At 41.3% G+C, this 144,179-nt stretch overlaps 3 protein-coding genes across 12 annotated transcripts; 1 reads left to right on the top strand and 2 right to left on the bottom strand.

Annotated features, from left to right (window-relative positions):
- Positions 1-921: 921 nt before the first annotated feature.
- Positions 922-8,210, bottom strand: LOC120361819 (thymosin beta-15A-like). Of its 2 annotated transcripts, none has more exons than XM_039463957.2 (3): positions 8,186-8,210; positions 2,310-2,426; positions 922-1,371 (listed from the first exon to the last, which is right to left on the bottom strand). In XM_039463957.2, the coding sequence occupies exons 2-3, from the start codon at positions 2,407-2,409 to the stop codon at positions 1,334-1,336; spliced, it is 138 nt and encodes a 45-aa protein (XP_039319891.1). In that variant the 5' UTR covers positions 2,410-2,426; positions 8,186-8,210; the 3' UTR covers positions 922-1,333. The 2 variants fall into 2 exon arrangements, with proteins under 2 accessions (XP_039319891.1, XP_039319890.1); XM_039463956.2 differs by lacking the exon at positions 8,186-8,210 and adding an exon at positions 4,153-4,362.
- On the top strand, positions 8,119-68,657 carry RAB9B (RAB9B, member RAS oncogene family). Of its 8 annotated transcripts, XM_074392084.1 has the most exons (8): positions 8,119-8,671; positions 33,182-33,321; positions 33,882-33,973; positions 43,818-43,886; positions 58,773-58,837; positions 59,918-60,055; positions 66,099-66,175; positions 67,354-68,657. In XM_074392084.1, exon 8 carries the CDS (start codon positions 67,396-67,398, stop codon positions 67,999-68,001), a length of 606 nt encoding a protein of 201 aa, XP_074248185.1. In that variant the 5' UTR covers positions 8,119-8,671; positions 33,182-33,321; positions 33,882-33,973; positions 43,818-43,886; positions 58,773-58,837; positions 59,918-60,055; positions 66,099-66,175; positions 67,354-67,395; the 3' UTR covers positions 68,002-68,657. The 8 variants fall into 8 exon arrangements, with proteins under 8 accessions (XP_074248185.1, XP_074248184.1, XP_074248189.1 ...); XM_074392083.1 differs by lacking the exon at positions 33,882-33,973; XM_074392085.1 differs by lacking the exons at positions 8,119-8,671; positions 33,882-33,973 and adding an exon at positions 9,859-11,538.
- Positions 68,658-98,186: 29,529 nt separating this feature from the next.
- Positions 98,187-114,043, bottom strand: PLP1 (proteolipid protein 1). 2 transcript variants are annotated; one of them, XM_003944265.2, is made up of 7 exons: positions 113,875-114,043; positions 105,059-105,245; positions 104,195-104,351; positions 102,848-103,016; positions 102,299-102,372; positions 101,424-101,489; positions 98,187-100,281 (listed from the first exon to the last, which is right to left on the bottom strand). In XM_003944265.2, exons 1-7 carry the CDS (start codon positions 113,876-113,878, stop codon positions 100,210-100,212), a joined length of 729 nt encoding a protein of 242 aa, XP_003944314.1. In that variant the 5' UTR covers positions 113,879-114,043; the 3' UTR covers positions 98,187-100,209. The 2 variants fall into 2 exon arrangements, with proteins under 2 accessions (XP_003944314.1, XP_003944312.1); XM_003944263.4 differs by having other exon boundaries at positions 104,090-104,351.
- Positions 114,044-144,179: the final 30,136 nt, after the last annotated feature.

Genomic DNA, 144,179 nt, shown 5'->3' on the forward strand with positions numbered 1-144,179 from the left:
AAGGCAGGAATTGAAATGCATGCATTTATACGTATTCCTTATCGTATTAGCATAGACTAAGTGTCTTAACAGAAATGTACTTGCTCACAATTCTAGATTCTAGAAATCTCAAGTTGACGTCCAGCAGCAAGGTCAGATTCTGGCGAGGGCTCCCTTCTTGGCACATAGACAGCCACCTTTCTGTGTCCTCACATGTTGGAGACTGGTCTGTCTCTCCTCATATAAAGCCACAGTCCTATTGGACTAAGCCCTAACTGTTATCACTTTATCACCTAAATGACTTCTGAAACAACCTATCTCCAGATACAATCGCACTAGGGATTAGGGCTTCAAAATATGAATCCGGTGGTCACAGGTGACAAAAGTCAGTTCACAGCATTTACGCTCACCATGAATAGCAGAAATGCTTACTTCATAAAACGGCAAATTCTGTTCAGTAGAAAAACTGTATCAGAAGTTCAGTGTTACGGGTCATTAGAAAATGTGATGTGCTTAATATGGCGTTTGTTAGCAAGTGCCTCCTGTCCCTTTCTCCATCCAACTTCAGTGCTGGATATTAACGCCCATTAAGCTGAAAAAGTTTCCAGAAGGCAAGAGAGCCCAGCTTGAACTCCAGCCCTTATTCAGCTTGAACAGATCACATGAGACCCTGTGTTTTCATTTCTTCACTCTGAGATATGGAGGTTAGTCCACATGACCTTCTCTCCCAAGGTTCGGGAACTCTGTGGTTCCAACTCGAAAGAAAGAGCACCTAGCATCCCCAAGTCAGGACTCACTGGACCTGGACAGAATTGATTATTTCCCCCCACGAATAATCTGCTAACAGTTTTCCTTCAACCATGTTGTTTGGCTGACAAGGTAGCCTTATGTACTTTTCATGCCTTAGAATACTACCAGAATGAACTACAAGAGTCACATGAGAATGATTATATTTCTTATTTTATTGCTACATTGGAGGTGAAAATAAACTGTAAGATGTTGCCAAAGGATGCAACTTCATGAAGATTATGAAACAATTGAGGCACCCATTGTAGAAGGTTAAAATTGGCTTATCCTGTATGAGGTGGAAGGACTACACATACAACTGTCATCAATGGCAAGATTATTGACGGCATCTGCCATGTGGAGTTTACATACCAATGGGAAGTTTAGAAAGGAACTTACGGAAACATTCACTACCCCAGACCTCTTAGCCAGGAAATATAGGTGAGAAGAAATCAGAAGATGCCTGAGATCTCTGCAAACACATAGGTTTATCAAAAAAAAAAAAACAAGCCTAAAACCAAGACCGCCAGGAAATGTTGAAATCTGCTCTTGAGAGGAGATCCCCATTTTAGGATGTTCGGACACAGTCTTTCTCCTGCTGGATAGCTAGTGGGGAAAAGAAACAAGAAATTACAAAAGTATTTTCCTAAGTTCAGCTTCTTCCAGAATAACTCTTTGTAAGTCATTGAAGGCTGCCATACATGCTTTAAATTTGGAATGCCAAGGCATTAACCACGAAACTCACAGTGTGGTGGGTGCATGCATGTGTGTGCACGTGAACCACCTGAACTACCAATTAGAAACTACATCAACTGTAGGGTTTGTTTTTCCAAATGCTGTTGCCATTTTTTTTCCAGATTACTCAAGACTGAGGAGTAATCGGAGAACTTTCTTCAGATCTATTTATCGCTATATACTTAGGAAAGTATACACTTTCAGATAACTTTAACTAATGTTGCAACTTTCAAATAAAACTGACCTAACAAAAGGGGCCTCTCACTCAGGTGTTGTGAATAGGCTTAGAGTTTCTCCATCAGGTTGTAACTCCAAAGGGCAGAATCGATCCCTTGAATCTGAGAGATTTGAGTATACCCAGAAGTAAATTTGTTATCTCACCTTATCTTGTCATCATATATAGAAGGCCAAAACTGCAGATTCTACAGGGTTCTTTAAGGATAACATTATGGACGAAAATTTCTAAATGTAGAAAAATACCAAATACCCAAAAGTAGACAAAATGTAAGTGTCTTTTAGTGCTACATCCAATAGTCCAAGATTGGTTTTAATGTGGTTTTTAATCATTTTCAAACAAGAAACTAGTTTTTTATTGCCCCATCACTACTAGGCCCATCATGGGAGAACCAGAAGAAAACTATTTGATAGTTTTACCCATTGCATTAAATACCATGGTGCTCTAATTATTGCTTACTTTGTGGCAAAAATTTACTAGAAGATTTACCAAACCTATTAACTTTCTCTAATGAATGTTTATTTCCACTAGAACCCCCGCCCCCCCCACCCCCCCCGGCCCCACCATGACTTACTTTCCTTTGAGGGAAGAGTATTTTTTTCTTCAGTATTAGTTTTCTTCAGTTTTGACCTGTCAAACTTCTCCACTTCTGACAAGTCTGGTTTATCACTCATCTTGACTAGAAGATAGACTGAAAAGAAAAAAATGTGTTATCTTTATTTTTTTGAGACAGGGTCTCACTCTCTCGCCCAGGCTGGCGTGTGGTGGCACAATACCAGCTCACTACAACCTCTGCCTCCTGGGTTCAAGCAATTCCTCTGCCTCAGCGTCCCAAGTAGCTGTGATTACAAACAAGCATGCACCACCATGCCCAGCTAATTTTTGTATTTTTAGTAGAGACAGGGGGTCTCACCATGTTGGCCAGGCTAGTCTCAAACTCCTGGCCTGAAGTGATCAGCCCGCCTCGGCCTCCCAAAGTGCTGGGATTACAGGAGTGAGCCACTGCGCCCCACCAGAAAAAAATATTTTTTAAGAAAACTTACCTGGCAGAACTATCTTCGGACTAAGGGGTCACAAGCAAAAGTTTTCACATTTCATATCAATGTATATTCTACCCACTGATTTTCAACAGAAAAACAGCAACAGATCTTGGAAAAGTTATATTTTTGTTAGAATAATCTTCCATTCCACATCAGTAGCCCATTTTTGGTAGGCAGTAAATGCCATTGGATCAGAATGCACCAGAAACCAAGATGTTCTAGAAACCCAGAGCCAATATGTCTGACTCTTAAATCACAGCAACGGTAAAATGGAGGTGAGAGAAGCACAAGATCAGACAGAGATAGAAGCAAAAATAAAGACCGGCTTTAACCAGTTAACGATTTTATAGCAGCAGATAGCACTATTCGAGCATCTTCACATTCTATTACATTACTTTGGATCTTTGGTATTTTTCCTAGGAGACGGGGAGCAGCACAGACGAACATTAAGACACTACAATAGACGTCTCATCATAGCTCCTCGTGGCATTGGTTTGCACACGTTGTAAGAAGGAACAGCTAACTAGGATGAGACGACCCAGGACTCGAGCAAAATGGAATAAACCAAACCTAAGTGTGTCTTCCTTCACCATCGTTTCTCTGCAGAGAGAGACGCAAAGAGAGGAGGCTCAGGGGTGCATGGCTGTGGACCTGACGGAATGCCTGGCGCCCTGTGAGCGTCCCGAGTTTGTCCAGAAGAGACCAGAGGATATCCCAGAAATCGCAAGGCAGAGCCCTGGTGGGCGAGCCCGGCCCCACCGTGGGGGAGTACGACACTTGGCCTGGTGCCTCGGGTAGAATGGAGAGGCCCCCAAGCAGCCAGAAGTGCCGAACGTGCCTCCATTCCGTCGAGGTGACCCAGGCGAGCGACCAGACTCCAAGCTGGGCGCTGGGAAGTGGAACTAGCCCATAAATAACAGCAGGGCCGGGCGCAGAGGCCAGGCTGCCAGGAGCAGCCGGCACACTTTTCCAGGGAACGATGAGCGTTGCCGGGCGCCCAGCCCGACGGCCGTGGGAGGAGAGGGAACGAGGGCCCAGCCCCAGAGGGCCCGTTCCCGGCGGCCCCCGAACTCCTCATCCCCTAAGCCTCAGACCCGCAGCCACCGCGCACGGGCCGCTTTACGGCTTCGCCCCCGCTCCCCACCGCGGGGCCTTGTTTCACACCCCCGGGAGGGCTCGGCATCCCGCGCAGAGGGCGGCGCCCGCCCGGGGGAGGACAAAGGCGCGGACTCGCCGGGCCGGGCGGCGGTGCAGACGCGAAGCGCCAGCCCCAACCCCGGCCGCTCTGGCTCCCGCGGGCGCGGCTTCCCCAGCTCGCGACCCCCACGCCTTCCCGTCCCCGTGGTCCTCGGGCTCCGCGAGGCCGCACGTCCTCACCTGAAGGGTTGAAGACTCGGGAAAGGCCGCCCGCGGGGCTGAGACCGAGGCCGGCTCCGGACCAGGTTCGCGTTCCCGCGCAGAGCCCCGCCGTGCTAAGCCCCGTGGCGGCCCCGCCTCAGGCCTCTCCCATTGGCCGAGGGCTCCCGGGCTCGCCTCCTTCCCCTCTTCCGCTTGGGCCTCCAGAGCCTGCGCCCACCGTCCGTCTCCTCTGCCGTCAGGGGCTTCGTGACGTCAGAGCAGACCCCGCCCACCCAGACCCCGCCTCCCGGGCCTCTCCCACCGCTGTCAGTCCTGAGGGGCCGCATTCCCTTCACCCCAACAGAGGCCTCTGCAGTAAGCAGATGCATCTTGCCCAGTGAGATTAGAACATCTAGAACACGGAGGTCCAAGCTGAATGACCAGCATTTAGGCTCTCTTGGCTTTTTATAGCCATTGGAGCCTAAGGACACTATGACAACCTAACAGTAGGTTGAGAGTGGGGCTCGATGTTTTCTGCCCTAATCTTTGGCCAGGTCGTCGAGTAAGGGTTCTCATGGTGAGGATAGGTGGTTCAGGGCCATTCAACTGGTCATTTCTGTGACATAGTACTCTCCTATGAAATGTAAAAGTCACATTTGCAACTTTCTCGGCCACTGAACACGGTAACAGTCAGTTCATAATCACAGAACAACTGACGCTATTCATTCACCTTTTTATCCCCAATCCCTAGCACTTTGGCCCACATGACAAATGGGTTGTGGAGCTGTCTATATATTAATGTAATAAATCTGTGACAAAGGAATTTTTGGACAATAGCACGACCCACTGTCTGTTGGAAGAGAAAATTGAGGATCTGGTATTTACTTGAAAGGACTAAGTGTTCAACATCATCTTCTGGATACTCACCCAGAAACGTACACTGTTAATGTAAGATGGAAGTAGAACTGTGTTTTTAGCTTGCATCCCATGTACAGTGACATAGATCTACATAAATCAGAAATGATTCCACAAGGATTTCTCAAGCCTTCCCCACTTCATTACCTTTTCTTTGCTCTTGTAGCACTTTTTATTAATTTGAGAATTGTATATGTTTGTTGGAGAAACTTTTAAAACACGAAGACATACTCATTCAACAAACAATATTCATTGACTATCTACAATGTCCCTGGCATTAAATATAATAAACAGCAGTGTTTCAACTACTCAAATTTCAATGTTGTTAACATTTAGGTATATTTACTTTGTCTTTCTTTTTAAGGAATGAAAACTTTACAGAAAAAAAAAATTGAGGTTTCCCTGACTTTTACTCCATTTCCATTTCCCCTCCCACTTCCCCAGGGGTAGTCCTACCTTGAATGTGACATGTAGCTTCCAGTATATTTTTAAAATTTTTAAGTTCAGGGGTACATGTGCAGGTTTGTTACATAGGTAAACAGTGTTATGGGCGTTTGTTGTACAGATTATTTCATCACCCATATATTCAGCCTAGTACCCATTAGATATTTTTACTGATCCTCTCCATCTTCCCACCATCCACTCTCTGACAGATCCCACTGTTTGTTGTTTCCCTCTGTATCTATGTGTTCTCATAATTTAGTCCCCACTTACAAGTAAGAACATACGGTATTTAGTTTTCTGTTCCTGCATTAGTTTGCTAAGGATAATGGCTTCTGCCTCTATCCATGTCCCTGCAAAGGACATGATCTCTTTTTTTATGGCTGCATAGTATTCCATACTGTATATATACCACATTTTCATTTATCCAGTCTATCATTGATGGGCATTTAGATTGATTCCATATCTTTACTATTGTGAATAGTGTTCCAATGAACATACCTGTGCATGTATCTTTATAACAGAACAATCTCTATTCTATCTGGTATATACCTAGTAATGGGATTGCTGGGTCAAATGGTATTTCCACCTTTTGGTCTTTGAGGAATTGTCACACTGTCTTTCGCAATGGCTGAACCAATTTATACTTCCAGCAACAGTGTACAAGCATACCTTTTTCTCCACAACCTTGACAGCATCTGCTATTTTTTGACTTTTTAACAATAGCCATTCTGACTGGTGTGAGATGGTATCTCCTTGTGCTTTTGATTTGCATTTCTCTAATGATCAGTGATGCTGAGTTTTTTTTTATATGATTGTTGGCCACATGTATGTCTTCTATTGAAAAGTGTTGTTTACTCCAAGAAACTCTCGATCTTGGTGATGCAAATAAGAGGGCGGAAAAGAGAAAGTGAAGTACCTTGGCAGGCTGAAGAAGAAGCTAACAGCAGCCAAAGGGTGTCAGACTGTTTACTTGTTTCTAAGCATCAGAAGTCAAGAACAAGCCCCACAAGAGCCTCCTAGACACGCTGTACATAAAGCAAGTAATACCTGCTCTCTAAGCCAGAGAAAAATGGAGCAGTTTTCCAGCCACTGCCTTCACGGTCATTCACTTTGGACAGCCCTGCATGCCGTTTCCATGGAGTTGCTCCTTCTCTGGGGCCAGTGATGCCAAATCCAGCAAAGGAGAAGTCCCCTGAAGAGCTCACAGAAGGGCAACCTAGCAACCTGTCCTTGAGCCAGGAAATGAAAGAGCTATATCAGTGACAGACAGCTGCGGTTTGGGGGTTAGGTTAAATGGGGTTTTATTTCTCATGCGTCTTCTTCAAGCATGACTTGAAGAAGGAAGACCTTATGATAAACTCATTTGAAAATCTACAGAACTGTGGACTCAGAAAAATGTCCGGAGGCCAGATTCTTTGCATACAATTCTAGGAAGGACCTCGGGTCGGAACCTGTGCTCTGGAGTTACATGTCATGACAGACATGCCATGGACAAATATACCAACAGCAGGCCCATTTACTTGTAACCTTCAACGACACAGGTGGTGTTTAGAACAGTGGTTCACGAATCTCCCTACACCTCAGAATCAACTACAGAACTAGTTAAAACTACAAATCACACTCTTCACCCCTAGTCCTAGTATATTAAAATCCCCCAGGGGGAAGGCCCAGGAATCTGCATTTATTACAAGCTCTCCAAAATGACTCTGAGGCAGCCCACCTTGTCCTCATACTTTGATTGATTAATAGCATGAGTTCTGGATTCAGAGACTAGGTCCAAATTTTGGCTTCACCTTGTAACTTCAGACCAATCATTTTACCTCTCTGAGCCTTGCCTCCTTTGGGTTTGCAAAGGGCTGTAGAAGTCATGTTGCTTTTATAAAACAGGCAGCTTGTCGTGTTTAAAACAAACCAAAAAAAAAAGTATTAACAAAAAACGAAAGAAAGAAAAGTGCCAAGAAGAGTTTCCACTTCTGTGCAATGGGCACCATAAAGGCTGCCTCCATTTGCCCTCAGCCCTCTCCCCACTACCTCCTCACCTTCTCCCTCACCACTATCATCACATTGAGACTGCTATTGAGATGGTTTGAGAGTACCCGTGCAAAAATGCTCTCCAGGCAGCACTGCAGGGCAAAGAATTAGCATCTGGAGAGCAACAGAGGGGTGCTAAGTTGGATGCTTCACTCAGGGTGAGATACAGGGCAAGACTCGTAACCTCTCTCTCTTTGGCTCAGTTTCTTCATCTGTGAAATGGAAACAACAGTCCTTGCTCACTAATTCTGTGCAATCCCAAGTTGGTCCTCCCATCCTGGCTTTGGTTTTCCCCCACTAACCCTTAATCTGACAGAATAGAGGAGTGTTGGCGAGGGGCAGTCTTTGAAGTCAGACATGTTGTCTTGGTTGTGAGCTCTCAGCTCTGCACTTCCTAACTGTGCTGTCTGGGTGCTTCAGTCCTTTCCTGTTAAATGGGCACGTTGCTACCTCCTTCACACGGCTGCCGAGAAGAAGATGTCCTTGCAGGCGCATCTGCACACAGAAAGCACACAGGAAACGCTCTTTCCCCACTTCCCTCTATGCAAAGGTGAGGAACTCTCATTGTTCACTTGGTTTCTGTCCCACCTCGTGTTTAAGGCATCCGGTCTCAAAGGCCGGATGACCGCCAAGGTGGAAGGGGATGGGGAGAAGGGAGGCCACGGGGTAGCAGCAAACTCACGGGTGAAAGGGAAATGGGCCCGGTCCGCGCGTCCGACCTGCACTTGACGCCGCGCCGGCTCCCGCGCCTGTCTGCAGCAGCCCCCGCCCGCCGGCTCCCAGCTCGCTACTCTAGCCAGCAGCAGCTCCCGGCCGGAGGCTGCGCGAGGAGGCCTTCCCTTCGCCCCACTGATTGGCCGCGCTGCCCGGCTCGTCACGCTCTCACGCCCTTTTGTTTCGGTGGGCAGAGACTGAAAGCCACCGCGGCTGCCCGGAGGGCCGAACTGGAGGGTGGGCGCAGCCGTGGCTGCCTTGGGAACCGCGCTGCCCCGACTCGGCTACCCCTCGCTGGGCGGTCCTGCGAAGCACTCGCTGGGTCGGGCGCCCGGGGTCGTTTAGCGGCCGCGGAGGCGCCAGCGATCCTGTTCCCCTGCAGAGCTACGGGGACCGGAAGGCGTGGAAACGGCTGTGGACGCGGGAGCACAGGCTGCCCACCAGTGAAGCGCAGGTAAAGAAAGAGCGCGCGATTGCCCTGCGCGGAGAGGGGTCGGGGAAGCGCCGCCCCTGTTTGGAGGATCGGTAACTGCGAGGCAGGGCATGGAGCACTCCCGTGGCCTGGTTGAGCTGAGGAAGGAGTTGTGGTTCACCTGGGTAGGCTTCAGGATTTGCCTGGATTGAGGTGGGCGGCGCTGTTGTTGGGGGTCGGGGGGCGGGTGGTGTTTGGAGAGGTGGCAGGGGGCGGGAGGGGATGATCGGAAGCTGTCTTGAACCCCTGCTGCATCTCCTCATCTCTTCCTGGGAAGGACTATGGGGGGTGGGAGATGGTCCAATTTCTAGTCTCTCTCCCTGTCACATCATCAAAGCCGAGTCCGAACTTGAATTCTGTGCGGCCGATTGCACAGAGCTGGTAGGCGGACGGTTTTTCCGAGGAAACGTAAGGGGGTCGGGGGGAGGGGGCGGTGCGGGAGGCACTTTGCCTTCTGTTTAGAAGATGGGAGAGGGAGTGTTCCACCTGGTGACAGTGGAGGCGGTGGAGGGGAAGTATCAGGTTTTCGGATGAGGCTGCTTCCACTCCTTCGCTTTCTTCCTTTGTGGCCCAGTCTTGAGTCCCTGAGGACTGGGATCTGCGACCCCCAGCGAACAAAAGTCGGCCGTACCCCAGAGGCTAATTTTCTCGTGGCAGGCACCTGTTGAGAGGCTGCAAGTAAAAGAAAGGCGAACGCTAGTTTCCGAGCTCACCTAAGAATCTGAGAAATAACAGGGGAAACGTTGACAAGGGGGTGTGATTGAGATCTGAGGCCATGAGGTTAATGGGTTATTATTACCTCCTTGGCAGAGGTAATAAAAGGGAGGGGCAGGTGGTCTTTGGCGTCTTGACAACTTTTCATGCATTATTTCACTGAGAACTAAACATTGTCAACTCTAATATATCTATAGCGCAAGTTGCATCAAGGACAGTCATTATTTTCATTTAATAATTTTCTATTTAATACCTTTAGTATACGGTCATTTCTGTCTCTTATATTCCTAGGTTTTCCTTTATAAGGATTAGTCAGATCAACATTGTATCTCTAACAATGTCTATTAGCTTTTTCAGTTTCCTTATACCTGGAGAACTTCATGGAATAAACCAGATTTGTGTGTGTGTGGGGGGGGGGGGGTGTAAAATTACTCAACATTCAAGTCGTCTTGAAAAAAAGATGGGTAGGAGTCACCTTGTATCTCTTCGTCAGTCACCACTGTTCTCTTAAACTAATGGAAGAAGCAAGAGATATTCCCAACTACAACTCAGAATTCCTGTGTCCTATGGGTTCAAATGTGTCCCTCCCCTCCAACACCACCAAATACATCTAATGAACTCCTGACTTCTTGCCCCTCTTCTACATGAAGATAGGTTCTTTACTGGGGTACTTAAGTGAAATTACATTCATTAGGGTGGGCTCTAACCCAAAATGGCTAGCGTGCATTGTGCCTATCAAAAGGGGAAATTCAAACACAGAGGTATGCGGACAGGGAAAAAAATGTGAAGTGGCATATGGAGAAGTGGGCCATCTACAAGCCAAGGAAAGATCCCTGGAAGAGATCCTTCCCTCTTACTGCTCAGAAGGAACCAAGCCAGCTGACAGTTTGATTTGGACTTCCAGCCTCCAGAACTGTGAACAATTAATTTCTGCTGTTTAAGCCACCTGGTCTGTGGTATATTGTCAGGTTAACAGAGCAAACCAATAGGGATTCTGTTGCTAAGCAGTGGAGTGATCTGATAGCCAACACCTGAAAGAGTGGGAGCAGCTTTGGAACTCGGTTATGGATAGAGGCTGGAAGCATTTTGACGTGCATGACACAAGAAGCATAGAGTGCCTTTAGGAGACAGCTGGGAGAAATATGGATGCCAAATGCAATTCAAGTGAGGGTTAAGAAAATAATTATTTGATGTAAAGAAAGGATCTCTGACTTAGAGAATACACATATCATGGTCATCAGTATGTTGCTAGAACTGTGACTGTTAATGGTGCTTGTCATGAGTTTTCAGATGGAGACTGGGAAGATTTTATTGGAAGATTAAGGAAAGGTGATCCTAGTCTTACCGTGGCCAAAAATTGGGCTGTATTGTGTTCTTGGGCTTTATTGTGTTTCTTGAGGAAAGTAGAAATTGTAAGTGTTGAACTTGCACATGCAGTTGACTTCTAGTGTTTGGGCACAGAGCACAGCGCCCCAAAATGAAGGCCCAGTAGTAGTGTCAGATGTAAAGGGCTTTCTCTGATGTTCTGGGTCCTCCTGTCTCTCAGTCCCATTCTGCCCTAGGAGCTAACTGCACAGAGCAGAATCCCTCTTCCCCCAAGGAGGGTCCTAGAAACCAGAAGCCCTTTTTTCTAAAGATAGTTACAAAACCTAAAAATAATTTTCTGATTTTTCCTCCACCTTTTTTGTATAAAAGTAGCCATAAAGAAATGACCTACCCTACCTTGTTTGACTGCAAGTTACAAGACCCCCATTACAGAGAGGGTCCTGCCTTATACCCAGGAGGGAGAAATGTGTGTTCAGAGAGACCAAGCACAGTCTAGACAGGCCCTGCCAGATTGGCATTAGATCATAGCCTTTTTGTCCCATCATATTTCTACAGAGCTACCCACACTTTGTTGAACCTAAGCATACAAACAATTTCCCCTGTATATTTCTGCTTTTGTTCTGAAGGCTGCCATGTATATACGCTAAATAAATTTGTATGCCTTTTCTCCTGCTAATCTACCTTTCGTGAGTTGATTTCTCAGCAAACCTTCACACAGTTTGGTATAGCAAGCAGGGTCACCAAAGCCACTCCACTCTTCTGGAACCTCCAGTTAAGGGAATGCAGGAACCTGACAAGCTGGCAAAAGGGTAAGAATTTCTTACCAATTAGACTCTCAGTTTCTCTCTCTGTACAACCCAGTCAGGCGAATGGTACAAAACAAATCTCTCTGTTTGTCTCCTCTATGAGGTATTATGCCTGGCAGAAAAAAGACTTTTGTATGATGAATCTGGTTGTAGCAACTCTGTTATACCTTACACTACTTTGTGATGTGAATATTCTTATTTTCAGATCCCTTTCCTGCCAGAAGCAGTGTATTCCTTCGTCTTTGTATTTCTGTGTTGTTCATAGAGGGTTATAGGATAAAGTTCCCTCTCATCTTGATCTGTGTCCTTGAGAGCTTTATTTGTGAGCAAGAGGAAGCACTCCCTCTTGCTCTCCACCATCCAGGACAAGTGATTTTTGGGTCACGGTGGCAGGCGTCTGGTCTAACGAATCTCTTCGCTGGGAAAAGAAGAGATCTTATTTTGTTTAGAATGTGCCAAGCTCTCGGCAGAGTTTGTCATTAGATGTCCCATTCTTAAGGGGCTTTTGTCATCTCAAACTTTATTGGCTAGGGCTAGGATCACCAACCCATAATCCAGGGACCGGCACAGGTCCGTGGCCTGTTAGGAATTGGGCCGTACAGCAGGAGGTGTGCATCAGTGAGCAACAGAAGCTTCGTCTATATTTACAGCCACTCCCCGTTACTGGCATTACCGCCTGAGCTCTGCCTCCTGTTAGGTCAGCAGCATTAGAGTGTCATAGGAGAGAGAAGTCTATGGTGAACTGCACATGCAAAGGATCTTCAGTTGCACACTCATGGAAATCTAATTCCTGATGATATGTCACCCTCTCCCATTACTCTCAGATGAGATCGTCTAGTTGCAAGAAAACAAGTTCAGGGCTTCCACTGATTCTACATTATGGTTAGTTGTATAATTATTTCAATATATATTACAATGTGATAATAATAGAAATAAAGTACACAATTAAGGTAATATGCTCGAATCATCCCAATACCATCTCCATAATGCCAGTCCATGGAAAAATTGTCTTCCAAGAAACTGCCAGAAAGGTTGGGGACCACTGGTCTAGCTAGTGAGTGCTGGCAAACCGCAATCCTGTGAGTCATTTGTTATCTTAACCTATGTAGGAGAACGGGAGTCTTTGGGATTACTTCTTCTTTGAGAAGGCTATTGCATCCAGTTGCTATTGAAATTTAGTACACTATCGAGAATTCTAATTGTCAATGGCCAAAAGATCGATCCTTTAAATTAGCCTCCTAAATTTTGTTAAAAGAATTTTAGAGATTTCTTATTCTAACTAATTGATATAAAGGTTAAATATGTAAAAAGACACATAATAGTGTGACAGCTAGCCTTAAAACTCTTCTTGGCAAAAGAACCAAAAATCTGACCTGAACAAAGTTAAACTCCTATATCTGCTCAAACTGCCCCTGTGGGAATAACAACAAAGGCCACTCCACCTTTTGGCCTTTGAGTTCAAATTCTGTGCTTTCACCCTGATGCCATGGGTTACATTCCTTGTCAGGAAACCATCCCCTCTCGGTTTAATGTTTGTGTAACTTTTGGGGAGTACTGATTTCTCATGGGCACTTTTCCCTTCTTTGAATAAGTTTTGATTTCCTGTCTTCTTCCATTTGTGGTGGGAGCTCATGAGGCCCTTTGGCCATTGTGTGTAGATAGCTGAGAATCTGAGACCCTAGAAAATTTGATGGTACAAATATGTGGTTTTATCTTCAAGGGGTAGAAGAATGCCTGGAATGCATAGCTTGCCATAGTTGGGGGTAGGCAGGGTTAACCACAGCCTGCTCTCTCAGCACAACTGTGCCTGAAATATGAGCAGTGTGGAGAGTTGGAGACTCAGACAAAAACAGGTGTAGGAAAGACTCTTCAAGGGGTCAAATGCACTTCCCTAGTCCCTGTTTTGTCCCACATCACAGTCCAGGTTCTTTCTGCAGAGGGAGCCCAGCTGAGCCTGGAGTCCAGGCTGCTTCTGGGAACCTGAAGACCCCAGGACACAACAGTGCCTTGGGGACTTTTGAAGGAAGCAAGTGGCCAAGGGTATGGAAGTCATGTGAAACCCTCGAGCTTAATCACTTGATGACTGTGGACAGTCAAGAATGTCACCATGAGGAGGCATACAAAAGGGCCTAATTAGTGTCCAGAGAAGCCACCCCACAGGAAGGATTTTTTTTCCAGAAGGCTAGTATGATTTAATATTAGAAAATCTGTAAACATGATTTATATTTATAAACCAATAAACTTTTGAAAAAATGTAAATCTCAAAGATTGCTAAAATGGCATGTGTGAATATTTGGTATCAGTTACGTTACCTAAAATGCCTAGAAAAGAAAAGATGCTACTGACCCCAAACAAAAGCCCAACACCAAGTTTGAAGATGAAATGCTACTGTCATTCCTATAAGGGTCAGGAAGGTGACAAAAAAGCTTTTCTATCAGTGGTATGATTTCAAAGTCTTTATGAATATTGGGCATTGGACTTTTAAAAAGGCTTAATCACTGAAAAGGGGACTAAGTGTTTTCAACTGATCTGATTGTCTTGCAAATGATTACATATCTAGAACAGTTTTTCTCAGGACAACTTTACACTTCTAAAAACTAGGAGGAACCCCAAAATCTTTTCTGTAATTTACATATGCCAATACTTACTTCAAAATTATTAGAACAGAAATTTTGATGAATATATTTTAAAATCCACTTTAAAGTAATACTTAAAAATCCATCACGTAATGTTAACATAAATTACAAATGCATATGAAAAATACTTTTTCTAAAGCAATAGAGTGATGATCGACTTTGTTTTAGATAACTGAAAATCCCCTAAACCTCTTACCTAGGAAAAGTCAGCTGGATTTGCTTCTGGATGTGATCTGTTGATCTGTTGGCACATCACGCACAATGAAAGTTGGGGAAATCCCACTATACACTGCAGAGAGCATGAAAGTGAAAAAGGAAAAAATGAGTAACATTAAAAAATGCCCATAAATGAGAACCTAGAAAAATAACTAATAAAAATGACTATTTAGGAAACTGAATATATGCTCCACAACTGTGGAAAATCCACCACATTCTCTTGGAGCAAACTGTGCTCGCTATATATGAGAGCTGACAATGTTTGGTTCACAAAAAGGAATGCATGAAAGGACTGCTGGGAAGACGGCCGACTAGGAACAGCTCAGGATTTCAGCTCCCAGTGAAAGTGCAGAGGGTGAGTGGATGCCGCATTTCCAGACGGATTTTTATTGCCCACAGACCAGGAGATTCCCAAATGGAGGGGTCACCAGTGGCTGTTTCTGCCCGCGCGGCTGTTTTGGCCCACGTGGCTGTTTCGGCTGGCATGGCTGTTTTGCCCCCATGGCTGCTTTCATCGAGCCCTGGTGCTACGGTTCTCCATACAAAAGACACTGGTCTGGGAGCCCTCTTAGCTGGTGATTGGAGCCCTGAGAGGGCAGAGTTGCCCATTCATCTGAAATAGCGAGCCAGGCCAGGAGATTCCTAGGCAAAAAAACCTCCAGGAATCTCAGCGCAGCTAGCCGGCTCAGTGAGTCGCGGCACAGGAGATCCCGACGCCTTTTCAACAGGCGACTGGAGTGCTGGGTCATTCAACTTAAAAAAAAAAAAGACTCTGAATCAGGGAGCCAGGTGATCAGGCTCAGTTCGTCCCACCCCCCCTCCAACAACAACAACAACAACAACAACAACAACAACAACAACAACAAAAACAGTAATTGAAAATGCTCTGGGTTGAGCGTTTCACAGCAAGCACAGCTGAAGCTGGGATGGTCTGGCTCTGTGGGGGAGGGGCGTCCGCCATTACTGAGACTCTCCACCACTACAGAGGCAGCCTGCCATCGCTGAGGCAGCCCACTGTTGCTGAGGCAACCCGCTGTTGCTGAGGTAACCTGCCACTACAGAGAGAGGCCACCATAACAGAGGCGGGCCACCATTGCCAAGTCAGTTCTAACTACACTCACATAAACAGTACTGCAGGGGCAATCACAGGGCAGCTGAGTGGAGCCCACAGCAGCTCAGCAAAGCCTCTGCAGGCAGACAGGGACTAGACTGCCTCCTAGCTGGGCAGGGCAGCCCTGAAAGAAAAGAAAAAAAAAAGAAAAAAGACAGCAGCACAATGGTAACTCATAAGTAAAGCCCTAACTCCCTGGGACAGAGCACTGGGAAAAAAAAAAAAAAGAGTTTATGAGTTCTGCTGCAGCAGACCTAAACATACCTGCCCAGCAACTCTGAATGAACAATGGGGCTCACAGCTCAGGACTTGAGCCTCAATAAAAGATGGACTGTCTCCTCAAGCAGCTCCCTGACCCCCATAGATCCAAAGAGTCACCTCATAAAGGAGAGAACAGACTGACATTTGGCGGGCATCCTTCTGGGACAAAGATAGCAGAAGAGGAAACTGGTAGCAACCCTTACTGTTCTGCAGCTGCTGCAGGTGATCCCCAGGCAAGCAGGGCCTGGAGTGGACCTCAGCAGTCCTACAGCAGAGGGGCCAGACTGTTAGAAGGAAAGCCAAGAAAAAGAAGTAACTTCAGCATCCACATACTGGAAGCTCACTCAGAGACCCAATCTGAAAGACAGTAACTGCAAAGACACAAACCACAAAGATGGGAAGAAACCAGCACAAAAAGGATGAAAACTCCCAAAACCAGAACACCGCTCCTCCTAAAAGGGATCACAACTCCTCACCAGCAAAGGAACAAGACCGATGGAGAAGGAGGGTGATGAAATGACAGAATCAGACTTCAGAAGGTGGGTAATAAGAAACTACGGTGAGCTAAAAGAACATGTTCTAACCCAATGCAAAAAAACTGAGAACCTTGAAAAAAGATTTGATGAAATGCTAACGAGAGTGGACAACATAGAGAGGAATATAAGTGAATTGATGGAGCTGAAAAACACAACATGAGAACTTCATGAAGCATGCACAAGTTTTAACAGCCGAATTGACCAAGCAGAAGAAAGGATATCAGAGGTCGAAGATCAACTCAATGAAATAAAACGAGAAGGCAAGAACAGAGAAAAAAGGGCAAAAAGGAATGAACAAAATCTTCAAGAAATGTGGGACTATGTGAAAAGACCTAATCTACATTTGATAGGTGTACCTGAATGTGAAAAAGAGAATGAATCCAAGCTGGAAAATACTCTTCAGGATATTATCCAGGAAAACTTCCCCAACCTAGCAAGGCAGGCCAATATTCAAGTCCAGGAAATACAGAGAACACCACAAAGATATTCCTCAAGAAGAGCAACCCCAAGGCACATAATTGTCAGATTCACTAGGGTTGAAATGAAAGAGAAAATGCTAAGGGCAGCCAGAGAGAAAGGTCAGGTTACCCACAAAGGGAAGCCCATTAGACTCACAGCAGATCTCTCAGCAGAAACCCTACAAGCCAGAAGAGAGTGGGGGCCAATATTCAACATCCTTAAAGAAAAGAACTTTCAACCCAGAATCTCCTATCCAGCCAAACTAAGCTTCATAAGTGAAGGAAAAATAAAATCCTTTGCGAACAAGCAAGTACTCAGAGATTTCATCACCACCAGACCTGCTCTACAAGAGATCCTGAAAGAGGCTCTACACATATAAAGGAACAACCAGTACCAGCCACTCCAAAAACATACCAAATGGTAAAGAGCATCAACACAATCAAGAATCTGCATCAACTAACAAACAAAACAGCTAGCTAGCATCAAAATGGCAGTATCAAGTTCACACATAACAATACTATCCCTAAATGTAAATGGACTAAATGCCCCAATCAAAAGACACAGACTGGCAAATTGGATAAAAAGCCAAAACCCATCAGTGTGCTGTATCCAGGAAACTCATCTTACATGCAAGGATACACAAATGTTCAAAATAAAGGGATGGAGGAAGATTTACCAAGCAAATGGAGAGCAAAAAAAAGCAGGAGTTGCAATTCTCATCTCTGATAAAATAGACTTTAAAGCAACAAAGATTAAAAGAGACAAAGAAGAACATTACATAATGGTAAAAGGATCACTGCAACAAGAAGAGCTAACGATCCTAAATATATACGCACCCAATACAGGAGCACCCAGATACATAAGGCAAGTTCTTAATGACTTACAAAGAGACTTAGACTCCCACACAATAATAGTGGGAGACTTTAACACCCCATTGTCAATATTAGACAGATCATCCAGACAGAAAATCAACAAGGATATCCAGGACCTGAACTCAGACCTGGAACAAGCAAACCTAATAGACATTTACAGGACTCTCCACCCCAAATCCACAGAATATACATTCTTCTCAGCACCACATCACACCTACTCTAAAATTGACCACACAATTGGCAATAAATCACTCCTCATAAAATGCAAAAGAACGGAAATCATAACAGTCTCTCAGGCCACAGTGCAATCGAGTTAGAACTCAGAATGCAGAAACTAACTCAGAACCGCAGAGCTTCATGGAAACTGAACAACTTGCTCTTGAATGTTGACTGCATAAACAATGAGATGAAGGAAGAAATAAAGATGTTCTTTGAAACCAACGAGAATGAAGACAACATACAAGAATCTCTGGGACACATTTAAAGCAGTCTCTAAAGGAAAATATATAGCAATAAGTGTCCACATGAGAAGCAAGGAGAGATCTAAAATTGAAACCCTAGCATCAAAATTGAAAGAGCTAAAGGAGCAAGATCAAAAAAACTCAAAGCCTAGCAGAAGACAAGAAATAACTAAGATCAGAGCAGAACTGAAGGAAATAGAGACACAAAAAACCCTTCAAAAAAATCAATAAATCCAGGAGCTGGTTTTTCGAAAAGATCAACAAAATAGACAGACCACTAGCCAGATTAATAAAAAAGAAAAGAGAGAATAACCAAATTAATGCAATAAAAAACGATAAAGGGGATATCACCACAGATTCCACAGAAATTCAAACCATCATCAGAGATTATTACAAGCAACTCTATGCACGTAAACTAGTAAACCTGGAAGAAATGGATACATTCCTGAACACTTACATCCTCCCAAGCCTAAACCAGGAAGAAGTTGAAACCCTGCATAGATCAATAACAAGGTCTGAAGTTGAGGCAGCAATTAAGAGCCTACTACCCAAAAAAAGCCCAGGTCCAGTTGGGTTCACAGCCAAATTCTACCAGACATACAAAGAGGAGCTGATACCATTCCTTCTGAAACTATTCCAAATAATCCAAAAAGAGGGAACCCTTCCCAAATCATTTTATGAGACAAACATCATCCTGATACCAAAACCTGGCAGAGACTCAACAAGAAAAGAAAACTTCAGGCCAATATCCATGATGAACATAGATGCAAAAATCTTCAATAAAATACTGGCAAGATGATTGCAACAGCACATCAAAAAGCTTATCCACCATGATCAAGTAGGATTCATCCCAGGGATGCAAGACTGGTTCAACATATGCAAGTCCATAAATGGAATTCACCACATAAACAGAACCAAAGACAAAAACCACATGATTGTCTCAATTGATGCAGAGAAGGCCTTTGACAAAATTCAACAGTGCTTTATGCTAAAAACTCTCAATAAACTAGGTATTGACGGAACGTATCTCAAAATAATAAAAGCTATTTACGACAAACCAACAGCTAATATCATACAGAATGGGCAAAAACTGGAAGCATTCCCTTTGAAATCTGGCACTAGACAAGCATGCCCTCTCTCACCACTACTATGCAATATAGTACTGGAAGTTCTAGCCAGAGCAATCAGGCAAGAAAAAGAAATAAAGGGTATTCAAATAGGAAAGGAAGGAATCAAATTGTCTCTATTTGCAAACGACATGATTGTATATCTGGAAGACCCCATCGTCTCAGCCCAAAATCTCCTGAAACTGATAAGCAACTTCAGCAAGGTCTCAGGATACAAAATCAATATGCAAAAATCACAAGCATTCCTATACACCAATAACAGACTTAAAGAGAGCCAAATCAAGAACCAACTGCCATTCACAATTGCTACTAAGAGAATAAAATACCTAGGAATACAGCTAACAAGGAACATAAAAGACCTCTTCAAGGAGAACTACAAGCCACTGCTCAACGAAATAAGAGAGGACACAAACAGATGGAGAGACATTCCATGTTCATGGCTGGGAAGAATCAATATCATGAAAATGGCCATACTGCCCAAAGTAATTTACAGATTCAACGCTATTCCCATCAAGCTACTAATGACCTTCTTCACAGAACTGGAAAAAAACACCTTAAAGTTCATATGGAACCAAAAGAGAGCCCACATAGCCAAGTCAATTCTAAGCAAAAAGAACAAAGCAGGAGGCATCACACTACCAGACTTCAAACTATACTACAAGGCTACAGTAATCAAAACAGCATGGTACTGGTACCAAAACAGAGATATAGACCAATAGAAAAGAACAGATGCCTCAGAGGAAACACAACATATCTACAACCATCCGATCTTTGACAAATCTGACAAAAACAAGCAATGGGGAAATGATTCCCTATTTAATAAACAGTGTTGGGAAAACTGGCTAGCCATGTGCAGAAAGCAGAAACTGAACCCCTTCCTGACACCTTACACTAACTCCAGATGGATTAAAGACTTAAACATAAGACCTAACACCATAAAAACCCTAGAAGAAAATCTAGGCAAAACCATTCAGGACATAGGCAAGGACTTCATGACCAAAACACCAAAAGCATTGGCAACAAAAGCCAAAATAGACAAATGGGACCTAATCAAACTCCACAGCTTCTGCACGGCAAAAGAAACAGTCATTAGAGTGAATCGACAACCAACAGAATGGGAAAAAATTTTTGCAGTCTACCCATCTGACAAGGGGCTGATATCCAGAATTTACAAAGAACTAAAACAGATCTACAAGAAAAAAAAACAAACAAGCCCATTCAAAAGTGGGCAAAGGATATGAACAGACACTTTACAAAAGAAGACATACAGGAGGCCAACAAACATATGAAAAAATGCTCATCATCACTGGTCATTAGAGAAATGCAAATCACAACTACATTGAGATACCATCCCACACCAGTTAGAATGGCGATCATTAAAAAATCTGGAGACAACAGATGCTGGAGAGGATGTGGAGAAATAGGAACACTTTTACACTGTTGGTGGGAGTGTAAATTAGTTCAGCCATTGTGGAAGACAGTGTGGCAATTCCTTAAGGACCTAGAATTAGAAATTCCATTTGACCCAGCAATCCCATTACTGGGTATATATCCAAAGGATTATAAATCGTTCTACTATAAGGACACATGCACATGAATGTTCATTGCAGCACTGTTTACAATAGCAAAGACCTGGAACCAACCCAAATGCCCATCGATGATAGACTGGACAAGGAAAATGTGGTACATATACACCATGGAATACTATGCAGCCATCAAAAACAAGTTCGTGTCCTTTGTAGGGACATGGATGAACCTGGAAACCATCATTCTCAGCAAACTGACACAAGAGCAGAAAATCAAACACCACGTGTTCTCACTCATAGGCAGGTGTTTAACAATGAGAACACATGGACACAGGGAGGGGAGCACGACACACTGGGGCCTGTTGAGGGGAAATGGGGGAGGGACAGGGGTGGGGAGGTGGGGAGAGATAGCATGGGGAGAAATGCCAGATATAGGTGAAGGGGAGGAAGGCAGCAAATCACACTTCCATGTGTGTACTTATACAACAATCTTGCATGTTCTTCACATGTACCCCAAAACATTAAATGCAATAAAAAAAAAGATAAAAAAGAATATAAATAAAAAATAAATGTCTATACAATTTCCAAAATTTAGTAAGTTCTCATGAAATGTAACCCATTGGTGTTGCTTTGTATTTCCAACACTGGAAAGAAATAAGTATACAATCCGCATTTGATTAAGAGGCAGCATTTAATTGCTCAGCATACACAGAGAGCTGGCAAATGCCAGCACCTCTCTGCAGTAAGAATTAAAAACAGGCCTAATGGAAGCTGGGTCTCCTTGAAGGACTGTTGGAGTGGGGTTAGAGAGAATCCTCAAGTTATTTTTCCATTTCCTGCTAAGGTAAGTGTGGGCCATTTCAATTTACAGATGAGGAAACTAGGTCTCAGAGAAATTAAACAAGCTGCCAAGGGACATGTCCTTTGTAGGGACATGGATGAATCTGGAAACCATCATTCTCAGCAAACTGACACAAGAACAGAAAATCAAACATTGCATGTTCTCACTCATAAGTGGGTGTTGAACAATGAGAACACATGGACACAGGGAGGGGAGCCTCACACACTGAGGTCTGTTGGGGGAGGCTAGAGGAGGGACAGTGGTGAGTGGTAAGGTTGGGGAGGTGGTTGTGCCTAAAGACATGCCCATAGCTACACAGATAGCAGAACTTTCAGCCCATTCACATAAAAACTTACACAAACTTCCAACCCACTCAGATAAAGAAATAGGGCCTGATATAGAAATGCCTTTGTCCTTTATATAATCAACAGGCTCCCAGGAAAATATTTCTTCTTTTTTTGTGGGCATGAACAAGGTGAGTTCCAGTAAACACTTTCCTTTTCTTTTTGAACTGTGAACCTGGCCTCTACGAATCATCACTTCAATTGCTGATAGGTCCTGGGCCAAACTGAGTAGCTCCTGTGAATCATTACTTGAATTCCTGATTGGTCCGAGGCCAAGATTCCAGACCAAACTGAATCATACTTTCTCCAAGACAGCACACAGACTAAACACATTCCTTCCCCTGCCCAATCCATAAAAACCCCAGACCCCAGTCTCATAGTGAACAACCCATATGCTCCCCCTCTCCACTATGGAGAACTTATTTCTTTCACCTACTAAACTTTCACTCCAACCTGACTCTTGGTCCGCACTCCTTAATTTTCTCAGTTGTGAGATACAAAACTTCAGAAACTATTTCAAACAACAAAAGACTACTACATATTTTAATATAAATGACAAGACTACAACATATTTTGATGCATTTGCTGGGAACGAAAGGGATTCATCTAAAGGGTAAATAAGAGTGGACATTTAACTCTTTACTTTCATTTTGGAGGCTTGTCCTCAGTTTTTTTCTCTCAAGAAAAGTCAGCCAGTGCCTCTTCTCAAAAAACAAAACAAAACAAAACAAAACAAAACAAAACAAAACAAAACAAAACAAAACAAAACAAAACAAAACGAAAAAACTGTGTCCCTGTCAGCCAGTTAAAAAACTGATTGGGTGGCTTCCAGCCTTAAGACTCAGGGGACAGACTTGTTGGAGAGAAGTTTGTCAATCCCCATTGCTCTCAGGTGTTGGAAATGTTGGCTCTGTTCCAATCCAGTTTCCTTTCACACAGGGCCTAGCTGTCACATGGGGCTGGAAGGAGGTCCTGCAGCAACTGAAGGTTTCTAGCCAAGGCTACAGCTTGGTGTTACCTGAAGGCCTCTGGGCTAACTCCAGTCCTTGATACCCCATCAGGTGTTAGTAGTCTTTTCCAGACTTTTCTATTGCATTTTCTTCCTTTCTTTTCTCAACTATCATGTCTCCTATCCCTTCTTTGTATACAATGAGTGGGTGTTTTCACAACCTGGGGATATAGTCCTGTTGGGTAAAGTCAGCCAGTGCCTTAGTAATCAGAAATGCAATTCAATGAATTATTGTCCCTGTGGTTTCCTTGAAATGAGGAAATTCCAAGACCTGAATCTGGAGACCTATTCATCTCCCAATGATAATATTTAATGGGGTTAGACGAGGAGTTATTTCTCCCAGGACAATTATCCCCCCTTCATTTAAACTTTTTCTTTTCCCATGTGAATAGCTAATATTGATCAACAGAACTAGACAAACTTTCTATGAAACAAGTTAATTTTCTTCTACTGAGAGACATACTGTGGAGACAGCCTATCAAGCCCCAGACATCTCTTTTTAACTTTTCCCTGAAAAGAATTTAGTTGGAATTTTTACCTAACATTTCAGACCTTACAGCTCCACCCAGAGGGATGGGATTTTTCTCCATGGGTAGCCTTGTCAACCCTTCGCCCCAAACCTCAAGCTCCCCAATTCTTTTCTCTCTTACGTCCTTCTGTCAGTGATCATGCCCCATGCCCTATTTGTAGTTAACAAAATTTCACTTTCAATAGCCAGGAGGAAGCCATCCTGGCAACACAGATTTTAGCCTTTATACTGTCCCTGTCAAAGAAATGCCAGCTATTCAATCCTTGTGTTCTCTTGAGGCACCTATTCTACATCCAACTGCATTGTAATTTAAACAACAACAACAACAACAACAAACACGATTTTACATTTAGAAGTCAATTGGTTCCATTCTCTGGAACTTCAGTGTTCCACTGGGACCATAACAGGGGAAGCCAGAGATATTATTAAGATACTCTCTCCATTAAAGACTCTTGCCCAAATCCAACTACAACATAATCTCTCCCAGGCCCCTGGGGTACCCTGGAAGGCTTTTGGGCTGAGTGGGTCTAGAAAACCAGCAGGGCAGAAAACTAGGTCCTTACACAGGTGAATATGACTAGTGCTGCCAGTTAGGTCCTCCAGATACATGGGTGAAGATCACACTTGCATCCATGGGTGGAACTTATGTTGGTTATTGAGACCCAGAGGACAAGGGAGGGAAGAGGAGAAGGAAGATGCCCTTTCTCTCTTTCTCTCCACCCCAAGTCACTCGGAAGGAAAAGGGAAGACTACAGGATGTCTTTGTCTCCCTTATCTTGCTAGATGTATAACAAACCTTCTACAGTCTATGCTCCTCTCGAACACATTCTGAAACACTGGAACTTCTTTGACCCCGAGACTCAGAAGAAAAAACAAATATATTCTATTATACAAGGGCGTGGTCATCTTACCAACTACAAGACAGACAGGAGACCTGGCCGCCTCAGAAAACTAGATCTATCCAACTAGATCTTTCCTACAGACGTGAGGACAAATGGTCCAAGATTCTCTATATACAAACCTTTTTTGCCCTGCAAGACAACCCAAATCTTTATAAGCATAGTAAAATTAACCCTGCCCTCTTAACAGCCATAGCAGACAAGCCTACAAAAGATAATTCCCCAAAGTCAGAGAGACCTATACAACTTATAGGTACCCGTCCTGACCCCCTTTTCCAGGGCCCCCAATAGTCATATCATCAGCTCCTCCAGTTGTGCCACCCACAAAACCCCTAAATTCACTGTTATCTCTACAAGAAATGCCCAGCAGACATAGTACTACTAAGGTTCAAGTTCCCTTCTCATTACAGGACCTTAGACAAATAAAGGGGGACCAAGACAGGTTCTCTGACAACCATGATAGATATATAAAGACTTTCCAAAATCCAACACAAGTGTTTAACCTTACATGGAGAGATAGTATACTACTGCTAAGCCAAACCCTAACTACTACCGAGAAACAGAGAACCCTACAGACAACAGAAACATTCAGAGATGACCAACATGTCTCCTATAACAAGTCCAAAAAAAATCCAGTCAAAAGGATAAAGAGGTGAAAAAGGGACAGGATCCCAATTCCCAATAGGAAGACAAACAGTGCCCCTTGAAAGCCCTAATTAGAGCCCTAGTGATTCCATAAATAAATGGGGAAAAAAAAAAAACACTTTCTAATGTACATATTAAAAGACTTACAAAAAACCGGAACCAAACATCATAATTACTCTAAATTGTCTATGTTAAATAAAAAAACAGATAAAAATCCCTCAGCCTTTATGGAAAGGCTGAGAAAAGCTTTAATAAAACACATCTCACTGTCTACAAATTCAGTGAAGAACAGATTTATTACTCAAACAACCCCTCATATCATAAAGAAGTTACAGAAACAGACCCTGTCGAAAAATCACTCTGATTTTTCTCACCCTGAAGTTAAAACTTTATAGTACATAAATTGCACTCTCCTCTGTGCCCTAACCAAAGATGTCTCAAAAAAACACTGAAACTCTTTTTCATTTCTAAACTGAAAGAGAATATAGGGTTTCAAAATCTAAAATTCAACTCTGCCAAACTTCAGTAACATACCTAGGTCTAGTCTTACCAGAATGGACCAGAACACCAGGTGAGAAAAAAAATTTAGCCCATTTACTCCTTTCCCTTTCCCAAAACAATTCAGGGGATTCTTAGACATTACTGGATTTTACAAACTATGGGTATGTGGGTATGGTGAAATAACTCACCCTTTATACTACCTCATAAAAAATAAACCTTCAAACATCTAAAACTCACTCCCTAAAACTCAAAAAACCTTAAGCAGTTAAAAAAAGCCTTACTTAAAACATCAGCCCTCAGTCTTCCAATAGGGAAGATATTTAATCTCTGTATATCAGAAAAGAAAGTTTTAACTAAAACCAAAATCCAGCTCAACAACCAGTAGACTAAAGAAGAAACTTGACTTGATGACTAAAAGATGGCCAACCCACCTCCAAACAGTTACAACGGTGACTTTACTGGTGCCAGAAGCCACCAACTTAAGAAGAACAACTTACACCACACGCAATATAACAGGACTTTAAAAGAAGTCTCTCTAACAATCACCTTCTCAAATATCAAACTTTATTACAAGAAGAAATCCACAGTCCAATTGAAAACTTGCCTTTTCCTAAACCAAGCCACTTTCTCCCGGAAGAAACTAGAGAACCTGAACATAATTGTGAAGAGGTAATGGTACAAACTGACAGAAGAAATGATAAGAATTACTGTTTATATTATCTGTAAAGTTTTAATTAATAAGAAATATTTTCTTAAAAAACACTCAACTTAATTAAAAGTGGATATCCAAACTATAGATATATTCAAAAGGCCTTTATATTTTTTCTTCATAAATCTCATTTTTCTGGAAAACGTTTTTTTCTCAGTTGACTGAATGACTTTTCTCCACTCTGTCGTGCCACTCTTGGTACATACATGAAAGGCCCTAAGATAACTTGTGATGGCCTAAGACTCCTTGAAAAAACAGAAAAGGTACCACAGATCCCATTTTGAGAAAAATCTCTATTTTCCTCATAGAAACCCTAGAATTAGAGACAGACAGATCCTTCTCAAAATCCGTTTTTGCCTTCCAACTATGCCCCAGAAGCTACATATTCTCCTAGCCCTACTCTTAAAAGACTCCACCCTGAGTTCTGTCCTTTGAGCAGAGTGACAGTGTCCATTTTCAGCTCTGCATAGCAGAAGCTGGAGTTTAACAGTTGTCACAGACCAGTGAACACTATTGGTTTCAGATTAGTGTAAGGGTAAGTGAATCAGGCTGAGGAACTTGGGAAAGTTATGTGAATTGAGGGTTCCATGGAACCAGTGGCTTTGCTTCAGATGGCAGAGTGAGGGATAAATTTTCCCCCTCAGGGATAGCTGTCATTCTGTCATGTAAAGCCATGATGCTGCTGGAGCTAGGCTGGCTGCATTCCTGAATTCACCTTTTCTATTTGAAAAGTGAGGCTTATTGAATTTTTCTTACCTCATTAGTCATTGAGTCTAAGTTGACTCACTCCAAAGTGGAAATATCCGTCAGGATAGTCACAAGGCCTCCTTGAGTCAGGTGTTCAATTTTGACAAGAACCCAGTAGCAAGCTAATAGCTACTTTTCAAAAGAGGCATGTGAGGTAGCTTTATCAGGGGAACCGTGAGTTCAAATCTCCAAGAGGTAAGAGGTTGCTTCCCTTTCCCAGATGGTCAGATTGGAAAAATAATCAGTCACAGAGACTTGTAGCTTAAAGGGGTCATTAGAGTTGTGAGGACCCAGAGATAGAGAGCACGTCACAGCTTGATGAAAAGATTCCAATTCAGTCTTTTGGCTTGGGCCCCACTCAAAGGATGCTGATTTGGAGGGTAGCTAATATGAAGGACCAAGTAGAATGCCCAAGAGAGATACATACTGTCTTTAATACCCACAGAGTCAAAGAAGGTTTTCTCTTTGATCCCTAGGACCTAAAAGAAAACAGGCAAGAGGAGCCCAACATTTAGGCATGGCAACGCAATGTTTTTTGGTGTCTTGGATGAGGCCCTGGAACAGCAAAACAATATTAAATAAAAACTATAAAAATCTGAACAAAGTATGGACTTTATTTCAAAATAATGTATCAATATTGGTTCATTGATTGTGACAAATATGCCATACCAGTGTAAGATGTTAAAATAGGGAAAACTGGGTGCAGAGTCTATGGGAACTCTCTGTGCTAGCTTTGCAATTTTTCTGAAAATATAAAACTTTTAAAATAAAACGCTTATATTATATTCTAACATACTTCATAATCTTTGCTAACAGTGATCCCTCTGCTTAAAATGTTATTCCTATTATATTTGTCTATTAAAAATTCTACTTATCCTTCAGGGTCTCTCTATGAAGCTTTCTTTGATCTACACAGTCAGACATTCAGACATTTTTGATTCCCTCTTCTCAAACTCCAAAGCACTTTGCTTGTACCTTTCACATGCTAGTCATTACATTCTGCCTTCTACTATATTTTATGTGAATCTCTTAGCTCTCCTATTGGCTTATAAGTTTCTGGACAGAAGAAAGGAGTGGATCTTTAATTCTGCAAACATTTATTTAATTTCTACTACATGCCAAGAACTCTGTTAGGGCCTGAAAGCTACAAAAATGAGTGGGATTCTCCCTCCTCTTAAGGAACTCACAATCTGAAGGAGAAGGAAGAATGCGTACAATTATACTATAAATCACACTCTGATAAGTGCTGTAGAAAACTAAGGTATTATGTGCCTTTCATGTACCGGGCAGTTTACATGCTTTCCTTTATTTAATCCTCACAACAACCTGCATGATAAGCATTACAATTCTGTTTTATGGATCAGGAAATTAAGTCTATGAGAGGTCAAATAACTTGCAGAATATCAGGGATTCAAACTCAGGTGTACTGATGTCCAAATCCTATGCCCTTTCCATTTTACCGTGATTTAACAGAATGTCTGGTATCTAGTAGGTGTTCAATAAATGTCTGTTGAAAATGACTAAAATACTGGTATTCACTAGCCTCTAATTATATATATGAAATATACACAGTACATGGAACAATTTAAATAAATGTAAACAAGAAGGTTACATTTTAGTCCCTACTTATTAATTCTTCATTGTAATTCTCAACTGATCCTTCACTATTCAATCTGGCCTTTTAATTATTAATAACTTACCTTAAAGCCTAATAGCCTCCTTCATATAAATAACTCTGAATTGTTGAAGAGCTGTGATCATTTGCATCATCAGATAATGGTTTTCCACAACTGTTCCCTTCAACAAAGTTCTGAAGGCTTGGTGAAGGCAACTGAAGAGCTATAAGCAGTAGTTAAGCATCCTTTCCTTTATTTTTATTCATTGGACACTCATCTAACAAATATTTATTTAACACCTCATGTGTGGCATATACTCTACTAACTGTCAGGAAAACAAAATTTGATTAATGGCATGCTTATCAAGCTGTTATCTTAGCTAGTTTTCTTCAGGCCTTAAAACCCTGGAGTAGCCGGGTGCGGTGGCTCAAGCCTGTAATCCCAGCACTTTGGGAGGCCAAGGCGGGTGGATCACAAGGTCAAGAGATCGAGACCATCCTGGTCAACATGGTGAAACCCTGTCTCTACTAAAAATACTAAAAATTAGCTGGGCATGGTGGCGTGTGCCTGTAATCCCAGCTACTCAGGAGGCTGAGGCAGGAGAATTGCCTGAACCCAGGAGGTGGAGGTTGCGGTGAGCCGAGATCGCGCCATTGCACTCCAGCCTGGGTAACAAGAGCGAAACTCCGTCTCAAAAAAAAAAAAAAAAAAAAAAAACCCTGGAGTAACAACTTCATTAGTCATCAAGGAAATGCAAATTAAATCTATGACTAGATACCACTACACATTCAATAAAATGCCTAAAATCAAAGACTGACAAAACCATATGTTGGCAAGTAGATGGGAAAACTAGAACTCTCATACACTGCACAAGGGAGTGAAAATTGGAAAAACCACTTTGAGTAACTGTTTGACAATATCTACTAAAGCTAAGAGTGCACATATCCAGTGACCCAGCAATTCCATTTCTGAGTATATACCTAAAAGAAATGAGTGGATTTGTGCACCAAGAGACATGTACAAGAAAGTTTATAGTCATATTATTCATGGTAACCCCAAAATAAAAACAATTCAACAATAGAATGGATAAATTAACAGTGGTATATTCACACAATAAAATACCAATAAGAATTACCAACTGTCATTCAGGGAGGAACACAAATCTCACAAAAATAACAGTAAGTGAAAGAAATCAAACACAAAAGAGTACATGGTATTTTATTCCATTTACAGAAAGTCCAAAAACAGCCAAAACCAATCAACACTTTAGAAATGAGGATTGTGTTGTCTATGGCCATATCACCCTGAACCACCCTGAATATGCCCAGTCTCATCTGATCTCAGAAGTTAAGTAGGGTCGGGCCTGGTTAGTACTTGGATGGAAGAAATGACCATTGTGGCAACTATTAAGATGAAGTAGTTAAGGTGCATGGGCACATTGGGGAACTTCTAGGGTGCTGGTACTGTTCTTTTTCTTGATTGGTGTGATTACACAGGTATGTTCACTTCGTAAAAATGCAATTTGTATGTATGTCATACTTCAATAAAAAATAAAGCTTATAAATAGAACTCTGCAGCATATTCTATTCTTTTAGTAGTGTCTTCTAAACTTACCTTTTTTTTTTTTCAAGATGAAAAAGATTTATTCAGAAAAATCAGCACAGGACAAAGATATCCTCAATAATCCATCTCAGAATCCCTGAATATTCAGAATCTATATGAAATGTAGGTGGCAATTCCGATTTCACAGAACATCAATGGTTTATACAAATTAAACTCCTGTACCCTCCCACCCCCACATATACTACTCTATCTACCCCTTATTGACATCAGCTTATAAACTTACCTGTTTATAAGAATTGCTTGGTGCCCTTGTTTAAAAATGTAAATTTCCAGTCTTGATCCCAGACCTGCTGAATCAGAATCTATGTGCATGGGGGGAGTGCAGAGAATCATCATTTAAAAAGCAATCTTCTAAGCATATCTTTGGTATGAGGCAAGTTTTATAAACCTTGCTCTATAACATTCACGAGTGCTTTGGTTTGCTGAAACTTTCTTATTTGCTTCCCAGTGCTGAGTTTTGATGTCTAACTACCCAGTGCTTTGTAGGGATAAACTATCTAGAAGGTCCTTTAGAGAGCCTTAATTTCAATCTTCTTCTTTTAGAGTAGGAACAGAGACCCATGTTAATTTTTAACTTACCCAAGATTGTAATAAAAGTGTCAAAAAGACTTGAGGTGTGGCAAGAAGATACCTGACTATAGTTTTGTATTCAAAGTGATAAAAGATCCAATTTATGAAGAATGCACGTGCCCCTAAAAATATCTATGGCAGAGACAGTAATGTCTTTCTCTAGTATATAAAGAAAGATCAGGGACTGGAGAGAGATTTTCAAATGCCTTGGGAAAGATAAGTAATCAGAATGACCTATGAAACCAGGTGGTTAACGTTAGTATGATAAAGGATTGGAAGCACTGATTGAGATAAATTCATACCATCAACTCAGTTCACATTAAACCAAAAAATCTAAGATGCCCTTAAAATTCATAGGATTTATGTGAAAGAAATAACAAAAGTTTTGCAAAGTACACTGAAAGTTGTCATCATTTCCAATTACGCTGTGGCAAGAATGTAAATTAAATTCTTACAAGACTGGGAACTTGGAAGCGGTTTATGTAAGCTGAGAAAATTCCTGCTCTTAGAGGAATTAGAAATAAGAGGAATGGTTGATGGCATGTAAGCCCTGTTTACCTCTAACCATGTCAGAGCAGGATGTGTGTGTGTAGGGAAGGGTATTTAATGTATGTTGAGGGGATTGTTATATAAAAAGTATTCTTAGAGAAAAAATAAAGCAAAAGACTCTGAAGAGAAAATAGATCTAGTCTTCTGTAGAAGCAGATAATGAGAGATACTGGATGGCTACAGGTAGAGAAGGAAAGCATGAGTATGGCTCAAATAACATATTATCTACAGATTTCCTCAAGCTGTGATCTTCAAACTTTAGTGGGTATCAGCATCATCAAGACTCTTAGGAGTTTCTAAAAAATATTTGTATGCCCCTCTCCCAGGGATCCTGATTTAGCAGGTCAATGCAGGGCACAGGAAACTGTATTTTAACAAAAACACTCCCCGTACCCTCACCCCCACACATGTACATCATGCCAAGGAGTTTCTGTTGCACACTAAAGTCCTCAAACTATTAATACTAAATCGTGTTATAGCCTGGGGAGAATGGTGAAACTATGGCTAGTGAGAAATTTCCAATTGCCCCTGTATCCACTTCCTCCATATTCAAAGTCCTGGGAAGGAGCTAAACACCTAGGTCATGTGGCTAAACCTAGGTCATGTGCCTGTATCCTATCTGTTGGGAGCAGGGAGTAGGAATGTTTGGCTCCTCTTGGCCTCTGTAGTGAGAGGCAGGGCCTTTTCTTCCATCAAGGTGTATGCCATGGACAAGTCCCTCAAATTGGAAATGGGTTCATATATTATGCAACCATAAAAAGATATGCAGATATTTAACACAAGGAAACAATGTGAAAACTTAAACAAATTGTTGAAGAGAAGAAGGGTCCCTAGGTTAGTGGCCATTTTGAGATCAGTAAATATCCGTATTTTGAGATCAGTGGACTGACAATTGATACAAATTTAACACTCAAAGACTCTGAGACTCAGAGAGGTTAGCATGACTTGCTGAAGGTCACTTACTAGAAAGTAGCAGAATGAGATTAGTCAAACTCTATGGAGGAAGGAGGATTTCAGCTGGACCTCAAAGTAAAAGGAAAATTTGAAAACAGCAGAAAAGAATATGGTATTGGGGTGAGGAAGGAAATCCAGGATTGGGGCACCTTATGAGTACAAGAATAAGGTAGGACTTATAACGTGCGTTCAGGGAAAACTGAATAGCTCAGTTTAGCTTGACTGGAAGACTTGTACAGTGAAGAAGCAGGGGGAGGTAAAAATAGACAGGAGCCAGATCCTAGAGAGCCTTGGATGAATGTTTTAGGAAGAATAAACTGGTCAAAGTGTATCAGATTGCTTGGAATCTGGATGCAGGGGAACAACCAGAGTGGAAAAAAAAAAAAAAAAAGGAAACAAACCCATGTAGTGTATTGAAGCCAAAGCTCTAGAGTCAGAAGGTCCTTGGGCATGTTACTTAAACTCTCTTTGTCTCATTTCTGCAAATCTGTAAGATAGAGTTAATAGCAATATCTACCTCATAAGGTTGTGGTGAGAATTAACAAATTAATAATAGATTTGAAGGCTAATGAGTGTATTAGTCAGGGTGGTAGCAAAAAACAGATGGCACATTCATATTAGACAATTTAGGAAAATTTAATAAAAGGACTATTATGAAAGATGTGGGTAGGGCATAGGAAAATCACAAGTGTTAGTAGAGGACCCCAGATGAATAATGGTGAGGTTATTACTACTCCTAGTCCTGTAGGAGGGAGGAGAGGAAGTGGGCAAAGTTAGTTGATGGGAGGGGGAGATATTGAGAGAGTCATCTAATAAGTACTGTGAATTTAGCCATCCCACAGAGACCCTGAAGGGAGTGAGCTGAGTGAATAAACACCCTGACCTCATTCACCTTCCTCTCACAGATCTCCTGCCAGGACTTCTCAAAGGTGGAACACAGGAAGCCAGGCTATAAGAAAGACCATTAATGATGTCAGTTTCCCAGGGCACAAAGCATGAGGAAAAGTATGGAGAAGGATGAAGAACAAAAGTGGAAGAGCAATAGGTAAGTATCTGATAATTAATGCGGTGATTGAGATTTTAGGCCCTGCCTGGCCCCAAGCCTTCTGGCTTGCTGTGGTCATCATGCCCTTTAGAATTTAGGAGATTCTCAGGAAGGCTTGATGCTTATATTTCTGTTGGTTACTTCTATCTGTGAGTTTCTACTTCCATCATGTTCTTACTACCTTCTCATGCCTTCTGGGTATGTGAGTCCCTTTTTGCACAGTGTCAGCCTCCCACTCACTCGTTTCTTCCATTTCCCCATTTACTACCTGTAACTGTGTGTGCACATTTTACAGAAGGACAAAGTACAGTCAGTCCTCCATACTTGTGGATTCTGTTGTTCATGAATTGACTGCAGATCAAAAATATTCAAAAATATTGCCTTTGTACTCAACATGTACAGACTTTTTCTTGTAATTATTCCCTAAACAATACAGTATAAAAACTATTTACATTGTAATTACATTGTATTAGGTATTGTGAATCATCTAGAGGTGAGCACTAAAGTATACGAGAAGATGTGCATAGGTAATATATTAATATTATGCCATTTTATATCAGGGACTTGAGCATCTACAGATTTTGATATCCACAAAAGGACCTGAAACCAATCCTCTACAATACCAAGGGATGACTGGACTTGCAATGAAATGGTAAACAACTTGAAATTAAATAGTGGGCATCTGTAACCTTAAAAGTCCCTTAGGCATTATACTAGGGCTTGAGTTTCCCCGATGTTGCTCAATTCTAATTATTTCTTTTTTGATCTTCTCCATACTTTCTCTCAGATTACAAATCCCCAGACCAAACCATTACTGCTAAATTCTCAAGCAGAGCAGTTTAGCTCTAGGTTTATTCCAACCATGCCCCAAGGGCAATCTCTGAGCAATCAAAATGACTCATTAAGGTGTTTAACTAAAACACAGATTCTTCACCTATGAGGGAATGAATAGTTATTGAGCTATTAAACTGACACTTTTATTTTCTACCCATTAGTTGGTTTGTGTTGCTTTTCAGGCGTGAATTGATGAGCACCTGGTCTGATAGAATCCTAAAAGGATCGAAAATAAAGGGACACATGTGAAATACATTAGATGAGAAAAACACAAACCAACAAACTGTGATGGCTATCTAGATGTGGATGAGAGCCCAAGAGAAGGAAGAGGGCCATCCGACAACAGGGTTTGCAGCCTGGGTGATTGAGTCTTGATGCTTTAGGTTTAATTTTGCTGCAGCCTGCTGAGAGTTATGCCATCATTTTCTCCAACAAGTGATTAATTTGACCACCATGAAACATTACACCAAATCTCTCTCTCTCTCTCTCTCTCTCTCTCTCTGTCTCTCTGTCTCTCTCTCTCTCTCTCTCTCTCTCTCTCTCTCTCTCTCTCTCTCTCTCTGTCTCTGGTGTGTGGGTGTGTGCGTGCATGTGTACTTAGTGGATTTAGCATGAATGAAGAAAATTCTGCTCAGGCAAGCCTTAATACTAAGACCTGCCTATCCCTTCCCTTGCTGAAACTCATACTTTTTTATGCTCTGTCCCTGTTGGAAGGAAATCATTATCAGGCCAGTTTCTGATCTCTCACAGAGACATAAGGAATCTTTATGACCTCACCTATTCCCTTCATTAAGAGTGAGGTAGCTTCTATCCCAGGCTATGCCTCTCTCTCTTTAGTCTTCTTCTCTCTTACCTCTCCACTTTTCATTGCTGCCATTTGTCCTCTCCCTCAGTTTATTGTCCTCCAAAAGCTAGAGAAGGGGGTCTGGGCCACAGTCACAGCTGCTTTAACCCACATCCATTCACCTAAAAATCACCCAAACTGAACCATGTTTCCTCAGTGTCAAAAAACTGTTTTGTTTTACCGTTGATCCTGAAGCACTGCAAGGGACTAATATCTCATTGCCTTTTTAGAAAATACTTGTATATCAATAACTGTATTCACATACCATAAAATTCAGTCTTTGAAAGTATATAATTCAGTTGCCATTAGTATATTCACTAACTCTCATTTCAGAATATTTTCACCACTCACCTGAAAAAAAAAATCCATTAGGAGTCATTCGAATTTCTTCTTGCAACCCCTAGAAACCACTAATCTAGTTTTTGGCCCCATATAGAACCTATTTTTTAAATTTTACTTTAAGTTCTGGGGTACATGTACAGATCTTGCAGGATTGATACAGAGGTATAAACATGCCATGGTGGTTTGCTGCCTCCATCCCCCTGTCACCTACATTAGGTGTTTCTCCCAATGTTATCCCTCCCCAATCTCCCCAACCCCTGCTATCCCTCCCCTAGCCCCCCATCCCCCAACAGACCCCAGTGTGTGATGTTTCCCTCCCTGTGTTCATGTTTTCTCATTGTTCAACACCCATTTATGAGTGAGAACATGTGGTGTTTGGTTTTCTGTTCTTGCGTGACGTTGCTGAGAATGATGTTTTCCAGAATCATCCATGTTCCTGTAAATGATATGAACTCATCCCTTTTTATGGCTGCATAGTATTCCATGGTGTATATGTGCCATATTTTCTTTGTCCAGTCTATCATTAATGGGCATTTGGGTTGGTTCCAAGTCTTTGCTGTTGTAAACAGTGCCGCAATAAACATACATGTGCATGTGTCTTTATAATAGAATGATTTACAATTCTTTGGGTATATACCCAGTAGCAAGATTGCTGGGTCAAATGGCACCTCTATTTCTAGATCCTTAGAAATCGCCACACTGTTTTCCACAATGATTGAACTAATTTACACTCCCACCAACAGTGTAAAAGCATTCCTGTTTCTCCACATCCTCTCCAGCATCTGTTGTCTCCTGATTTTTTAATGATCAGCATTCTAACTGGCATGAGATGGTATCTCAATGTGGTTTTGATTTGCATTTCTCTAATGACCAATGATGATGAGCATTTTTTCATATGTTTGTTAGCCACATAAATGTCTTCTTTTGAAAAGCATCTGTTCATATCTTTTGCCCACTTTTTGATGGAGTTGTTTTTTTCTTATATATTTGTTTTAGTTCTTTGTAGATTCTGGATATTAGCCCTTTGTCAGATGGGTAGATTGCAAAGATTTTTTCCCATTCTATTGGTTGCCGGTTCACTCTAATGATTGTTTCTTTTGCTGTGCAGAAGCTGTGGAGTTTGATTAGGTTCCATTTGTCTATTTTGGCTTTTGTTGCCAGTGCTTTTGGTGTTTTGGTCATGAAGTCCTTGCCTACGCCTATGTCCTGAATGGTTTTGCCTAGATTTTCTTCTAGGGTTTTTATGGTGTTAGGTCTGATGTTTAAGTCTTTAATCCATCTGGAGTTAATTTTAGTGTAAGGTGTCAGGAAGGGGTCCAGTTTCTGCTTTCTGCACATGGCTAGCCAGTTTTCCCAACACTGTTTATTAAATAGGGAATCATTTCCCCATTGCTTGTTTTTGTCAGGTTTGTCAAAGATTGGATGGTTGTAGATATGTTGTGTTTCCTCCGAGGTGTCTGTTCTTTTCCGTTGGTCTATATCTCTGTTTTGGTACCAGTACCATGCTGTTTTGATTACTGTAGTCTTGTAGTATAGTTTGAAGTCAGGTAGTGTGATGCCTCCTGCTTTGTTCTTTTTGCTTAGAATTGACTTGGCTATGCATGCTCTCTTTTGGTTCCATATGAACTTTAAGGTGTTTTTTTCCAGTTCTGTGAATAAGGTCATTAGTAGTTTGATGGGAATCGCGTTGAATCTGTAAATTACTTTGGGCAGTATGGCCATTTTCACGATATTGATTCTTCCCAGCCATGAATATGGAATGTCTCTCCATCTGTTTGTGCCCTCTCTTATTTCGTTGAGCAGTGGCTTGTAGTTCTCCTTGAAGAGGTCCTTTACGTTCCTTGTTAGTTGTATTCCTAGGTATTTTACTCTCTTTGTAGCAATTGTGAATGGCAGTTCATTCTTGATTTGGCTCTCTTTAAGTCTGTTATTGGTGTATAGGAATGTTGTGATTTTTGCACATTGATTTTGTATCCTGAGACTTTGCTGAAGTTGCTTATCAGTTTCAGGAGATTTTGGACTGAGACAACAGGGTCTTCTAAATATACAATCATGTCATCTGCAAATAGAGACCATTTTACTTCCTCTTTTCCTAATTGAATACCCCTTTATTTCTTTTTCTTGCCTGATTGCTCTGGCTAGAATTTCCAATACTATGTTGAAGAAGAATGGTGAGAGAAGGCACCCTTGTGTAGTGCCAGTTTTCAAAGGGAATGCTTCCAGTTTTTGCCCATTCTGTATCATATTGGCTCTGGGTTTGTCAAAAATAGCTCTCATTATTTTGAGATACATTCCATCGATACCTAGTTTATTAAGAGTTTTTGGCCTAAAGCACTGTTGAATTCTGTCAAAGGTCTTCTCTGCATTCATTGAGATAATCATGTGGTTTTTGTCTTTAGTTCTGTTTATGTGATTGACTACGTTGATAGATCTACATATGTTGAAGCAACCTTGTATCCCCGGGATGAAGCCGACTTGATCGTGATAGATAAGCTTTTTGATATGCTGTCACGTTCGATTTGCCAGTATTTTATTGAAGATTTTTGCATTGATGTTCATCATGGCTATTGGCCTGAAATTTTCTTTTTTAGTTGTGTCTCTGCCAGGTTTTGGTATCAGGATGATGTTGATCTCATAAAATGAGTTAGGGAGGGTTTCCCTCTTTTAGTATTGTTTGGAATAGATTCAGAAGGAATGGTATCAGCTCCTCTTTGTATCTCTGGTAGAATTTGGCTGTGAACCCATTTGGACCTGGACTTTTTTTGGTTGGTAGGCTATTAATAGCTGCCTCAACTTCAAACCTTGTTATTGTTCCATTCAGGGATTTAACTTCTTCCTGGTTTAGTTTTCAGAAGGTGTAAGTGTCCAGGAATTTACCTATGTTTTCTAGATTTACTGGTTTATGTGCATAGAGTTGTTTGTAGTAATCTCTGATGGTAGTTTGTATTTCTATGGGATCGGTGGTGATATCCCCTTTATCATTTTTTGTTGCAGCTGTTCGATTCTTCTCTCTTTTTGTCTTTATTAGTCTAGCTAGCAGTCTATTTTGTTGTTCTTTTAAAAAAAAACAGCTCTTGGATTTATTGATTTTTTTGAAGTTTTTTTTGTGTCCATCTCTTCAGTTCTGCTCTGATTTTAATTATTTCTTGTCTTCTGGTAGCTTTGATTTTGCCTGATCTTGCTCCTCTAGCTTTTTTAATTGTGATGATAGGGTGCTGATTTTACATCTTTCCTTGTTTCTCATGTGAGCATTTAGTGCTATAAATTTCCCTCTAGACACTGCTTTAAATGTGGCCCAGAGATTCTGGCACATTGTGTCTTCATTCTTATTGGTTTCGAAGAACATCTTTATTTCTGGCTTCCTTTCATTATTTATCCAGTAGTCATTCAGGAGCAGGTTATTTAGTTTCCATGTAGTTGTGTGGTTTTGAGTGAGTTTCTTAATCCTGAGTTCTAATTTGATTGCACTCTGGTCTGAGAGACTGGTTGTTATGATTTCTGTTCTTTCACGTTTACTGAGGAGTGATTTACTTCCAATTATGTGGTCAATTTTAGAGCAAGTGCAATGTGGTGCTGAGAAGAATGTATATTATGTGGATTTGGGGTGGAGAGTTCTGTAGATGTGTATTAGGTTCACTTGGTCCAGATCTGCCTTCAAGTCCTGGGTACCCTTGTTAATTTTCTGTCTTGTTAACCTGTCTAATATTGACAATGGGGTGTTAAAGTCTCCCACTATTATTGTGTGGGAGTCTAAGTCTCTTTGTAAGTCATTAAGAACTTACTTTATGTATCTGGGTGCTCCTGTATTGGGTGCGTATATATGTAGGATAGTTAGCTCTTCTTGTTGCATTGATCCTTTTACCATCATGTAATGCCCTTCTTTGCTTCTTTTGATCTTTGTTGGTTTAAAGCCCATTTTATCAGAGACTAGGATTGCAATCCCTGCTTTGTTTTGTTTTGTTTTGTTTTGTTTTGTTTCGTTTTGTTTTGTTTGCTCTCCATTTGCTTGGTAAATCTTCCTCCATCCCTTTATTTTGAGTCGTGCATGTCTTTGTACATGAGATGGGTCTTCTGAATACAGCACACTGATGGGTCTTGACTTTTTATCCAATTTGTCTGTGTCTTTTGATTGGGGCATTTAGCCCATTTACATTGAAGGTTAATATTGTTATGTGTGAATCTGATCCTGCCATTTTGATACAAGGTGGTTGTTTTGCTCGTTAGTTGATGCAGTTTCTTCATTGTGTTTATGGTCTTTACCATTTGATACATTTTTGTAGTGGCTGGTACTGGTTGTTCCTTTCCATGTTTAGTGACTTTTTCAGGAGCTCTTGTAAGGCAGGCCTGATGGTGACAAAATCTCTCTGCAATTGCTTGTTCATAAAAGATTTTATTTCTCCTTCACTTACGAAGCTTAGTTTGGCTGGATATGAAATTCTAGGTTGAAAGTTCTTTTTTTAAGGATGTTCAATATTGTGCCCCACTCTCTTCTTGCTTGTAGGATTTCTGCCAAGAGATCCACTGTAAGTCTGATGGGCTTCCCTTTTTGGGTAAACTGACTTTTCTCTCTGGCTACCCTTAGCATTTTTTCATTTATTTCAACCCTGGTGAATCTGATGATCATGTGCCTTGGGGTTGCTCTTCTTGAGAAATATCTTTGTGGTGTTCTCTGTATTTCCTGTATTTTAATGTTGTCCTTCCTTGCTAGATTGGGGGAAGTTCTCCTAGATACTTTCCTGAAGAGTGTTTTACAGCTTGGATTCATTCTCCTCATGACATTCAGGTAAACAATCAAATGTAGGTTAGTTCTTTTCACATAATCCCAGATTTCTTGGAGACTTTGTTCTTTTCTTTTCACTTTTTTTTCTTTAATCTTGCCTTCTTGTTTTATTTCATTGAGTTGATCTTCAGTCTCTGATATCCTTTCTTCTGCTTGATTGATTCAGCTATTTAAAGTCATGTATGCTTCGCAAAGTTCTCATGCTGTGTTTTTCAGCTCCATCAAGTCATGTATGTTCTTCTCTAAGCTGGCTATTCTAGACAGCATTTTGTCTAACCTTTTTTCAAAGTTCTTAGTTTCTTTGTGTTGAGTTAGAACACGTTCCTTTAGCTCAAAGAAGTTTGTTATTACCCACCTTCTGAAGCCTGCTTCTGTCAATTCGTCAAACTCATTCTTCATCCAGTTTTGTTCCCTTGCTGGTGAGGAGTTGTGATCAATTCAAGGAGAAGAGGCATTCTGGTTTTTGGTAATTTCATCCTTTTTGTGCTGGTTTCTTCCCATCTTCATGGATTTATCTATCTTTGGTCTTTGAAGTTGGTGACTTTTGGATGAGGTCTCTGAGTGGACATCCTTTCTGTTGATGTTGAAGCCATTTCTTTCTGTTTTTTAGTTTTCCTTCTAACAGTCAGGCCCCTCTGCTGCAGGACTGCTGAAGGTCCAATCCAGACCCTGCTTACCTGGGAATCACTCACAGGGGCTGCAGAACAGCAAGGATTGCTGCCTGTTCCTTCCTCTGGTAGCTTTGTACCAGAAGGGTACCCACCAGATGTCAGCCAGAGCTCTCCTGTATAAGGTGTCTGTTTGGATATACAGGGGTCAGGGAGCTGCTTGAGGAGGCAGCCTGTCCCTTATCAGAGCTCAAGTGCTGAGTTCGGAGCTCCATTGCTCCCTTCAGAGCTACTGGGCAGGGACATTTAAGTCTGGTCCAGTGGAACTCACACCTGCCCCTTTCCCCAGGTACTGTATCCCAGGAAGGTGGGGCCTTATTTATAAGTTCCTGACCGGATGCTGCCTTTTTTCAGGGATGCCCTGCACAGCAAGGAGGGAATCTAGTCACAGTCTGTCTGTAGAGGCATTGCTGAGCTGCCACAGGGCTCTGTCCAGATGCTGTTTAAACTTCCTTGTGATTTTGTTTACACAGGTAAGGTTAAAACTGCCTTCCTAATGGAAGACTGCCTCAGTAATGGCAGACTGCCTCAGTAATGGTGGATTGCCTCAGTAATGGCAGATGCACTTCCCCCCACCGAGCTCAAACATCCCAAGTCAAACTGCTGTGCTGGCTGCCTAACTCTCAAGCCAGTGGGTTTCCGTTTGCTGGTCTTTGTGGGGGTGAGACTCACAGAGCCAGATCACTTGGCTCCCTGCCTTCAGCCCCCTTTTTCTTCAGGGGAATGGGTGGCTCTGTCTCACAGGCATTCCAGGCACCAGTTAAAATGACCGCCCAGATTTGTGCTGGAAACCTGAAGTGCCAGCTGAAACAGTTGCCCAGATTTGTACTGGAAACCCATGGTGCTTGTAGGCACGGCAAGAACCTCCTGGTCTGTGGGCTGTAAAGACCGTGGGAGAAGTGCAGTATTTGAACCAGAGTGCCAGAGGGGCCGGAAAAGTCCCCGATGTCCTCCGTTGGGTAGGGTGGGTCCTTTGGCCCATTGCACTTCCTGGGTGAGGCAGCACCCCACGCTGCCTCGGTTTGCCCTCCTTGGGCTGCACCCAATGTCCAACCAGTCCCCTTGAGATGAACCTTGTACCTCAATTGGAAATGTGGAGATCACTCGCCTTCTGTGTCACTGTAGCTGGGAACTGCGCTCCGGAGCTGTTCCTGTTTGGCCATCTTGGTGGCAGTCATAATTGCCTATTTTGGACATTTCCTATCAATAGAATTATTTTACAACTGGCTTCCTTTACTTATTTTAATGTTTTCAAAGTTGATTCATGTTGTAACATGTATCAGAATTTTATTCTTTTTCTGGCTGAATAATATTCCATTGTATGGATACACAGTAGACTTCTTATCTGGAGGGAATATGTTCCAAGCCTCCAAGTGGATGCCTGAAACCTCAGTAGTACCGAACCCAATTGCCATCAGTCAGAACATTTTTCAATTGATAACTTCTATCCACAAATTTAATACCTTTTCCACCTTAACTAAGCACTTAACAGGCACTATGGCCATAACTTGCAGTTTGAGGTATGACAGCAAAACTAGCACAAATTTCTTCTTCCTTCTTCACAATTTCACAGATAGAAGATTCATTCTTCTCATAAATCTTAGCAATCTCAGCATACAACTTTTTTTCTTTCTGTATCGAGTCAATGATACTTTTTACCTTTTCAGTTAAAAGAGGCACTTGATGGATTCTCTTTGGTATATCTAAATCAGCATGACTAATCTTGCATTTTGGAGCCATTATTAAGTAAAATAAGGATGACTTAAACATAAGCACTGTGATGCCTGAGACAACTACTAAGTGACTAGCAGGCAGGTAACATACAGTGTGGAGACGCTAGACAAAGTGATGATTCACATCCCAGGCAGTACAGAATGAGATGACACCAGATTTAATTACACTCAGAATGATATATAATTTAAAATGTAGGAATTGCTTATTTCTAGAATTTTCCATTTAATATATTCAGACTGTCATTTACACAGGTAACTGCAGCCATAGAGAGCAAAATCACAGATAAAGTGGCACTGCTTACCACATTTTGTTTATCCATTCACCAATTGATAGACATGTTGTTTTCATCTTTTGGCTGTTGTTAATCAAGCTGCTATTAATCTCCATGTACAACTCTTTTGTGTGTATATGTTTTCATTTCTCTTGGCTGTATATCAAGGAATGGAATACTGGATCATTCATTTTGAGAAATTGCCAAACTGTTTTCCAAAGCAGTTGTTCCATTTATAATTCCATGAGCAGTTATGAAGGTTCTCTTCACATCAGTGTTAGCACTTGTTATTGTCTGTATTTAGTCATCCTAAATAGCCATCCTTAACCACAGGGAGTGAAGTGGTATCTCATTATTGTTTAATTTGCATTTCTCTGTTGACAAATGATGTTGAACATCTTTTAATATGCTTATTAGCTTTTTGTATACTTTGGAGAAATGTCTATTCAGATCTTTTAACCATTTTTAATTGGGGCAGTCTTCTTTTTATTGTTCAGTTATAAGAGTACTTTATATATTCTGTATACAAGTCCTTTATGAAATCAATGATTTGCAGACATTTTCTCCTATTCTGAAGGCTGTCTTTTTCTTGATGATGTACCTTAAAACACAAAAGTCTTATATTTTGATGTCCTATATTTTTTTCTTTTGTTGCTTGTGCTTTTGTGTTATATTTAAGAAACTATTTTCTAATCCAAGATCACAAATATTTAGTCCTATGTGTTTTTCTAAAGGTTTTAAAGTTTTAGCTCTCACATTTAAGTCTATGGCTCATCTGAGTTAATTTTTATTATGTGTCATGAGAAAGAGATTCCCCAACTAATGGCTGCGAGCCAACTTGTGCTATCTCTCAGCTTCAGGACTCTTCTTCCTGGTAGCCAGCCAGCTTTTTTTCCTGGCAGATTCCTATTGCACGCAAAGGGCTTTTTCTCACTACTAACACTAAATCTCTTTTTCATAACTTTGTCAAAATATGACTCAACTAAAACCTGATGACCTTGGGTTTTTTTGTTTTGTTTTCAGAGGAGTAGAAGAAAAATCCCTGGAGCTGATCGGTGCTGCAGTGCATCCTTCTAACTTCGAAGAGAAATGGTAATAACACAGCTTACTGCTGCCACCTGCCGTCAAGCATGGTTCAGACAATAACTGGTGGCCCCAGAAGTTAGTTGCCAGGCTTAGCAAACTTAAATAATTTAGGAACTGGGTAGGCAGTAGGAGTGAGTAAAAGGTGCTGGTTAGGAACTATGTTGAATTGGCTAGCACCGGCCCAAATAAAGTAAGCAATAGTGCTTTACCTTTAAAGAATTATCACAGCAAAGGAACACTGATCCAGTAAGGACAGATCTTGAGGTTTTTGGTAGTGGTGGTTTTTTTTTCTTTTTCTTTTTTTAGATAATCCAGAAATCTAGATTTTTTAAAAGTCAGCTTTCCCAATTTTTAACTGACAATTTAAACATATGTAAGGATAATTAGACCAAGCAAAGCAAGTCTCTAGGATAACGGTTTGCAACATCTCTCTCCTGTAACAGTCCCAAGGACTGTTTTAATAAATATGGGATTCAAAATTAAAAGCTACTTGCTCTGATGAAGTTCAAGTGACATTAGTGATGGCCCAGCATCTTCAGGCTGTCTGACTCAGCAATCTGAAGACCCAGGCTTCCTTTAGGGCAGGGACCAAGTCTTCTGCACCTTTGTATTCCCAGGAGAAGCTGGTGCTCAATCAACACAAGATAAATGAACAGGTTTGTGCTTTGGCCCTGCCACTGTACAGCTATATGAACTTGAGCAAATCAGTTAGCTTCTTTGGGTGTCCATTTCATCATCTATAAAATGAGAATTATGAGTCTCTACTTTGGTGAAAGTGGTCTTGTTTCAAAGGTGACTGAATAATCGAATGTTTACATTCTCCAAGAAGAGGTTTTTGAGCATACACTGGGTTAACTGCAGCCCAGAGATCCTCAGATTTCAAGAAACCCAATGCCATGCTAAAAACAACTCTTAGGAAAATCAGCCTCAGAATAATTTGACACAGACTGAAAGTTGAAGTGTTTCAAATTGAACATAAATTATGGTAAATTGGATGATTAAGGCTAAGTCCACAACTTTGCCTTCATTCACTATTCAAAACCCTCTGCCTAATTATTTTTATAAAATGTGAACATTTTTGATCTTTAAAATGCCATAAATTGTGGCAATTGTGAGGGGGGGCAAGTGTCAAGATGGAAAGATGAGTGAGTTGTAAACCAGATGCAATGTCCCCCAAAATTACCACACTCATGTTGCTGTGGAGCCTTGTTAAAATACGAATTCCCAGGCACCAAGCCTCAAAATTATGATTTAGTACGTCAGGTTGGATAGAATTTGTTTTATCCGTACTTCACAAGGCCCCCAAGTGATTCATATGATCAGGCAAGTTTGGAAAACTCTGAAGAGGACTTGATTTCTCATCTTGAGTCTAGGCTAGTAACATAAATTTATAGAAGTTCTCTGAGTTTCCTTGTCTCTAATAAAATGAGAATCTGAATTACCAGATTTATCTTTGATTACCATGTTTTAAGGTTTCTTTAAGATCTAAAAAATCTATATAATGTGTTCATAAATCATATATCTGAAAAAAGACTAGCATACTCATTCCCTCATCCCTTTTATTCCTACTATTTCAGAAGCCTCACATCTCTAAAAAAGGAAAACCCATTTTGATCAGTGTCATGTTCTTGAAGACCTCTATTTAGACTTTTAATATTTTTTTCAGAAAGACTGTGCATTCAGAAAGTAGTCCTAACTCCAGACATAAACTGGCAAGATTAAAGAAAATGACATTTATTAGACAACTTTAAACTTGTGTCTTATTACTAAACCATAGACAATAAAGAATATTACTGGTTACATTAAAATATTTTATTTTGTAAATATATTACATAATGTGGAACTTTTGATGGTGATAGAAGTGTTGGTATGTTAAATATAAACATTTTAAGCATCTCACAATGTTAAGACGGTGTTTTGACATGTTTTTATTATTTTCTTTTAATATACCATGAGCTTGTAAAATAACAGTGATGAGCTAGGCATCTTTGGAACTCCAAGAGTCTCTGTATCTAATTAGATACTGGAAACTTTCATCCTCTCATCCAAATCTAATTGTTGCACTCATACTCTTATCCCATTACTTCTAGGACCCTTATCCAAGATTTATTGCAGTGTCTCCTTTTTTAGGATCTCACCTATGTAACTTTTTCTTCTTGATCTTCTTCAAGCAATCCTCTTTCTCCTCTAGTCCCCTAACTGGGGTTTTCCCAAGGATTCAGTTATAGCCAGTGCTCACAAACTCCGGTTCTTACAGGGCCAGGCAGTAGACATAAATGACTCAGCATCTGCTGGTGGTTTCTACTCATATGTCCCACCCACCTTCATTTAATACATCTACAAAGAAACTCAGCAACTTCTTTTTTTTTTTTTTTTTTTTTTTTTTTTTTTTTTTTTTTTTTTTTTCTTGAAACGGCGTTTAGCTCTTGTTACCAGGCTGGAGTGCGATGGCCCGATCTCGGCTCACCGCAACCTCCGCCTCCTGAGTTCAAGCAATTCTCCTGCCTCAGCCTCCCTAGTAGCTGGGATTACAGGCATGTGCTACCATGCCCAGCTAATTTTTTTTTGTATTTTTAGTAGAGACAGGGTTTCACCATGTTGACCAGGATGGTCTCGATCTCTTGACTTCATCATCTACCCGCCTCAGCCTCCCAAAGTGCTGGGATTATAGGCGTGAACCACTGCACCCGGCTGCCCAGCAATTTCTTTTGAAGCAGTTCTCAATCCACTCCTGCTTTATATATATTTTCTGTCAATGACATAATAATTCTCCTAATCCATCAATCTAGGATGACTGAAGTGTCCTGACAGAAATAGTCAGAAAAAAGTTGAGCTAGTGACATGAGCATGATAGTGATACTGCCACAGATCTAGTCAGGATCCAGGATGAGGCAGGAAGCAACCATCATAGTAATGGGCAATATCAGGTCCGCGTAAGTCATGGCAGCAAAGCATGACTAAGTCGAATTTAGGTAAGTTATATAAAACTAAAAAGATGCCCCAAAGCCAGGGGAGGCTCAAGCACGTCTGTTCATAGCACCAAGAAAAGCTCTAAGGAAATAGTTGCTTCAACTAAATTATGCAGTTATCTTTCAATTAGGGCAGTTCAGGACTGCTGGCTGACCTAAATCCCAGAGAAGGACACTTCAGTGAATGATTATGACTTTTCTGGTCACCAACTCCTTTGAGAATCTGATGAAAGCTGTAGAATATAAAAATACAGATATTAATATATTCATTATTATTTGGAGTTATAGACGTTTTATGAACCAATTGATCGTATTCATAGACCCCAAGCTAAAAACCTCTGCCACGTGCCTTAAAAGACCTTGGCTAAATAGAGCAATGCTGAATCTCCTTGGGAGTAGGGAGGGTTGAGGAAGGAATACTCCTTGCTTAGATGACTGAGCTTACTATCACAAGTTCCTATGTCTTCCATGTTCTCTCTCCTGATAGAGTCTGTTAAGCTGGACTGCCAAATATATTAAAGGAAAGTCTCATGCCTGATATTGTCAAGTTTTCCATTTGGCGAATATTATTAATTGACCATAAATCTTATGATTTATGTACGAACTCTCAATTCTACTTCATGTGGTCTATATGTCTATTGTTATGTCAGTACCATGCTATCTTGATTACTGTAGCTTTGTAGTAAGCCTTGAAATCAAGAAGTATGAGTCCTACGATTTTGTTTTTCTTTCTTAGAAGTGTTTTAACTAATTTGGTCCCTTGTATTTCCACATAAAATTTAGGATCAGCTTGTCGATTTCTGTTTTAAAAAAAGGGGGGCAGATGTGATTTTCATAGGAAATGTGTACAATCCATAGATCAGATAGGGGAGTATTACCATCTTAGCAATATTAAACCTCCCAATCCATAAACATGGGATGTCTTTTCATTTATTTAGATCTTCCTCTAATTTCTTTCAATGATGTGTTGTTGCTTTCTGTGTACACATCTTGAACTTCTGTTAAATCTATTTCTAAGTGTTTCATTCCTTTTCATGCCATTATAAATGGAATTGTTTTCTTTATTTTCCTCTTGGATTGTTCATTACTAATCTATGGAGGCACAATTTATTTTTTTATTTTTATTTTTATTTTTTTTTTCCGAGACGGAGTTTCGCTCTTGTTACCCAGGCTGGAGTGCAATGGCGCGATCTCGGCTCACCGCAACCTCCGCCTCCTGGGTTCAGGCAATTCTCCTGCCTCAGCCTCCTGAGTAGCTGGGATTACAGGCACGCACAACCATGCCCAGCTAATTTTTTGTATTTTTAGTAGAGACGGGGTTTCACCTTGTTGACCAGGATGGTCTCGATCTCTTGACCTCGTGATCTGCCCGCCTCGGCCTCCCAAAGTGCTGGGATTACAGGCTAGAGCCACCGCGCCCGGCCACAATTTATTTTTATATTTTGACTTTTATTCTAAAACCTTTCTGAACTCAATTATTAGTTTTAATAGTTTTTTAAATAAATGTTATTGCTTATATTTGAGGTACAAAACATGATGTTATGGGATATGTATAGACAGAAAAACAGTTACTATAGTGAAGCAAATTAACATACCTATTATCGCATGTAGTTACTCTTATATTTGTGTGACAAGAGCAACTAAAATCTATTTATTTAATAAAAACTCTAATACAATTTTATTAACTATAGTGTTTATGTTGTATATTCACTATCTCAAGTTGTTCATCCTACATGTCTGCTACTTTGTATCCTTTGAATTATATCTCCCCACCCCTAGTAACCACTGTTTTATTCTCTTTTGCCATATATTTGACCTTTTAAAAAAAGATTTCACATATAAGTGAGATCATGCAATATTTTTTCTTTCTATGTCTGGCTTCTTTCACTTAGCATAATGTACATATTGTGGCAAATGGCAGAGTCTCTTTTTTATGGCTGAATAGTACTCCATTGTGTATGTGTACCACATTTTCTTTACTCATTTATCTATTGATAGACACTTAGGTTGTTTCCATATTTTGGCTATTACAAAAGATGCTGCTATTAACATGAGAGTGTAGATATCTTTCTGATGTGATGATTTCATCTCCCTTGAGTTAATACCCAGGAGTAGGATTGTTAGGTCATATGGTAGTTCTGTTTTTAATTTCTTTAGGAATCTCCATGCCGATTCTCATAATGGCTGCACCAACCTATATTCTCACCAACAGTATACAAGGGTTCTCCTTTCTTCACACTGTCACCAAGATTTGTTATCGCTCATCTTTTTTATTATAGCCATCCTAGTGAGTATGAGGTGATATCTCATAGTGTTTTGGATTTGCAGTTCTTTGATGATTAGTGATGTTGAGCAATTTTTCATATACCTGTTGGCCATTTTAATGCTTTTTATTACACTTTAAGTTCTGGGGTACATGTGCAGATTGTGCAGGATTGTTACATAGGTATACACACACCATGGTGGTTTGCTGCATCCCATCCCCCCATCATTTACATTAGGTATTTTATGTTTTCTTATGAGAAATGTCTATTCTTCTTTGGGGAAATGTCTGTTCAGGTTCATTGCAAGATTTAGTCATTTTTAATAGGTTCCTTAGGATTTTCTATATTTAAGAACATGTAATCTGTAAATAAAGATAGTTTTACTTCTTCCTTTCCAATCTAGATGCCTTTTACTTCATTTTCTTGCTTAATGGCCCTGGCTACAACCTCCAATACAATGTTAAATTGGAGACAAGAGTGGACATACTTATCTTTTTCCTAATTCCAAATGAAAAGAATCTAGTCTTTTATCCTTAAGTGTGATGCTAACTGTGGGTTTTTCATATATGTCCTTTAACAGATTGAGGAATTTCTTTTATGCTTCTAGTTTGTGATTTTTTTTTATCAAGGAAAAGGTGTTGGATTTTGCCAACTACTTTTTCTGTGCCGACTGAAATGATTAATGCCACCTATAGACATCCCACTCCTGAGCTTTTCCTTTTATGTTTTTATGTCAATTTATTGTTTTTGCCCATTGTTATCATTGCCACGGGCAACTTCAATGTTAAAGAATTGCTACTGGTTGTTTTAGACAAATGCTCTGAGGAAAAGTCAGGTGAATTAAAGAGAAACTCTGTGACTAGGGGTTTCCAGGAAACTGCCAGACCAGTCAAATAATGACAATTCTCTGTGGATGAGGCTTTGGAAGTGTTCTAATCCCATTCTGACCACTCAGTTGACTGCAAGACTGCTGGTTTTCCGTGTGATTGTGAGTTACTGGTTTTCAGGGTTACCACAGAAGTGAGGAGAGAGACTGGGCATAGAATTAGTTAAAATGCAAGAAAGCTTCCTGGTCTTACTAAAATTCAGATGATTTTCTCTAATAAGCTCTGTGAATTGATGCAAGTCCTTGGTTAATTTCTAAGCGAGGCTGATGTTGAACACTGGCTCAGATTATAGCTATCATTTTTTAAAGTCTGCATTGCTTATTCTAGTATGCTAGTTCTTCTATCTTGTGGTAGTGAGAGATAAAAGAGAGAAGGGGACAGTGGGTACACTGGAAGTGTATTTGTAACTGCTGGCATCATCACCAATACTAATACCATATAATGCACAAATTGAAAACAATGTCATATTTCCTGAAATTTGCTGTCTGATACCTTGTAAGTGACCAATAAGGCACTGAGCTCATAACCCAGAATGCTAAAGACAGATCATCTCAAAAGAAAAATGTATTTGAAGGGCACTGGTTATATCTTCTAAACCTTGAAGCTTTTCATTATTTTTGAAGACTGAGTTTTTCCGTGAGCTTACTCATCCTCAGTGATTTCAGTACCTCCCCGAATCAGTGACACTATGCTACAGTTTGTTTTTATTTCAAAAAATACTCATGTGATATTTCTGTTCACGTTGGCCCTGGAAAACTTCAAATGCATAGACAACATAAAATACTAGCAAAAAGATCATGACATACACTTTTCCTACAAACTGGAATGATTATGCAGTAAGAGCTATTTCAAAAGATAAAGTCTTTTTTTCTTAGTTTATTTTACCTTTAACTGAAACTCATCAGAAAAATAACTATTTCTACTTGCTCTTCATTTGGTCATATGTTGGCATGATTTCAGCTGGTAGAGGGTCATGATTTTTTTCAAAAATAGCTTTCGAAACTTTAAAGCATTATACAAATTGTAATATAGGAAATTCTTCTTATGGAAAAATTAAAGAATTCTTTGATGGGGATGGCATCTTTCTACCCCATCTAGAATTAAAACACAATGACTAATTAATGTAAGAAATTTATATTTGATGTCAGAGTAGGTAATATTAGTCTCATTTTATAATTGAAGGAATTGTGGCCAAGAAGTCAAGTGATTTAGCAGAGTTCTCATATATCCTATATGACAGACTTAGCCAGCACCAATACCCAGGCATGCTGACAACTGGTTCCATGAACTTTTCATGATGTCAGCTGCCTCCTTCAAGTAGTTAATAGAAACAAATTTCACTCATATTCTATCCTAGCCCCTTTAATAAATTTAACTAACAATATCTATGAATCCCTCAGCATCCATTCCAGTCTCTGGCTTAATGTATTGTAGATTTGCTGTTTATCTACAGCATAGAATTTATACATAGTATTTCCTACTCTAGGAACTGAATGCTTGAGTGTTTCAATTATTGCACTGACAGAAGATTGAATATATTTTCTTTGATGGGGAAGTAAAACCTTATTTTTTTCAGCAAGTTTAAATTTTACAGTGAATTACAGGTCAATGAAAACACTTCCTGTCTAAACAGAGCTGCTTCTTCTCTAAAGCACTCTTACGGTTTTCCAAAACAGCACTGCTCCAACTTCCTCATTATAATAATTGATGTTATTTGATGTTGTTGATATCTTATACACATTATGGCATTTAGATTTCCATCCACCAGCTTATAAACTCAGAAGATCAGGTGCCACACCTGTTTTTGTTCACCATCATACTCCTAGATCCTAGAGCAGAGCAAGGCACAGAATAGGTACTCAAATTTGTTGATTAGATAGATGAATTAATTACTTAAACAATGGGGGAAAACATGCTTAGCTGGATGCAGTGGCTCATGCCTATAATCCAAGCACTTTGGGAGGCCGAGGCAGGCAGATCACCTGATATCAGGAGTTCGAGACCAGACTGGCTAACATAGTGAAACCCTGTCTCTACTAAAAATACAAAAATTAGCCTGGCATGGTGGCATACGCCTGTAATCTCAGCTACTCAGGAGGCTGAGGCAGGAGAATCACTTGAGTCCAGGAGGTGGAGGTTGCAGTGAGCCAAGATGATGCCATTGCACTCCAGCCTGGGCAACAAGAGTGAAACTCCAACTCAAAAACAAAACAAAACAAACAAACAAAGAAACAAAATGTTCACTAAATTTGTAAATAAAACCACATTAGGATAGGAAGTTAGTGTCTTAAAATACACAGTAATAATTTTATGTGACCATGACAAATGGGAGAAATGACCAGAAATGAAACAAAGCAAGCATTGACAAGGCAAGACAAGTAACTTTTCAGAAATGATTGTTAATACTATAAATGTGGTAAAAACATACTTGTATTGCCTTCATACTTAGGCACGACATTTCCAGAGGAAGAGTGACAAAACTGAGGGTATTTGGTGGGGAAGAGAAAAATGAACTATCTAAAAACCAGGTCCACACACAGACTGGTTAAAGGACTTGCAGACGCTTAACCTAGGGAACAGAAAACTTAGAGGGTGTGTAAGAGCAAACCAAATATTTGGAGGTCTGTTATGTTGTAGAGGGATTGCATTGGTTAGTAGATGGTGTACAGATTGCCCCCATCCCACTCCTATCCCCACAGCAGATATCACAACATTTTTCCCATTGTAATCTAGGCAATACATATCAATTGATGTAAATTGGTAAATTAAGTGGAACTGTCAAAGATTAATTAAGCAACAAACTTTTATACTGTATATAAAATTCAGGAAAGCCATTTTTATTTCCAAGGCAGTAGGAAAATGAAATTTTATCTTAACTTCAACTGTAGTATCTAGATAAACTGACCTTTTATAGGCTTTGAACACAATGCTTTCTTTAACAAAGCTTGCACAAGTTTACTTTGTATGTTTTATATTAGCCAACACAATTTTTAAAACAATTCAAAGTAGTATTGCCCCAAACTGTAGATCTTCAGATAGCACTCTCTGATTATACAGGCATTATAGAGCATGCCTTTCTTGCTGACAAACTACTTCAGTTCTTATCTTGTACTCCTGTAGTTTTGCCTACTAAAGTAGTCCACTCTCCCATACCTAATGCTTTAACGCTTTTTATCGGTAGCTCTGGTAAAAATGGAAAAGTGGCTGTCTGGTGGAAACCACGTAATTCCCTCGTGTGATCTGGATTTACTAGCACTGAGAGAACTGAGGTTGGAGCCCTAATATTAGCCCTGGAAACTGCTTCCGTTCAGCCCATCAATATTGTTAGTGACACTGCTTACTCTGTTTATTTACTGTAGAACGTTGAGACAGTCTCCATTAAATCTACTCTTGAGTCTACCCTGTGTGCCCTTTTTCTTCAACTTCAGCAATTGCTAGATCAATGTATGCATCCTATTTTTATCACACATATTCAAGCCCCACCACTCAATGCCTGACCCACCGGCTATGGCAATGATCAAGTAGACCCTGTAAGTTATGACATCACTGCTTGACCAAGCCACACAATCACATCAATTTTTCCACCAAAATTGGAGAAACTTAACTAGACAAGTTCAGCTTACCTAACGACTAGCTAAACAAATTATCCTGCAGTGCCCAGATTGCAAGCTCACAGGCACATACCCTCCTTCAACAGGTATTAACCCTCAAGGACTAGAGCCTAATCAGTTATGGCAAAGAGATGTTACACACGTCCCTGAATTTGGAAAACTAAGATACGTACATGTATCTGTTAATACCAATTCTCACCTAATTAGTGCACATGCTCTTCCTGGAGAGTCCACCTGATATGTTATTAAACATCTTTTTTTAACTTTTGCATTTATGGGATGGCCCACAAAAATTAAAATGATAATGGCCTGGCTTATGCCAGCTCACAATTTCAGTAATTTTGTCACACATGGAACATCCAACATTCTACAGGCATCCCATGGTAAAATGTGCCCACTCCACCCTTAAAAATATGCTCAGAAAACAAAAAAGGGTAATATGAGTAAGGAGCTGGTAACACTACTAGCACAAACCTTATTTGCCGTTAATTTTTAAAATTGAAGTGATAAATTTCAATCAGCTATAGAAAAGCACTTTGCTAAAACCTCTCAAGACATAAAACCCACAGTTTTATGGAAAGATGTGAATAGTAATGTATGATGTACTCCAAATGATTTGCTAACATGGGGAAGAGGATATGTTTGTGTTCACATCCCCTCAGATCCTCTTTGGATTCCAGCACAATGCATCGAACCATACCATGGCGTGGCTAGGACCCAACCCGGTACAAGAAATGAAGGAAATGACCCTGTAGGACCCACAGACCCATATGATGCAGCTTCATTGGATGACACAATCCCCAGACATTACCTGGGGGATGCTGAAGAAAACAACTAAGGTGGCTGAGTTAATCCTGCTCCAAACACAAACACCATTGACTCCAGATAATTTGTTGCTTTTTTATTCTCTCACTTTGCTTGCTACCTGTACCTACTACACTCTACTGAGCCCATCTTCTAAATCTGCCTTTTTTCCACCTGTTACTTAGCCAGACACTACCTTCCCAGCCTCTAACAAAGCAACTGCTTGGCTAGTAGGAATTGACATATCCCCAGTGGGGTTCCTCAGTAATGGCACACATTAGACTGAGATGCCAAGTAACACTAAAGGTCACTCCTTGATTGGAAAAAAATGTTACTGATTATACTCATGTTTGTCTTATGTTATTTACTAATTCTAGGACACAAAGCCAGAACACGACTTATAACTGCTGCACCTGACAAACCTGTTGCTGCACACATTAGTATTCTTCAATCAACAAAACCTGATGCAAAAAGAAAACAAAAATGGAGCAGATGTAGATTGATCAGGGTGGTAGGAGAAATTATAGGAAAGACACAAACCTTCTTGGAAGGCTGGGATGTTTTGCAAAGCTTTGGGGAAGAATGAGCTGAAGGCAGCTGTTCTTACCCTAGGGCAAAGGGCAAGGAGTAGGTACAAAGGAAAGTAGGGAAGTTTATCTAAATAGCTTGCTTACTCGTGTCCTAAAAGTGACCTTTGATTATTCACATGCAGGACTACTCTCTCCTTGGGAGGTTGACAATGTTTGTTACCCACAAACTGTGTTTGCTCAAAGCCTTTGTCATTAAATTTGTACTAAATAAATGCAAGTGTTGCTGGCTTATCGAGGCTGCTGCTACTCACTCTGCCAGCAGTCCCCTACCCATGCTGACAGGCAAGTTACCTGTGTCTGCATACTCTGTTCATCCATCACTCAGCCATAGTCTGCAGGACAAACTTGGCACAACACCTGTCCAGGCTTGCCTTTACTACCTGATCACTAGTCACCAGATTATTTTAACCATATCCAAGATACCACATCACTTAATCCACAAGCATTTCAGTATGTATCTCTGAAAAATAAGAATTATTTTTAAAGCATAACCACAATACCTTTATCACAAATGAAAGAAAATGAACAATTACTTAACATCATAAAATATACAGCCCAGTGTTCAAATTTTCCTCTCTTTTTTCTAAGCTTGTTTGATTCATACATAAATATGGATTAGAACTAAGGAAATATAGATTGGAAATAAGGAAATAACATTGAAATTGGTGAATGTGTCTCTTAGGTTGTTGTATAGTTATTGTTGTTGTTTTAATGATTTATAGAGTTTAATAGAGAAGTAATGTTCAGTCTAGCTTTAAATGGGAACTCTAGGGAATTATTTAGGTTTCTTTTCGTCTATAGATTTGTGTATAGGCTCCACTTCCAGATTTTTTATTTTCCTTCTTACAATTCTTTTAGTACAAATTTATTGAGATAGAATTCACATATTGTGCCATTGATGCTTTTAAATATATAATTAAATGGGTTTTGGTATGCTCACTAAGTTATGCAACCATCACAGCAATCAATTTTAGAACATTTTCATTATCTCAAAAAGAAACTCCATACTCTTTAGCTTTCAGCCCCCCAGCATCCCTGTTTACCTGTCCCCTGTCCACTAATCTATTTCTCTTTCTATATGTTTGTCAATTTTGGACATTTCATATACATGGAATCATATAAGGTATAGTTTTTTATGACTAGCTTCTTTCACTTAGTGTAATGTTTTGAATATACATACATGTTATAACATGTATCAATACTTCATCCCTTTTTAAGGCTGAATAACAAACATTTCATTGTACAGATATATTACACTTTATTTAGCCATTTATCAGTTGATGGACATTTGGGATTTTTTTCACCTTTTGGCCATTATGAATGATGCTGCAATAAACAATCACGTAGAAGGTTTTGTGTAGATATATGTTTTTGCTTCTTTGGCGTATATTACTGGGAGTGCAATTACTAGATCTTATTGCAACTCTATGTTTAACTTTTCAAAACACTGTCAGACTCTTTTCCAAAGTGGCTCAGCATTTTTACAATCCCATAAGCAATGTATGAAATTCATACTTCTCATTTCCTCAACATCCTCACCAGCACTTGGTATTATGTAACTTTTTTATTATAGCCATCCTAATAAGTGTAAAGTGGTATCTCATTGTGGTTTTGATTGGCTTTTCCCTGATAACGAATGATGCTGAGCATCATTTTATATGCTTATTGGTCATTTGTGCATCTGTGAAGAAAAGCCTATTCAGATCCTTTGCTCATTTTTTAATTGGGTTATCTTTTTATATTTGAGTTGTAAGATTTTTAAAAATATGTTGTAGATAAGTTCCTTATCAAGTATATAATTTGCAATTATTTTCCCTTATTTTGTAAGTTGTCTTTTTACATTTTTCGGTGTTCTCTGAAGCACAGAAGTTTATCATTTTCATGAAGTCCAATTTATTTATTTTTTCTTTTGTTGCCCTTGCCTTTGGTGTCATGTCAAAGAATCAGTTGCCTAACTCAAGACCAGACTTACTACTGCTTTCTTCTAACAATTTTATAGCGTAATCCATTTTTAGTTAATTTTTGTATGTGCTGTGAGGTGAGGGTTCAACTTCATTCTTCTGCATGTGGCTATCCTTTTATTCCAGCACACTTTGTTGAAAAAACTATTCTCCCCCCATTAAATGGCCTTGGCACCTCTGTTGAAAATCAATTGAGACACATGGGTTTGTTTCTGGAATCTCAATTCTATTCTACTGATATACATGTTAGCCCTATGCCAACACCGCACTGTTTGGTAACTGTAGCTTTTTAGTAAGTGTTGAAATGGAAAAGGATGAGTCCTACAACTTTGTTCTCTTGCAGGATTGTTTTGACTACTCTAGGTTCCTTGAGTTTCCATAAGAATATGAGGATCGGCTTGTAAATTTTTACAAAGAAACCAGCTAGGGTTCTGAAAGGAATTGCATTGAATCTGTAGATCAATTTGAAGAGTATTTTCACCTTATTAATATTGTCTTTCAATCTGCAAACATGAGATGTCTTTCCATTTATTTAGATCTTTTAAAAATTTCTTTCAACAATGTTTTGTGTTTTTAAGAGTGTACTTTTGCACTTGTTTTTAAAATTTTACTTCTAAATACTTCATTCTCTTTGACATCATTGTAAATGCATTCTTTTTAACTTTCATTTTTGGATTCTTTCTTAAAATGTATTTATTGAAGAAACAATGTTGTTTTTCTGCAGAGTTTCTCCCCCTCAACACACACACACACACACACACACACACACACATACAGACCCCTGTACTCTAAACCTAAGTCTGGATGTTGTTGCTTACATGCCTACAATGTTAACAACTTTCTCCTTGTATTTTTCTAAAAATTCATAGTTATATCTAGGAGCTTGATCAGATTCAAATTGCATTTTTTGACCAAAAAAACAATACATTCTATGTGCTGCTGTGTTTTTCCATCAAGAGGCATATGATATATAGTTAATGCTCTTTTTGTAATATTAGAAGACATGAATGATTATTACCTAGGACAAATACATTGGCCTATGAACATGTCCAATATTAATGATTAGGAAAGCAGTTGCTAAATTGGGTCCTAAGCTGTTCCAGTCCTGCTAATAGATGTTCCATAAACAAAAGAAATTCATGTTCACAAAAGTTTTAGAAATGTTGAATTGAAAAAAAAAAACACAACATATTTCTTTACTTCAAGACTCCCAGAGATATTAATGTTTTAATATGCAACATGACTCTTCAGGGAGGGAAATAGTATGCAGTGTTTATATACTTATTTGAATGCTTCATGGAACACTTTTGTCCATGACATCTTGTGAATGCTGGACCAGGCTATTCTTTTAAATTAATCACATTCCAAGTATGTGTTTCTGAAGCTCAGGTCAATGTATTTCAAACTGATCAGGATGAGACTTTGGGAGATAATTAATCTTCTATACTGAATGTTGAAGAGTTTGTGTGTGTGTGTGTGTGTGTGTGTGTGTGTGTGTGTGTGTGTGTGACTCTGTTATAAAGATAGAAATAGTTTTTATTATGTGTTGAGAGCATGATTTGACAGATCTCAATGATTGATCATTGAGAATAGTCCCATCTGAGAGCCGCAAAACCATCCGCAGCTGTCACTTTGAATCTTTGTGCTGTTCATTTTGTGCTGATCCCTCACAATTAGTGTTAGTCATGTTGCTTTTGTTCTAGGCAGACAGTAGTAGTTGATTTTTAAGTGGCCTCTAGAGACTCTTTAATATAGGATTTACATGTAGGAATCTTTGATCTAAAAAAGGATTTTTCTTACCCTTAGGTGTTCCGACGTTCACTAAATGTGTGATGATTTCAGCAGTTAAGAGATCCTGACTACAGAACAAGGTAGCTTAGAAACGAAAACGTCCTTAAAACTTGCCAGTAGGTTTGGGGGGTTCTCAAAGATGATTAAACTGTTGGAAAATAGCATCTATGAGAAAATGAAAAAGTAGTCTAGATTGTTACACCTAAAGACGAGATACTGTAATATGAAGGACTGTTATTTAAAGCATTCACAAAACTATTGGAGTGCAGAAAGAAAACATTGAAACATCAATATATTTATTTTTCTCATTCTTTTAAAATTTCTGTGCTGGAGTATTTTTAATGTTTACTCATTAAAATGTATAAAGTAATGTGTAATGTATACATGTACAGTAGTACATGTATATAATCTATAAATCCATATACATATATTGGGGCCCATGCTCAATAGTTTTTTAATAGATTAACATGGATGAGAAAAAATTGATTTATAAGATTGTGTGAATCCCTTCTTCATTAGAAGATTGTTTTAGAGTGTATGTGTGGGAAATGGTGTTGGTTTAAATAAGAGTACTAGGGATTCAGTTAGATCCACTTATTTTATTTAAATATAACAATTATTAGTGATACAGCATTGTTTGATATTCAGCAAATGTTTTCTGAGCATGTCCTATGCAGCAAACGTTGCACTAGGCTCTGGGCATATGACAGTGAACATAAACGTTGTCCTTGACCTTATAGTCCTTCCCCACTATAGTTTAGTAGGGAAGACAGCTGTCAACCAAATAATCATACGTTTAAATATACCACCAAAAGTGTTATGAAGAAAAAATGCAGCAAGTTACAGGAGGCTACGAGAGTATAAACTGGGGCACCAACCATCTCTGTTCTGGGGTTATCTAGAAAGGTTATCCTGAGAAGTGACATTTAAGCTGGGGCCTGCAGAGATTGATTGCATGATTGCTTGGTCAAGAGATAGAGGGAGAGTGGCCTAGATGGAAGTAGTGGGTATGTGTGAGGGCCTTGTGGGGTCATGAGGTGAGTGACGGTCTGTGCCACAAGGTTTCAGACAATGGGGAAGCTTCAGAGATGAATCTCCCTGACAGAGAGGTGGAGTGCAGGCTAAATGACCTCAGGAGTTTTGTCGCTCTTCAATTCCAGGGGGAAAAAAAATCAAAAACGCATTGGAGGTACCAGAGGGTTACAGAAAGGAAGAAGAGAACATCGAAATCTGCCCCAGCAGCAATTTCGGGAAATTCAAGTAATGCCCCCCTGTGTGGCCCTCTGGAATCGTACCTGGTAAGGGTAAAGGGCAGTGTGTCCTCTATGTCTGTGCTACAGATGTGGACATTTTTTTTTTTTTTTTTTGAGTGCCTGAGAATTTCATGAGTAGTAGCCAGCTAGAGAGCCTAGCAATGTGTTGTGATAATGTGTTTTCCTGAGTTATTTGAAACAAGAGGGTGTATACCGTCTTGGCAAAATTAAAGGATTTTGAGCTCGAATAAATGAGGTAGATCAGAGGGTAATTGCAGGAGGTGGGGCTGTGGCTAGGTCTGCTTGAGGGCTCAGGCCCCAGGCTGCAGAGGAGCTAAGTGGGAGAGCAATATTTGACGGTTCATTGCCGCGGTGCCTACTAACCGGCTAGGGGAGGAGAAGGAGGACAAGGGAGTTCAGGGTTGGACGATGAGCATGAAAGAAGAGTGGGCGAGCCAGGGAGCGCTTGCCACATGGAGGGCGGGAGGCGGCTACACTGGGTCCCCAGAGCCAAGAAAGGGGCACGAGGAGGCGGCGCGAGCCCCGCCCCCTCCCCTGGCGGGCGCGGGCGCGGGCGCGAGACGCTGCGCGGCGGCAGCGGCGGGCGCGAGCGGCAGCTGTCAGGCAGGCCACCGAGGTCCAAGCCACACTTGCTGCCCCATTGAGGACGAGGAGGCAGCAGGAGCGGTGACGGTGTCGCTGAGGAGCCGGACTCCCGGGACGCAGAGCTGACCTGCCTGGCACCCGCGGCCCTCTCCTGTTTCCTTCCCATTGTGTTGGGTAAGGTGCCTGTGCGTGGGCAGGAACAGGGGCTAGGGGGTGGAGGACCCGGAAGGCCGGGAGGTGGGGGGCCTGTGAGAAGAGGGAGAAAGGAAAGTCTAGTTGATCCCCGGGGCCACTCGTAGCTTGGGAAAGGTACTGAGCCTCTCTTGGGGTCGGAGTTGGGGGCAGGTGACAGTGGCGGGGGGCGTTGCTGAGTAATCCCGAGCGGCTGCCAGAGCCTGGCAGAGAGGCGCAGGGCTCCGTGGGGAGCGGGTGTGGCTCAGTGCGCATGCGCCACAGCCGGCTCGCTCTGAAAGCTGGGGGTGAGGTGAGAGGACCTGGGTCGGAGGTAGTTGGGACTATGCGTCTCACTTTCTAGGTCCCTAATGCTAACAGTGCCCCTGTCATAGAGTTGCCAGCACTGTCTCCTAAGGCAGCTTCTTTTCCTTATGTTCAGCTCGCTTGATGTCATCCAAACCTTTTATCTACCCATGTCTCTGGGCAGTCTACTGGGGGGAAAGTGGCCTGAGGACATTGCCAAATCGCTATCTAGTGTGTCTTTGGGCTCATAGCCCTAGAGCTGTCGTTGTGAAGAGTGAAAGGTTAGACGTGAGACTCCACATTGGACCTTTCGAGTTGCACACAGGATATAAATGTGGGCATGAATGTGGGAATAGCGTTTCAGTGGCATGACAGCTGTGGCATTTGCAGTCGGCATGGATGTAGCTAATAACTTGTTAGTTCTGCAAAATGAATCCAGTGCATCAGAGAGCTTCCCCGCTGTGAAGCACCCATCACCACCACCAACGCCAAGTATTGGGTTGTACAGGAAACAATCTACACCATTTAAGTTACAGGGGCTCAAACATTCCATCATTTCTCATTCGTGTTGAATTTTACATAAAGATAGCCGCGCCCAATTCTTCAGTGCAATATTTCCAATTATCGTGCCAGCATTCAACAGTGAATTGAGTAACCCTTTCCACTGTGTCGCCACAAGACGGGCTTTCCCCACAGGTCCAATCATGGCTTCTCCCCTGTACAGACTACCAACAATGTCACTCTCATCCACTGCCTAGCCCTCCCCAGTTGCGCTTCCCCTACCCAGCCCTAAAGTACACATCTCTCTCAAGACTTGCCTCTGAGCAATCTGCACTACAGATTTTGAGCATCATTCCACTCCATGGCAACGAACTGATTCCAATTTGCTTTTCTGCCTCTCTTCTCTCCCTCATCATACTAAAATGTACTTATTTCCAAAGGTTCAACTTCTTTTTCTTCATTGTACTGTTTCTTCCCCCACCTCCACCCTCACCTCTAAGAATCTCCAACTAAATGTAACAATTTGAATGAGGCTCTGTGGGTTCAAGCACTGGAGATTCAGAAGGTTTCAAGTGTGTTAAAGAACAAAGAGCTGGGGAGTATTGGTTATGTGAATTCCTAATTTACCTCACTGTCCAAGACTGAGACCCTGATAGGGATAAAAAGTGAATAAACTGTCCTTAGAAAATGCTGATTAATGAGTTTGTGGTAGTACGAAAGGGGAATTGCATCTCTCGCATATTTGACTTAGAGCCAGATATTTCTCTGAATGGGATCAAAATCAGAGTAAGTGTTTTGATCCAAAGGCTCACCTGATAGAAGACCCATAAGGGATGCATGAGGCATTTGACTTTCCTATTTACATATTTATTGTCACCAAAGAATTCATTTGCCTGCTTAATGCTACTTTGTTTAAAGGTTTGGATTAAATCTAGCATATTCTGGGGGAGGAAAAAATGATTTCATTTGCTTTTATACTGTGCTGGTTCTTTTTAATTTAAGTATGTACTAAAGGACATCACATTCGTTTTCAAACAATGATGAATGATTGCAGAGATGCCAGCACCCACTGACAACATCAAGTGGAGATAATTATTCTGCTCTTGTTTTTGGTAGGAACGAGGAAATGTATATACTTATTTTTAAAATGTGAGAGTAGGGGGAGGAAAACTCAAGCGTTTCCCTTGACTTTCAACAGGTAGAATTCCTATTATGTCCCAACCAGAGAACGATCGAGTCAAGTTCATAACGTCTGGTCTTTAGTCATCTTATAAATAATAGTACTTGGACATCTTACAGAACTACGGATCTTTTGTACCTTGGTATCAATTCAGAAACATTAATTCTGGGCCGCTACCTAATCAGTTAATTGGTAAACAAATATTTATTATCTCCAGGGAGGATCCTGGTGCTGCACACTGAAGGGACTTCAAAGATGTACACAAACAGTGAGCTTACTATCCAGGAATTTAAAATTGGTCACGTTAGAAAGACAGGAAGAGTTTGTTAACAAAATAAGGAAGTATAACTATATGATTTCAACTGTAAACTATGAGATCCTAAGCTTGCATGTTAATTTGTACACTCTCTGAGGGCAAGGCCTTGCCTTAAACATTTATTACTTTCCAACAGTATCTACATCCAGTGGATGTTTGAGTGATGAAGTTTTGCAAAGTAGATTCGGTGGGCAGAAACCAGAGGCAGGGAAAGAAGAACTTTCACAATAGATTAGATTCGAGGAGATGTGAGCCAAAATGACGATGGCAGCACAGGACTAGAAAATGTTATTTCTGCCGGGCGCGGTGGCTCCAGCCTGTAATCCCAGCACTTTGGGAGGCCGAGGCGGGTGGATCACGAGGTCGAGAGATCGAGACCATCCTGGTCAACAAGGTGAAACCCCGTCTCTACTAAAAATACAAAAAATTAGCTGGGCATGGTGGCACGTGCCTGTAATCCCAGCTACTCGGGAGGCTGAGGCAGGAGAATTGCCTGAACCCAGGAGGCGGAGGTTGCGGTGAGCCGAGATCGCGCCATTGCACTCCAGCCTGGGTAACAAGAGCGAAACTCCGTCTCAAAAAAAAAAAAAGAAAGAAAATGTTATTTCTAGGGAAAATCAGCAGGATTCAGAAGGTAAGGAGACAAATCTAAACTTTATTCATTTTTACTTTTAGCAAAAAAATGGGAGTTGAAGACAGCAGAGGAGAGTGGAGGCTCTCCTTAGTAAAGACACAACACACAATAGGCACTATAGTGTTTTCTTACATATCAGTAGCAGGGTTGGACCAGAAGACCCTGAAGGTCCCTCCAATGCTGAGATTCCGTGCCATATGCAGATGTTCAAGCTTGTTGAAGAACAAGCCATTCTCAAATATGGAAGAAAGAGAAAAGGAAGAATTCTTATACTTAGCCCTTTCTGAGAAGGGTTAATACTGAGCCACAAGGCCCCCACTAGTGCATGAAAGGAGGTGGAGGAGCTAGAGGAATAAAAATCTCAAACTAAAATTTTTCAAAAAATGCTTACGAATCTTTGCAAACTTCAGAATCTATTCATTCTCCCCCAAATCCTGTTAAGTAGGGTAGGTATTATCTGCTCTATTTTTATGTAAGAAGATACTGAAACAGAAAGATTAAATGACCTGCCCAAGTTCATAAAATGAACAAATGATGTAACACTGATGAAGACCCTGGTATCCTGATTGCTGCCAGCTAGCTTAGCGCTCTTGACCCTGAACCACATTGCTTTTCCCGTTTTTTTTCCCCCCTTGGCACAGAAGTTATATGCCCAGAAGTTATGTGTGCACATAACCAAACAGGAAATGCACAAGCAACTGCAGCATTATCTCAGACAGTTATTAATACATGATCATTATTCCTGGAGCTGAGCATTTGGGTTTCTATATTCACTCAGTCCTTGACCTGTCTACTGAGTTTATCCGCAACCGGGAAAGTAGGGTCGGTGAGTCTTTTAATGATGTGAACACCTGTTTGCTAGGAACTTAAGGAAGCTCATTTGGCATGGACCCTTAACACCAGCCATCAGAATCATGCCCAAGTTTGTACTTCTGTTGCTTTTTAAAATGAGAGTTCAAGAGTTCTGCTCTGTAACATTATCCTACAGACTGGTATAAAAAAAAAATAAAGAAGTGTGCTCACACTTGTTTCATCTCCATTTAAAGAAATGTTTGTTACTTGAGCCAGTTCTAAAGACAGTAATTTGGGAGCAGGAAACAAAGGGGACAAAAACCAGGAATTGTAGGAAACTTGAGAATTCTGTGGAGTATATATAAACCAAGAAGGAACATAAAGCCTATGCATTTAGGAGATAATACTTAAATTCATATCCACTGAATTAGATGTCTAATAAATTCTTATCATAAGTTTTATATATATGTAGAAAATAACGTGAGATTATTAAGCCGCAGATATATTTTTAAAGCTTCTTTCTTCCTCAGTAAGAAAGAAAACTACACAAATCTAGAAACTGCTTTTCTTCTTAGACCAGTACTCTTGATGCTGCTTAAATAAGACTCTGCCACAATTAATTATAATATTAAATGAAGGTATATTTACATTTAACAACACCAGTGAAATATTAAAACTGGTGTTTAAGACAAATGACCTGACAGATGCAATGGCTCATGCCTGTTACCCCAGCACTGTGGGAACAGGAGGTGGGCATATTATTTAAGCCCAGGAGTTTGAGACCAACCTGGGCAACATGGTGAAGCCCCATCACTACAAAACATACAAAAATTAGCCGGGCATGGTGGCATGCACCCGTAGTCCCAGGTACTCAGAAGGCTGAGGTAGGAGGTTCACTTGAGCACAGGAGGTGGAGGCTGCAGTGAGCCATGATTGCACCACTGCACTCCAGCCTGGGCGACAGAATGAGACCCTGTCTCAAATTTTAAAAAATATAAAAGAGAAATGACCTAAACTAATGAATAAAATAATTAGCCAATAGAATATACATTATTGTAAACAGGAAGCCCCCACACACAATTTTTTCCTGCTCTCTGATTATGTGGAATCAGATACGGAGACAACCTCAAGACAGACTGGTGAGTGCACTAACAACTTTCTTGGAGATGGGAATGTTGGTAGGTATAAAGGGAAAAAGTTTCATCTCTGACTTACGATTTCAACATTATCTTAGATTGCTCTGTACTTTCCTTTTCCTGAATGTCATCTATTGTGAATATCATCTACTTTCTTTGATTTGCTTTTACTTTGAATGGAGAATTCAATGAAGAGACAATATAAAACTTAAAAATTATACAAAGTACAAATTAGGACAAGATAAAGTTTTTGGAATAAAAATGTTTTGCTTATGTTAAGCACTGGTAGCATTTTAAACTTTTATTTGTGAAAAGCGTTCTCTATAGGTTACCTGAGGTTGCTATGGGTTCTTTTTTTTTTCTGATTTGAATGTATTTTTAATTATAGCCTTAATGTTATTTTATTATAGATTTTTTAAAATAATGTTTTCTATTCTATTTTATAGAACTCTAAAAAGAAAGAATAAAACAACAACAGGAAAAAAGGAAAAATATTTAAATTGTGACAAAACAAACGCACTGGGTAGGTATTTCAAGGGGGCATACTGTGGATTTGGGATGTTTTAATATTTGATCTCTTAAAAGTGAATATTTAGAAAAATATATAGCTAGTACACATGCATTCCAAAATCATTTTAAGGGCTACTAAATTTTGTAAAATTATATTCAAATATGTGTGCTTCCAGAAATTATTTTGCATGCATTCATTTGATTGATAATTAGTTTTCCTCCTTTTGGATCTATTGTATAAATATCATCCAATTAACCTTATCATTATTGAGTTTCCACAATAGACCTAGTGTGAAAGTACCTAACAGAATATAGCAAAAGTTAGTATTTGTTCAGTAAGTATTTGATCTTTTTATTTTAAGACACATTCTAGGTATTCCATGTGTAGACATGTTGTGGAGGTAACAAGTAAGGTACTGTATAAATATTAGCACTTTAAATTTTACAGTATGTTTTCAAATGTTGCTATTATGAAATTAAAACCTAAATCCAAAAACTAATAAGATATTCAAGATTTTCTCCTTAACAACAGCTGTTATATTGATATCGGTCAGTTGTCATCAACTTAAATGCCACTGTTCCATGAAGAAAAAAATATAGAAGATCCTTACTTGAGGGGGTGTTCCTATCAATGCAAGTATAATGGGGTAAATGCCTGAAGAAATGTAACTTTGTTCTCTCTTTCAAATTCTGGGGTCCTGTCTGATTCTGTCCCAGTTCTCTACCAACAGAATCAAGAATCCAGTTTATGTAGCTTTCTCTTCTCAGTAATTGTTGTATCCATCAGCAGCAGACTTCAAACCCCAAATCAGTATCATACTATTTGCCTATCGTTTGGAACTGTCCAAACTAGAAGCTAAAGTCGTCACACATTTGAGTGGCATTCCTGTTCTAGGCTTCCTCTCCTAGAATAGGGTCAGAACTGAACCAAATTACAGGACCATCTGCTAGTCCATTTACCAATGGCACTCAGCCATTTTTCTGGCACGACAAAAGACCTCAGAAAAACAAGACCTATTTTTCCTTTTATGCAAAATGGGTTTTATTTCTTCTGCTGTACTACATCAATTAACGACCATAAATCAAGAGAAATTGAATGAGAAATCCTCATAATTCGGAGAAATTTGCTATGAAGTTGATTTCAGTTTCAGATTTAACTGTTTTCCCTCCTACTTTTCCTTTTATTTTCAGGTTCTCTTGGTTACAAACTTCTTCCCTTCTGGTGCCGCAAAAATGAGTGGGAAATCCCTGCTCTTAAAGGTCATTCTCTTGGGTGATGGTGGAGTTGGGAAGAGTTCGCTTATGAACCGTTATGTAACCAACAAATTTGACTCCCAGGCTTTTCACACCATAGGGGTAGAGTTCTTAAATCGAGATCTGGAGGTAGATGGACGCTTTGTAACCCTCCAGATCTGGGACACTGCGGGGCAGGAACGTTTCAAAAGCCTTAGGACACCCTTCTACAGGGGAGCAGACTGCTGCCTCTTGACCTTCAGCGTGGATGATCGGCAGAGCTTCGAGAATCTTGGTAACTGGCAGAAAGAATTTATTTACTATGCGGATGTGAAGGACCCTGAGCATTTCCCCTTTGTAGTTCTGGGTAACAAGGTAGACAAAGAGGATAGGCAAGTGACTACTGAGGAGGCACAAGCCTGGTGCATGGAGAATGGGGATTACCCTTATCTAGAAACTAGTGCCAAAGATGACACTAATGTGACAGTGGCCTTTGAAGAAGCTGTCAGGCAGGTGTTGGCTGTAGAGGAACAGTTGGAGCATTGCATGTTGGGTCACACCATTGACTTGAACAGTGGCTCTAAAGCAGGGTCTTCATGCTGTTAAAGATAGGGAGCCTTTTAAAAATATGCCCCATATTGGTCAGTCAGTAGTGTAAGAATAACTGTGCTCCTCTAAGAGTGCACACACACACACACACACACACACAAGATGGTAAGAGATAAGGTTCTAATTGTGAAACAGAGCCTTTCAAATTGAAGTGTAGAGCGATTCAAAAAAAAAAAAAAAAAAAAAAAAAAAAAAAAAAAAAAAAAGCTTTATCAAGCCAAGTGTATTTTGCGTGATTTCTGCTGTCTTGTGTGTCTCAGGACATATCAGAAAGTTTTAGTCCTGAGAGAGTTAAATATTTTTTAAATCACAGTTTAAACCTAGAACCCAGCCGCATGAAGGAGTTAAAGAGCTACAGCTATTCCTTAAGTGTGTTCCATTAATTAACTAATAAATGTCACTATCAGACTTGCCAAGCAGTTTCTGACATTTCTGCCAAAGGGGAAAAAATCAGACTTTGAGCCGTATTATAATAAAAATAATAATGTGAACAAGGATTCCTAGGCTTGAAGTATGAGGAGGTTGTAGTGATTAGGAATACAAAAGTATAATGATGTACAGTGACTTGTTTAAATCCTTACGTATGGTTTGCTCCCATCTGAGCTTTTCAAAAAATACCATCTCAATAAAAGATACTCTAATGACACTGGCAATTGATTATACTTCTTGTGTTTGAAGTCACAGGATACTAGTGAATGGATTATGCTTAAATATGCCAACCACCTTTGCAAATAAATGGTTGGTCTGCTTTTACTTCCTAAATCTACTTTTGCTGCATAGAGATGTTGCTTCTCTGACAAACTCTTACCAATTTAGCAGTGCTGCTTAGTATGTGAATTTGGATGCAGTGCTCTCTGCTCGTTATTTAGATGGTCCTTCAATCCACCATGCTGGGCTCATGGAGAAGGCTTCAGAAAATATTGGGGGATAATGAACTTTTCTTACAAGGTTCCTTAACTCAAATATTTATTGAGGGAGAAGAAACTGGTTTCTTGTATATTGCACTGGATGTTCAACTGGCCTAATCAGGACATTGAAAGTGACAGAAGAGCAGATTTAAACCCAGTGTTAGAATGAATTTCCCATAATCAGAGTTGTCCAACAGTGGAATGGACTGCCTTAATAGTGAGCTCCCTGCCTCTGAAAATATTCACTGGATGACCATCTGTTATAATACCATAAAAAGATTTTCTGTACTGGCTACATGTTCAATATAAAGTCCTTTCTGGCTCTAAGTTCTATGAATCTATAAACTACATCAGTGCCATGCTGTAGTTAGATTCATCTGATGATAACCAGTAAGACTATGGAGAGGGATGTTAAAAATTCTCAAACCGTTTTGTGATCAATCTTTAACGGCAACTACATAGCTCTTCCTTTTGCTTTTGCACTGTGGCAGGAAAAATTCTTGAGCTCTGAGTAATCTTTATGTGCCCTGATAAAAACATTTTAAAGATCCCATGTTACAGTATAAAAATGGTTTGATAATTTTGGTTACCATGACTTCCAGTTATATACTATATTATGAATATGCAGTCTGGTTCTTGTTGGTTTATCTGTTTGTCTTGCATAAATTTTAATCTGTACTTTAAAACATCTGTGATAAAAATAGTGACAGACAGAAATTACCCCCAAAAAAGACGTAGGCCAGGAAGTGGGTGGGAGCTTTCATAGGAATACAGCCTAGAACTCTCCATTGTAGCCACATATGGAATCAGCCTTACTTACATGTAGGACTTTTGTGCTTTAAGAGCTCTGGGACATTTTGGCCAAATAGAAGAGGACAGTATTTAACCCAGTCGTACTCAATATTTCCAATTAAGATGTAATCCTGACCCCACTGTTCAATTAACTTTGATGCCAGAAGTCAAAGCCAGAACTGGGACCCCACAGCTCTTAAGTACTGGTCCCTATCCTGCCTATGCCTATAGCCAGCCACACTGGTTTCCAAGTTCTATGATCATTTTGCTACAATCATGTTAGGGTGAAAATCTGTACGTCAGAACTGTTAAATGCTAATTATTTTTAAGTGCATGAGACCTGGGGCCTTCTCTTTCTACTTGCACTCTGCTTATAATAGTTTCTATTTGTAGATCTCAGGCCTTCATCATAATGACCTCCATCAACTCACACAAAAGTACTTGTCTCTATTAGAGTGGCATGTGGTCATTTGAGTAAAAATAAATTATGTGGGTATCAGATTCATAGGCATCCTGTCCATCTAAGACAAGTGTTAATTTTATTGACCCATCAACTGGAGCCCCTTTCCTCTTAGTCATACTATTGCTTTCTGCCAAATTACCACTCAATATCTTAATGAAAGCACTAACATTAAGTGACATAAACAGTGGCATTTTGGTAAGCAACATTCCATGGGGTGCTGACATATAGTTTGGGTAAGATTAAAAAACACCAAAGGCTGAAATCTGTGAGTACCAAGAACTGTGCATATAGGTTTAGAAATTGACTGTGTACCCTAGAATGTGCAGTTGTAATATTTTCAATAGGTTTTTTTTTAAAGAACACTAGATTTTTGGAATAATATATTTCTAATTAGGACTATACTGTTTTTCAATGGTCTGTTAAAATATCATACAGAGTATTTATTTACTTTGTTGTCATGTATTGGCTAACTTTTCAGGGGCCTCAGATTCCATATGTCTTCAGTGGATTGATGAATTTCAGGTTAATTTGTGCCTGCCCCAGCCATCTCTACTTTACCCTGAGGTATTCCACAATCCTCTTGTTGCAGGTGCTGCTAAAAAAAAAAAACAAAAACAAAAACTCAAAATTGTGTATCAAATATTTTCTTTCAACTGTAAAAAATCATCTGTGTTAAAGTGAATATAAAGTGCATTTTGAACAACCAACATACAATGTTTGTGTTTCTTCCCTCCCTTTCTCTTTTTGAGCAATTGGTGGGTGTGAGGGACAGTACTTATCAATCAAGTCACTCTTTAAGGCTGCACTGGATGTGTCCTCTGGATCACGTTTCATGTGGTACTCCAAGCAGCCACTATCTAGTGATCAGATACTGCTGTACTGATGATGAAGCAAACTTTAAAGATTGGGTCAGGGAGGTCCTTTTCATTTTATACCACTTTCTTTCTATTTATTTATTTAATTATTAGACACAGGGTCCCTTGGTTGCTCAGGCTGGAGTGCAGTGGCGCAATCATGGCTCCTAGGAGCCTCAAACTCATGGGCTCAACCAGTTTCTAATACAGGAAATATATTGGGACTGGAAATTGAATCTTAGATTTCCACTTTATTTCTTTATTATAATTCAAAACCATTATTTAATGGATAAAATGTACACAATTCTGGTGATAAGTACACTAAAAGCCCAGACTTCACTCTACAATATATTCATGTAACAAAACTGCACTTGTGGCCCCTAAATTTATACAAATAAAAGAAGAAAAAAATATAATAAACAATGTTGCATAAAAAATAAAATAAATGATAAACCATCACAAAATTTAAATAGACATATTCCCTTTATTTTCTTGACTGGTGAATTGTACAGACCTTAGGAAAACATGACAATATAGGTGAAACAAGAAAAGCAAATAATAATTTTGTTAAATATTCTCTTCTTTTGCCTCTTACATATTAGATTTTAAAGATATATTAACACCCAATAACTTGAATACATAATGGCAACTTTTAAATTATGGACACAAGTCTCTCTACAGCATATATAGTTTCAATCTCTTTTCCCCTCTGTCTACTTTTGCCTGATACAACTTTGGCCAGTTGAAATTGGGGGTGGGGAATTTGTTGGGAAACAGATTTTTTTTTTTTTTTTTTTGCCACATGTACCATTTCCATCTCTGAGGATTATAATTTAACAAATTATCAGACCATGCTTCAAACGCAGCACCCCAAATCATTTTGACTAGTCCATAAGGTTGCAACTTTTAGAATATAGAAAGCCATAGATTTATAGGCCACTTAATAAGGATTTGTTTATTCATAACTGATTTTTTTTTTTTTTGAGACAGGGTCTCACTCTGTCATCCAGGCTGGAGTGCATTGGCACATTTTTGGCTCACTGGAACCTCTACTTCCTGGGCTTAAGCAGTCCTCCCACCTCAGCCTCCTGAGTAGCTGGAATTACAGGCATGCACCAGCATGCCCAGCTTAATGTGTGTGTGTGTCTCTCTCTCTCTCTCTCTCTCTCTCTGTGTGTGTGTGTGTGTGTGTGTGTGTGTGTGTGTGTGTGTTTGACACAGGCTCTTGCTCTGTCGCCCAGGCTGGAGTGCAGTGGCCTGATCTCGACTCACTGCAACCTCCATCTCCCAGGTTCAAGTGATTCTCATGCTTCAGCCTCCCTAGTCCACCACCACACCTGACTAATTTTTGTATTTTTTGTAGAGATGGGGTTTCACCATATTGGCCAGGCTGGTCTCGAACTCCTGGCCTCAAGCGATCCACCCACCTAGCCTCCCAAAGGGCTGGGATTACAGGTGTGAGCCACCACACTGGGGTCCATAACTGATATTTTAAAGGCAGAATGCTAACTCCCTTGCTGTTTTTCTGCCTTGTTCATAACCCAATGGGAAATCTCCTCATGATGTCTTAAGAATTAGTATGGTCTCATTTTTTGGAAATGGTTTGGTAATAGTCCTTCCAGAAAGAGGAAGGTGTGGAATACATGATTGATCTTCCATCCTGTAACTGTATTTTTAAAACATCCTGAAAAATTGAGGCATCAATTTGAGTAATTTCAAGATGGGAGGTTGGATGGACATCTCTGCTTTCATCTGAGTTACCCAAAGCAGATCTTGCAGCAATTTTTTTCCTCGGTGATCCAGATAATCATTTCGATTTGTTCTCTCCTTCCTGTGGAAATGTAAATTTTATTACAGTGCAGTGTTTTTCTTACACTTGATTTTAGGACAGATAAACTGTAATATACTGTCTTAATCCATTTGGGCTGGACTAACAAAATACCATAAGCTTACGAGCTTATAAACTACAGAAATTTATTTCTCAGCTCTGGAGGCTGAGAAGTACAAAATCAAGGAACCAGCAGATTCAATGTCTGGTGAGGGCCTGATTTCTGGTTCACAGATAGCACCTTCTAGCTGTGTGGAAGTGGGAAAGGGTTTCTGTTGGGCCTCTTTTATAACAACACTAATCTCATTCATGAGAAGTTCACTCTTGTGACCTAATCACCTCCCAAAGACCCCATTTCCTTATGATGCCATCCCCTTAGGGGTTAGTATTTCAACCTATGAATTTTGGGGGGACACAAACATTCAGACCATGGCATGCACATTTTGATAAAATGTTAATGTGCATGATTTCAGATATTCACTAATGTTTTCTTTTTCCAAACTGGTCACTTTAATTTCCTCAAGTTTCCATCACCAATAGAGCTCTCATGCTTTTTAAAAAATTTATTTATTTAATTAATTAATTTATTTTTTTGAGATGGAATCTGGCTCTGTCGCAGCAGTGCAATCTCAGCTTGCTGCAATGGGCCCCACCTCCCAGGTTCAAGCAATTCTAAGCAGTTGGGATTACAGGTGTCCACCACCACGCTCAGCTAATTTGGTGGTGGTGTTCTTTTAGTAGAGATGGGGTTTCACCATCTTGGCCAGGCTGGTCTTGAACTTCTGACCTGGTGATCCACCCACCTCGGCCTCCCAAAGTGCTGAGATTACAGGTATGAGCCACCGCACCCAGCCAGAGCTCTAATTCTTTACTACTTTCCCTTTAAGAGAAGGAAGGGATAATGACAAAAGCTAGGCATGTTTACGGAATAAAAGAAAAATTACCAAATGCTTCCTTAGGATATGCTTGCAAAAACTGGTGAGCAAGGATCTCTTATTCTGCTAGTGACGGTAGTGGTGATAATGTGTGAAAGGGGTTTGTTTTTTTTTTTAAGGGGGTTAAAAGTTACTTAATATTTTTCCAGTGAAAATAAGCATCTTCACAGCTCAAGATGTGGCATCGTCACCTGTAGGCATACAGGAACTGCCGCAGTGATCTGTGTGTCTTCATAAATCTCTTTGCCTTCTCCAAGGAAACACAGAGAATGATGATTCAGTTATATATAAATGCCTTTTTAAACGGTAGGTTTTGTGTGTGCAAGCATGTATATTTTTAAGTAATCTGTCAGTTCCTTTCGTGCTCTATGAACTATGGGTAAATGTGTAATGGGTCTCACTATAGCGCTCCTGAATTTTAATCAGACCTGCCAAGCTGTGCTGCATCTAGTTAATTGATTGATAAAAACAATTGGGAAAAGCTGCCATAATAAAAGAAATAGCTCTTAATTCAACATTAGCTATATTGATTAGAGTAAAAATACAAATCATGCCTTCCTGTGGTGCATTCATGAGGAAGCAAGAAACAGGCTCGTATCATCTCTTTTCTCTTATATGCCTTAGAAATGGCATATAATATATATATAATATATTGCTCAAGATAGAGTCTGTTGATAGGTGAACAGGTGCTAGTGGCCTCTGAGTTCTCTCTTTTTCCATGTGTTCCCTGCTAGAAAACTTAGAATCGCCAATAAATGCCTTAAAATGTTTTTTTTTTTTCCTGATTACAAAAGCCATACACATCCGCAGTAGAAAAACAAGGGAATGAAAGAAATAGAAAAACAAGATTAAAAAATTAAAGTCATCTGTAATCCTATTACCCTGAGATAAGCAGATTTTAACATTTTAGTGTAGATTTTAATATATTTATGTATTTTTTAAATTGATGTCATACTGCACACACTGATCGTAATCTTTTTCACCTAATGTATATAGTGCTGAACTTTTTTCTAAGACATATATTCTTCTAAGATTATATTTGCTGTTGGTATAATATTGTATTGAAGGATTTACCACAATTACCCATATTGCTAAACATTTAATAAAACACTTATTGCTAGACACTTAGGTTGTTTCCAGCTGCCTTCTTTTCATAAAATAAAGCAGCAGTGAAGGTCCCTAATATCAATCTTAATTCTCACCTCTGTTTATTTCCTACTGGTAAAATTTCTAGGTCAAAGAGTATGAATTTTTCATTAATTTTAATATATATTGGCAAATTAGCCTCTAGAAAGTTATCCCAAATGACATCAACACCAGTAGAATAAGAGGAGACCTATCTCTCTAGACACCCAAATGTATGGAATATTATCTTCCTTTTTAACCCCATTTGTGCAATCGAGTGAAAAAATTATCTCGTTTTCATTTACATTTATTTAATAGTTTGAGAGTAATTGTTGTTTATACATTTATTGGCCACTTTTATTTTTTCTTTAGTGAATGAACCCAGATGGGGGTGGGGAACATTCATTTTTTTCCTAATTGATTCCAAGGAAATCTTTTTTTATATTGTGGGTATTAACCTTTGATCTTATCCACATTGCTGGTTTTCTGCAATTCCCTCCCATAGCTCTTGCCCTTTCATTTTGCTTATGGTATTATATAAAAGATTATGTTCTGATAAGCTGAAAAACTGTGGTGGGTCGGGGAAAGAGAAATGCCTATATGATTTGTCCTTTGTTCCTGATTATATTTGAGACTACTTTTGTTCAAAGAGGTTATCAATCTAAATTTTTGTCAGCATGATAAAAGAATTACTAGAAATCAGAAATATTCATTCATCCAGATGCTTTGATCGCTTGATGTCAAATGACTGGTTTGAATTGAGTTTATTGCCGTAATAAACAGATTATTCCGAAGCCTTGTGTTAAATACAAATACAGCGATAGAAACAGTTCCACTTTCAACCACAAGGGGGCAATAAAGACCGGCTAGTGTTAAGCCATAGTAGCCTAAACCTTTTGACTACAGCCTGTTCAAGCTGACCAGGTGCCTAACCCCCTTCTTTATTTTATATGGGAAAATTGACGTAAGGAATGCTTAAACAACTTGTTCAAGGCCATAGAGCTGGCTAGTCAGAGAGCTGTGTAATGAGCACCCTCAGGTTTACCATACTGTGATTTAGTTAAATTGACACAAACTGTAAAACACATTCTTTCTCTGATTTGTACATTGTTTCACTTTTAAAAATTGAGGTGAGATTCGCCTACGGCGTTAGCCATTTTGAAGTATACAATTCAGTTGCATTTGGTACATTCGCGATGCTGTAAACATATACATTTTTACTTCCTGGATTCAAATTCGAGTCCTGCCACTAAATAGATGTGTTACCTTGGGTTAGTTATGACACCTTGCTGTGCCTCAGTTTCTTCAGTTTGCATAGGGAGAAAATAATGCCTTCCACCAGGCTATTTTACAGGTTATGAGAAATACATACACAAGTGTCTAGCAACATGCTTGACAAAGAATAGATAAGGAATAAATTATTTCTATCTTTCAAGATGTTAATCAGCTGCTCCCATGTAGTAATAGTATATTTATTTGACAATAAGAGTAAAAACAGGTGTCAGAGTAGATATTTCCTTTGTCATGACCATTATGACATGATTTATACCAGACTTTAAGTGTGTTTGGGGTTTAAAAATTATTAAAAATAACTTCATAAAAACAGTTCTTGTGACATCATTGGCAACAGACTGCAGTATTTAATAGATGCAAAAAGGTCTCTTTAAAACAAACAGGTTTTTTAAAAGAATTCTAAAAAAGGAAGACTGATGCCAGTGTAGGCATGAGGTGCAGAAAATATGGTGATATGTGTACCATTTTACGTCAAATGTTGGAACAGACTGTAAAGTACTTTGATCCAATCCCTTCTTTTTATAGATAATAAAACTGAAGCTGTACACAGTGGCTCACGCCTGTAATCCCAGCCCTTTGGGAGGCCGGGACAGGCAGATCACTTGAGGCCAGTAGTTCAAGACCAGTCTGACCAACATGGTGAAACTCTGTCTCTACTAAAAATATAAAAATTAGTGAGGCATGGTGCGCCTGTAACGCCAGCTACTCGGAATTGAAGCACGAGAAACACTTGAACCCAAGAGGTGTATCACGCCACTGCACGCCAGCCTGGGTGACAAAGGCTCCTTGTCCCCGCTTTCGAGAAAGAGAGACCTCTTTTTCTCTCTCTCTTTCTCTTTCTCTGCTTTGAAGACAGAAGAAAAATGTTGCTGTCTGCAAACCAGGAAGAGGGCCCCACTGGACATTGAATCTGCCAAGACCTTGATCTTGAAGGTCTTTGCAGCCTTCAGAACTATGAGAAATAAATTTATATTGTTAAGCCATCCAGTCTATGGTATTTTTGTAGCAACCTAAGGAGATTAAGACATTAGCTTTTGTTATTAGCTGTATTTCAGCCAAATGAGTCTTCTAATCTGTAGTATTATTCTTCAGCTTGTCATGGTATGGCTCTTTGTACTAAGGCAATTATTTTGTGTGTACTAAATTGAGTTGGAAAGCTATTGTGTCTCTGTATGATACACTTTTAAATTTTTTTCTAGAATATTTCTTTAGTTACAGTAACAAAAGCATGTTTATTTGACATTCTGGCAGAGAGAGTCAAAAATTCTCTGCCAGAATGATATTCTGGCAGATTATTTTTTTTCTTTTTTTAGGATGTCTTATGTTGCAAGCAAAACCTTGAGATTTGTTACAACATTTGCCCTTTGTTCAATGTTTCTGTAACTTTTAAGAATAAAGTGGTAGGAAGACATTATTAGTTAAATATACCTCTAGCTGACATTTATGCCCAGGTGGATATGGGTCTGATCCAAGGGAAATGGACCCAGAAGGAAGAATTAAGTTGTTTAAGGTGTCCATGAATTTAGAATGTTTACACCTGTTCTATAAAATCATCATGGAAAAAGCCAATATACATCTTTCAGATGATTGTGAGGGCAAAGTACTTCACACTTTGAATGTTTTCATTTTCACAATAATAATATATTCTATGTACTTTCTTAAACTGAAGAGAATCAAATAGATTTAAACTATGAGATGGTGCTAAATGTTTAGATACTGACCTTAATCATAGTCCTCAAAATACTTAGGGGAAATTCCAGACAGCAACTAAATTTTACTCATAAAGGCAGAATAAAACATGCATAGCTTTCTGGCTTCCTAAGCAACACACTACAACTGATTTTACATGAAATTTTTTAGTGTCTCAAAAAGTTACAGCTGAAGGCCGGGTGCAGTGGCTCACGCCCATAATCCCAGCACTTTGTAGGCTGGAGTGGGTGGATAACCTGAGGTCAAGAGTTCGAGAACAGCCTGATCAACATGGTGAAACCCCGTCTCTACTAAAAATACAAAATTAGCCAGGCCTGGTGGCGCATGCCTATAATCCCAGCTATTTGGGAGGCTGAGGCAGGAGAATTGCTTGAACCCAGAAGGGGAAGTTTGCAGAGAGCTGAGATTGCGTCATTGCACTCCAGCCTGGGCAACAAAAGCATTTCCACATGAATATAATCTCATTCTATTATAATGAGAATTAATGTTTATAATGTGGACTCCTAGACACTGCAAGAGCCCACATTAATTTCCAGATCATCAAAGAAAAAGTAAGCGTTATTATTAGGTCTATTTTATGGTATGAAGAATAAGCATTTCACGCATGTTGTGTAGTGAGATCATAATGAACCACAATACTTTACTTCCCTGGAATGGAGAGATTGTTTTCTCTCCTTTTCCTCTTCACTTTTATTTCCCCATAGAATCCTATGATTTTGCTAGTAGATTGTTTTGTCCAAATTCCATCCAATGCTTGAATATTTTCACCAAATGCCTACCAAAGAATCAATGCTGGAATACCTCAGGCAACAGAAAACTTCCCATTTTTTGAAGCAGATCATTACATCTTGCAAAAATGGCACATGATCCCTTATACTGAGTAAACTCTGACTTCTTGTGACTTCCACTGCTTGGTCCTAGGGCCACTCAAAACAAGGATTCCACATGACACAAGACTTCTAATGTCTAAAGACAGCTCTTTCCTTCCTGGACATGATTTTTATGACTTGAAATATCCCCATGTCCTTCAGTGAGATATAACATATTTAAGTCCCTCATTATTGTAGCAATTAAATAAATATGTGTTCAGTGTCTACTCAGCACCAGGCACACTCTTGAGAGAGTAAACGGCAAGTGGGAGAAGCATGATTGATACCATGTTAAGCAATGGGGACCTGTCATGAAAGGAACAAGGAATACATGAGGGTGTTTTAAGCAAAGAGGTAGAAAGCTTAGGTTTGGGTAAGAGAATGACTACTCAAGTGTTGCAGAGGATACGTATGGTGTGTTGGGCATCAGAAGCCTGGAGAAAGGTGACTAGCAAGACGGCTCTAACAATAGATAGGAAAAGCCGAAGAGCCACGCAGGTTATGTCATGGCCTTTAGACTTTATCTTGCCAATGCCTTCAAGGAAATGTTCACAGAACAGCAGACCACCTGTAGCAGATCCATCTGGGGGTCTGTCAAAATGCAGATTCCTGGACCCCACAATGAGCTTCTTAAAGTCTCTAAGGGTGGTGCAGCCCAGACATCTGCCTCTTATCAAGCTTTTCTGGTGACTGATGCAAAACCCAGATGGCAGTAGTCAGAGAATTTGTTAGGCCAGTAGAAGCCAACAGGCATACAGACCTCAGAGAGCCACACTCTGCCAAGACAAAAGAGTTTGGGAATGCCCTGGCTGGGAGGCGGGAACTCACTTCATCCCTCCACCTGCACCAATCTCCCCTTCACTCTTTGCCTAGCTGGTGCCTTCTTTTTCTTGGTGTCCAGACTTAGATGTCACTTCCTTGGAGTTCTTTCCTGGGCCCTTGCCCAATCATATAGGTATTCACAACATCTTGGGGTTTAAAAAATTCTATTGTGTCTCACTTTCATGTGTGTGATTCTTAAGCGATGCTCCTCCCTACTAGCCCCTAAGCACCACGAGGTTGCAGCCTGGGCCTGCTGTGCACCCTACAGCACCTAGCGCAAAGCCAGGCACAGGGTAGGTGCTAGCTAAAGATTTTTTAGTTAAGCCAGGTACAGTGGCACATACTTGCATTCCCAGCTACTTGGGAGGTCGAGGTGAGAGGATCATTTGATCCCAGGAGTATGAGACCAGCTGGGCAGCAGAGACTCTGCCTCTGAGAAAAAAAAAGAAATTGAATGAATACATGAAAGAATGGATTAGGCAGCACTGGTGTCTGCCCCAGTTTGGACCACAATGCTGTGTGGCAGTGGCTCCGTAGGGGCTGATCTTAGCTGCTCTGGTGGCAAGGTTTCTTGCAGCATCATTGTCTTAGCTCAGGCAGCAATAAAAAATATCACAGGCTAGGTGGTTAAAAACAACAAAAATTTACTTTTTACAGTTCTGGAGGCTGGAAATCCAAGGCTAGGATGGTCAGGCTCTCCAGAGGGCCCTGTTACTAGCTTGCAGTTGGCCACCATCTTATTGTATCCCCACATAACAGAGAGAAATCATGCTCTGGTCTCTCCCTCTTCTTATAAGGACACTAATCTCATCATAAGGACCCCACCCTCATGACCTCATCTAAACCTAATCACCTCCCAAAGACCCCTTCTCCAAATACCATCCTATTAGGGGTTAGAGCTTCAGCATGTGAATTTCATTGATATTCAGTTCATAACAACAATTAATAGGCTTGAAAGGTGACAAAGAAAGGGCCTGGGCCCCTTCTTCATGGGTTCTAGTCTCTAAGCAGAATATGAAGTCACTCACAAATTGTACAGCAGACAAGAAAGCCAAGCTAGCCAGGTTTTGGGCAAGAGGCCATGGACAAAGGTGCATTTCTGGCCAGATGGCTGGATCTCTGAAGCCCAGGGGGAAGGGGGCTCTGGTTCTTGCTGACCCTCTTGCCCTGGCCCCAGCTCACCTGGTCTCTGGCTCCCCAGCCTTCCTGCCTCCCTGAGAGTGGGCCTTCAGAGTTTCTCTTACTGCTGAGTCATGAGCAGGTGACTTCTAAAGCTCAGGACCATTGGAGTCCAAGGCAGTGTTTTCAAGGGTGAAGAAAAAATGAGGGGTGGGCCATGTGCCCTTGCATGACATCACGTGAGATGTGTATCGATCTAAACATATTCTGAAGGGATGGCTCAGGCTACCTGCAAACAGGCTCTTCTGGGAGACGATATGGCCAAAGTGTCACATCCCTTCCAGAAATAGACCTGAGAGTTTATGGCTCAACAAACCAAGCTCTGGAGAAAGAGGTATTCTGATAAGAGACCAGTAGTGACGTTTATTGAGTGTTTATTAAAGCCATGTGCTCAATGTTTTACGTGCATTTTCAACAATCGTTTGAGGTAGGTACTGTTGTTGCCCCCATTTTACAGATGAGGAGACTAAGGCTTTGTCAAGCTAAATGATTTTTCAGGATTACATATCTTGGAAGAAGCAGACGCTGGCAGGCTGGCAGTAGAGCCCATGATCATGGCAGTAGTGTGTGTGCTGCCTTCTGTGTACAAGCAAACAAAGACTCAAAAAGAAGGCAAGCAATGTCCCTGGTGTCACACAGCCGGTTAATACCAGAGCTAGAACTAGAAATGAGGTCTTCTCCCCCACCTCTGGATCTCCTCCTGACATGCCCTCAGTCACTCAAGGTACAATAGGGATAACCCATCCCATTTTACCCCGCCACACAGAGTCCCAACGACCTAGACAGAAAGCTGAGTTCTCTTCCATCCCATGTCTGGATTTTCCGTAACTGCTTAGTGCTCAGAAGATTCCAGAACTGGGAAGCAATGGTGGAAAACAGGCTTCTGGGTTTGACCACAGCTGTGGAGAAGGACAACAGCCCAAATGAGCACCATGGTCACCCCATGGCCATGAGTTTTTAGAAGTATCCTTCAGCTTCCCAAGTCCCTGAGTTCTGGGGACTCCCTGTCACAGCTCCTTTGGGGGAGCCTCCCACCCCTGCCACTGAATCTCTTCCTCTTCTTGGCTTCTGTCTGTCTAGTTGTGAGGGCTGCACTGAGTAGGTCACTCCTATCCAGGGCTTTTAATAAGAAGTTTTGCCATACCAAAGCAGCAAAGATGAATAATTCAGTGAAGAAGCCAGGGAATCTTATTCTTTCAGCTAAGAGTCCTTTGACAGTGGGAGAGACAGGGAAGGTCTACTTTTTATTATGGGAGGAGTGGGGGCTGGGGTGACAACAGTAGAGAAAGATGAGGGGGAGGAAAGCCCCACAGGAATCACTGACAGTGCTTGCTTTCAGTAAAAAGTTTTAAACAGAAGTTATTGGAGATCAGAATTGCCTTTTTAAAGAGTACTCTGACTGCAGTCGGGAGATAGATCAGACTTGGGATTAGAAGAGGGGCAGGAGGAGCCGAGATGAGGCTGTTTCAGTCATTCCGGTTTCAGTTATAATGAGAGGGGAAAGACAGGACTGACAGAACTAGGCATGTGTCATGAAGGACGAGTCTAGAATGAGTCTTTGGTTTCTGAGCACTATCTTCTGAGCAAACTTTCATTTGTTCATTTGCCTCTTAAAATGTGTCATTTTAAGAGTGGAACATCAAAGAGTAAAATGCAACCATGAGCCACTCTTCCCGCCAGCATGGAATCTAGTGACAGCCTATGTCCTGGCGTGTGGAAGACAGGGCAGGCTTTGGGCCGCAAGGACGTCCCCTTCTCTGCTCCATCTTTTATCACTTTGGATAAACAGGAACTGAACAACCTTTAAAAATCTATCCCATCCCATATATGCACATAACAATAGAGCCCCAAAACACATAATGCGAAAAGCTGATACAATGGAAGGGAGAAATAGACAATTCAAAAATATCAATAGGTAAAGACTTCAATATCTTACTTGAAATAATGGGTAGAAAAACTAGGTAACTAAACAGCAAAGAAAGGACTTGAATAACACTATGTACCAATCAGACCTAACAGGCATCTGTAGAAAACTCCACCCCCAAACAGCAGTATACAAATTCTTCTCCGGTGCAGAATGAACATTCTCCAGGATAGCTTAGTTAAGCAATAACAAAAGTCTCAAAAAATTTTAAAAGGCTTATATTATCCAAAGAATATTCTCTGATCATGGTACAATGAAATAAGAAATTAACAACTGCAGGAAATTTGGGAAATTCACAAATATGTGGAAATTAACACCCACCTAAATAACCAACAGATAAAAGGAGAAATTATAAGAAAAATTATAAAATGCCATGAAATGAATAAAAATGAAATTACAACATGCCAAACTTATGGGATGCAGAAAAAGCAGTACTTAGAGGAAATTTATACTGTATCTGTAAACACTTAGATTTAAAGGAAGAAAGATCTCAAATCAATAACCAACTTTTCATCTTAAAAGTAGGAAAAGAAGAGTATCCGAAGCAAGCAGAAAAAGTAAATAATGAAGATTAGAGGGGATGCAGTGTGTCACATGTGTAATCCCAGCTACTTGGGAGGCTAAGGTGAGAAAATCACTTGAATCCAGGAGTTCAAGATTGCAGTGAGCTCTGATTGCACTACTGTACTTTGGCCTGGGTGACAGAGTAAGACCCTGTTTCTGAAAAGCAAACAAAAACATTAGAGGTAAACAAATGAAATAGAGAATAGAAAAACAATAGAGAAAAATCAGCAAAATCAAAAGTTGGTTCTTTGAAAAGATCAATGAAATTCAGCCAGACATACCAAGAAAAGAGACAAAAGTTGACTTACAAAAATTAGCAATAAAATATCACCTTACAGAATTTTTTTAATTATAAAGGAAACTATTTTTTTAAAACCTCATAAACAAATTAAATAATTTAGATGAGGCCGGGCGCGGTGGCTCAAGTCTGTATCCCAGCACTTTGGGAGGCCGAGGAGGGTGGATCACAAGGTCGAGAGATCGAGACCATCCTGGTCAACATGGTGAAACTCTGTCTCTACTAAAAATACAAAAAAATCAGCTGGGCATGGTGGTGCGTGCCTGTAATTCCAGCTACTCAGGAGGCTGAGGCAGGAGAATTGCCTGAACCCAGGAGGCGGAGATTGCGGTGAGCCGAGATCGCGCCATTGCACTCCAGCCTGGGTAACGAGCAAAACTGCATCTCAAAATAAAATAAAATAAAATAAAATAAAATAAAATAAAATAATTTAGATGAAATAAACACATTTCTAGACAGGCATACACTGCCGAGACTGACTCAAGAAGGAACAGAAAATCTTAGAGATTAAATTAGTAATGAAGAAACCTCCCACAAAGTCCAGGACCAGACAGCTTAACTGGTGAACTCCACCAGGCTTTTAAAAATAGGATTAACACCAATCCTTCACAAATTCTTCCAAAAATCGAGGGAACATTTCCCAACTCATTCTATGAGACCAGTAGTACCCTGATACCAAAGCCAGGTAAAAGACACAATGAGAAAAGAAAAATACAGACCAATAACCTTTACAAATATAGATGCAAACATCCTCAACAAAATAGTAGAAAACTGAGTCAGACAACATCTCAAAAGGATCATACACCATGACCAACTAGTACTTATCCCAGAAATGCAGGGCTGGTTCACATATGAATGTCAGTCAATAGAATACACCATATTATTAGAATAAAGAGAAAAAAGTGTATGATTATCTTAATGGATGACAAAATTGAACACCCCTTCTTGATAAAAACACTCAATAGAATAGAAATACAGAGAATTTCCCTAACTTCATAAAGGGCTCTTATGGAAAACCTACAGTCAACATTCTTCTTAATGGGGAAAGACTGAAAGCTTTCCTTCTATGATCAAGAAAAAGACAAGATGTCAACTCTCTCTACTTTTATTTAACATTGCAATGGAAGTTCTATCCAGGTCAATTAGGCAGAGGCAATAAACAAGAGGCCTCTAAAGCGGAAAGGAAGATATAAGATAATCTCTATTCACAGATATGATTTTATATATTTAAAAATCGTGAAGAAACCCCAAAAATCTATTAGAGCTAATAAATGAGTTCAGCAACATTGCAGGACATAAGATCAACACACAAAAGTCAGTCATATTTCTGTACATTAGCAATGAGCAATTAAAAATTTTAAGAAAATTTAAAATATAATTTTATTTATAATAGCATCAAAAATACTTAGAAAAAGATGTAACAAAAAAGTGTAAGACTTATGCACAGAAAACTACAAAACTTCATTGAAAGATGTTAAATAAGACCTAAATAAATGGAAAGGTGTCCTGTGTTCGTGAATTGAAAGGCTCAATGTTGTTAAGGTGGCAATACTCCCCAAATTGATCTATAGAATCAATATAATCCCTGACAAAATGCAAGCTAGCCTTTTTTTTTTTTCTGCAAAGACTGACAAGCTGATGCTGAAATTGATGTTGAAATGGATATGGAAATGCAAATAACTCAGAATAGCTAATACAAGCTTGGAAAATAATAAAGTTGGAGGACTCACGTTTGTCAATTTCAAAACTTACTACAAAACTGCAGTAATCAAGACAGTGTAGTAACGACATAATAATAGACATATAGATCAACAGGATAGAATTGAGATCCTAGAAATAAACCCTGACATTTGTGATCAATCTATTTTCAAAAAGACTGTCAGGACAATTCAACAGCGAAAGAATAGTCTTTTCAAGAAACAGTGCTGGAATGCCTGAATATCCACATGGAAAAGAATGAAATTGGACTCCTGCCACACAGTGTATACAAAAACTAACTCACAATTAATATAGATGTAAATGTAAGTGTTAAAACTATAAAACTCTTAGAAGAAAACATAGGTGAAAATCTGTGTGACCTTAGATTGGGCAATGATTTCTTAGTTATGATAGCAAAAAGAAGAGCAACAAAAGAAAAAATAGATAAATTGGACTAACTTTTTTGCTTCAAAGCCACCATCAAGAAAGTTAAGACAACACATAGAATAAAGTAAAATATTTAAAAATAATGCATCTGACAAGGAACTGGTAGCTAAACTATCTAAAGTACTCATAACACAATAATAGACAAATCATTTTAAAATGGGTAAAATATCTCAATAGATATTTCTCTAAAGATATACAAATGGACTATAAGTACATGAAAAGATGCTTAACATCATTAGTTATCAGGCAAATGCAAAACAAAACCTTAATGAGATTTTACTTTGTACCTACTAGGATGGCTATAATTAAAAAGCCAGATAATAACAAGTGTTGACAAGTATGTGGAGAAATTAGAACCTTCACACATTGTTGGAAATGTAGACTATTGCAGCCACTGTGGAAAACAGTCTGACAGTTCCTCAAAAAGTTAAACATAAAATTAACATATGTCTCAGCAATTCTACTCCTAGGCATCAATCCATTAGAAATGAAAACATATGTTCACACAAAACCTTGTACAGGAATATTCCTTGCAGCAGTATTATAATAGCAAAGAAGTGGGTAAACCTCAAATGCTCATTAACTGAAGAATAGATAAACAAAATGTGGCTCCAGGTGTGGTGACTCACGCCTGTAATCCCAGCACTTTGGGAGACCAAGGAGGGTGGATGACCTGAGTTCAGGAGTTTGAGACAATCCTGGCCAACATGGCGAAACCCAGTCTCTACTAAAAGTACAAAAATTAGCTGAGCATGGTGGCAGGCACCTGTAATCCCAGCTACTCAGGAAGCTGAGGCAGGAGAATCGCTTGAATCTGGGAGGTGGAGGTTGCAGTGGGCTGAAATTGCACCACTGCACTCCAGCCTGGGTGACAAAAGTGAGACTCTGTCTCAAAAAAAAAAAAAAAAAAAAAGTGGCGGCCGGGTGCGGTGGCTCAAGCCTGTAATCCCAGCACTTTGGGAGGCCGAGGCGAGTGGATCACGAGGTCAAGAGATCGAGACCATCCTGGTCAACATGGTGAAACCCCGTCTCCACTAAAAATACAAAAAATTACCTGGGCATGGTGGCACGTGCCTGTAATCCCAGCTACTCAGGAGGCTGAGGCAGGAGAATTGCCTGAACCCAGGAGGTGGAGGTTGCGGTGAGCCGAGATCACGCCATTGCACTCCAGCCTGGGTAACAAGAGCGAAACTCCGTCTCAAAAAAAAAAAAGGGGGGGGGGCATATCCATACAATTGAATATATATTATTCATCAATTGAAATATATATTATTTGGCAGTAAAAGGGATCAAAGTACTGATATATGCTCCAACATGAATGAACCTCAAAAATACTGTTAAGGAAAAGAAGCCAGTCACAAAAGACTGTATAGGATGCTATTTATTTATTTATTTTTCCAAGTTAATGAATTTTCTTTTTTATTATTATACTTTAAGTTCAGGAGTATATGTGTGGATCACGCAGGTTTGTTACATACATGTACATGTGTCATGTATCCATCATCCCGTCATCTACATTAGGTATTTCTACTAATGCTATTTCTCCCCATTCCCCAACTTACTACTATGCCTCCCCTATTCCCCCCACCCTGGGACAGGCCCCAGTGTGTGATGTTCCCCTCCCTGTGTCCATGTATTCTCACTGTTCAACGCCCACTTATGAGTGAGAACATGCAGTATTTTGTTTTCTGTTCTTGTGTCAGCTTGCTGAGAATGATGGTTTCCAGTTTTATTCATGTCCCTACAAAGGACATAAATTCATCCTTTTTTTATGGCTGCATAGTATTTCATGGTGTATATGTGCCACATTTTCTTTATCCAGTCTATCACTAATGGGCATTTGGGTTGGTTCCAAGTCTATGTTGAACGGTGCCACAATAAACATACATGAAACGCCCAGGATAAACAAATCCACAGAGACAGAAGGTGGATTAGTGATTGCTTAGTGTTAGGGATGTGGGGGTGAGAGAATCAAGAATCACTGCTAATGGGTATGGATATTCATTTGGGGGTGATGAAAATGTTCCAAGATTGTGGTCATAGCTGCACAACTCTGTGAGCCTAATATTAATAAAACCCATTGGATTGTACACTTTAAAGGGGTCAATTGCGTATGAATTATATAACCATAAAGTTGTAAAAAAACTAGCCTGTCACACACTGATGGCCCATGATATGAGTTTATTTTCACACGTAACTGCAAAGAAAAGCAGAGTCAAAGAATAACTTAGTCATTTCCCGGTAAAGCAAAGGCTACATCAAGCTTCATTCCTACGCAGCCACTTCCTAAACTGTAGTCCTGCTTACCCTTAATATGTAACAGAAACTCTGTGTATCCAACTAGCACAATTATCAGTGCCCTCAAGGGCAAAGGATGCCATTCCAGGGCAATAATTTGGACTGAAAATTGAGTCGATCAAATTTCTGAGTTCTTAGCATATTTTCATTATCATTTCAGGCAAGGTCCCTCTCTCTCTCTCTCTCCTCCTGCTCTCTCCCTCCCCCCCTTCTCTCTCTCTCTCTCTCTCTCATTCACTCTCTCTTGTTCTCTTGCTGTCTCTCTCTCACTCTCTCCCTCTTTCTTGTTCTATGATCCCTATCCCTATCTTCTTCTCCCATGTCAGGCACCCACTTTAATGTATTTAATATAGTCTTTAAACATGCTGGTATCCTTGTAAGCTATCTGCTGGTGTTTATGTAGTATGTATTTTTTAGCGGTTAATTTCTTGATAAAATTTCTTCTCCATTTAGTGGTTACATAATTTTCACAGTGGCATTGACTCCCCTCATAGTGGAGACTAGATGTTCCAAGTTCTGATTAGCCTATTCTGGCCTTGAGTGTTCTGTTCTCATTAATCTCATTTTGTCCTTGACATGCCCCTCTCCCAGGACAAACAGGACAGTTTGCTATATAAAATGTTTTCTTTCATTATAAAGACTTCCTCCCCTGTGACAGAATGTTTCCCTGTGCTGAGAGAACCACAGAACAGTGGTTAAGTAAAGAGACTCTGGAATGTGACTACATAAGTTTAAATCATAGTTCTACCACTTATCAGCCTGTAACTTTGGGTAATGTATTTGACCTGTCCGTGCCTCAGTTGCTTCATCTTTAAAATTAGAATGACACTAATAATAGTGCTCACCTCTGGATTGTTATGAGGCTTTTATGAGTTACTATCTGCAAAGTACTAAGAACAATGCCAGTACATAATCAAAGTTGTTAAAGTCCCAGTTTGTCAGTTCCAGGATCTCAGGATTTTCTGGTGAAACAATAATTTATTCACATTCAGTAAGGTGGACGGAGTGCAGATGCTAGGCCCAATGACAAACAAATCTAGAGAGCATTAGGTCATCGTATTTAGGAGGCCTGTCACCACTTGGCAGGAACAGCATACCTGGGAAGGTGGTGGGACCAAATGATAGGAGCCTAGAAGCCACAGTCCTAAGAGGGGACTGGAGCAATAAGTGTAAAGTTATTTGAAGTAGGGACAACCCTAGTATAAATGGTAAACAAGGTAGGTACTCAGACTAGGAAAATGGAATACTGGAACACCGTGGAGAAGGCGTCACGAGTGTCCACAGTAACAGTAAAACCCAGTCCTGCAGAATCATTGTACTCCACTGTAAGCCCAGGAAGGCAGAAGCGGAGAGAATGAGGCAGACCCTACAATGGATCTGTATTTGTTGGTAATCCTGTTTTCGTTAGTTTGCTTGTTTGTTTGTTTTTGTTTTGAGATGGAGTTTTGCTCTTGTTTCCCAGGCTGGAGGGCAGCCTGACCAACATGGAGAAACCCATCTCTGCTAAAAATACAAAAAATTAGCTGGTAACCCTGTTTTAAAGCAATAAACCCCGAATACTTTAGAATTGAAAACTATCACTTGTTTTATTTTAGTTTATCTCATTTTCTTTTCCTCAAGTTGTATGGTATATGCATTTAAAATTGAATTGCATTAAAATCTTATTTGTATCATTTTCCTAATATTCCTTGAAACAATTAGAGTTGTCCTAGCATGCTGAAAACAGCCCTGAAAATTAGCTGCCCTAGGGTTTACTGTGGGGAAAAAAAAGACAGTGAACAATATACCAAATGCCTTTCTTACCTTTGAAAGTAAAAGTTTTTGACATGGAGCCATTTAAAGTCAAATTTATACCTATTTCTCCAAGTTTTTGCCAGACAAGGTCTCTTTCATGCAGATACATTAAAATGAGTATACAGGTCTGATCGAGAGAAGATACTAATTCAGCATACTTGAGCATTAACTTATTGACAAAACCAGTTTTAAGTCTGGTGTTTTAAGGGTTTCTGAACTCTAGAGTTTGAATTGAGGGTTATGGAAGAAGGACCTATATCTGTTTTCTTTTGTCTTCTTTCAATTCTGACCACCTTTCACACTTTCACAGAAATGAGAAGGGAAAGAGAAAGAAAAAGAACTCAACGAGATAAGAGGTGGTTTTGGAACCTTTACTTCACACTTCCACAGAAATGAGAGGGGAAAGAGAAGGAAAAAGAACCCAACAAAATAGGAGGTGGTTTTGAAACCTGGTTGGTTTCAACAACTCAGCAAGATTGAATTACTAAAGCAATTAATGTGTTCTGCCCCTCAAAAATATCCAAAACAAAACATCAGGAATCATGACAGTCTGCTCGTACTTCAACACTCAAATAAAGCACAACTAGTTTTGATACCAGACTGAAGAGAAATATGTCCCCTGTAGCCTTCTGGGTAAATATAGTATAATGAATGACACACACAAAAACATGCCCATAGTAAATATAGCCAGTTGTGTAGGACGGTTTTTAAAAAACGGCCCTTAATATAGGTCATTGACGTGAAAAAACACAGCAATTTAGTAAAAATAATTCCAAGATGGCCACTATGAAGCAATTCAAGTAAAATGTTGCTACCTATTGGTCTGGCATAAACAGGAAGATGTTTTAGACTCTAAAGTAAAGCAATCCCCAAACTTTGTCCTCTGTCCTCTCGTGGGTGGAGTAGAAAACAGAGGTGTTGCTTCAAAGAGTACCCCCCCCCCCGCATTCGTCTGAACACCAAGGATTGTCAGTAAAATGAATGAATGATATGTCTTCATCTGTGTGGACATCAATAGAATACCAACTCATTTTAAAATGTTACTGAATATTGCGCCGGGCGCGGTGGCTCAAGCCTGTAATCCCAGCACTTTGGGAGGCCGAGGCGGGTGGATCACGAGGTCGAGAGATCGAGACCATCCTGGTCAACATCGTGAAACCCCGTCTCTACTAAAAATACAAAAAAAACTAGCTGGGCGTGGTGGCGCATGCCTGTAATCCCGGCTACTTAGGAGGCTGAGGCAGGAGAATTGCCTGAGCCCAGGAGGCGGAGGTTGCGGTGAGCCAAGATCACACCATTGCACTCCAGCCTGGGTAACAAGAGCGAAACTCCGTCTCACAAAAAAAAAAAAAAAAAAAAAAAAAAGTTACTGAATATTGATCATTACTGAAGCTGAGTAATGATTACGTGAGGCTCCTTGCATATAAGGAACCTCTTTACTCTTACATATGTTTGAGATTTTCTGTAAGAAAAAGTTTTAAAAGAGTGTTATTGAATTGATCGTACATTTTAAATGTTTTCTCAGCCAGTGGGTAATACTTCCCTCCACCTGTTATGGTAGAGACCTGAAAAAGTTATCACCTTAGAAAGAGATTTCCATCCTCAAAATGGTTTGGAGAAACTACTACACAGTATGAACTCTAATGTGAGATGTGTGTGCACTCCTTGGTGATTGCAACATGATCCATGTGAACTAGTATTTGTATTAATTTTTAATCTTAAGAAAAAAGTTTTATTAATATCTAATATCAATAAATATTAAAAAGATTGACTCAGGTGTTCTCACTCTATTGATCTGTCAAAGAAATATGCCCTTTTAACAATTAGTGAGACAGTAAGTGTCTTTCAAAGGAAATATGTCATACCGAGAGAATTTGAAAACAGATATGTGGAGATACCTTCATCAGCTTGTGACTTCGTTGCTGAAAACGATGTTTGTCACTTCTTTTCCATATATATATATATATATATATATATATATATATATATATGCGCCTGGGCGACAGAGCAAGACTCTGTCTCAAAAAATATATATATATTTTAGTTTCCAAGGGCCACTGAATGATGGCAAGGAGAGTGAAAATTTAACAGTCAAATTTCAACAAAAACTTTTGCGTAACTGCAAAGTGAGACTGAAAAATTAACATAATTTATTGAGCACTGCCAATGTCATACTGTATCCATTTACATCTATGATTCTTTGTAAGTTACTATTTTCAGCTATGACATCCATTCAAGCCAAGGGTCAGTTTAAACTGAACTCAGTATTTTAAAATGTTAAACCGTGATTTCAGAATTAATGAGGCATATTCGGTCACATCATTCTCACTAAAATATTAATAATATGTTTCAAATAAGATATAAATTGTATATATAGATTATCAAATAAAATATATTTTAAAATATTTCATATTTATCTTATACTTTTAAATGTTCTATTTTTCATGCTTTACAATGTGTATATTAGAACAGCAGTACATTAATATAATGTCAATATTCAAAGGATATGTTTATCATATATTTTTAATACATTTTATATAATTACAGCAAATCTGCTCAAATTTTAATATGCATACAAATCATCCTGGGATCTTGTTAAAGTGCAGTTTCTGATTCAGTGAGTGTAGGTCAGGCTGAGATGCTGCAGTTCTAACTAGCTCTCAGGTGATCCTTGTTCTAAGATCACACTTAGAGCAGCAAGGTCATGGCGGGTATGGGCTCCAACATGATTTACTGATAGGATTGCACAATAAAAAATACTTGGGATGACTGGGGATTGACGGAGTACACCTCATTCAGGTTATCCCCTATAACCATTGCTTCTCTTAGTGGAATTTTGGCCAGTACTACGAACAAATGTGAATCTGAAATAGGCAATGCTTCAAGATGGATCCTGAGTGGGTAAGCGTGCCTAAATTTTAAATAGAGCCAAGTGGCCATCTGCCAACTAAAGGTCAGAGGTCTCGAGTTCCTCCAAAACTCTCATACCTCTGTTCAACTTTGGGACTTACAGAGCTCACCTGAATCAACCAATCAGAGATCATCTGCCTTTACCAATCATGGCTTAGCTGCCTCAACCAATCAGGGGCTCAGTTGACTTGACCAATCAGAGCTCAGTTCTATCAACTAATCAGAACTAGTAGAGTTTGAATACTTCATTTGCATAAACTTTTGCTATAAAAGTAGAACACTCCCTTTGCTCTCTGGAGCACATCTTCATTTTACACCTAAGTCTATGTGTCTCTGGTGTCCAAACTGTTCTCTGGAATAAAGTATCTTTCCTTGGGGCTGGGAGCAGTGGCTCATGTCTGTAATCCAAGCTCTTTGGGAGGGCAAAGTGGGCCAGAAATTTGAGACCAGCCTGGGCAACATGGCAAAACAACGTCTCTACAAAAAAAATTTTTAAATTATCCCTGAGCATGGTGGCAGTTGCCTGTAGTCCCAGCTACTCTGGAAGCTGAGGTGGGAGGATCACTTGAGCTCAGGAGGTCAAGGCTGTAGTGAGCCAAGATTGTGCCACTGCACTCCAGCCTGGGCAGCAGAGTGAGATCCTGTTTCAAAAAAAGTAATAAAAAAAAAAAAAAAAAAAAAACTCTTTTCTCCAAATTCCTTTTTATTTTTAATAATTTTGTTTTGTTTTTTTTTTTTTATTCAAGACAGTGTCTCAATCTGTTGCCCAGGATGGAGTGTAGTGGTGTAGTGGTGCAATCACAGCTCACTGCAGGTGCAATCTCCAGGGCTATAGCTATACTCCTACCTCAGCCTCCAGAGTAGCTGGGACTACAGGCACTAGGTATCATGCTGGAGTAATTTTTTTTTTTTTTTTTTGTACAGGTGAGGTCTCGCTTTGTAGCCCCTTTTCAGAGAAATTTTGTTCACAGTACTGAGCTACAATGATAGTGGTTCTGCTCCCTGACAAATACCTGAACTCAGCTCATCTCTGCAGCTTTGCTAGTCAGCTGAGCCAGGGTAGGATTAACATGCTCATGTGTAAACTGATGTGACCAACAAGGCCACATGCTTCAGCATGGAACTGAAAGGATAGTAGTTGCTTCTGTCTCGTAAGACTGATGTGAGGATGAAATGAGATAAGATGTGTAAAGTACTTTGCAGACACAGTGCTTGATAAAGTACAGCTGTTATTGTTGGAGGTAAAAGGCTGCCTATGGTCTGGACTAAGATTCTCTTCAGGCAATTATTTTTATTGTTATTTTCATTATTATTATTATTATTATTATTATTGAGAGAAGGTCTCTCCTCTGTTACCTGGACTGGAGTGCAGTGGCACAATCTCGGCACACTGCAACCTCCGCCTCCTGGGCTCAAGCATTCTTGTGCCTCAGCCTCCTGAGTAGCTGGAATTAGAGGTATGAACCACCACACCTGGCTAATTCTGTATTTTTAGGTTTGCCATGTTGGCCAGGCTGGTCTTGAACTCCGGACCTCAAGCTCAAGTGATATGCCCTCTTTGGCCTCAAAAAGTGCTGGGATTACAGGCGTGAGACACCACACCCTGTCCAGACAATTATTTTGGATCTTCTTTAACAGCAAGATGAACAGAGCATAAAGCATGACTTAAAATTTTTTAACCTGCAAATACGTTCAAGTAGTTGTAACCTGCTAAGCTATTAAAGACAAACAAACAACAATACACATGCAGGAGTTCCATAAGCATCCATATGTTACCTGGCTTTGAGAAATGTTATTTACTTTTGTCCTTTCAGATAAGCCAGCTGCAAAATATATCCTGAGGTACCTGCTTTATGGAATTATTCACACTAATCACCAACAGGAAGTTGGGAACATCTACTTAAAATGACTTTTTTTTTAAGGAAAGCTGATATGTATACTTTCTTCCTAGTAGTAATTAGCTGAGCCATTTGTTTGCTAAGACCACTCTGAGCTTGTGATAATAATGTCATCTGCATATAGGAGAATTCTTATGTTTCCGTTCACTTTTTTTTTTTTATAATGTGGACTGATTTCATATTTTAAGTCAAATGAGATTTCACCAAATTTCTATCTGGTACATGTTGGGGACATGGAAGGAAGCTTTGATTGCAAGAGTCACATTTCCCTATTGGGTTTGTTTTTGGTTTTTTGTTTGTTTGTTTTTGAGATGGAATTTTGCTCTTGTCGCTCAGGCTGGAGTGCAGTGGTGCAATCTCAGCTCACTGCAACCTCTGCCTCTCAGATTCAATCGATTCTTCTGCCTCAGTTTCCAGGTAACTGGGATTACAGGCACCCGCCACCATGCTCAGCTAATTTCTGTATTTTTAGTAGAGACAGGGTTTCACCACATTGGCCAGGCTTGTCTCAAACTCCTGACCTCAGGTAATCCGCCCTTCTTGGCCTCCCAAAGTGCTGAGATTACAGGAGTGAGCCACAGCTCCTGGCCTCCCTATTGTTTTTGAAAGTTGGTCTACATGTGAATTCAACATCAACTAGAATTAAAACCATCTATACATTTTCAAATATCAGTTGGCTTGATTGGTTTTAATATTGTAACCCTCAGCATCCCGCTTTGTAGTTTGCCTCTTTGATTTTTGAAAGGTAGGTTTTCACATAATATATAGAAGATCCATGAAGCTAGTTCCTTTGGAACCCGGAGCTGGGTCACTTTCCATATTGGTGAGCAAAATAGTCCAAGCCTATTTAACATTTTTCAATCCTAAATACCATTGCATTTATCTAAATACAGACTTGCATGTCTCTATCTTTTCTTTTCTTTTCTTTTTTTTTAACGTAACCCTTTGTTTCTCATGGGACTGTGCAAGTTTCTCCCTGATTCTACCTTTTCCACTGTTTCTGTAGGATGTTAACCTCAGTCTTCACCATGCTCCCTGTCTCCCTTCCTACCCCTTTTTGTCTTTAGTTGAACTCCATAAGGGCTGAGACCATCTCTTTTATTCACCACTATAGCACAGACACTTAGCATAACATTTGGCATAGAGAACTTATCAAATAAATATTTTTTGAGAGTTTGAGTAAAATGTTAAGAATAGATTTCCTTGGATTGATACATAACAAGTAAAATACTCATTACCTTATGTGATATTTTCCCTTTAGGATAAAGTCAATCAATCCAAGAATCACGGAACAGAAGCACATAGACACCAAACTTTGTAAGACAACAAATACAACAAACATGTTTGCTTCTTTCAAACAAGTGAGTGAACAAGGAAAATCTTTCCCAATGTACAGATATTGACTTGAAGTCCTTGCCTGCTTATTGATGTAGGAATGGCCAAGTACTGATTTTGTAAATATAACAATGAATATTTCTTTTGTTACTTAATATTCATCAAGTTACCTGTTAATGTCAAAATAGACACACTACCTGTGTTCACAGTTAAGGAAATCCAAACGGAGAAAGACTTTGTATCTTTGTTGTTGTTGTTGTATAAATTTAGGGGGTACAAATGCAGTTTTGACACCTTGTATCTTATATTATCCTTCCTTGACTTCTCAGATTTAGCCTGGATAGAGACAAAAGGCCAGGCTGAATAGCTTGTGTTTATATCAATCTTGGTTCTTGTGCCCTCTGACTCTCCAGATGATTGAGTGGGTGGAAGCACACACATGCATTGTGCCAGTGTGTGCATAAATGCTGTCACATATAAGGCAAGAAGCAGGGTGACATAGAAAGAGCAAGTCACAAGTTGTCAGGACTCTAAATTGAAGTTTTGTTTGTATCAGGGCCCTAAAAATCCAGAGCCACGTGAAGTCAAGGCCCTTAACCCCCACCTCTCCCACATACTGAGGGGAGAATTCAGATGCCCACTTCAGTCAGCCGGTCCTACTGCCTTTTGCACACTCCTTGCCCCCACTCCAGTTTACCCTGGGAGACCTTTCTGCTATGGCTAAATTTGAGAGAGATCCTTGAATATAATATCAAGTCTTGATCACCTTTCTACCCACACCACCCCCAAACTTGAACTTCCTGAGGTTTAACACAATACTTAGTAGTTTCTCAATGAATATTCATAGAATGAATTAAGGAATGAACGAATATTACTCTGGACAAAGCTGCAGCTTCCACGTTCTGCATAACTGCACTCAGTACTGACCCTGAAGATAGGAAAAGCAATACAACTGGTGCTGTAAGAAAATGTTTCTTGTTTATACGGCTGCATCTTGATCTCTGGCTGATGTAAGCACAAAGAGAGGTCTTTCAGTTAGAAAAAAGGAGGTTTATGGTGTGTGGGAGAGCTAAGAACAATGGGCTCAATTCATGGACTAGAGATGCTCTCAGCTTCTGAGAGCCTAGAAACTCCATCTATAGATACATCCCAGAGGGCAGAGCCAAATAAGGGCAGATGGAGAACATAGCTTTCTTGGGAACTGGCTTTCGGTTCCTCTGAAGCAAAAATACATTCACTCTGTAGCACCCTGAATCAATTCTCCAAAATATGGTGCTGTGTTCCTGTTTGCCAGTGTCTCAAAATAAGTCCTTGTCATATTTTTATTCTTTTTGTCTTAAAGTCATTCAACCAGACTCGCTTGCAGAATATTAATTGTGGTTAAGCAGAAATCAGGAAATTAAATTGAAACTGCTTTAGAACGGAACTTCGTAACTGATGACTGACTTGTTACCCCACCAGCTAAAGATTCCTTTCTCTCCAATCATTTGCCAGCTGCAAATATGGGGCAATGAATCTGCCACTGATTTTAAGTGAGCTTTCTTTAGGCTGGTCATCAGAGTGCTATCCAAGGGTGCCAAATTCTAACCTAGGGTTGTGAAAGGGCTTTGCTTCTATGTCTCCAGTGGGCTAGTGAACTGGCCATCCCGGGTGGTTGGCGTCACTAATTTACTTTAGTGCTGCCCTGCTGCAGCCTGTTACATTTACATTGCCCTGTTCATACCTGCTCTGTCCTTTAAACATGAAATCTTCCAACCAATACTATCCAGATAAAACTAAATATTAGTCACGTATGAAGTCCTAAGGGATCATTACTGGAATATGCAAACAATTTGAAGAGAAGCTGACAATAGCCTAAATCGAAATCTAAATGCACCAGGGACTGGGGCACCACTATGGTATTATCAAAGTAGCCATAGTTGACTCTGAACACTCTGAAACCCAACTTTGAAGAGAAAATAAACCTAAGTAGGCAATACATTCGTTTCAATATGTGCATGCTAACACAAGCTCAGACATGTACTTACTGGATTTCTTTGGGCAAATTACTTTGCTTCTATTTCTTAGTGTCTTTAACTATAAAACTAGAAGTAATCTATTCATCTACTATTTATTTCAGAGAAATGTTATGAGAATGACTTGGATGACCTGAAAAATGAATGAGCTCCTTGAACAAGGTACAATTATTAACTTTTTATTGTGAAGTCAAATAGAACAATTCACACAAAGGACGCGATATTTGATTGAGAACATTCTTAATTTTATTTTCTTTAATTTTATAAAATACACTTTGTAAGATAAGTTTCTAAAAGTTTATCCTTTATGTGTGTTAAAATTGCAATTCTATATCAGAAATGAAGGAAATACTTTCAGTTGATTAACTCTCTTTGTGTGTGTATATATGTGTATGTATGCATGTGAGGTTTTCAGGGAAGGGTTGGTTATTCGTTATGTTATTAAATCAAAACAAAACACAAGGTATGGATTACTTCACTGTCCTTGATCTTGATTGGTTTCTTACAAAACATTTTCCCTCTCCTCCCTCTGTGCAGCCTGGAAGCTTATCTTGTACACTGATTTGAAAACAAGTATCAAGTATCTTTTTGTAAAGATCTTACATCTCCTTAAATATTGCTGAAACCAGTTTGGGGGAAAAGAACAACACAACTCTTTACAACAAAAGAGCTGTAGTACAAATCTTTCCTTCAATTAAAACCAATCAGACTTTTGTTTAAACCCAAAGTTAACAAAAACAGGAAAAGACTAAAATCTGGGAGCTATTCAGGTTTCAAACTCTTTCTGCTTGTCCTTTTTCCTGGAAGCTTACCAACTGAATAGCTGATGACTGGTGCATTCTGTTATGCGATCTATATCAGGAGAAAATAACCTTTATGTTAAACCTAACTCTTAACACACCAAGATAGCATTGCAAGTAAAATCATTTTCCATTAGCTAGAAAGAACAATCAGATTACTCAAATTGAGATTCAAATTCACCAAATCTGTTTCTGCAAAAGCAGAACACTTGTAGAAAATCGCAATAGGTTCATCTAACTAGCCAATTTTTAATATCATTTGTAATGCTTAATGTCCAATTTTCCTATTTTAAAAAAGAGTCATAATCAAAGAATTATTCTCCAGACATTTCTGATGCAACCCCAAACAAGTAATAAACAAATTGGAATACACAAAATGTGCATCATTCTAAAACACATCAAGATCTTCAAATCACCTCCGATGACTAAATGGATAATACCCCATGAAAAGAGCACCATTGTGAAGATATGACAGAGGCCAGAGTACACAACTAATTAACAGAAAAAAAGACATGCTATCCAAAGAGTTATCTATCCTGTGTCTACCAGAGGGCCATCTCAGGTTACACCATTAGCCACCAGCAACTGCTGCTCCTTAGGCCAGTCTGTTTTCATGTAAACTAGTTTCCTTCTATTCTCAGCTCCTTGGAAACCACGGGGTTGTCATGGTAGCTGTTATCAAGGAGAAGGGAGTAAAAAGATGCTGACAACACCCTGTTTCTCTTCCCTAACGAGGTGTAAGGCCAGATGCCCCCTTCGTCTACACAGACACCACGCTCCCTTATGCTGTAAGTAAGGTTGGCTGAATTAGGGCTTTGGTAGTCCATCGCCACCGGGGTCAGTGCTCTCTTTCTGTGGGTGAAAGATCCTTGCTTTGACCCCCTTCTCCCGGCTGCAATAGGCAGATTTGGGCAAATGCTCTTACTGGTTTTTCTGACATTCCTTTTTCTTCTATCTTCAGTGGTAATAGGGAGACCAGAGTGAGTTCTCTGTTTTGTACACCAAAGAGAATATATTTGGCCCCTACAGATGGCAAGGGAACCAAAGACATTCCTTCTCTGTACCTGAGCATCTCTCCTTCCACTTTGTTTCCATCAGTGGAAGCACCCTTTGAGAAGAAATTACTTTCTGATCCTCAGGAGATGCTTGAAAATTCAATTAGAGCCTCCATTCCTTTGTGACTTGCAGTTGGGGAGTCATCTTCTTAGGCATTTCCCATTTCTAGCAGGAACCAGCTGTGAAGCAAAATGACTAAAAGAGGTACATAAGAGGGGAGAGTCCACAGAGAGACCTTAATCACTGCAAGACTCTCCTTTCTTGTTACACTCATCATGTAAGAATAGGGCCAGTCAGTGGCAAAGGCAAAGAGTTAAGATGGGAGACGCAGTATTGTTGGCTGTGTGGTTAGAGCCTCGCTATTAGAGAGAGGGGGATTTTTACGAGGGATCAGAACTTGGTGCCTCGGCCCATGAGTTTAAGGACGGCAAAGTTGTAAGTGGCAGCAATCATGAAGGTAAGCTGTAGGGAACAGAAGAGAGAACTCAATGAGAGTAGAAAAGAAAACACTCCCTCCTCAAATCCCTTTGGGAATGAGGAAGGATGAAATAAAATCATAACTAAAAAAGGGAAAAATCCCTGTTCTGCAAAAAAACAGTAGGTCCCAGGCTTGGATTTCTCCATATACACCTGACTGGAAGTCCAATGTCTCTGCGGCATTTCCTTCCAATGGCCCAGGCCCAGAGAATCAAATCATCAAGATTTATTCCACACCTCTGGTCTAGCACTGAGTTTTCAACGGGGAAGTGAACAATATTTGGGCTTTGCCACATCCACGTGTCTGAGTGACTTGGAGTCATAGGGTGCTTGCTGTAGACACACAGCTACATTATGCAGTATAGCCCTGCACTGCTTAATGAATCAGTTCATTTTACAAGGTGAGAAATTACTTAAGTCTATATAGAAGCCTCAGCAGTAGGGGCCAGGAATTCTGCGAGCTCATCTTGTCTGATCACTTTATACAATGACTTTATACAATTTATACAATGACTTCAGATAAATCACTTCACCCTTCAGTGCCTTAGGTTTCTGATCTGCACAATGACCACACTACATTCACAGGTCACTGTAACACTATCAGCAAGACCTGGAACATAGCATTGCATTATAGTCATAACAATTCCGATAACGTTAGGAGGTCCTCCCAGCATTTCCACGTGAGTAACTAAATCCACTGGAGAGTATCCAAGGTAGATTCATACTGATAGTATATAGAATTCCAGGCTATAGCAAGTCATGTTTCATGTTTCAGTGTTTTGTCACTGATCTGATCACAATGTATTCAGAATTAACCATAATTTATGACTGCAAAGCACTTGGCAACATTACACGGTCTATAAATAGTAAATGTTATCATTTGTGTCTATGAATCTCTTATCTCTTCTTTCCTCATACCACTTTTGTTGTTCCTATCTAATTTGTTATATTTTTCCACCTTGCCAATGCAAGTACAAGTACAGAGCCTCTACCCTTTGCCATCTTCCCAGAAGCTTCTCTTCAGCATTTCAAGGATGGAAGCAGTCTCTCTTCTTGCCTTTCAGAATAGCTGTACCCACACTATCTCAGGCCTATTTACTTGCCAAGATCATTCAAAGTCAACTCACCAGGGAAACCAGTGTGGCTGCAGCCCCCACAAATGCAGCAATAAACAGGTGGAAGGTCATTTGGAACTGCAGGAAAATGCAAGAGGAAGAACTGTTTCTTGCAACAGTAATAATATGCCCCACTGTAAATCATGAATACAGCTTTCTGAATGTGTTGATACCTTTCTTGTATGCAAATTCTACATCTCTAACTAAGTTTTCACTTCCCTAAGTGTGGGCCTCCCAGTCTTCAATGTACATCATAGCACCTGGCCCCGTAACACCCAGAACACAGAATACTCATGAAATAGTACAGCGCTCCCAAATAACTAACTGGTTCCCTACAGTTGTGCCTAGGGGCCCAAAATTTAAAGTCAACATTTTGTTTTCAAAGAAATAATTTACTGCGTTTCTCCTCAGGGCTTTTTTTAGTCCCCTGACTCATTTGTATATAATATCTATTCTCAATACAGTGCTTTCCTTTTCAAATGTACTTATTTTACCTCTCATTTGAGATTTTAAAAAGTTCCAAACTGAAAATGTTTTTATAAATCCTATGAATGTCTCTGTGCACAGTTCATTTTCTTGATATGGTGTTTAACTAAAGGAATGAAAATTTTCATCTAGGGGATTGTGCCATTAGCCTCTATCTTTACCTAAAGCTACAAACTTCTCTTTTAAGACGGGAAGTCTTTCTATGTGGCTCTAGGGAAAACAGGTGTTTTACCTTCTATGCTCATTGGCTCAGGCATACTTAGCCAATATTTTGTAGAAGGCAATCTGGTAATTCAAAATCCAGCAAAGAGAAACTTTTAGTCCTTGAAATTGAAGGCTATGGGTATAATTTGTATGGTATTACCCACTCTGCCGTAAAATAACCCAAATAACCCACTCACCTCAGCTGTTTTGCAGATGGACAGAAGGTTGGAGCCACAAACCTTGCCAGGGAAGGAATTCCATGGAAGAACACCTAAGTAAGACACAAAAATCAACCAGGGGAAGCTTTATGGAGTTACAGGGCCACATGGAGACTTTCCCCCAGAGCCCTTCTTCCATCTCTAATTATCCTGGCTGTAAAGTTGGATTCTACCAACAATCAGGATCCTCTTTTCTACAGGTTTACAAAAAAGAGAAGACAGTGTTGAACACTGGTTAAACCTTGTGTTTGTTATTGAAATTTGCTGCTTTGGGGTTCAGAACAGCAATTAACTAGAGTAGGCCAATGTGAATGGCCAAGAAAATTACATTCCCATCACCTTCAGGTTCCCTTCCCAGGGAATAAGCCTCTCTGGTTTCAGTAGGGAAGGATTAATAAACTAAGACCCAAGCATTCATCATCTTATCTTTTTCTCACAATCACCACCCTCCTAACACTAAGAGAATAACCAAATATATTGTGCTTCCATAGTGGGTAGGAGAGCCAAAGTACCCATGCCCTAACTCACCATACATTCTGGCATCAGCACAGAGACTGCCTATACTGGCAGATGTCTTGCTGGGGAAGGCAATAGACTGGCAGGTGGTCCAGGTGTTGAAGTAAATGTACACAGGTATAGCAGAGCAGGCAAACACCAGGAGCCACACAACGGTCAGGGCATAGGTGATGCCCACAAACTAAAATGATTGACATGGGGTGGTTAGAAATCAGTATCAGTCTGCAGATGTAGAAACACAAACTGGGAGATCCTGGACTGGTGTGTGCCAGACATTAAAACCAGATTCCAGGGCTCTCCCCAATTAAATTAGTGAGAAGGGCACCTCTGCCAAGGGTCATTGGCAGTATCTACTAGAGAACTGGCCCCAAGTGTGACGGAGGGTGGGGGGAATGGGTAGGGGAGGAGTGAGGAGGATCCCTGGGTTAGAGAGGCTTCAGGGGATGTTTCTGGGCAGATAAGGTGTAAAGAAATCAAAACAGATCTTGAAAGAAAGTCGTGCCGTTTTGTGCCTTAGGCTGAGCTTAGAAAATGTTCCTTGCCTCAGGAATATTTTTGTTCCCTAGTCATTGAACAAAGCCAATAGGATATTACAATTTCAGATACAAAACCTTTCTAAGCTAACTGCTGGCCACAAAAAGACATTGCTAGAACCCACACATGTTCAGTCCCCAAAGGATCTTTAGCTCCAGATACTGAAAACCAATGTGCACCCCACTCAAAGCATAGATAACCCTCAGACAATGATAAAACATTCAACATGCGTATCTACTCCAATTTCCTCTGGGACCTCCAACAGTGCAGGATCCCAGAATATGGTAAATTTCACCTTGGAGTCCATTATTGAATTTTTATTATTGATCCTACTTCTCAGATCAGGTGCCCAAGTCTCAATCTCAGGAGCAGTATTTTAGACTCTTGTCCAGTTATATCCACTCTTGTGGTCCCTACTAGGAAAGGAGTACAGGGATACCAACAGGTGGCTTAGAAATGGTCTGATTGTACAAAGCATCCTACAAAACTCATGCTTTCCATTTTGAGAAGAAATTTGCTTAGGGAACCTTTGAAAGGTGAAGCTAAGCCAGCTGGGCACCACGTTCTTCCTGATCTTCTCGTTCGGCTGCAGCCATCGCTTCCTCACTCAAATGCCAGGCCCCTAGAGAGGACCCAGCCTTGGGTGGGGACGAGGCCACAGACTCACGCCCAATTTTCCCCCACCCCTTGTTATTGCCACAAAATCCTGAGGATGATCACCTTGTCGGGATGTCCTAGCCATTTTCCCAAACAATGACACACCCGCTCCAAAGAATGAGCTTGATGTTGGCCTCTGGAACCCCTCCCCTTCTGGCCCCCTGTTACCGTTGCGCTCAGGCCCTTGCCGCAGATGGTGGTCTTGTAGTCGCCAAAGATCTGCCTGACTGCGCCGGTGGTGTAGAAGCCCTCAGCCAGCAGGAGGGCCCCATAAAGGAAGAAGAAAGAGGCAGTTCCATAGATGACATACTGGAAGGCATGGATCCTGCATTAACAGGGAGATGAAAGAGACCAAGGAATCTTATTAATTGAAGACCCAGCTCCGTTCCCCACATAAATGAGGTATACACCAGAGCAGGCACCTTAACAAAGCTAGGGATTCTCTAGAGGAATCACCAGGTTCCTCCTGCATACTTTTACCTTATCTTTGTTGAAATAAGTGAAGACAGGGTGTATGTGACCGGAAACATATGATCTTCCTGCCACATCTTGCTTACCCTGTGACCTGGAGAACCAGGGCCCTACTCTCCCTGCCTGACCCTTCAGACATGCCACCTCACAGGAGTGGGGAGCTAGGTAAGAAGAAAGGTGGGTGAAGGAACAGGAGCCTAAGTTGTTCTAGGAACAGGAGAGGTTTAGTGCCCCCTTTGGGTTCTCCATACCTACTACCACTGTGGAGGCTCCAACTTGGGCAACATTAACCACATCCTAGCAGAAGTCAGAACACATGTGAGAAAACAGGGGGGCTCGGAGAGGCTGGCAGGCAGGCAGGCCTCTCCTTTCTGAATTTGGCACTTTCCCCACATTTGAGGCTTTGAATGTGGAACAGGAGAAATCTGCACAGAGGGAAGACTCAGGGATCCTGTCTGGCTCCACCCATCCCCTAGTTACTAAGATATTAGAGTACTGTATCTCCAGGATAGAGAGAGGGGGAAAAAAAAGATGGGTCTGTGTGGGAGGGCAAGTACTTACACATTGATGAGATACTCATAGTCCTGGTAGTTTTTGGAGAAATAGGTCTCAATTAGCTTTTCTGTGCCAGTGAGGGCTTCATGTCCACAGCCACAGAACAGTGCCACCCCAAAGAAACACAATCCAGTGGCCACCAGGGAAGCAAAGGGGGCCCCTACCAGACATCTTGCACAGCACTCTAACAAGCCTGGGGAAGAAGAAGGGGAAACAGTCAGGCACATCCAGTAGGTAGCTCATGCCACTCAAACCTCTCTTCCAGGCCAGCCAGGCTCTGCACTTACAGGCTTGGAGATAGTGGGCACCCCAGAGTCAAGAAGCAGGAGCAACTAACGGTTTTGGCTTTCAGCATGTGAGATCGACCCAGAATCCTTATGTTGTTTCATTCATGAAAATAAATCCTTGGCCGGGCGCAGTGGCTCACACCTGTAATCCCAGCACTTTGGGAGGCTAAGGAGGATGGATTACCTGAGGTCAAGAGTTCGAGACCAGCTTGGCCAACATGGTGAAACCCCATCTCTACTAAAAATATGAAAATTAGCCAGGCATCGTGGCACATGCCTGTAATCTCAGCTACTCAGGGGGCTGAGGCAGGAGAATCTCTTGAACCCAGGAGGTGGAGGTTGCAGTGAGCCGAGATTGTGCCATTGCACTCCAGCCTGGGTGACAAGAGCAAGACTCTGTCTCAAGCAAAATAAATAAATAAATAAATAAATAAAAGAAAGAAAGAAAATAAATTCTTACCTTTAATTCCCAGATTTTTTAAAAAATATATTCAACAAACAATAATAATTCAGCAATTCAAATAGCAAGCCAGAGAGATTATGAAATCAGTCCCTCCTTTCTTATTGCTCTGGTCTGTTTGTTTGCTCGCTTATTTTAGTCATTCATCAACTATTTATGAAATACTCACTATATGCCCAGCATTATGGTGGGTGTTATATGGGATATGAAGAGAGAAACGACACAGACTCTGCCATATGGGAGTCTTTAGTTTCCTGAGGAAGATTTAGCTAGATAGACCTAATATTTTCAACTAACAATTTAGGCAGCCAAGTAAGTGGTAACAGAAGGTAGATGCACTTGCAGTTCCAGGAAGGGATGAGTGCAGGCCAGAGATGCTGGCATTGTCAGACAGGATTTTAGCCTGAAGAGCATTCCAGGTAAAGGAAACTTTGAAAATTGCATGCTCCTGGATATTTTTGAGCATTGTGTGTATTTGTTGCAAGGAATGCTTTATTATTCTTAGTCTACATATGGGAGGAGCAGTCCAAACAGGAGGGAGCTAGCATAGGACAAGAAATGAAAATGGGAGGATTGCTTTACTCACAATAATAAAAACGCAGGCTTAATGATTTTTGGACACTTTGCATGGTGGTTTTGTCCTCCTACAGTGCAGCTTGGCTAATGTCCCCACCCTCAGTTCTACACTGAGATTCTGTCAAAACAGCTACGAACGGACTTTATACAAAGTCAGCAAAGCATGAAACATCTTTCTGGCACTGGGAGAACACACCAGGGCCTGGGAACACATGTGTCTTAAAGTGCTAAGAGTCCCTGAGATCCCCAGATCTGGTATCCCAGGCCCCATGCCAGTGTTGCTGAGAAACAGGAAAGGAGCACAAGAAGTCACAGACTCTGAAAGCAGCTGTGTTCCAAATACTAGTCCCATGCTCTAAGATGTCATATGGAGTGCACCTTAGCAAATGCCAAGTAGATGACTGACTAGATGGGGAAAAGAATGGCTTCCTCTGGCCTCTCGGCCAGATCCCTAAAATGAAAAAGAAATGAGAATGTTAAGCTCTTCAGAAAAAATGTCTTAATTCATATGTATGTGTGTGTGTGTGTGTATATATATATATATGTATATATGTATAAATATATATGTGTGTGTATATATATATATGCCCAATGATTTTATATATCTATAAACATAGTACACATATGCACACACACAAATACTCAGCAGATGTGCCGGGAAGCTGCTATTTTTGAGTAAGCATGTTGTGACAGCTTGTACAATAAAAATAAATTGTACTAATTTCTTAGGCTTGGATTGTTGTATTCAAGTTCTCCAAGCCACACTCACTTGTCTATAGGGTACCAGGGAAGGGGAACTCCTTTGCCTGATTCTGTTAACATTAGTACAGTTTGTTTTTAGCCCTGAGAGCTTGAACACCTGGTGATTTGCATGGCTGAATTGCATCAATGTGAACAGATTTGGAAAGACCAAATTATCTCTGTCATGGGAAAATTGAGGTAGAGGCATTTGCCTCTATTCTCAGAGCCACAGAAGGAGTGAGTCCTATTACGCACCATCTCCTGAAATGACAGCCCTTCCCTGGCCATCAAAGAGCCTCTTCTTCAAAGATCCTTGTGTGTCACACCAGAGATGAGGCTCAGAAGCCCAAGCCAAACAAAGTAAGCAGCTAACATTTGAAGCAGAACTTCCTTTTCCAAGAACTAAAGCACTGCTGCCAGAAAACTTGGCCTCTATGAGAAGCAATCTGTAGCTGTGGTGCTGTGAGTGGAGGCTGAACTTTACTCAAGTTTACTCAGCATGAACTTTGCAAAAGTGCTTGGGAAGAATGTCTTTTCAGAGCTGGCCCATGCGTGTGTCTCTGTATGTACACATGCACGTGCATGCATGTGTACAAATGTGTACATACACACATGTGTACCATAGAGAAAAACATAACTGAAATTGATTGTTGTTCTCAGAAAACATTCCAGAAATTGATCTTTCTCTTTCTTAATATGTTGAGATACTACATTCATCCTATAAGTCAAGAAAAGGAGCTCGGAAGTAAACAGTACTGCCATTTTCCTTCTCTGCCTATCCAGCTCCTCCCCACCCCCAAACTCTTAGACTCTTCTAGTAAAGAAAGTCTCTGAAGCCTGGGGATGGGGGAAGAGGAAGGTCAGTCACCCCACTGTTCCCTTTCTCCCCAGCACAGGGTCAGGGCTTGGACAGAGCCCTCCATAGCTCCCCCGGACAAAGAAGCCTTGTTCTTTCCTGAGATCTCAGGAGCCTGATTGGTATTCTACAGGGGCCTGCAGGCCTGGGGGTGGGGAGGGGGTCAGACCCAGGGAACAATGGCAAGACTGTTTGTTTAGCCCAGGGTAAGAAGAGCCATCCACCCTAGCAAGTGACCATCTTGGGGCTACCCACTCACCCCAGCATTTTCATCTGGGAAGGGCTAAGTGGTTGTGCAGGTATGGTCTGGGATAGAGGAACTTGAACTCTTGCTAGCCAAAAGAGAACTCCACTTTAAGCTTTAGCTGATGCCCCCTCTAGGGCTGCAGAGATGAGAGGGAAACAACCTCTTGAGTATATCTGATCCCTTAATCATCATCCAAATAACCTGAGAGTGTCATGGACTGTGTTCTTACTGGAAGATAAAGGGCTAAGCCTTAGGAGCAATTCTGAGTCACCAGATCATAGCCTTTATTTTTACATCCATTTTTCCTCTATTTTCTTAGCATTTGAATAACTTAGCATCCCCTTTTCTGCTCCACTACTGCTCAAAGCAAAGGACAAAAAGGAAGTGGGCTTTAATGAGTTTCTAATGTAGAGTCTGAAATAAATGACTTCAGATAAATCTGTCACTATTGAGCTATAAACAATTCAGCAATATTAGCATAAGCATCAGATGTCCATCTCTTCACAGCCTAGATGAAATGTTTGCTTTGGGGACATTTAAATTCAGCAGAAGTAAAGAGTCTCAGTTAGTCTGTCCAAGCAAGAATCAGATTTTAGATTCGAACTGAGAAAAACTCAGAGCCTGCAAGAAATTATTTTTTCATCAAAGTAGTTGGCAATCAAAGCATTCTGAGAAAGGCCCATTGGGCTCCCTTTGATTTTTCACAGTCCAAGAAATGTCCTTGGGTATGTGTGAACAGTAGCCTAAAGCCACAGACTCCTGGTTGAAAGGGTGTGAGTTTGATCAAGAAGGCTGGAAGGGATTCTGGAGAAGTTCCTTGGCTCTCTCAAGAGACATTCTCACATATCCAGTCTAAGTACAGACTGTGAGATGGGAGAGTTGGCATAAAAGAACCATATAGTAATAACATTTCCCAATGCAACTCAATCAGATTAAACTGCCTGACTTTGATGAAAGGACACAGAGAAAAATAACAACCCCCTCCAGTGTTTTCCTTTCATTTCTGTTTATGTGAATTCAGTATAAGCATTAAGCACTCTAGAAGTGGCACAGACACTAGGAGGAACAGAAGGGAATTGAAAGGCCAGTCCCTTTCTTTAGAAAACTTGCAATCCTGTTGGGAAAAACAAATATATGTCTGTGAATCAAAATCCAAAGCTACCTGTAAGTAAGTGTTAAAATGGATATAATGAAGTTGTGTGGGCAAAAGGTAAGCAAAGGGAAAATATCAGATCATGGTTGGCTACATTTGTAGACAAACTTCCGAAACAAACCTAATCAATCTGTGACAGAACTTTAAGCCCTTCTCACCAGTGCTCTTCACAGGGGTCTGACAGAGATCAACAGGACTGATGAGACTCACACAGATCCAGGTTCATCAAGGGACTGTGTTGATTCTGATGCTGTCCCTTTAAACAGACGCCGAGAGTTCCCAACTCTCCCTCTGTCCTTTCCCATGCCCTGGGCCCACCTCAAGTACCAGCTCCATGATGGAAATTCAGTGCGAATCTGGGAACTCATCAAAGGAAGGAGAGGAAGGGCTTTCATCGAAAGGAATGGTAGAAAGAGACCAATTGTACCCTGCACAATTCCCAGCCTGTCCCTTGAATCCAGCTGACAAAGGGAGAGATAGAAGAACCCTATACAATAGAGCTAAACAACAGGCAGGCTCATTGAGTGAGAAAGTGGCCCCATCTCCCTAGGTCTCGAATCTGCACTACAGTCTTACCCTCCTCCCAGAACCCACCCCTTAACCTCACCCGACGAACAGAGGCCTCGTTGATCAGGGCCTACAGCAGTTGATAAGGCCGAAATGCTAGAGCAGCCGTGACTGGTACTAGGGATGGCTGGGGATCAGTGGGTGGGTTCTAGGAGTAAAACAATAATCATCAAGAGGTGCCAGAGACAAACAAAGACTTCTGCTTCTGGCCTCATCCTGGTTAGACAATGCCCTGCCTATAATCTTGTCTTTCCTACATGTCCTTTGTGATATCAGCACTTATATACCACATTCAAGTGCTGGAAAAGAGTCCCAAAGCCTCTGGGGCCTGGGAATCCAAGCCTGCTGGACAGTCAAGTCATGTGGACAAGGTTAAGTTAAAAAGGAATCTCGGCCTCCTCTTTGGTCCCATTTTAGTATTACCACGGCGACAGCATCTGGACCATCTTGTTTCCTATACTCCCTACTCCTCTTCAGACACACACACACACACACACACACACACACACACACACACACAGAATGAATGATGTCCACATTCCAATTTATGTACAAGCATTGGGAAGCTGAGGTAAAACTTTGATTCTTAAAACTTATCCTTGGCACATTGTCTCCACCTTGCCCACGAATGGGAAGATGAAAGAGAAGTAACTGGTACTAGAGATAATAGTAGCCATACCTTGTTCCTTAGGTCATTCTCCCACCATTTTCCCCTCTCTCCTTGGTTACTGTGTGAAGCTGATCTGGGGAACCTTATTCTCTTCCTTGGAACTCTTTTCTAGAGCTTTGCCTGGCAGACAGCTCAGAGGCCAGGGCAGAGCTGAGAGACAGCCCTAAGGGCCATTTTGCAGTAGCCAAGAGGGATTAATCAATCAGTACTTGCTGTGCTTTTGAAGTAGGTCTGGCACTGAGTAGGCTCTGAAAGCAGAAAACGAAGGGAAAGCTGTTCCATTCACCTACCATGACTGCTGTGACCCTTCCTGATCATGTCACTGTCCTCATTTGATCTTCTCTAGACCTAAAGTGCTGTGGGCAGGGAAGGCATTTCTACTGTTGCTTTCTTTCAAGACAAAGAGCTGTACCCAGGGGATGGCTTTCAAGACTTCAGGATGATAGACAAAAGCAGTGGGGAAAAGTGATGTTACTGGCTGGAGTTCTACTTTAATGTGTTTGGAGACTATATTTCCCCTCCCACCCACCTCCCAGGGTTGAGGGTGTTATTACTCAGATCACTCTGAGAGAGCAGTTCTAGTTGTCAGGCTGTTAAGTAAACTTCTGGCTTTCCTAGCTCAGAGCCAAGGCAAAGACCCCCTAAAGCAAGGTATACCTTTCAATCTGCCTGGCTCTGCAAGAGCTCCTCTGGCTCTGCATAGCCAGAGAGAGAAATGAGGTGGGGAAGGCTGCACTTGATTATTTAAGTCAGCGTCTCCAGGAAGATTAGTGAACATGAACATGAACATGGTAGTTTGGATCTGGTTTATTTTTGGATCCTGGCATTCTTGGTGCATTTGTGCCATTTTGATGGGATTCAGTTAGTCTTTGGGCATTTTATAAAACTGGACCCCTGCTCTGCTGGCACACTTTTTGCCTGGGCTACACCCGCTTACTCCAAGCCAGCCAAAGCTATACTGCTTGGCAAACAGCCACTTTTGGATGAAGGCATCACAGTCTGGTTACCAGGGTAACAGCCACTGTTCTCAGACGACAACAGGCTTATAGACAATGTTTTGCTGTTCAATAATGGCATTGTGTTACTGAGCAGAGAATAATCAGCTACTGCTCTTTGGCTCCTTTCCGGTTTCATCGTTATCCCAAAGACTCACTTGGAACATTCCCCTTTCAATCAAGGCAAAATTTAATAAGCTATCATTTTCTCCATAAACCTTTTGCGCAGACACTAGTGAATTAGTGTTCCTCTTGGCTTCCAATCCTAAGGGATTCTATATGGTTGAGGTAGTAAGTTCCCTGTTTCTGGAGGTGATTAAGCAGAGGCTGTACAAACGTTTAATTAGTTGTTGTAAAAATGAATCCCATACTGAAGGTTGGTTCAGACAACTTCTAAAGTTCCTTCCAATCCCAGATTCCATGATACAATGTGTTTACTGCAATTGTTGAACAGCAGTGCACTCCACTTCAGAAGTAGTGGCAGTCCCATACCTTGTTAGAGATGGTCTATAATTCAAAGTATTTTAGACACTGTTATTGAATAAATGAAAACTCAGTGGCTGCTCTGTCATATGTACCTGGCCCAAGTATCATCCACCCTTAGGAGCTGGGAACCAATGTGCATCCTCAGTGGTGCCCTTATCTGTGGCAATCTTCCTCTGGAGGAAATGACCCAGCCTCCATAACAGGCAACTGTCTCGGTGTTCCTACCTTTTCTCAGGGATTTCATCCTCTGAGGAAGTAATATTCAACATCCTTCTTTACTCCCTCTCTGTTTTTAATGTACAACCTAGCCAATCAGCTGGGCTGACATTAGACAGGGTTCTTGATGTTACCTAGGGCAGGAATTAAGTTCCTCCAACATTCACCTCTCACCTGGCCACACTTAATTGGTCAAATGATTCTGATCCAAGCACACAAAGAAAACCCAACCACCCCAGAAAGAGGAAGAGTCAGTCTGTATACACCTTACTGTCTAATAGTAGGTATTATCATGATTTACAATTGTTATAGATCTTGCCCATTTTCAAAGGACTTCCACATTATTGTTACTTGATTCTTACAACCCTGAAAATAGACAAAGTAGTTATTGCTATCTCCATTTTCCAGATGAGGAAATGGTGATTCAGTGACCTGCCCAAGGTCACGCAGTTCATAAGTAGTAGATCTGGGATTTGAATCTGATTTTTCTGACTCCCTGTCCCGTGCTCTGCCCTCCTATTTTACCTCACACATGCTTCAAAGTGTTCTCTCAGTATTTCATGATGAAACACCTAAAGGCTGAACCATATCAATATAATTGGAAATTGATCTCTGGATGCTATCTACTGGGTGATGCATTTGATAGGGAATACATGGGACAATTGAGTCTCATTTCATTTAGGATGTGTTTAAGCTGCTATCTGTTTTGCCAAATGTAAGCAATGTCTACGTGACTCTGTGGAGTCCCATAGGGACAAAGACCCTTGTGCTGCTCTACACACCTTACTCTGAATAGAAACTAACACGGAAACCTCGTAGCTTCTGTCTTTGTTCATGGAACCTAGAAAAGCCCTCAATACTCAACCAACTTAGCAAGAGCCCTAATGTCCCAGCAGCCCTTGTCACAGCAGAGAGCCCTCAGGAAAGCTGTGTCTGTGATATTTGTTAGAAATGGTCACCCCTATATGTGCACACACACATATGCACATACACACACACTCCTACCCATATTTGTTTCCCATAGTCAAGCCATTGAGGACTTTATTTCATTTCCTGAACCTGGCAATGGCCTCCTCAGCCATGGCCAAGCCTGAGTCCAGCTTGCCCAACCCCAGCTTCCTACTGATGTCAAACGTAGTTCACAGATTGCATCAAGCAAGCAGTTATTTTGTACATCTGAGGTCTAGACAGTGCTCAGTGGCCTCCAGCAGAACCAGGAGAGCAAGCTGACCTAACCATTACCAGGGCCTTGGAACCAAGGGAAAATAGAAGATAGAGGGAAGTGAGGGGGTAGGAGGACACATGACCACATCCATCCGGCTGGGCACTCTCTCCAGAGATCTGTGTGACTCTCCACGTGCTGCTGGAATTCTTTGGTAATAAAGCATCATGCTCAGTACAGCAGAGAAGGAGTTAATCTAACTGAATGTTAAGGAATTTAAAAAGAAAACAAGTGCCAAAACACCACTCATTTAAACCTTCGGAACTCCCGAACCCCAAAGTTGGAAATTCTCTTGCAAATTCCTGTGTCTGCTTGAATCTTCAATGCTAAAGTTTTTGAAACTTACCCATGTCTTTGGGACTCTGACTCCAATTGTAGCCGGCTGACTAGTCTGCTTTGTGGCTGACTTTGTTCAGCTGGAAGGATCCTGGTCTCTCCAGTCTCCTTCTTCAGTCTTTTACTTTTTCTCTCTGAGTATCTTTGTCCTCTTCTCCTGCAATGAAAAGGGCTTTCTGATTGACAGCCAACCCCCTTAAAGGGACAGGCTTGCTTTCCTCCTCCTCTCCTCCTCCCCTTCTCCTCCCCTTGTCCCCACCTCCTCAGGGATACTCCCTTTTCTAAGGGCTCCATCTTCTCTTTTTGCCTTTCACTGCCAATTGTTTCATTTTCTTTGTTTTTTCTTTTTTCCCTAAGGCTTGCCTGGAATTTCACTTTGCTGCAGAGACATCTGGAAATGTGGATTGAGGGTAGAAATAAAATGAAGAGGTCCTGGAAACTTCCAACTGATCCTTGGGTCTAATAGTGTGGGATGTGCAGCACAAACGTGAGAAGCCATCAAGTGGGAGCCCCGACAGGGACTCAGAGTCAAAAACTTAGATGTTAGCTCCCAAAGTCCTTCCAAATCTGCCCCAGCTCCCCACCTCACTCCTAGCTGCCCTTGGACCCCTCCACCTTTCCCTTCCCCCGACTTCTTGGAAAATAAGCATTCCTCCCCCTCACCCAGCTCTACGAACACAATAGAGAAGAAAAAAATTGTCTTTTAAGATAATTTCCTCCAAATCCTTTTCAGTTTCAACTGCATGAAGACAAAATGCAGGCTGTCAATTCGATGAACAGACTGTGATTAGGCTGGGGAAGGCTAGCATTGTAATAATTTTATAGCTACAATAATGGAGACCCAGAAGTGGACAAGAAGACCTTTGCAAGTTCGCAGACTACGCTAAAGAAAAGGCCAGCGTTGAAGATGTGGGTGATTTCCAAGGAAGATAATCAACTTTGAGACAAGTCAAGAACATGATTAGGCCATCAGGTAGTCAACATTCCATCCTGAGAATGTAATGTCTTCATCAGAGAGCTGAAGCCAGGCAGGCGAGAGGCAGGGAGTGGGTTGAAGTGAAGCAGCAGGTGGCAGTGAGGGTGGAGAGGCGAAACAAAATATAGTCCTTGCCACAGAGAAAGAAGCAGTAAGACAAAAATGGCTAGGCAGCAAAAACAGGGAAATACTATATAAAACTTGCCTTAGCAGTAAGTTGTTTCTAAAGATTGTGAAGGTATTTGAATGCCCAATGCTAGATGGGACCAGCCTGGGAAGGTTTTCTAGAAGAGGTGAATCTTAAGCAGTGTCTGTCTGGGCTCCTTGTCACTGTCGTGTCTCCCTTCACAGTTCCCTTGACCTAGAGGCCAGTGTCCTCCCATGGATGGCCTTTAAAACTACTGGCTGGCATATAATAAGAGGAGCACCGGTTGGAAGACTCTGGAGAAGGAAGGTATGGTCTCCTGGAACTTTTTCTGTGGTTTTGCCTTGGGAGAGGAGAGCAGAAGAGGGAGATATTGAGCAGAGACTAGTACCTTCCTATTGGGGGAGAGAGGTAAAATTGTGTCTTACAGCTTTCTCTTTGGGCTGTGACTTTGGACATGCTACTGACTTGGGCTCTGCTGTTAGGAAGTAGGTGAGTCTTCTGCAGATGCCCCTGTGAGCCCACTGGGGGCCAAATCCTGCGACGTTTGAGGCTTGCTTAGCATCCTAGAACTCTAGATCCTTTGCTCTTATATTAGCCCCAAGAAGAAAGAACCCCTGGAAATGCTGCCCCTTGCAGAACAGTATAATAGTAGCTTTCCAGAGCAGATCAGATTAAGGCCATATGACTGATGGAAAAGGATCTTAGGGCCCCTTGCCCTCCCCAGCCCTGCTTGCCAGCCATAGACTATGCCTGCTTTAGAAGCTCAACTGTAGGATTGTGCCAGCAATAAACTTCTGGATGGAGAAGAAGAAGGACCAAGAGCAAGAAGTCACCAAATGTGTCCCCTCAGCTCATCAGATGGCAGGAGTAAGCCCAAACTTTGGGAGTTCAGACTTAGAGGATGAGAGAAAAGATCCTTCACAGCTCGAATAGATGAGACAGCTCTGCACACAGAGGACATAATTCTGACTGAGCCCTCTCACAAAGCTTCCCCTAGATTCTCAGCAGCAGCTCTGGGGTTGGCAAGGCTACTGGGAAGAAAATATGTGTGCCCAAGAAACTCACAGATGCCAATTTACCAACCACATCCCCCTAACACACGTCTCTTCTCCTTTCCTCCATCTCCACTGCCCTAATAGTCATTCTATCTTCTCTCCAAGTCTTAATCTCTGTCTCTGTTACCTGTCTCTTTCTCCATTTCTGTGTGTCTGTCTCTCTCTGTTCCCTTCTTTTTCTCTCTCCACATTCCCTATCTTCTTTTTCTTATGCTTGTTCTTATGCCCAGGGACAGAAAAGGGACCCAGCCAGGTGACCGTGTCTCACTCATCCCAGTGCCTTAAGGTTCCCAACTCCCTAGGATCTAGTGTGTTCTCATTGCTCTGTACACCCTGACACTGCCTCAGCACCTCATCAGCTGACCTTCCCTGAGGGCTCCCTGCAGACCTCATAGGGTATCTTCCCAGGTCTTCCAGAGGCCATTTTTTATCTACACACCCCAACCTGTTTCTGTGATTCTGCTTCCATTGGTTCTGTTGGGTGGCCTTGGCAAAATAGTCTCCAGAGTCCAGCTGGACTCCTGGCAGTGCCAAGGGATTCCTCAAGAGGGCACTGCCAGCCTTCTTGGTGGCAGCCTGCTGCCTGTACTGGGTGCCTGTAGGAACAATGCAGGATTGTATGAAACTTGTAAACAATTTGCTTCATGCAATTCTGATGATACCTCAGAGAATCTGGGCCCCCTTGATCATAGCTTGATTTGGTTGTGCGGCTTGCTTGCAAATAACTCAAAAACAGTTGGCTATTACCTCCACTCTCTGCTCTATGATCCCATAGTATCTGATTATTGAAGGCCACAGAGCAAGTGGGTTCTCTTTGCTCCACTGTGTAGACCGAACTCTGAAACTCAGGGAAGTCCGGTGAATTTCTCCCAGGAAAAACTAAATAAGGGCTCAAGTGCCCAATCTAGTGGCTCACTTCTACCTGAACAGAGAAGATCATAAAGGGGAAGAGAGAAGGTACAGTACCAGTAAAAGCCTGGAATCACCTGCTACCATTTGGGCTTCTAGAGCTGAGGCTTTGCTTCTCATTCCCAAGTTAATGTCTTCCCAGACCAAATTTTAAAAGACAACTGGTTGTTTCTAACAGCTTTCCTAGCCCTGGCATAGAAGGCTGGCGGGCTGGCAGGCAGTATATTATGTCCTATGTACTTATGGTTAGAACTTTCCACACCCAACTTCATGCCGATTGGCTAGACCATGCCTTTCTGGCCAAGAGAACTGAAGGCTGAGGGCCAGAGATGTCACAGACTTTGAAACGGCAGACAGAGGGTGGAGAGTGGAGAGTGATCTTCTGCCTTTCCTGAAGGTTCGAGGAACTGTGCAAGGATGGATAGGCGCAGGCCATAAGGTGTATGTGTGAGGGGCAGATGCCTGTGGCTTGGGATGGAGTAGAGTAGCCTGGAAGCCAAAATATACATGAAAAAATCTCAGGAAAGAATGCCTGAGGACTACCACATAGCTACTAGTAACGTGAAGAAACAAGTTGTCCACAGAACCCACCTCCACCACCATAAAAACTTGGCCAACTTTTGCAGGGTTGTCCCTGCAGAGAGGATGCGCGTTTGATGTGATTTCTGAGCAAAGTAGAAATAAAACTAGTATTATTTCTGGGGAACCAACATTATTTGTTCAATCCGACTGATGGGATACTGAGGCAACTTTCCCAATGGCATCTAGCAGGCAAACACCAGAGCCATCTCTAGAGAATGCCTCTCTCCAGACCTTTAATTGCTTGGAAGTTGCTTGGGAAGTTGTTCTGCTGTGATAGAATGTGTGAATAGAGAGCTTCTGCCCTGAGTAAGAATAGCCAGGGGCCAGCGGGGAGAATGGATAGGCTTTGGGCTGATGTAGCCCAAGTTTTCAACCTTCTACACTTCTCAGGTGAAGTAGGAGGCCCACATTTGAAATCCAGCGCAGAGGCAGACTTCCTGCAGTTTGCAGGATCAGTAGGATTCCAAATCAGTCAGCAAAAGTCAGTGGAGATTAGATGCTATTAAGGACTTTCTGATCCGTTAGGTGTGATAATAACATGGTGGTTATGTTTTTAAAAGGGTCATTATCCACTAGATAGGAACAGAGAAATATTTATAGGTAAAATGTTATGACACCTGAGGTTTTCTCACTCCAGAAAATTTTAGTGTAACAAGGTTAGACGAAATAACATTGGTCAAATATTGCTAATTATTGAAGCTGAGAGATGGGTACATGGAGGTTTATTATACTATTTTTCCTACTTTGTACTTTGTGCATAATTGAACAGAAAAGAGGAACCATCAGAATTACACTTCAGGCTGATCCAGAAGGGAGAAAAAAAGGCTGGGCACAGTGGCTCACACCTATAATCCAAGCACTTTGGGAGGCCAAGGCTGCTGGATTGCTTGAGTCCAGGAGTTTGAGACCAGCCTGGGAAGTATAGTCAGACCCTGTCTCTACAAAAAATAAAAATAAAAAATTAGAGCTGAGCGTGGTGGCATATGTCTGTGGCCCCAGAAACTTGGGAGGCTGAGGTGGAAGGATGGCTTGAGCTCAGGGGGTTGAGGCTGCAGTGAGCCATGATCGTGCCACTGCATTTCAGTCTGGACCACAGAGGGAGATTCTGTCTCAAAAAAAAAAAAAGAAAAAGAAAAAATATATATATTTCCAAGAGAAATCTCTGATATTTATATAAGGATGCATATAGCCTGGTAAGAGTGACTGCCTCTGGAGAAGGGAATTAAGGGTGTGGAGTGGGAGGGAGACTTTTCACTCTATGCCGTTTGGTATGGTTGGAATTTGTAATTTTATGCATTTCTGACTTATTCTATTGAAAACTCATTTGAAAAGTCCTTCAGGCTGGGTTGAGTGACAATAGTCTGCAGGCCCCTCAGGGTCTACTATAGTAATCCACTGACCTCAGGTGGATTATGAGAGTGATGCTGTCACCATGGCAGGTTAGCCAGCCTCCACTGTCCTCACACAAACATCCACTCTGCCTACCCCCTTCTGCCTGTGTCTCTGAAACACTGATCTATTGTGAAATATAGGCTGCCCCTAGCCTAAGGAGAAGACTCCTAGGAACCTCGCTGGATGGGGAAGAGGACTTGTTACTCTTGCTTTGCTCCCTGTGGGAGGGCAAGACATGAGCCCTCGGAAGCCAGAAAGGTTCTCAGCGCAAGAGGCAGCCTTGTAGGGGAACAAGCCCCCTCCTTGCCCATCTGCTGACCCCACAAAGACTGAGAACTGCATCTCTCTGAAGGGTCTGCCTTTGGCAGCTGCCCCAACCTCCTTCTTTCAAGGCCACTGCCCAGAGCAGCCTTTTACAGATGTGATTCCACCTCCTCCAACATCATCATCATGATGATCATCATTACCATCATATGCTGTCCCTTTCAGAGAAACCAGGCCAACCTCTTCATCTCTGGTTGCTTCCGTGGTTGAAAGGTGTCACTGTGGGCTGTGGGTGACACTTCAACCCAAAGCTGGGCACGTATGGAACAGATTGTCTAACATTGAGGCTGGGGTACCTTCCTTGGGAAACTGCTAGCAGCCAAGACAGAGAAGGTGAACCTCGGTGCTCCCTGATGAGAGCTGCACACTCCCAGGTAAGCACAGATTATGTTGCTGGAGCTTAGAGCAAATACCCCAATACCCCACACAGAGACCTGCCCCACCCTTGCCTCTTAGCTGAGGCTTATCATCCCCACTTCTTCTTCCCCCATCCTGGTCAAGCCCAGGATGAGGCCTGGGCAGCTGCTTTCCCCACCAGCATGCACCCAAGTGACAGCCTATATCCCGGCACATGGAGGAAAAAGATTTGCTGCCTTCTCCTGCCTCTAAGTAGGATGAAGCGGGCTCTTTGTACCTTGGAAAGCCCCCCACCCTCCAAATATTCCTTCCTGAGGAACTCTGTTGCTATGGGATTTTCTCTGTGATAGCCAGGGGTTCATGACAGGCATTAAGACCTGGAGCTGAGGCTGTCTGCAGACTTTGCTGAGGTGTCGCCTACCTCCCGCCCTGACAGTAGGGAGGGGTAAATGCTTCCTGCATCCTGGCCTGCCCTTCCCTAGGCTGTGCACACGCTGGCACGCAGAGAAAAATGGTTTCTTTTTTTAAGCACAATTAGTCCAAAACCACGAAGTCTAAGAAGCGATTCCCCCTAAGGACCCTCCAAAGAGGGTTTTACATGCTCCTTGAGTTATCCTTGAAAATCCTTCACAATTTCTAAAGCACTGTAATTATTTCCACAGGCTGAATCCAGCAGTTCTTGGAAGGGTTTCAAAGGGTACAGTGGCAGCAGCTTCCTGTAGCCTCTTCTCCTTCCTCACAGCAGAAACCTTCAAAAGAAAAACAAACCCTCACTGGGATGTCCTTTCCACCCTGGCTCTACTGCTGCTGCCCATCCACAGAGGGTCTATTCAGTTCTTTGCCCAGGAGACCCCTTCCAAGGAGCTGGCCTTAGGGAAAGCCACTGAATCTAAGCTTCAAGCCTGAAGAGCCAATAGAGCTCTCCATTATGGGGGGCAGGAGCTGTTCAGCTCTCCTCAAATTTCCTCAAAAGGGGCAACATGGAGGTGACTAGCAGATACTGGGGTGGAGCTGGCTCTTACAATGAGAGCTGGGTTTGAAGAGAATGGTTATTCTTGGGCTTCCTGGAAGTAACTATCCTCTTCCACTGATAACTGATAATTGAGTAAGAGGGAAGTTGTTAGAATTGCAGCATGAAGAGTTTTAGCTAGACGTCAAGATGATCATGTGGGCCTTCCAGATGGCTCTCTATGAGCAGTGGAATATAGCAGTTAATAACACAGACTCTAAAGTCAAGCACAACTGGGGTTGATATTAGCTCTGCCAAATACCAGTTCCGTGACTTTGGGCAATGATTTAACTTCTCTGAGTCTTCATTTGTTCATCTCTAAAAAAGGAATAATAATGGTGGTGACCTCACAAAGTTATTAAAAAGATTACACAAGGTCGAATGCAGTGGCTCATGCCTGTAATCCCAGCAATTTGGGAGGCTGAGGCAGGAGGATCACTTGAGGTCAAGAGTTTGAGACCAGCCTAGTCAACATGGCGAAACCCCATCTCTACTAAAACTACAAAAATTAGCCGGGCATGGTGGTACACGCTTGTAATCCCAGCTACTTGGGAAGCTGAGGCAGGAGAATCGCTTGAACCAGGAGGCAGAGGTTGCAGTGAGCCGAGATGGTGCCACTGCACTCCCGCCTGGATGACAGAGCAACTCAGTCTCAAGAAAAAGAAAAAAAAAAGAAAGAAATCACACAAGATACTGAACATAAAATACTTAGCACAGTGCCTAAGAGTTTGTTATTATGCTAAAGCATAATAACAATAATAATAATCAAATGGGGTGACAGAGTATCTCTGCAAATGTTTGATAAGCATTTTAAAAAAATAGAGGCTGAACTTTAGTGATATCTAGAACCAACACCTTTCAGATCCAGGATTCCTATACTTCCCCTGAACCTGCCTGTCTTTAAAATGGAGCCAAAGATATGTTGGAAGAAATGTTGAGACTCTTTGAGACCCACCTAGTAGTTTCTTTATGTATTTGTTATCTTTCAACATCTCCAGCATCTCTGGATACGTCCATTACTAGGGTGACCAATCATCCTGGTTTGCCAGGAACAGAGAGATCCCAAGATGTGGGACTTTCAGTGCTAAAAACGGGTATGTTCTGGGAAAACCAGAACAAGTTGGTCAGCCTATACCAGCACTGGAACACTGCCTTAAGCATCATGCTTGAAGCAGTTGCCTCAAGGGCTGCCAACAACAAAAGCAGGTGTTAGGTTCTCCTTGCTGAAACCACTACATGGGAAATCCCAGAAGCCCCCCATTCCTCTGCTCTTTGAAATATCATGCCCAAGCAAGTAGGGTTGTCAGATAAAATACATGATGCTCAACTCAATTAAATTTGACTTTCAGATAAACAATGAATAATTATTTAGTAAGTATATCCAAAATACTGGATGGGTCATACTTATATACTGAGATACTGCTCATTGTTTGTCTGAAAGTCTAATTTAACTGACTGCCTTATATATTTATTAGTGAATCTGGCAGCCCTACAGGCAAGGGCAGTCTGCTGTGGCAAGCCAAGCTGGCTGTTGGGGTGGGAGCCAGGAGAATGGCTAGGGAAATCTCATACAGGAAATCATGCTCCCTATAGATACACCTTCTCTGCATTTCAGCCCTCAATCCCTTCATTTTGTAGGCCTGCCCTGGACGCATTAGTCAAGCTTCGGTCTGGGGAGGATCATCTGGGGAAAGGCAAGATGAGATGGGTCCTGAAGCAGGCTACATAATGCATAATGGTTAGGAGTTTAGGCTTTGTAGCTAGCCAAATTGGGTTCATATCCCACCTCAGCCTGGGACATAGCACAGTAAATGGCAATTCCCTGTTAATACTTAGAGGCTGTCAGGCACAGTGGCTCACAGCTATAATCCCAACACTTTGGGAAGCCTAAGGGAGGAGTATCACTTGAGGCCAGGAGTTCAAGACCAACCTGGGCAACATAGTGAGACCCCCATCTCTACAGAAAATTTAAACATTAGCTGGGTGTGGTGGTGCATGCCTGTAGTCGTAGCTACCCAGGAGCTCAGGTGAGTGGATCACTTGAGCCCCTGAGGCTGAGGTTGCAGTGAGCCCTGATTGTGCCACTGCACTCCAGCCTGGGCAAAAAACTGAGACTCCTTCTGGAAAAAAAAAAAAAAAATTACTTAGACGCTGACCTTTGTCTTTTCTCTTTTCTTATCCTGTATCTAGCACTTTGTCAGACATTGAGGGGAATACAGAGAAATGGGATGGTTTCTGGATGCAACCCTTGTCCTGAGAGAGCTTATAATTCCCTCTGAAAGGAATATTACAGACATTAACAAAATTAAGATTCAGACACAACTAACATAGAGCACCTACCCTGTGCCTGTCCTGCCCTAAGTGCACAAGTAAGCCAAATGTCAGCAGAGTGTCATCCTGTCCATTCCAGTTCAACTATAATTGGTTCGAGCTCCATTCTGTCCCTTACCAGGGAAGTCCAGTGCCTTCCTCAAGATTTCTGAGAATTCTGAGGGGCCTCAGAATTCCGTGTGGCTCTGAATTGGGGCTCCTAAGGAACTTCTGATTTCAGTTCATCTTTTATGGCCACTACCTTCCTGATTTCTTTTTCTTTTATTTCATTCTTTCTCTCTCTGTCTTTCCTTTTTTTTTTTTTTTTTTTTTAGAATTGAAGTCTCTCTCTCTGTCACCCAGACTGGAGTGCAGTGGCGCAAACTTGACTCACTGCAACATTCACCTCCCAGGTTCAAGTGATTCTCATGCCTCCGCTTCCCTAATAGCTGGGACCACGAGGGCGCCCATGACACCTGGCCAATTTTTGTATTTTTAGTAGAGATGGGGTTTCACCATGTTAGCCAGGCTGGTCTTGAACTCCTTACTTCAGGTGATCTGACTGCCTCAGCCTCCCAAAGTGCTGGAATTACAGGCTTGAGCCACAGTCTTTCCTGATTTCTATTTAAAAAAAAAAAAAAAAAAAAAAACAGGCTGGATGTGGTGGCTCACACCTGTAATCTCAGCATTTCAGGAGGCCAAGGCAAGAGGATCTCTTTCTTGAGTCCAGGAGTTTAAGATCACCCTGAGCAACACAGTGAGGCCCCTATCTCTACAAAAAATAAAAAATTAGCTAGGCATAGTGGTGCACACCTGTAATCCCAGCTACTTGGGAGGTTGAGGCAGGAGGATTGCTTGAGCCCAGGAGTTCAAGGTTAATGTGAGCTATGATTGCACCATCATACTCCAGCCTGGGCAACAGAGTAAGATGCCAGTCTCTAAAATAAAAATAAGTTTTTGGCCGGGCACGCTGTCTCAAGCCTGTAAACCCAGCACTTTGGGGGGCCGAGGCGGGTGGATCACCAGGTCAAGAGACTGAGACCATCCTGGTCAACATGGTGAAACCCCGTCTCTACTAAAAATACAAAAAATTAGCTGGGCATAGTGGCGCATGCCTGTAATTCCAGCTACTCAGGAGGCTGAGGCAGGAGAATTGCCTGAACCCAGGAGGCGGGGCTTGCGGTGAGCCAAGATCGCGCCATTGCACTCCAGCCTGGGTAACAAGAGTGAAACTCTGTCTCAAAAAAAAATAAGTTTTTAAAAGATCTTAGACCTAGTTAACTGTAAATAATCTTTGGATGTCTGGACAGTTTCAAAAAGAAAAGAAAAAACAGATACATAGGTATATGTTTGGTTTTTTTTTAATGAATATCAACTAACAAAACATACAAAAGCCTCTGGATATTTTGTATACATTTTGCCTCCTAAAGCTGTAAAATGACAATAACTAATTGTGGGGGGAAAAAAGCCAAAAAACTTTTACTTTTTTGTTCTCTAGTTTTCTCTTGTGTCTGAAAAAATTGGTTATTTTAATTAAATAAAACTATAATAATGGTTAGTTATATTACGTACAATAATTACAGAGAAATATAAATATGTGTGTAAGATAGTGACTATTATTTTTATTCACCTTATTAAGAAAGTTGTTGGCCGAGCGCGGTGGCTCAAGCCTGTAATCCCAGCACTTTGGGAGGCCGAGGCGGGTGGATCACGAGGTCAAGAGATCGAGACCATCCTGGTCAACATGGTAAAACCCCGTCTCTACTAAAAATACAAAAAAGTAGCTGGCATGGTGGCACATGCCTGTAATCTGAGCTACTCAGGAGGCTGAGGCAGGAGAATTGCCTGAACCCAGGAGGTGGAGGTTGCAATGAGCCGAAATCGTGCCATTGCACTCCAGCCTGGGTAACAAGAGCGAAACTCTGTCTCAAAAAAAAAAAAAAAAAAAAAAGAAAGTTGTTATAGTTTATTCATATGATTAGTACAATACATATTATTTTATTTAATATACCGATAAGTTAATTCTGTTTAAAGCTAGTTAAAAGCTTTGGATAATAACCTTTTTTACATTTATATATCTATGTATGCATAAATGTCTACATATAAAGGTATATTAATAAATATTTTATTACAAATTGTTATATAAATAGTATGCCAAATGAGTAAAATTAAATTTGAGATTTTTTTCTATAAAATTGTTACTATATCGAACTTAAGTCCACCTGCGCAGTGCAGTAAGGCCAAACACTGACATTGGGATTGTATGGAAAGAGAGGCCTTTATTACAGGGTGCCAAGCAAGGAGAATTGAGCAGCTAATGTTTAAGACCAGAACTCCAGGATAGCTTACAGGTAAGGATTTTTAAAGGCAGGTGGCAGAGGTTACAGGCAAAGTCATAAATTGATACCTAAATGCTACATATTGGTCTGACCTAAAAAGGCAAGCCATCTCAAAGCAGGGGCCTACAGGTGGCTTCAAAGATTTTTTGATTTGCAATTGGTCAGGGAGATGAAGTCTTGTCTAAAAATGTGGTGTCAGCCAGCCTGGGCAACATAGTGAGACTATCTCTACCAAAAAAAAATTTTTTTTAATTAGCTGGGCATGGTGGTGCATGCCTGTGGTCCCAGCTACTCGGGAGGCTAAGGTGGGAGGATCACTTGAGCCTGGGAGGTTGAGGCTACAGTGAGCCATGATTGTGCCAATGCACTCCAGCCTGGGCCACAGAGTGAGACCTTGTTTTTTTTTTTAAAAAAAAAGGGTGGGGTGGGAATCAGCTGCAAAGAATATTAGCTCTGGCTTTTGGGTATGACCTCCTCTAGGCCCCTCAGGAACAAATGTAGAACAAAGAACAGCAGCAGAGTTCAGTTCTCACTTCCTCCCTATCTGAGATCTACACGTCAGTGGTTCCATTTGGTGGGGGTCCAAGTTTCTGATAAACAACTCAGGGACATACGTTAACATTTTGTCTTTAGTTTCTATAGGGGAATCAAACATCCTGTGACTCCAAGTTCCTTGGCTATTGTTTTAAGCTACTATTATATTACCTTCCTGTTTATTAAGTTGCTTATTTACTAGCTAAGTACCTGGAATTTCCCGCTAAGGAACTCAAGACTTTCCTTTATTTCTATGCTTGGGGGCCTGCAGGCCCCTAAGAGGGATCCTTCCTCCATATCAAAATGACTAAACTATTTTATGCCCCGACTAGTAGAGGTTTCTTTTTGTCACCAAATTATTCTGTTAACTCTGAAAGCTTTGCAAAATATTCTAAAGTCATTTTTTAAAGTCTTTATTTTTAAACAAAAAGCTAGTTTTCTAATAGCCCTTCCTTATTGCTTAGTGAGTTTACAAAATGACTACAAGTATTTCTTACTTTAGATATTTATGACTATGCCTTGTCCTTTCTAACAACTATTAACTTTACCTTTCCCAAAAGCAGAATAATACAACTATTAAGATGTCTTTTATGCCTAAAATATCGTTTTATTTGGGTTTCCTAAAATAGCCATGAGATGACACAAAAATTTGCCCTTTCACCCTATTAAAGAAAGGATAAAAGGAATAATTAGGTTTCTGTAAATTTTTCCAACTTTTAATTAAGTCAAACTGTTATGAAAATTTGTCTACCAAATTTAGTATAAAGTAACCTGACAAATTAAAAACAGAATTTATCTTCTGGATATAAGTAAAAGATGGAAATATAAATGTATTTCAGTGATTGAATACTTTTCAAGTCAAAGAAAACATAATCATATTTAAGCACAACAACTGATATAATACCTGTCTACCAAAAGATTTTTCCAAGATTTCAGATTTACAAACCCCTTTCCCTTGTTTTGTTCATAAAGTCTCTGGATAGGTGCTAAGAGTACTAACTTTCTCTTACGAGAATGGTCACAGGTATGTTGCTTATTTCAGGCTTTCGTTAGATCCAGTGGCTCAGGCATAGCTATTTTGTCTAAAAGTAATAGCAAAACATGTAAAAATTTTAATTAGCTTAGTTCTAGATCTCCACTAAACGTAACGGTTCCCCACGCTGTGCAAACTGTTCTATTGACAAAAACAGCTCGACACTTTTTTAGCATGTTGCCTAACCTCCTAGGATATATTATTGTTTCCCCTTCACAGTGTCTGTTACTGTGACACTCTAAATTCAGCAATGCTTCTTCATTGACTGGAATAAGAAACAAGCTACATTGCTTATTTCTGTTAAAGAATTCTCTGTACCCTACACAGACCTTCAGAGACACCAGCCTGCTTTGCAAGAACTGTTTACTCAAAAAATCTGTCAACTTTGAGGAACACAAAATGGGCTCACTCCTTTTGTCATAAATGCTAATAATACTTTTACTCCCAATACAATCTGTGTCCCACTACAGTACTACTTCATATATGTGCATCAGGTGTCAATGTCACACCCTAACATAGGCTGCAGGTTTAACATAGTTTTCAGACTTTCAGATATTTTAATTTACCAGTCTTCCAGAGTATCATGTTTCTCTAAAAATAAATTTTAAACTTATCCCAAAATTGCCCAATTACCTCCAAAACGAGGCACACAAGGGCTACTTTGGAGAACTCCTAGATTGCATCTTCATGCATATTATGTGAGCGGCAATTACCACATTAGAAATAATACAACTAGCAAAAATGGTTCAAAATATGTTTCTGATCCCAACAAAAGTCCTATATAACATAGCTTTTAGTCCAAAAGCCCAACAAACTATTTTAAATTTAGTAGTTCTGATTGTTATGGACAATCACATTACCCTTGATTTCCCCTTAACTAGTCAAGGGGAATTTTATGTTACAGCAAATACTTCCTGCTGCACCTATATGCTACGAGATAAGTAGAACAGCTGAAAAATGAGGTCATTTGTTTCCTGGACTAATAATTTTTTTAAATTATTATAATTGCTAGTAATACAGTTGGCTAATGTGTCCTGCCAAAGTTTCAAATGCCACTGCGCAAATATTGTCTTATTAGAGTAGGCAACAACTCATCCTGCAACATAATGAGCAGAACAGACTTATTCTAGACATACTACAAATTACATCTCTTTGTTTGTTTGTTTGTTTGTTTTTCAAGACAGGGTCTTACTCTGTCACCCACGCTGGAGTGCAATGGCGTGATCTCAGCTCACTGCAACCGTTGCCTACCAGGTTCAAGTGATCCTCCCACCCCAGCCTCCCAAGTCGCTGAGACTACAGGCACAAGCCACCACGGTCGGCTAATTTTTTGTATTTTTGTAGAGATGAGTTTTTGCCATGTTGCCCAGGCTGGTCTCAAACTCCTGAGCTCAAGCCATCTGTCCACCTCAGTCTTCCAAAATGCTGGGATTACAGGTGTGAGCCACACTGCAAGGCCCGGATTACATTCTCTAAACAACCTCCTGATCAGCAAAATCTTGGCAATGGTGAAAACCTGTGTATTGTTGATAATTTATCTGCAGCTTGACTTAGCCCTTGGCTATAAGGGAGGCACTAAGAAAGAAACAAGCAGCCCCTGTCAGCCCTACAGGTTGGGAATTGCTGTTCTACTGCTAAACAATTTCACAGACTATCAACATCAGAAAAGGCCACTCTGTGGCCATGATAGATTAAGACATAACAAGACCACTGTGTAATCAGATCTGAACACAGTAAAACATGAACAGTGTTTAAGCCATAGATTTGATCAAACTTCCCTCTTTCTGGGGAATATGAATAGCTGCTTCTTTTTTTTTTTTTTTTTTTTGAGACGGAGTTTCGCTCTTGTTACCCAGGCTGGAGTGCAATGGTGCGATCTCGGCTCACCGCCGCAACCTCCGCCTCCTGGGTTCAAGCAATTCTCCTGCCTCAGCCTCCTGAGTAGCTGGGACTACAGGCACGAGCCACCATGCCCAGCTAATTTTTTTTTTTTGTATCTTTAGTAGAGACGGGGTTTCACCATGTTGACCAGGTTGGTCTCGATCTCTTGACCTCGTGATCCACCCGCCTCAGCCTCCCAAAGTGCTGGGATTACAGGCTTGAGCCACCACCCCCGGCGAATGGCTGCTTCTTTAATTACATCTTTATCTTTGCTCTAATCTTCCCTCCTTATAGATAACACTTATTGAAATACGCAGTTAGAGAACTACCTGCTTCCTGACAGCATCCAATCAAGAGTAAAGTCCCACTTCCTTACACCCTCCCAAAATCACATAAATCCAAATCCTATAAGTCATTCCTAACACTCTTACTGAGGTTCCCCCAGTTCCTCATACTGTGCACTCTCCCTTACTGCAATGAATATCTGTTACCTCACTTTCATCCCACAAGAAATTATTGTCACCACCATTTTATAGATAATAAAAGTGAGGCTCAGAATTTAACATTCCCAAGACTGATCAGCTAGTCATCTGAGAAACCTTACAAGAACTAGGACTTGATTTTTGCAGTGTGCCACACTGCCCTTAAGAGTGCTTAAAGTAGGATTCTATTAGGTTCTTGGCGATTCCTGTAAAGAAAATTTCATTTTTCAACAGTCTGCATCTTTTTTTTTTTTTTTTTTTTTTTTTTTTTTTTTTTTTTTGAGACGGAGTTTCGCTCTTGTTACCCAGGCTGGAGTGCAATGGTGCGATCTCGGCTCACCGCAACCTCCGCCTCCTGGACTCAGGCAATTCTCCTGCCTCAGCCTCCTGAGCAGCTGGGATTACAGGCAACCGCCACCATGCCCAGCTAATTTTTTGTATTTTTAGTAGAGACAGGGTTTCACCATGTTGACCAGGATGGTCTCGATCTCTTGACCTCGTGATCCACCCACCTCTGCCTCCCAAAGTGCTGGGATTATAGGCGTGAGCCACCGTGCCCGGCAACAGTCTGCATCATACTATTATTTGACATATTGGCAAATTATCCCCTCCATGGTTATCCTTGGCCACTTTGCTCTCATTTACCTGGCATACAGTAGTTGCTTGTTTAAGTGCATGTGTGGTTTCGGGGAGCTGTGCCTGGTTACTAGAATCACCCGGACCATATCTGCACAGAACAAAAACAGGCAGGACCTCTTTCTTCAAGTCCCTTCCATGCTGGCCCTAATGGAACTGAGAACACAGCAGGCTGTGGTGAGGCTGCTGCTAGCTCAGCGCAGGAGTTTTGAGGGAGTATGAAGAAAGTGGCCCAAGCTGCCTCTGCAGAACTTCTAACTGTTTAGTGCTGACAGTGGGAAATGGCTGTCAGTCACCCAGCAAGGATGGAGCAGATTCTTACTGCCATCAGCCTTCTATCCACTATGCGTTGGACACAAGAGGTGCAGGAAGGGGTTCAGAAGGGGTATAACATATGGCTTCCACTCTGGGGATCTTACCTCAGCCTCCCCTGCTGAAACTGTCTCCTGGCTTCTCTTCTCTCCTTCTCATGTGGGACCCAGTGTTGAGATGCTAAAGGAAATACTCTCAGGGGCAGAGAGTAGATATGCTGGCTGGTGTGGGCATGAAGCACAGGCATGAGAGACCTTAGATGAAAAGTGTAAACATTCAGGCAGGGCGTGGTGGCTCACGCCTGTAATCCCAGCACTTTGGGAGGCTGAGGTGGGCGGATCACGAGGTCAGGAATTCAAGATCAGCCCGGCCAAGATGGTGAAACCCCATCTTTACTAAAAATACAAAAATTAGCCAGGTGTGGTGGCAGGTGCCCGTAACAGCTACTCAGGTGGCTGAGGCAGAGAATTGCTTGGACCTGAGAGGCAGAGGGGCAGTGAGCTGAGATCATGCCACCATTCCAGCTTGGGCCACAGAGCAAGACTCTATCTCAAGGAAAAAAAAAAGAAAGAAAAAAGTGTGGCAGGGCGCGGTGGCTCACACCGGTAGTCTCAGCACTTTGGGAGGCCAAGGCGGGCAAATCACCTGAGGTTAGGAGTTGGAGACCAGCCTGACCAATATGGTGAAACCCCATCTCTACTAAAAATACAAAAATTAGCTGGGCATGGTGGTGCGCACCTGTAATCCCAACTACTCGGGAGACTGAAGCAAGAGAATCACTTGAATCCGGGAGGCGAAGGTTGCAGTGAGCTGAGATCGCACCATTGCACTCCAGCCCGAACGACAGAGCGAGACTCCATCTCAAAAAAAAAAAAAAAAAAAAAGGAAGAAAGAAAGGAAGAAAAGTGTAAGCATTCATTGACCTAGGCATGTAAGCTCTAGGATAAAGACCAGACAAGAAAGTCTCCAGGACTGGGGAGGGAGAAAGGGAAGGAGAGGAACAAAGTTTTAGGCATTTTATACAGCAGGAACTTAGGGACAGCTATCTGCAATGTGTCTTAAGGGAACAGGGGAGTGTGCCTGGAGGCTGTATTGGTTTAAGGCTACTTTATTTGAATTATGCTTTCATTTGGGTTGGCTTGCTGAGCTGTTGGCAGCTTCTATCAGTAAAGGTAGAGCTAAAGCTGCTCTCAGCCCTTGCATTAAGGTGTTGTGAAAGGAAAATAAATCTCAGGACCCCAAAGTCACTAAGCCAAAGGGAAAAGTCAAGCTGGGAACTACATAAGGCAAACCTGTGTCCCATTTGATTTCTAAGTAAGATAGTTACAAAGGCAAAAAGCTACATATCTCTCTCATAATTTGTCACAAGGAAATTTCTTGTGGAATTCAAGGTCTTGACCCTAAAACAGTTTTGTTTAATTTCACCCTGGCAATGTAAACTGATAGCTTAACTTCACAGGTACCAGACAAAAGCATGCGCACTAAGAGGCAAAATGGCAGAGTTTAACTGGTATATGGCCTTCCTCTAGGAACACTCAACTGGTAAGGGAGGAATGCCTCAAGTGAGCATGCTTGCAACTTTAGTAAACATACTATGCATGCAGCCCCTCCCAAGTACTGGCAGTCCACTGCACATGTGGACAGCGCACCTCAAGGGAAGAATCTAGGGAGAAGAGATGCAAACTGCCAGAACCATGCCAACGTATAAAACCCCAAGTCAAAGGTCAAACCATGCAACTGAATCTCTCAAGTAGCCAGTTTGGTCCTCTTCCAAGTATATTTTGCTTCCTTTTTTCCTGCACTAAAACTTTTTCAGAAACTTCCACTCCTGCTCTAAAACTTGCCTCAGTCTTTCTGCCTTATGCCCCTCCATCAAATTCTTTCTTCTGAGAAGGCAAGACTTGAGGTTGCTGCAGACCCATACAGATTTGCCCCTGCTAACAGGAAGACTAGAAGTTGCAACAGATGCAGGCAGAGGGTAGGGGTGAGGTGCTCACTGCAAAGAGGATTCTGGTGGCAAGGGGATCCTTGATCTGGGGCAATGTGTGACCACTCTTCGGCAGTAATCCAAACAATTAAATTCACACACACCCACTTCTTCCTGGAGCAAGCAGAACAAATGTTTCTTGCATCCTGCTCAGCTCTAGCCCTCCTCAAGCTCCACTCACCCACCACCACACCAAAAAAAAAAAAAAAAAAAAAAAAGATTAAAACTCAGCTATTTTTAGTTTTTTGCTTCTCCAAAAGTTGGCCTGGAGCTCACAACTATTTTTCCTCTTTTCTCTACACTGGAGTTTTCATTGATTTGAAACTCTCTTAATCCTTTAGGCCATGGGCTGATGAACCTTCTGAGGTAACCTCTTTGGCAAACTGCATAGGTGGGTGTCAGTGGGGGGCATGTTCTTGTTGAGGGCAAGAAGGGCCTTCCTCAGCCCTTGCAGGTGAAGACAGCCTCTCTGACCCTTGTCTGGCGTCTCCTGCAGTTCTTGACTATACAATTTCTAAAATCCTTAGAATCTCAGAGTGATGCCTTTTTGGATGCTGATGAGTTGACTGAGGGCTGGCAGCAGGTAGGTAACGTCAGGAAGGCAGCTGGTCACCAGAAAGACCAAGGCAGCATTAGAGGACTGGGACTTTCAGCCACACCCCCAGCCTCCTAGGAAGGGGAGAGGGCTGAAAGTCAAGTTGATCACCGATGGCCAATGATTTAATCAATTATACCTACATAATGAAGTCTCCATAAAAACCCAAAAAGACGGCTTGAAAAGCCTGTGGATAGCCAAACATGGAGTTAGAACATCTGCCCACCAGGAGGATGGCGTATCTCAACTCCACAGAGACAGAAGCTCCTGTGCTCAGAATTTCCGATCTCACCCTATGTATCTCTTCACTGGCTGTTCATTTGCATTCTTTAAAATATCCTTTGTGACTAGCAAAATTAAGTGTTTCCCTGAGTTCTGTGAGCTGCTCTGGCAAATTGATCAAACCTGCAGAGGGGTTCATGGGAACCCCGATTTATAGCCAGTCAGAAGCACAGACAAAATAACCTGGGGCTTGTGATTGGCATTGGAAGTGGGAGACAGTCTTGGAGACTGAGGCCTCAACCTGCGGGATCTGACGCTATTTCCAGGCACGTAGCATCAGAATTGAATTGAAGGACGTCTAGCTTGTGTCTGCTGCAGAATTGATTGCTTGCTTGGTGTGTGGGAAATTGGTAAACGTACCACACCTTTAGTCACAGAAGTCTTCCATGTTGAATGTTGTTGGGTAAAAGCAAAGGAATAACAGCTTGTGTTTTTTTCTATTCAGGCATCTACCCCTTCCCCAAATCTAGATCAGTCTGTCCTCTGTGTGGAGAAGACTACAAGGCCTTAAGCCCCAGAGGAATCACTGCATTGGATCCAGCACAAGCAGCACTTCCTAGAGGTCTCCAGGGCTTCAGGACTGATCACACTTGGCTAGGGCTGAGCCCAAGTTCCATGAAGAGAAACTTTAAAGGAGCCATGGCCCCTTTAAAGACGGCAGGCACCCTCATTAGGGCAGGTAACTAATAGGAGCCCCCGGCAGCTTAGGAGTTGGGAACAAATCTTGGAAGACAGACTAAAACTAATAGCTAATACTTTTTGAGTGCTTGGCATATGTCCAGCCCTGTTCTAACTATATAGATAATTATGCATCGAATCTGTGAAACACTCTTATAAGGAAGGTACCGTTATCTCCATTTTATACGCAAGGCTACTGAGGCACAGAGAGGTTACATTGGTGGTAGAATACAGAACAACATTGTGAACCTAGACAATCTGTCATCAGATTCCAGGCTCCTAACCACTAGGCACACTAGGTAGATGAGTCCCCTCTCCTGCTCTCCACTTCGTGATTTAGTCCATTCTGGACCTGGTTCCTGATGCCTGCAGTCTTTTTAGTGTTTTGCTGCAGACTGACTCTGGGACAGTGTAGCCTTAGGGCACAGAGCAGGGAGCCCCTCTCGGGAATCTGCCGAGATCCAGGAAAAGAAAGGAGAGAGGGCAGCAAAATCAAATACCTGGAAAAGGAAGCAGCTAGTAAGATAACGGAAAAACGAGAATCCTCTCCTCCTCAGGCAATATAATGGCATCCCCCACCTCTCCCTAGTACACACATATGCATGCACTCATGTGCACATACTTCTGTGCTCAATTATTTCAGCAGAAGGGCAGAGCAGAGCTGCCAGAGAAGAGATTGCTTGTTAGTGAAGGAGTTTGGCAGATATGCCCTCCAGCTCTGTTTTTGAAGGAAGCCCAAGCTATGGGAGCTAGGTTACCTGCAGAACTCCTGGAGCTTAGAGAGTGCCTCCAGAGAGGGCAGATGCTAAGAGGACCCCGGGCTGCACCCAGGACTGGCTCATTCAAAACTCTGTGAGCCAAGCTTTGTGGACAGCCTCCTGGACTCTTGATCAAGCCCCAACACTCCATTCTGGAACCTTCCTAAAGCAGGTTTACCCTGATTATTCTGCAGAACCCCCTCCATCTTCTAAATCAGTGGGCTATCTGAAAATAGAACTCAGCCTTCATCAGTTCCTTAGGCTTTGACTCCTCTGCATAAAAATAGTCTTGGTAACCCCTAAGTTTTCCAAAAGTAAGCTGGCTAAATATGAAAGCAAGGTCTTCCAATAATGCTTCTCTCCCAAAGGCTCACTGTGCTGTGTGGTTAGAACCTGTTCATCTCACATCATCAGACATCTCTGCAATTGGCACCTACTCTTCTATTTTTATTCTTACTTTTAGAGGAGGCTCACATGTACTTATGTGACTCGGTTCACTAAAATGAAGATGATACTCTCCTGTATATCTCCTAGAAGTTTTGAGAATCTGATGAGATAAAGTCCTGCAGGCCCTTGTGAAGTACACAAAGTTCTCTATGTGCCAGAAGACACATCCGTCTCATCCACAAGCCTGTGAGCTTCTTGTCTACCTGAGTGTTCCCTTCCTAGCGCCCAACAGTGTACTTTGCACATAGTAGACTCCCGATAAAATGGCACTTCATGAATTCAAGGTATGACTGGGAGGAAGTGCAGTATTTTAACACTGCAAATGACTATCAAGCATCTGTTACTGTGAGCTGCTTCACAGCCCAAGCCTTGGAGTAGGCCCTTCTCGGAGTCCCCAAGAGCAGCATCAGATGACACCAAGTGAAGCCAACATCACTACTTTTTCTTTAGAAGGGTACACTGGGAATAGGGCTCTGCTGGGCTGTCAGGAGATTGGGTTAAAGCCCTGTCTCTCTCCTCATTACAAAGAAGGAGGTGGGAATGAGAGCAATACCTGGGACCAACACTGTGATAATAGAAGGTGAGAGGAGACAGAAGAGGCATGGGAACTTTTGGGCGCTGGCTTCTTGTTCGTTCCAAACTATTTCAGATCCATTTGATGTGAGCAGAGTAAAGGGAGAAGGCTGAGTGGGACCATCTCTCACTAGCAGCAAGCAGACAGCCTAAGACTCAGAAAGGGGAAATGATCACAGCCCCATAGACCTGCAGGAGCTCTTTGAGGCCACCTCCTTCAGTTTACAGTTGAGGCCCCGAAACAAGTGCCCACACACACAGATGCTTACTATGTGGTTGAATTCCTTTACCCCTAGACAGACAGTCAAGCAGCTTTGTGGCCTGGTAGAACCAGACCTCCTTGTCTCTTGGTATTGCTAAAACCAGGGTTACTGTCAGGTCCTAACCCGCAGAAGTTTGGCTCAGAAGAAACGAAAAAGAAATGATAAGCAAGTGCTCTTTGCAGGAGTCCTTCCCTTTTATGACCCCATATATATTTGTCTGTTCCTTTCCCATCTATGCCATTTCCCTAGTTTGTAGAAAGCTGGCCTGCTTCTGTCTTGGGACCACTGCAAGAAAATGTTATTCCCCAGCTATAAAGTAGGTCAGAGCCAGACTGAAGACTTGCATTCCTGTGTGGTTGTCTCCATTGTCACCACTCAAGTCGCAGGGGTTGCACTTCTTAAAACCGTGTCCTTGGCAACAAGGCTTTGCCCGTTGCTTTCTCTTCTCTCTAGCAAAAGGTCTCTAAAGGCTACTATCCCTAGAACTGGCCTTCTTCAGGCTGAGCTAGGTTGGGCTAAAATGATCAGGCTTCCATAGAAATCAAGGCTGAAACAGGTAAAAAAGTAGGCTGTCTGAGCATTTCCCTACCAGGGACCCTTCATCTTAGTGTCTGGGTTGTCCTCAATCAAACACCATCCCTGCCTTTGTGTTCACATTCTGTGTCCCTATTCAAGAAGGGCAGTTTTCTTAAACCAGCTGTCAGGTGTCTCGGCCTTCAGATTCCTGAGGTATGTTGCCCATTTCTCAGAGCAGCCAGGGGAATCTCTGGGCAAGTGTAGTGTTGCATGTGTCAGGAGAAGAAATAAAGCTTTTTAATGATCGTTAAGTGAATAGGGAGGCTAGTTTCATTAAATACAGGACTGCCAAGCTGGCAGCCTTACTGATTAGGCTCCTTGGGTCAAGTTCTCAGCACAAAGACAGTGGAATTGGGATTATGAGGAACAAAGGGAGCTCATATCCCACTGGGAAACATTCAGGATGTGGAGGTCCCTTGCTGGTCTCTACTGAGGTGCTTCTGTTTCACTTTTGGTGCCCTTCAGCAGGGGCACCTCTTCCAGGTGTACCAATTGACATCCAGGGACTGGTCTAAATGCTCAGGTGCAGTGGTCTCGATGTGTTCCTTAAAATTCATATGTTGGGGCCGGACGCGGTGGCTCATTCCTGTAATCCCAGCACTTTGGGAGGCCAAGGCAGGTGGATCACGAGGTCAAGAGATCGAGACCATCCTGGTCAACATGGTGAAACCCTGTCTCTACTAAAAATACAAAAAATCAGCTGGGCATGGTGGGGCGTGCTTGTAATCCCAGCTACTCAGGAGGCTGAGGCAGGAGAATTGCCTGAACCCAGGAGACGGAGGTTGCGGTAAACCAAGATCGCGCCATTGCACTCCAGCCTGGGTAACAAGAGCGAAACTCCGTCTCAAAAAAAAAAAAAAAAATTCCTACGTTGAAAACTAATCTCCAAAGTAACAGTGTTGGAATATGGGCCTTTTGGGAGGCTCCAACCTCATGAATGGATTAATGTCATTATTAAAAGGGCTTATGGGAGTCGTTCACTCTCAAGCCCTTCTGCCTTATCCATATGAGGGTGCAATGTTGGGGACACAGCAAGGTCCCATCTTGGAACCAGAGACCAAATCTATTGGCACCTTAATCCTGATCTTCCCAACTTCTAGAACTGTAATAAATTTATATTCTTTAAAAATTACCTAGTCTTTGGTTTTCTGTTATAGCCGCACAAAACAGACTAAGACATCAGATATTTGGCTTCTGGGCTCTTAGTATTCCCTGTTCACTACCACTTCCCTCTCAAAGAAGAAAAAGAGTGAAGCAGGAAATTTGCATTTACTGAGCAAGTTTTGGTTGTCCGACACTGCTTTGGGCACTTTCCTTATCCCATTTCTTTCTATTTTCTTTTTTCTTTTTCTTTTTCTTTTTCTTTTTCTTTTTCTTTTTTTTTTTTTTTTTTTTTTTTTTTTTTTGGAGAATAAGAGGTGTGCTTCAGGTGCAAAGAATTTCATTGACTGGAATTCTGTTAGAGTCATATTATCATCAGTTTATGCATCATTTTATTTCTATTTTTTATTTATTTTACTTTATTTCTTTCCTTCTTTATCACCCTTCCCAATCCTGTCTCCTTTCCTGATGGATATGCACTTTTTATTTTATTTTTTTATTTTTTACTTTTTTTGAGGCAGAGTCTCACTCTTGTTGCCCAGGCTAAAATGCAATGGCACAATCTTGGCTCACTGGAACCTCTGCCTCCTGGGGTCAAGCGATTCTCCTGTCTCAGCCTCCAGAGTAGCTGGGATTACAGGTGTCCACCACAATGCCAGGCTAATTTTTTGTATTTTTAGTAGAGACTGGGTTTCACCATGATGGTCAGCCTGTTCTCAAACTCCTGACCTCAGGTGATCCACCCACCTTGGCCTCCCAAAGTGCTGGGATTATAGGCATGAGCCATCACACCCAGCCAGATATGCATTCTTGTGTGCTTGATTTATATAGACGGTATTGTTATGTACATCATTTCTGCTTCTTTGTTTCATGTAATACTGTAATTATTGAGAGCTAATTCTGTTGATAACTGTGAAACTAAAATATTTTCATGTTAACCACTATATAATATTCCGTGATTTGCATATTTTGCATTTTATTTATCTATTCCTCTGTTGATGGACAATTAGGTTGTTTTCAATTTCTTTGTATTACTATATTGCAACAAACATTTCATGCAAGCCACTTTGTGTACCTGTGAGAGTAGTTCTAGGGGGATATAGAAATGTTCTACCTTATAATTAGAGAAAGACAAATGAAAACAGCAGCAAGATGCTCTTTCCGCTATCAGGTTTCTTGTCTCTATTTTACCCTAGATATTCTGGATTTTCATCGTTTTTGCTCATATACATCACAAATATTTTCTCCAAATTTGTCATTTCTATATGCAATGTGCCTATTCTGCCCCCCGTAGAACAGAAATCTTTGCTTGTAATGGATTATAATCAAATCCATTCACTTTTCTCTTTATGGTTTGTGCTCTCCATACCTTGTTTAGGAAAAAACCTTCCGGTCAGTCACGGTAGCTCACACTTGTAATCCCAGCACTCTGGGAGGCCGAGGCGGGTGGATCACCTGAGGTAAGGAGTTTGAGACCAGCTTGGCCAACACAGCGAAATCCCATCTCTACTAAAAATGCAAAAAATTAGCTGGGCGTGGTGGCGCATGCCTGTAATCCCAGCTACTTGGAAGGCTGAGACAGGAGAATCGCTTGAACCTGGGAGACGGAGGTTACAGTGAGCCAAGACCACACCATTGCACTCCAGCCAGGGTGACAAAAGTGAGACTCTGTCTCAAGAAAAAAAAAAAAAAGTGCTGCAAAGATATCCTCCTGTATTTTCATAGTTGTATAGTTTTGCCTTTCATGTTTAAGTGTGCAATACATCTAGTGGTTATTTTGTATATGGCATGACATAAACATTTAATCTTATTTTTCTGTATAATAAGCCAATTTTCCCTATTTTATGCCTGTTATTCATAGCATGGACGTTTCTGTGGCTCTTACTTCATGAGCAGTAAGTCAAGATACATTCACCAAGCTCCTATTGTATTCAGAGCCTGAACAAGAGGGATTCTAGTGGAGTTTATGATGCAGAACCTGCCTTCAGGAAACATGCCATCTAGCTGGGAAAATAAAACATGGACAGAAGAGAGGTTTTGAGCATATACACAAAGCACACCTAAGTCAGGATAAATAGACACCCTGGAAACTGATAATACAAATTTGAAGGGTCTAAAAGGGAGCAGGGTACCCATTCGTAGGCTGGGATGGATAAAAGGATTGGACTAGAAGTACAGGGACACCGTTGATATTTTCACTCAGAGATGATCCTGGAATCAAGGTAGCTTTATGCAGTTGCCACAGAACGAAAGAGGAGAAAGGAGACACTGAGACTTCACCATTTGCCATCATCTGGCCTTGCTGGTGCGCTCAGAGTTTCCATCCCATGCCCTTCTTCTTTCATATTGCTCCTCAGCCCCAGGGTACCAATTAATAAGGAAGCGAGGTCATTTTTGACTGCAGTTCGGGTACCCAGTCCAAAAAGTCTCCCTGAATCAGCTGTCTACATTCTCAGAGCCATGGATTAAATTGAAGGGAGCTAATTCAAAATAATAATAATAACAAAAGAGCTCATAACAACAACAGGAATAATTACAACATAATAACCTCACAACCTTTCAGGAGCTGATATCTTTTGAATGAGTATGATCTACCTTGGTCATCATACTCAAGTGGGAAGAGAGGGAGCTGACTGAGGGAGATTTTGTGGAGTGGGTGCCTGGACTCTGGTCGAAAGGGACCTTGAGGTGTGGGAGACACAGGACAGGAGTTCAGGACTTAGGTGCCTTTCTCAGCCTGAACTGGCTTTTAGTTTGCCTGTGCCTTTCTTATTTGGCCAGAAAGGAAAAACCGTGGCGGCTTCAGAGAGCTTCAGTGCCCCCTCCTCCCTTAGCAAGCCCCCTCTGCCTCAGGATGCTGTGCCATGCCACAGCGATGGAACATCTTGCCTTCTAAACTTGGCCCTCCCAGGAGTCTACATTGCAAAGTACACACCAATTACCCTCCGCAGGGCAGCCTGGATTTCGTGTAGCCCACATCAGGAGCTGATTTTGCTCCTAGTAATCTCCTTCTGTTTTAGTGATTTGAGACTCTGGAGGGGTGGGTGGGAGGGGAACAGGGGGCCAGGTGGGCGGAGGAAGAAAAGCAAACAAAACTCATCAAAACCAAGAAACAAAAAGACTCCAGCTCCCTGCTCATTAATCCTCTCAGGGCCTACTCCTTACCATGGCAACCAGTAAGCCTCCAGGCCTCCTCAGTCCTCATTCCAGTTGTTAGTGAACAGCGGAGGCTGGCTGCTTTGTCTGGGATGCTTTCAATACTGGGCAAATTAAACTGGTCCTGGGGAGCTGTGGAAGTTGAAGGAGGAAAGAGGCAGAGAGGAAAGGGAATGCTGAAGTAAGGAATGGCAAGTTTCCATTAGGCAGCATGTCTCAGGATCTCTCTTGGAAAGCTGGTAAGGGCCTTCAATGCCAACTTGTATTAACCCTCAACAGTCTTGGTGAAGGCCAACTCTGCCCAGTCTCTTCCACATTCCCCTAAGGCAAGATGCTGCAGTTTAAGAGAAGCTTCCGTGTGTGGGGGTGTCAGTCAGCTTTTTGCAGCACCAAGTGATTTGCTCCTTCTTGGACGAAAGGCAAGAAGAGGAGACAAAGTAAAAGTCAGCAGGGTACCCACTTTCACTTCACCCAGAAGGCAGCTGGTCATTGGTGAGAGTGTAATTCTCTAAGGAAACACAAGGCACATTCTTCAAAAAAAGTTCTGGGCCACTTAGCTTCTCTGACCTCCAACTCTGCCTCACCAAGCCTCCCAGAGGCACCATTATCACAGCCTTCATTTGATTTCATCTGATCATAGGTCACTTAGCCTCATGGATGGACAGCCATCTGCCAAGGTGGGCAGATTTTCAAGTCATATCAGAGGCTGTATAACTCCCACTGGATTCTTTCCTAAGAAACTGAGGCTGGAGCCAGATCCCTTGACCCAAATAATGAGCTGGGACTTGACTTCGAAATCATTCCTGAGGCTAGTCCCCAGGCAATTCACATTGGTCCTACAACACAGAGGTATGAATGAAGTCTTAGATCCTTTCTTAAATTCCCACTTTGACGAGGAAAAAAAAAGACCATATGTTGGAAAGGAAGGACTGAGGTGACGCCCCTTGGTGTTTTTGTCCTGTCCACAACTAGTGAAAGATTACTTGTTCATTTTGTTTCTTTACTGGGTTTGGTTTTTCCTATTGCATAGGGAAATAGTACCGCTTCCTCCTTAAAAACACTACCTTTCTTTCTCTGTATGTCCTCCGTGCATGATACTATCTGCACACTACTTCCCTTTAGTGAATAGCTGAGTCCCAGAGTCTTAAAAAAAAAAAAAATCATCTCCCCTTTAGCCTCAGCCTCCAAGACCTTAATAGCTTAGGCTTGTTAATTTCTGAGCCAGACTAGAGTATCGCTTTTACTCACTCCCAAATATTTATTGAAAGTCAGATAATACGGCCACCACTGTATCTCTAGTACTTCTTGACACATGGTAGGTATTCAGTGAAGAACTTTTTTCTTTTCTTTTTTTGAGACAGGGTCTGACTCTGTCACTCAGGCTGGAGTGCAATGAAGTGATCATGGCTCACTGTAACCTTGACCTTCTGGGCTCAAGTGATTCTCCCACCTCAGCCTCCCAAGTAGTTAGGTGGGACTGCAGATGCTCATCACCATACCTGGCTAATTTTTTAAATTTTTTTGTACAGATGGGGTCTCATTATATTGCCCAGACTATAGGGAAGAAATTTTAAATGAATCTTACTGTATGTATAATTTCGGAGGTTGTTACTCACTTAAAATAACAGCAGCTACTCAATTTTCATATAAGGACACTGAGGATCAGGGAAGTTATATAAATCATCTAAGCCAAGAAGTAGTAGAACAGGGGCTAAAATCCACTCTTCTGATTCTAGAGCCACTGGATGAGTCACAGGATCCCTTTGGCACATAAGGCATTGGAAACCTTGCTTTGTGTCAGATGTAGATTATCACAAAAAGATTGCTTCTTTTAGTGGGAATTCGCATTGGACACAAATACAAAAGTTTTCCTGGCTACTCAGGAGGCTGAGGGGAAGATTTCTTGAGCCCAAGAATTTGAGATCAGCCAGCGCAACACAGAAAGATTCTATATGAAAAAAAAAAAGACTGCTGCATTTTATTCAGACAAGGGTGAACTACATCCCCAGTGCTATGTCCCAAATGGCCAATTGACAATTGAGAAGGCTTGCATCTCCCATGCTCTGTCGGAATTCAAATCACATCATCTTGCAGAAAAACCTTTTTATGTCTGCTATAAGTTGCTGTCTAAGGATTTGCAAACCCCCTGCCACCTCACAACAGGCACTGAATGAGGACTGGGAATGCACGTCACTCCCCTCCATCTGTCCTCTTTCACCTCTGAGTAGTCTTAATCATTTTGAAATTCCAATGAATTAAGAAAACAGTCCACAACCCCTAGAGATGACAACACCTCTCTTTGGAAGTAGGCATTGATCATAAAGAGATCACTGCTTTATGGGGCAAAACCCATCAGATTACTGGGGATTTTGCACCAGCCTAAGTAGGCTTAACTCCTAAGTGGCAAAGAGGCTTTGACAAGGATCCCTCAGAATTCTGCTAGTGATTCATGTGGGGCTTTCCTCCTCCTCCTCACCTCTCTCCTCTTTTGTCACCCCAGACCTCACTCCTCCCAAAATAAGAAGTAGTCCTTCCCTGCCTCTCTCACTGTCAAAGGACTCTTCTCTGAAAGATAACATTCCTGGCTAGACGATGGCTCACACCTTTAATCCCAGCACTTTGGGAGGCCGAGGCGGGTGGATCACCTGAGGTCAGGAGTTCAAGACCAGCCTGGCCAATATGGTAAAACCTCGTCTCTACTAAAAATACAAAAATTAGCAGGGTGTGGTGACAGGTGCCTGTAGTCTCAGCTACTCAGGAGACTGAGGCAGGAGAATCGCTTGAATCCGGGAGGTGGAGGTTGCAGTGAGCCGAGATCATGCTATTGCACTCCAGCCTGGGCGACAGAGCGAGACTCCGTATCCAAAAAAAAAAAAAAAAAAAGAAAGAAAGAAAGAAAGAGAGAATAACATTTCCTGGGCTTCTTCACTGAATTTCTCATCTTTGCTGCCTTGGTATGGCAAAACTTCTCATTAAAAGCTCTGGGTGGGAGTGAACTACTCAGTACAGCCCTCACAACTAGACAGACAGAAGCCAAGGAAAGGAAGAGATGCAGTGGCAGGGCTGGGAGACTCCCCCAGAGGAACTGTGACAGGGACCCCCCAAAACCTTGAGAGGCTGAATGGCACCTCTGGAGGCTCATGGCTGCGGGGATGACCACGGTGCACTGCTTACCTTTCATTCTTCATTCACTCGTACACATGAGAGGCAGCATGCATGCTGCTGCCATGAAGATGATGGGCTCTGGGGCCAGGTTGCTGTGTTTACATCCCATGCATCTTCCGAGCTATGTGACCCCGAAAAACCATTTAAGCTAGCCATGGTGGCTCATGCCTGTAATCCCAACACTTTGGGAGGCAGAGGCAGTAGGATCACTTGACCCCAGGAGTTCTAGAGCAGCCTGGGCAACATAGTGACACTCCATCTGTAAAACAAAACAAAACAAAACAAAAAAATTTAATTAGCTGGGTATCGTGGTTTGTGTCTGTAGTCCCAGCTACTCCGGAGGCTAAGGTGGGAGGATCGCCTGAGCCAGGAAGGTCGAGCCTGCAGTGAGCCCTAATCATACCACGGCACTCCAGCCTCAGCGACAGACTGAAACACTACCTCAAAAAAACAAC

The sequence above is a fragment of the Saimiri boliviensis genome, chromosome X (assembly GCF_048565385.1).
Source record: "Saimiri boliviensis isolate mSaiBol1 chromosome X, mSaiBol1.pri, whole genome shotgun sequence".
NCBI classification, from domain to species: Eukaryota; Metazoa; Chordata; class Mammalia; order Primates; family Cebidae; genus Saimiri; species Saimiri boliviensis.

Excerpts from the sequence above, each read along its gene's own strand:
- LOC120361819 (XM_039463957.2), bottom strand. The coding sequence starts at position 2,409 with ATGAGTGATAAACCAGACTTGTCAGAAGTGGAGAAGTTTGACAGGTCA. Across the intron at positions 1,372-2,309 it reads TACTCTTCCCTCAAAGGAAA|CTATCCAGCAGGAGAAAGAC; the intron begins GTAAGTCATGGT and ends TTTCCCCACTAG.
- PLP1 (XM_003944263.4), bottom strand. Across the intron at positions 103,017-104,089 it reads GGCTAGGACATCCCGACAAG|TTTGTGGGCATCACCTATGC; the intron begins GTGATCATCCTC and ends CAATCATTTTAG. Across the intron at positions 102,373-102,847 it reads TGCTGATGCCAGAATGTATG|GTGTTCTTCCATGGAATTCC; the intron begins GTGAGTTAGGGC and ends TGTCTTACTTAG.
- RAB9B (XM_074392084.1), top strand. The coding sequence starts at position 67,396 with ATGAGTGGGAAATCCCTGCTCTTAAAGGTCATTCTCTTGGGTGATGGT.